The sequence below is a fragment of the Petromyzon marinus genome, chromosome 42 (genome assembly GCF_048934315.1).
Source record: "Petromyzon marinus isolate PM22_M1 ecotype Great Lakes invasive population chromosome 42, UKy_Petmar_22M1.pri1.0, whole genome shotgun sequence".
Taxonomy (NCBI): domain Eukaryota; kingdom Metazoa; phylum Chordata; class Hyperoartia; order Petromyzontiformes; family Petromyzontidae; genus Petromyzon; species Petromyzon marinus.
Window position 1 is genome coordinate 8,085,819 of NC_133708.1, and position 144,179 is coordinate 8,229,997.

The following is a 144,179-nucleotide window of genomic DNA, read 5'->3' on the forward strand; positions in this document are numbered from 1 at the left end:
TCAGGGTGGTGGTGGGGGGGAATGCGCTTTCTCGGGCGAGGCATCACCATTGACTCGGCCAAACGGAAGTTTTGGTGCAGGAAACTTCAAAACGGGACGGATTATAGGATTAAAGGATGCTTAAGCAAATTAGGACATTGGGCTAAGGTCACCTAACAGAGGATTAATTCCTGGCCACGGCTGACATCAACGGTTGAGTGATATCTGACCCGGCCCTTCCAACAACCTCTAATTCGCCAATCTGCACTGACCGGTGTGCGGTGAAGTATGGGGAGACCTTCATCCAGCAGTGGAATTGACGAAATAGCTGTAAATGATTCACCTCCAAAATCCTAAATGAAGGTTGCATGTAATGGGGTACATTTCGTGTCCTCTGGTCAGCTGTGGTGTGAGCAAAGCTATGGTAGGGCTGTAGCTGATACCTCTGTAGCTATTACACGTGTGTGTTAAATGTGTCCACATGCATCCTCCCGTTGCGGCTGGTGCGACACACGCTGGCTCCGGTAATAAAACGGGATAATTGGGCAACATGGGGCCTTGCTGATGCAGAGCCACTTGGCAGCTGCTTTCGGGCCACATCACCACAGCTGCGATGGCATCTGTCTACATTCTAGGCAAAGAGACCATACACACCCCTTCAATCACCCAGCGAATATATGAATCGCCACGAGTTGAAGTTGTGATTCATTTTTGCACGCATTCTTGTTTCTTGTTTCGTGGAATATATATATTTTAAAGGTCTCTTCTTTGAAAGTTCTGTCATAACCACTTGCACCGGCCATGCCCTCGTTCACAAGATGATGCACTGCTCTTTGCGAGTTCTGAGCAGACACTTTCTCGTAAAATTCTACCGACAGCAACCATCGGAATTACATTGGGAATTGCAAAAGCAAGATGAAGATACCATTGTGCCCAGCATTAACGCAAAGCCATTGTCAATGTACCACACACCATGAGCAGCCTTAAGAAACCCCACGCACCATTAATTGGGCCATTGTATGCAACGCTTCAATTAAATTGGCACGCTGATGGAGGGAGATCCCGCTTGCGCATCGCCCGGCAAGCCGGGCCAGTAAACGGCGCCTCCTGGCAAGCAAAACCCTCTTGTTCTGGCGACGTGCACCGAGCGGAGAGTTGGTAATTAATGCAGCCAAGAAGCATCTGCTCTCCAAAATCGTCTGACCACAAGTGGCAGTAAAATATTATCCCAATCTCTCAACATTGACCCCCTACGCTATGTCGAAACCTTCTCGTTGTCGTTGATTTACCGCGCGGGTTCCTCGTATCAGCCGGCGAACGACGGGGCGGTGGCATCATCGGCGAAAGCGCGTGGCACGGCACGCTAAATCTGCAGACGCTCCGCGGTATATATATAAAAAAATACATTTTCGAAGGACAAATCGCCAGCTTCAAAGATCAAACGTATGTCCGAGTTTATCTTATCTATCGAATGCCCCTCTGCTGGCTGGAATACGGCTTACAGATTTACTCGATGCAGTAAAAACGTATTTTATTGGTCCGAACTGCAAAACTGGTCCTCAAAAAAAATGTTGTACAGCAGTCCGCACTTCCTGTAAAACATATGGCTACGTTCACCACGTGAAACTCTTCCTTGCCGTGTTGACGTACGTTGTGGGGCCACGTTTTATCATTGATTCACGTTATCGTTCTTTATGAATTCGATTTCCTGATGTGGGAACATATTCTGTGCACCACCTTCACCAAAACTACACTTTTGCATTATAGCAGGTAAGGCCCGCTGAGCTATTAATCTCTTTTTTTTTCAGAAGCGACCTGGACACAAATGATAGCCCAACAAAGTGGTTCATCGGTTGGAAAATGTAAAACTGCCAAATACTCTAAATGCACGTTGATTCTAAGTGCGGAGGATAAAAAGCCGAGGGCCTGGAGAAAAATCCACGCGACCACCACATTTCACAGACCAACGTGGTGAATGAAGTACGGTCAGACAATCTCTGTTACCGACATGCAAAAGGGGGAGTCCTTCAATCCGTCCCACATTGACACGGATCTGTAAAGCATGATTATTATTTCAGACATTAAACGTACTTCAAATGGTGATGGCTGTCAAACTGAAGATACGTGTAAATTGTGCATGTGTGGAAAGATCATTTTACTAAGTACTGACACGGTAAAAAGCGTAGAATCTTTACCATGCAGAAGAGGGCTAATGGGAATATGCCATTATGTATTCAAGTCGTTTACTCTTGATTTGAAGCTTTCGTGACTGCAGGAATCCAAACTCTTTGGTTGTTTCGGTAAAGTCACGTAGGTAGAAAAATAATAATAATAGATCACGAAGTTTCGATCGCCACACAAGCAATCGTCTTCAGGTGGTTGCTTATGTGGCGATCGAAACGTCGTGATCTACTATAATGTTTTTTACCTACGAGACTTTCAGTTCAACACGTAGGCTGTCGCGACCAACATTATTCAGAATAAATGTTTTTGGGTTAGATCGCGTTATTAATAAATGTGTCGTAACCCTCCACCACCCGACATGGCCAATTAGTAAAAAAAAACGAAGCGTCGTACTCAAAAATTGTAAATGTTGTGGTTTCACTCTTCAACACACCTATCTACGTCACTTTACCGAAAGACCCAAAGAATATGTTACGTCCTCCACCTGGACCTGCCCCTCATTAATAATCATGAGCGGGTGACATCATTCCGCATGGAGAACCCCCCCCCTAATTAATAATCATGATCAGGTGACGTCACTCCACATCAAACAGCTCCCATAATTCATAATCATGAACAGGTGACGTCCTCCAAATGGACACCCGCCCTCCGTTAATCATAATTAACAGGTGACGTCACCCCACATGGGGGGGGGGGCGAGGCGCCTCCTCCCCTCTCCTCAGCCTCAACTTACAACCCTCACTACAAAGGTAGAACCCTCACGTCACGTGATCTCCGTGACGCTGTTGAGACATCTAAGTAAAAAGGACGTCATGATGAACAAGGGATTATAACCTTAAAATGAAATAGGTCTGTGTCACCGCGGCCTTACTAATTGTACACGAATTGATGCAATCAATACCACGTCGGTGTCTGCTTTTTCGCTTGCAAGTTTCAGGTTTACTGCAATACACACGTCATTGGACGGGCAAAAGGCTAGTACACGTATAAACACTATCACCTTAAGTATGTACGTGTGTTGAACCTCTTTCACACCATACGTTAGCCAACCGTGCTAATCGTAGGTGCGGGGGAAGGACAACAAACGATGTATGTATGTATGTTCAACTTCTTTCGCACCGTACATGGCTAACCGTGCTAATCGGAGGTGCGGGGAAAAACTTAAATTTTGTGCGAATGGATTAAACTTTTTTTGGGGGGGGGGGCTAAGGCAGGGAATGCAATCAAAACCACCCCCAGATGTCATAATTTAAATAATGAGACATTAAATGTGAACATCTTGCTGACACATTATAACTATTCACTGGTTTATATCCTTACATTTGGCTTGTGTTAATTTAATTTCACGCACAAATTCTCTATATTGGTGCACAAAAACACTATTTCTCAGTATTTCTTTGGTCATAAAACAGCATTTGCTTTGATAATGGCCCAATCAGTTATTTTTCACACCACTGCCACTACCATATTATGGCTTTTATGAGCAATTATCTGACCATGTTCATTACGCTCAAGGCTCCATAGCAATGGTTCATGATAAGCATCATCATTATAAGGCATGAACTATGGTCTTCCCAAGATTAATAAAGAAGGCACCCCACTTCGACCCATCGTATCCACGATCAACTCCCCTACCTATAGACTAGCCCGTTTTCTGTCAGATACCTTGCTGCCTTTCACTGGCAAGACCGCCTCAGCAGTACTCAACTCAGCCCAATTGGTCTCTATGGTCAAAGACGTTGTACTGTCCCCTGACGATATCCTTGTCAGCTTCGATGTGGTCTCTTTGTTCACCAAGGTCCCAGTACCTGATACCATTGAAATAATTGAAAATTTGGTCCAACATGGACTAGACCCCGACACACCTGCACTGGTTAGGCACTGCCTCAACAATACCTACTTTACTTGGAATGGCTCCTTCTACAAACAAAATGAGGGTACCCCCATGGGATCCCCCTTATCACCAGTGATAGCCAATATTTTCATGGAGGAATTTGAATCAGACGCCATCCAGACTTCCACCCTCAGACCTTCCCTGTGGAAGAGATATGTGGATGACACTTTCGTCATTTGGCCACATGGCCTCCCAGCTCTGAACCTTTTCCTACACCACATCAATTCCAGACATCCCGCCATCAACTTCACCATGGAAGTGGAGAAAGATGGCAAGCTACCATTCTTAGATGTTCTGTTTGAGAGGAGACCTGATGGCTCATTGGGGCATTCTGTCTACAGGAAACCCACCCACACAGATTCCTACTTGAAACCTGATTCCCACCACCACCCAGCCCAAAATAATTCTCTCATCAAAGCTTTATACCATCGGGCTCATTGCATTTCGGACCAACACCACCTGACCAGTGAATTAAAACATGTACACCTGGCCCTCAAAAGGAATGGTTACTCTGACCGTACCATCCGCCAAGCTGTCTCTCCCTCCATACAGAAACAACCACTTGATACTCCGGTCAAAACCATCACACTTCCATATATAGCAGGCGTTACTAAAAAGATTTCCAAAATTCTAAACAAACACAAGATCCAGGTCCGGTTCAATACAGTACACAAAATTCGTGATCTGATCCCATCCGTGAAGGATGTCATTCCTGATTTACAGTACCCCGGGGTTTACAAATTGAGTTGTACCTACAATGATTGCTATATCGGTGAGACAAAGCGACATGTCTCTGACCGAATTCGCGAGCACAAATCAGATTTGAAACACGGCAAAACGAATTCTTCTGCCGTGGCTGATCACTGTTACAACGCTGTGGGGGATCACGATATAATTTTCTCCGATACCAAGGTTATTTGCAAACCCACGGGCTTTTATCAGAGATTTGTTCATGAAGCAATTCAGATCTACAAACACAGACACAATTTCAACCGAGAGGATGATTTCAAATTAAGCAACCATTGGAAAGATGTTCTAAATCGAACTAAACATTAAACTAATTTCAATGGTACAGTATATTTTTCAAGTAGTGGTACCCCAAACTTTCGCAGCTCTTATAAATTCCCTTTTCACACCATCAATAGGTAAACTCCCCCTCCCCCCCTCCCCCCGCGCTAAATGGCAAGTCCACCGGCACGTACACCACCTCTTTCCGAAAATCCGCCAATCAAATGCTAATTTTTATGCTAATTTCTTTGTCAGAACACCTTGTTTGCTCGCACACAGTTTAAAGGTCCGCTGTCTGAGCGTGGTTGTGTTTCGCTAAATTATCCTGTTTGATGAGTACTAGGTGCCTCGGTGAATGTATATGCTCTAACTTTAACATAGCTATTTCTGTGACCAGTTACAAGCTAATCACTCAGCTATTTCAATGCTAAATTCTATGCGAATTCCTTTGTCAAGGGGTACTTCTGCGGATGTGTATACTTTAACTTAGCTATTTCAATGAGCCATTTCAATGCTAAATTATATGCTAATTCATTTGTCAAGGCGCTTGGAGTTTTTCTTCTAACACAGCTTAAAGGTCCTGATCTGAGCGTGGCTTCTTCCACTCCAGCGCTGTCCTCCAGACAGTCTCGTCCCTTCACCTGATGAAGGCCGCTTGTGTTGTGGCCGAAACGTCGTGATTTTTTGTTATTTTTTTGTTATTTTATTTTCACCTACGTGACTTTACCCAATAGAACCAAAGAGTATGGATCCTAGCAGTCACGAAAGCTTTAAATCTAGAATATTCACTGCTAGATCAAGGCCTCCCCATGCTGTCGCCTGCCCACACCGTATTGTGATGCCACAATCCGCTTTGCATCGGATACTGCCTTTTAGCACGGTTGGCTACGTACGGTGCGAAAGAAGTTCAACATACACACGTACATTCATGAAAAAAAGGATGCTGCCGAGGTGCAATGGTGCAGCACACTGGATATGCAAACCAGGGGTCACCGGCTCCATTCGATCTCCCGGCTTGGCAGTTGAAACAATGAGGGCAAGTGTCCTAAATCCCCAACCACCCTCCTCCCCGCCGCCTCTGTCCACCTGGCAGTACAAATGAGTACACCAGAGTTGGTCGCTCGCGTCCGGGAAGGGGGTAAAGTGTTGGTACTCCCACCTCGTTCAAGCTTTCTAAAACAGCGTGGAAGAGTAGGCCAAATACCCGGCTAGAGCAGCCCTCCAGAGCCCCCTCTGGTGGAGGCTCTTCTGCCAGCTCTGGCGCGAGAAATAACTCGCGGGGCTGCATCTTAACCTTTTGACTCTGCATTTACAATAGGGGTTTTAACTGACAGTGAATAAAGGCGTTCATTCAAAAGGTTGTAGTGACACAACGGCTGTAATAAGTCAATCCCGAAGGTAATATTCTATTGAGATGAATGTCATCCTGCAACAACAACAAAAAAAAGTTACGGGTGGATATTGTGCAGCTGAAACGGCCATTGCAACGCATTGCAAATTAACATCACAATAATAGCTGTCGCAAAGCCGATAAAGTGACAGCCTAACATCTGCCAGCCGTAAATCCTTTCTGAAGGCTGACTGATAGGTCTGTGTGCACATTGGGTGGAAGGCTCACAAATCGCACCGTTTAGCGGAGCAGAGAAGGTGCACGTGGAGGCTATTTGGGTCCAATGGCAATATTATACGGTGTGGAGAAAACTCCATTCCAAACGATATTGGCCATTCTTGCAGTGCCCCCTATAGACAAACATCAGACCTGCATTGGCGAACAACGAATATGTTTTGGCGAACAACGAATATGTTTTTGGAGTTTGCCAGGTGGCTTAGAGGGACAGAGTGCTTAGTTTCAGACGGAATAGTCTGCAGTTGTCTTCCGGATAATTTTTTTTTTAATTTTATACTCAATAAATTGTTTTCACAATAGAGGCTTTTGGGTTAGATCGCGTAAATATAAATGTGTCGTTAAACCCGCCACCACCCGACACAGCCAATTAGTAAGGTTTGTCACGTTAACAGAACATGCCAATTCGTTATTAGTACAGCACACCGGTGTGTTGAAGAGTAGACCCACAGCATTTACAAATAAATAAATAGAATGTGTATTAACCTCTTCATAGGATTACAGGATCGTAGAGTGCAATAATATGAGTTTACTATCGCTATGGATAGCTGTGGCTTTGTACTCTAATTGTAGTTAGTGGACTATGCCTGCCAGTGTCCCAGGATACATTGAGTGAGACATGAAGCCGTGCAAAGCACACTGAGCTGGCACCGCTGAGTTACTGCATTCGTATCGTATCCAGGCAGCCGCCTGTGACGGAGCCAGCCGGATTTTCAAATGTAGTAGAGATGTCGGACTCAGCCTGGTCAATGTTGACTGCACCATAAAAAAAAATATTCTGAAGTTAATTTGGCGAAATTTCAGCTGTCGAAGCAGGTGGAAAAGTGCTGCACCACCCCCCCCCCCCCCCCGACTAGTGTCGACTCGGGGTCACCGAAGGAATCTCGGTGGTAGCTCTGTGACATCCAATTCCGCGTGCCATTCTCACAACGCCAAAGGGTCGCACTGCTTTTTGCGAGAGATCTGAGTGGGGAGTTCGTACCGTGGGATGATGGGCACAATCGAGATAAAATGGGTAAAAAAAATTTAAAACGTTAAAAGATATGTATGGTAATCGTGCATTGATTCAGTGATTTAAAATTGATTGTGTACATCCTCGCGACACGTACATTGAATTGTGTGAGTGAGAATTGATTGCGTGGATTCCGCTAATTGTGGACAAATGATATGCTATTACCTTTAGGCTCGTGGAGCATAACGAGCTTTCCGAAAGAGACAGAACAAAAGTTAATACAACAAGAGACGAGACCTTACAAATGTGATTGAAAAAAAACAGAACGCGCGTTTATCAGGCTCTCGGGTGACATAACGCTACAGGCCTCGTAGACTTTCGTCTTTTGAAAAAAAATGTTTTTTGCGAGTACTGCCCCGTATAACACCGGGGTATGGACCATTTAAGAAAGGTTGTTTTGTGCCCGAGGCTTTTGTAAGTGATCTCATACCTGACCACAGGAAGGCGTAAACAATTACAAGTGTGATTTTTTTGACTTGCAGAAGTTCTCGACGTCACGTAATCCGTTGACCTTGCAAATGCACTAAACTAGATGGTCTATACATATATGACTGGAATCACTGTTTAAATAGGCCAATTGTAGGGCTTTGTTTTTGGATTACAGGTCTTTGGCAATCCACTGCTGGATGCAGGCCTGCACACTCCACATTAGGCATGGGGTTTGTTCTACCATACATCACCACGCTGGTCCATGGGGCGTTTAGGAGTCACCGTTGGGTGTGATGACGGTGCCGTTGCAATTGTGGCACCTAAACTCTGGAAATCGTTGCCCCTTCGAGGTCACCACTTCCGGGACACTTACAAATCTTCAAATGTCGACTAAAAATGTATCCGTTTAAAATTGCTTGCTCTCTTTAATTCTGTTCAAACGTCTTTCTCACTTCTGTCTTCCCTTGGTCGACGTTAAACTATCTTTCCGGCTTCCCACGCAGAGTGGCCATGACAGCGCTTGTTTAAGGGCGCTTTATACATTTTAGCTATTGTTATGAAGCTGGGGGGAGACGGGATATCGCTTGCCGCTGATGTTAACCTTCGGTGAGGATCAAATTTGCCGGGTTCATCGTGCAATCCACTAACCACTGCGCCACCGCTCCCCTCCCAGGATTCCACAATACGGCTTTCAACGAATAACGTCCTCACGCAGGTGTAGCCTGTCACTCCGAAGGCCTCAACTCCAGCCGGAAACGCACGATTGTCACTGCCACGAATTGTGGATTTCCCCGTGCATCCTGGGCTTCGTGAGAATCAACAATTCACGCTTAACATTGCCGCCCCACGTGCTTGCGGGTATTTTTTTTGTTTGTTTGTTTATGATTAAAGAGACGGTGACGCTTCATTCTTCGCGGCGTCTCGGCCCAATGGCTTCTCCCGTGGCTTTTTGCGCCGCAACCGCAGAGTCGGTCCAGTTTCAGTGCCTTTCCTTGAATTAAATTATCAGAAACGGCAGCCGCCCCGCGCGCCCCCGTTCTCCGTTGTCACGCAAGACACCCGCCACGCCGGTATCACAACGCGACGCGGCACCATTGCACAGCAATAATTGACAGCTGATCTGGATTATCGTCACCTCGGCAAATCACCGGGTGCGAGAATCGATGCAAAGTCAATAACTGGAAGGAAGAAAGATACCCTAACAACCTCAGAGGAGATCAATTTTTAGAACGAGCCATTGCGGTGGCAGCGTCCGCACTGGGGCAATCGATCACTTATCGAGCAAAGAAGCAGATGCTGTCACATAGCCGACGTGACGTATTGATGCCACGGAAACTGAAAACATTTTACAATGTTCCGTGGTTATAAGGTATTTATATAGATTTGTTTTCTTAAAGGTCATCGTTCTTTGGTTATTGTTTAATAGTAATAATTAGTCATTTACACTCCTTTGTAAACCTACTGAAGGATGAATGCATAAACAGGCCGTGTTGGTCATGGAAAGTTGTTTGGCCATACTTCACCACAACGGTCAGTGTCTGGTTTGTGAAGGGAGGGCTCAGGACTGGTTCAGATGCCACGAGGCACTGTGGAGTTATGAGCGGAAGTGCGTTTGCCACTTGTTTCAAAGGTTCGAAGTTTGGGTCCCACAGCCGCCCTGGTTAATGCTGTGAATGCATTCACTATTAATGCACATCGTTTGTGACATTGTTCGAAAAGAGTAGGCCACGTGTGCTGGGGTCACAGTCAGAGTTTGATACATGTCTTGCAAATTTATCAATTGGGAAAATGCGTAGCAGTATCACCTCTGCTGGTAGACTACACCCATCTGTGAAAACATATTCGTCATGATTGGCTGGCAATACAAGAATGGAACGAATACTAAGCATACTCATTGCTTTGATTTTATATTGTTAGCCATGGCTGGGCATCAGACTCAGGTTGCCAGCTTAACAGTGCAGCGTGCTAAACACAGTGCAAAAGTTCAACTTCACATCACCCAAATGCTCAAACAGCATCGATTAAGATCGTGGAACTCATCGCGGATGAATTTTGATAGTGTAATGCTCTTACCTTGAAAATGTCTCAAAAAGTACTTTGAAAATGACTGCATGTGCGCAAATATAATTGTTACTTAATTTGTGACAGTACGTACGTTCGTTTATCTAAATGCGTTTGTATATGTGTAGTGACACAGCGCCGATTGCTGTACAGCAGCGGCAACTGCAGATGGACACTTAGCACACACGCCGCTGAGCATATACACGGTGTGTGTGTGTGTGTGCCGGCAGCGTGGAGGAACTTGGGCAAGGGTCACGGTAGACCTCGTGGGGAGGCCCCTGGCGTGGCCAGTGCGGAGCCAGGCCGCGCCGAGGGGAATAAAAGCAGCGGAGAGCGGGGAGCTCCGGGCTGCCGATTCTGGGAGTGGACTCGTCTACGTCGTCGCCGCCTTCGCCCGACAGCGGTTGGCTGTCTCGGTCAACGCCATCGGTGCAACGTGGACGGGGTCGTGTCTGGGCCAGATCGTGCGGCAGCGTGGTCGTGAGAGAGAGGGGGTCCAGAGTTGGTGGCGTGAACACGATAACAATAAGAGGGAAGGACTTTGCCTCCTGCGACTAGCTCCTCTCCGACTGAGTGTGTGTGTGTGATGCACGCCGCCCGCACACACACACAAACCTCGAGCACTACATATGTACTACGACACTACATATGTACTAGCGGAGGGCTGAAGTTGTGGTTAACAAACTGCTCTATGAACCCGGTCATCAGAGTTCAATTCTGGGACAGGGGAATGATATCTAAACCGGTCTTTGTACCGACCTCCATTCTAGAGTCCACCCATCCTGACCAATGCGATGAAGTGTGGTCAAACAACCCCCATGGGCAACGCGGCATATGGAGACCTTCATCCGACAGCGGATTGGCAGAGGGCCGTGAATTATTATTCATCGTAACGTATCTAGCCGAGTTGGCAACGTGACCGAATCACCCAGATTAACCGTCAAATTATTTTGTTTTTCTCCTCCACCATCTCGTCCGACCTCGGAACGTGAGCAGGGGTTGAGGCGTGGCGAGCACCGCGGACGGAGCGACCGCCAGGGGAGGACCTGCCAGCAGCTGTCGCAGTGCTGGAGATGGAAGGTGTGGCGAGGAGAGTACGGGAGAAGCCCCCTCTTCTCAACTGACGGTCATTAAATTGCACCAAAACGGCCGTTAAGCGAGTGTAAGAAATGCATGCCCGAGGGCTTAACTCGTTCCGTTGGCTTCGAAAGTTTACCCCCTTTTTCACCCAAAAAACGTAATGTATAATATTTGAAGCAATGGATATGAGTACATGAAGATACTAACAGCACTATGAACACACATGCAAAGAAACATTGGTAAGCAATGCATTCACACATATTTACTGTAGCTACAACAGCCTGTCGTTAACAGGGGAATGGTCGGCTCTATGGAGGCCCGTAGTTAAGTGATTAGTCGTGAATGGGGGTGGTTGTTAATAGGGGTTCTACAATACTACACACTACACTGCTATACACTACACTGCTATACACTACACTACTATACACTATACTATTATACACTACACTGGACAGTACAATACTATACACTACACTCTAAACTACATTATACATTACTATACACTACACTGCTGTACACTACTATACGCTACACTAGACACTACAAAACTATACACTGCACTAAACACTACACTACTATACACTATACTACTATACACTACACTGCTATACACTACACATTGGGTTCTATGGATTAGTCGTTAATGGGAGTGGTCGTTAGAATCGGCCAAACATCCCCATTGCAAGATCCTCCAGAATATGAGTGTTGAGACTAAGTGAGGCTTTCCCCTGGCACATACAATTGACATAATCGATGTTATGATTTAGTTAAGAGTAAAATTGATTTCAATTCAAGATCTTTCTGAGGTTTCATGTGCGCTGTTTGGCTTCGTTGCAATCATGAAAGACAGTTCAGCACTGTGACTGACAGAATGACATTGGACTTTGAATATGTGTATACAATGTGTGTGCAAACAGGGGGGAGCGGTGGCGTAGCTGTTAGTGCGCTGCGCTTCGAACCAGGTGACCCGAGTTCGATTCCCGCTCACGGCCATCATAGGTGCTGCACGCTAACAGCACTTGCCCCAGCACTCTGTTACAGGCTATACGGGGGATCTTTATCTTTTACAATGTTTACCGTTCAGCTTGAGCACGTGACATGTGTAGTATACTACATGCTCCTGTTATTTAACTAACTTAACCCCCGTAATACGTTGTATTACGTGCTGGGGGGGGGAAAAAACAATAATCGTACATTTCATGAATTAAATCAGATAGGGAACCTTTTGACTACCGTTAACTCTCCGTTACCGGGGGGGGGGGGGGGGGAAGGGTTACGGATTAACCGTACTTGCAAAATAAACATAAAATGTGGCATTGCATGCTCTTTTGTGCTCATCACTGTGCGTACTCGTTTTGTCAATAAGGTGCTCCTCGTGGCTCGGTGAGCGATCGCAATGAGGAACAGCAGAAATTAGATGACACATTCTACGTGGATCCGTCTCACCCCCCCTCCTCCCCCCATTCGATCGCTCACTAGATGTGCGTTGCAAGTACTTCTGCCGAGTGCATTTTTCATCCCTTGGTCAAGTTTATAAATACTTTCCCACTTTTTGTTCGATGCGACCCCCGTAAACCATGCATCTTCAACGCAACACACTCAGCCTTTTTGTGGCCGCATCTCCAATGAAAAACAAGAGCGTCTGAGCTCAATGGGCCTTACCCAAAATAAACCGACCGAGTGGCTGAACAATAAATCTGTTTGCTGCTGCGTAGCCTGATTAGTATGAGTTTTGCATCATCCGTGTTTCTGTTTTATCCATTTCATGGCTCCCACGCATAACCCCAGATAGTCGAGAGGTTCGCTGTGTATATATTCCAAATTAGAATCTATACTGACATCACGCCATGTACGAACGTGTTTATTTGAAGAGTGCTGAAACGCCAGGTTTTGTTTTTTTTAAATAACGAATACTAAAATAAATAATGGTCATAAAGTTCTATATGACATGCGCACCGATTAAAACAAATCACACTCTCAAGAGCAAAAATTCAAGTAATTCGTGTTGCTGTTTGTAAGTGAAACACAACTGATTTCGAGTTTCAATCGCCGTGGATTTACGTAACGAAAATCAACTGAAGCGTTTAATCGGACACAACGTGTATATTATAAGCGTGAAATTAGTGCGTGATTTCCGAAACAAGCTTCGCAACTCCCTCAAATTTAAAATGTACATTGCCCAGGACATTATTTTCCTCTAACGAACGGTCGCTGCTCTTGGAAGGGCAATGACTTCCATGCTGGGTTTGAAACGGCGTTCTCTCAAATTCACGGTCCGTGTTCCGACTTGGCTCTACGACGCAAACAAAGGCAAGCGCACACACAAAAAAACACACGGTCCATTGCAATCCTTCACGTTCATGAGCACAGCATCGTACACAGCAAAACCAGCCCAATCTGGGGAAAAGAACCATTTCGGTTATTGGGGGGGGGGAGGGAGTGTCTGTAAAATAATAATGTAATAATTGTTGAATCATTATATCTTAATTACAGTTACACATAATGAACATCGAAGGCATGTTATCACCGTGTTCGCTAGTGCGTTGAATCGGTGTGCTGTTAAAGCGCGTTGCTTTGGGCTCGTGCGATAGTTTGCATCTTGGCTCGCAAAGCCATTGTCATCGTGTCTGTTGTAACACTTGGCTAAGTATTGACGGTTTATTATAAAAAAATGTAATCAATCTAAAAAAAAACTTTCGTGTAGTTTCAACCGATTCACCACCGCCACCTCGCACGAAGTCCAGAGGTGGAAGGCTGTGGTTAACCGCACGGCCGGTGAGATGTTTGTTAGGGGCTTGAACATTTTGTTTGGTTGCAAAAATAATTGTGACAAAATCATTTCGTGTTGGGGTTGGGGGGGGAGGGGGACCGAGAGAGCACAATCAGAGCACGTGGCATTCAGGGCGGCATGGGTTCACCGAATGTCATACAGTGGAAGGGTATACAGCCTTAGAATTGCTTCTGCACAAAAGCACGCCGGCCTTTATCCTACCCCTCAGAGCTGCATGAACAAAAAAGTGTTGGGAGTTTTTTCCGTGATTGGTGTTGTTTTTTTTCAATGTTTGCTTATTTTAAGTAGCCTCTGGGTTTAGCCCAAAATCTGGCTCACTTAAGTTCGCATTTTATTGTTTGTTTTCTTTAATAAAAACGATGTCACAATAAAAAAAAGATGTCAAATCATGTGAGCCATGTATAATAAAAAACAATCTTTAGCGCATCAGCCTATGCATGGGCTTTCGAGACCAATTTTCTCCAGCAGAATGTGTTTACACGAAGAAACCCTGGACCCGTTTGAACCGTGAAATGTTTTGTAAATCTTTCTGCAACTTTGGTAAAAACGAATTCAATGTCTGCAGAATGGACGAAGGTATTTCATTGAAGTGATTCTTTGTTTTGCATTCAACCTTTGGGACTCCGTGAAATAATGACGATCTTAACAGGACAATCTTATTATTTTATTTACAGAACCTTTTTTTGTTTTTTTATAAACCATATTCCACTGCAGTATTCTATTACATATACGCTTGTTATATAATGTATACAAGCTTTGGGCCAATTTTCACTTATCGCTGGGTTCACACTGACCCAAATCAGCATTCACTGGGAGACCACAAGTAAGGGGATAGTGCCACAGTATAATGGTTGGTGCATCGAACTTACAATCGACGATTCGATTTCCTGGCACGGCAGTTGAAATGATGGGGCAAGTTTCTTAAATCCCCCAAAACACCTGTCCGCCCAGCAGTGTGAACATGTCCCCCGAAGAAGGGAAATAATAAAATAATACACGTAAAACAATACAATTCTAACGACGTTTTCGATTGCAACACAAGCAATCATCATCTTTGGGTTTCACACCTGATGACGATTGCTTGTGTGAGAATTTTATTGTTTCATTTGTATTATTTTATTGTTTTCCCTTCTACGTGACTTTACCGAAAGAACCAATAATATGAATCCCTGCAGTCACGAAAGCTTTAAATCGAAACGTCCTCCCAAAGTTGAGTGAATCGTCAGATCGCGGTGTGGCGGGGTGATGCGAGGGTAACTCCTCCTCCGAGACGTCTGGGCTGCATGGAAGAGTAGGCCAAATACTCCCGAGAGTGGTGCCTCTCTAGAGCTACGTATAGTTGAGACTCATTTTCTAGCAGTGGCATGAGCAAGTCGTTTCAAGGCAGCACCTTGACGATAATATCGGTGAACAGAATCTTGCTTACCTTGGCAAAGCAAACTCATGAGGGTCTGGACTGTAGGCCTTGTTTATTTGAGATGAGTACATTGGACTGAAAGACAATGACAGCAAACGAATGAATCCGCTGTTTAGTAGCACGTGTAAAAAAACAATAATCCCATTTCCATTTGAAACCATAAGGAGAAGGCTAGGGGATGGAATGTGCCTGAGAGGATGTCAATCGTTGGGGTTTTCTCTGGCCGCTCTAGTTTCCTCCAGTGTCAAACCAAACACTCACGCGTGGGAGCTGGTCAAACATCCCAAATGCAGGACCCTCCTGTAAAAAAAGAGGGTCCTGAGATTGTGAGGCTTTCCCAAAAGAATAACTGGCGTTGTTATATTTAATGCCATTGTTGTATCTATTGTTACTTGCCATTGTTTTATATGTAGTTTTATCTATTGTTATATTTTATGCAATTGCCATATTTGAATGCTGCTGTGGTGTAATGGTTTGCATGTTGGACTAGAGGCCACTGTATTCTTGGTTCTTTCGGTAAAGTCACGTATTATTATCTTATTGTTTCCCTTCTACGTGGTTACTTTACCGAAAGAACCAAGGATATGAATCCCTGCAGTCACGAAAGCTTTAAATCAAAATTTAGAGGCCACTGGTTCGATCTCCTGGGGTGGCAGTTAACACAATGTGAAAGTTTCCTAAATCCCCTCCCACGACTGCCTCTGTACAACCAGCAGGATTAATGTTTTACACCACAGTTAGTCGATAGTAATTATGTATGTATGTTGAACGTCTTTCGCACCGTACATAGCCAACCATGCTAATCGGAGGTCCTATAGTCAGGTCACATGTGGTGGGGTGTAGTCAGGGAGCTCCCACCTATGGCCGCTGTGAAAGAGTAGACCAAATGCCCTCTAGAGCAGTGTTTCTATCCCTTTACTGCAGCCTTGGTTCTTAATCGTAAAAAAAAAAAACGTATGTTAATAAATACATAGGTTTGATGAAACAAAGTAGTTGTTCTTACGGGGCCCTGCATACATTGTTTTGATGATTTACCTTCTAAAAAAACCTGGCATGTCTCGCACCCCCAGAAAGTGTATCTCGCACTCCCAGGGGGTGCGTGCACCCCAGGTTAAGAAGAACCACTACCCTAGATAGAGAGTCCATCCAGAGCTCCCTCTAGTGTAGGCCCTTCCACCAGCAGTGTCGTGAGAAAGCAATTGCAGGGCTGCGCCTTGACGGTTTTAAAACTTTATACGTATTTCAAAAAAATGCGTTTATACACAGGTATTTTGTTGCTTACTTACCTCTCAAAGGCATCTTCTTTTTTCATTCGACGGAAGTACTTGGCCAATTTGACGGCGAAAATGAGACTGATGAACAAGAACACCAGGGCCCATCCCAGGCCAAACCAAATGCCATTCTGCAAGAGACAATCACTTCGAGTTTAATTTGCACGATCGTGTGATAAGAAGATTTATACGGTAATACTACTGCTATAATAAGTGAGCAGTTTCACTGAATGTCACATTTAAAAAAAGGTCAATTGTACACAGTGATGACAGTCTAATAAGGGGTGAGGCTAGGGTTTCCAGAATTTACCGGCACCAAAATTATTCTCTAAGAGTGTAAAAATAATAATGAGCAGACAACCGCCTCCTTCCCATTTCTGTACCGCTACATGAAAGTGTTCTTACACTTCCCATCAGGGCCCTCTGAGAGTGCATTATTTCAGCAGCATTGGTTGAACACAAGCAAACTCTGGACAGGTTGTGACATTCGATGTCTCATCGGCTGAGCGAGGCTCACTTGAGAATCAACGTTATGCGCCTGTGCGGCTGTATCCAAAAAAATATCGGACGAATCTTGCTGTTGGCTTCCAGAGTGTATGCAAAGGAGATGTCATCACACACACACAGTGGCAGTGCAGACCTTACCAGTGAATCAAGGACGCAGCTGCAGCCAATGATGTGTAATGAATCAACAAGATTTGCCACGGGCAGGCAACCCCCCATTTCCCACCGTATCTGCACAGACACAATTTAACACATGGGTGGAAAGCGTGCAAAATAACAATGATAATAATAACCATTACCTTGAGCCACTTCAAGAATTTAATGCCGCTCTGTGTAATATTCCAGTGTCAAAGTTAAACAATTGGTCTCCGAAATTCACACACCCCCTTCTTAAATAATATAAAAATACAGTATCGTGATGTTTATTGAAATATATTTAGTGCTTGAAATGTGCCGCTATGCCACACATGCACTTCTCAGAACACAAACATACAAACTGGGGAAACGCGGTTAACTTGGGCTGCAGGATAAATACGTCTCGTACTTCTCTCCAGTATATCCATTTCAACCACTGTATATATGTACCTATGTATACTGTAAACGAATATATACGTACGGTGCGAAAGAAGTTCAACATTCGCTCATAAACAATGAACCTTGTGACCTGAATCATTTCCAGCTACAGCAGTATGTATGTTGAACTTCTTTCTGACCATACGAACGTGCGGGGGAAGGACAATAAACTAAAAACAAACAAGCTAAAGACCAAACTAAACACACATCAGTGGCCGATGTACAATGTGTATCATTGTTGTTTTCATTTTCCCCTGAATTGTCACCACGAGAGATGAAGATTTCAAACGGATCTCTTGCAGTGCAGGCCCCTCGTGTTACAGGGACAGACCCACAGAAGTGGACATTGCAGAGCTGCCTCTGACTTGCCTTCAAGTGGCCTTCTGGCGCCAACACAGTCGAGGGGGAGCACTTCCCACTCGCTCTACATATGAGAGTTGAGGTTTGTCGCACGACCGTCAAACCGATATTTTAATTACCAGAGCTGGAATTAACCCAGGTTAAGTGCAGCCATTGGTGTCCAGGCTGAGATCATCAACTCAATACACGTGAAGCAATCATGGGCAACTGAAACCTGGATCCAAACTCAGGATTTCAGCGGTGGCAGTTCAGCACTCTTAACTCCGAGCCACCGGGCCACCCCTGAGATGTGTACGTGTGGCCTTACCATTCTTTTGATCCAGCCAATGTAGAAGTCAAAGTCCAATATGAGAAAGTCAATGTAGTTTGATATTTCCTGTCAAAGGAAAATGTAACAGAAGATATTTTTAGTTTACATGCAAAATAACCAAAATAAGTATCAAATAATTTCCGCATGAATATCTATTACTCTATTTTTATATATATAGTTGTTCAAATTAAGATGTTAAAGGGGTTACATGAAAAACCTCTCCGAGTCTCAAGACTCCTTTTTTCCTGGAGGGTCCTGCCTTGGAATTTTTGTCCAAATTCCCTGGCCTTTTTGGTGTCCACGTGGGAGGAAACCAGAGAACCCAGAGAAACCCCACAGAGCACTTGGGTGACACTGAGCACTGTCCTCTTCTGGCCACATCTTGCAGCCCCACACCTACGACACCTGTTAAGCCCCGGTGGGCACCCATCCAATACTAACCAGGGTAAAATTCTACTTTGCCTCTGTGGTCTCATTTTGGGTGACTTGACAATTGGGTGGATGTCAAAAGCGTGCCGTATAACACCGGTGCTGACAGTCAGCTTGGTGTTATTTTCCCCATCTCTCCATGGAACGCAGCATTCCAAATTTTCATGATTCATGATATACGTACAATACCGGTGACACCTGATGAAATGTTGGTCAGGACATTCTGCGCATTGTCCAGCTGATCGATCAGATCAGCACCCTTGCTCTGCAACGACACCACCATAAACACAATTCACGTAACTTCCTCTCACGATTAGAGCTTTACTGATACAGCAATTAATCGATTGAAATGCGGTATTAAGCTCACGATGCACACACTCAATCGTGGGCTTAAGAATGGATGTGTTTTTTTTTCTTTCAAATCCTATATATTGTATGTCATGGGTTGACATGATAGCCACAAGATTCCTAAGTATGATGAGCACCAGAACATTAAATTTTGATTTAAAGCTTTCGTGACTGCAGTGATTCATATTCTTGGTTCTTTCGGTAAAGTCACGTTGAAGGTAAACAATAAAATAATAAAATATACATTCTCAAATGAGCACATCAATGACTCGCGCATCCCGATGGGCATGGGCGCAGCCCCGCAACTGTTTGCTCGCACCACTGCCGGCAGAACGGGTTCCACTCGAGGGATCTCTGGAGAGCCTCACTACTGCAAAAATTAAGGGAAATACAACCTAAGCAATATTTACCTGCTCATTATGAAGATTTTAAACTCCATAAACACCCCTCCTCTTCCTCACCCCATCACCCCCCACCTATATACATCTGGCAGGTCACCCACATTGGGTCAAGCTCGCCTGACTGCTGATGATATAATGATTGTCGAAACTGCTCCAAAGTTTGCTCCTAGGAGGCAATGTGGCTGAAGGGATGTGTAAAAAAATACACTAAATTTGTATATATGGATCGAAAGAGTATTGTCTGATAACACTATGTAACACATTTTTGGTTCCTGGGTACCAAGTGTTCTTTTTTATTGCTTATGCTTAAAAAGTATAGAAAGATGGCTATTATTTCCCACAAACTTTGCTTTTGTGCCATAAAGGGTAAAACTTATTCTTATTTTTTCAAACCTTGATACTTGCAAAAAAGGTCCCATTTTAATATATCGTTCGCAAGGGAGATAACGTTCTTACGGATATATTGAAAGTATCCTCCTTAAGAAGGACCATGCTTGCTTTCATCAAATCCTACAAAACAAAAGATGCACAAGATGCATATTAGTCACACAGTGTCAACAGGCGTACTTATCGATCAGCACCTATTCTCAAATAATCACGATAATATTGCATGGGTACTCATCGTCGATATCGGCAAGTCTGGAATAGAACGTGGCAGTGAAGTGTTGTAGGTGCAATCAAGAAGCGGTAGTAGTGATGGGCGGGCCGCGTGTGTGGTGGGCACGATGGAGCAGGGCAGGTTACTGAAGGGGTGCCCGGGGGTTGGCGACCAGAGGGCAGAGTGGGCCAGCACCAGGCCAGTACTGGTTCAGATACCACAAGCCAATGATTTTAGCGATGGCCGGGAATCGAACTCGGCTCGCCGGATTCCTAGAGGAGTGCACTCTATACGTTGCGACACCGCTCCTCCCAGCCAAGTTCCAGTTGGTGAGTTCAGATTGTCAAGTTTATTTTATTTAACTCCAGAGACCAGGATAGAGTGCATACATTTCAACCCCTAATCAGTGCCTACCTTATTACAGACCAATTCAGACCTTATTGGTAACCCCGTGCCCTTATAAATCTCAACGTTCATCCTACAAAGTCTCATCACAAGGGAGGAACACAAACAAATCGACACATTTATTTTGGACGTATTGAAACGGCTGTACGCCGTATGGACCTGCAAATTCAATTTCCCTGCACAAAAATACGGGTAAACCGTATGGGTTGACAGCTATGAGAGTGTGATTTCTAACAGTGACCTGGGGCGATGGTTGCTCGGTTCTGTACCAATTTGAAGGTATTTTTTTTTTACTCCGAGACTCAACGGCTTGCGAATGGTGATCGTAATCATCCGCTGTCGAGCAGTTATTACACAGACCGCGGTATTGACCAGGGCGGACGCTGGAATTCGAACCTCTGCAACAGGCGGCGAGCTCTTTACCGCTGGGCCGCGTCGCCGGCCCACAGTCGTCGCTCAACAGGGGGCCGAAAATGTTTTGCGACGACCGTGCAAGAGTAAATTAAGAGCAATCGTGAAGCTGGCAGCTAGCAGCAAGCGTTAGGAAGACTGACCAATTCCTGAGTAGGCATGTCGCTGTCGATGGCCTCGAGCTGGCTGGCAATTCCGATCAACGTAGAGTCATTCAGATTTTGCTGGAAATGCGTGAAAAACAAAATATTACATTTCTCAAGGAAAATGCAGTTAAACACGAACAGAGTTGCACTTGTCAAAAATGCAATGGAACCTATTCGACAAAGTCGTTCTCAACCTTTACTTGCACCCTTGCACCCCTTTGGTTCTCAATCATTAAAACAAGTATAATGTTAATAAATACATAGGGTTTGATGAAACAAAGTAGTTGTACTTACATGCCCATGCTTCATTTGTTTTGATGATTTACCCTCTAAATCTGGCCGGAAAGAGCATCTCGCACCGCTAGGGCGTGCAGCGTGCACCCCAGGTTAAGAACCATTGTGTTAGACGAAGACGTCACAGTTATTTAAAATCAATTAATCGATCAACGCTCATTTGTTTCTCGGAGAGTCGCATTTGTTTGTGCCAGTGACCCAGCTGGTTTGCAAGGGAAATCCGTGGTGCACCAGCGCGGCACAAGGGCAACATCAACAACATCAGAGTGATGCAACGAGATCACACGCAACGAGTCTTGCCAATCAGTGATGTTGAATAAATAAATGAATAGCAAGATGAAGGTGCAGCCCTGCAATGGCCCGCTCACACCACTGCTGGCGGAAGGGCCTTCCACTGTTCGATATTTTGCCTACTCTTCCGCGCCAAACAAAGGTGTCAGAAGAGGTGGACGTAACCACACTTTACCCCAACGACACGCGACCTACGTACCGGTCCAAGAACTGCACCGTAGCCGTTTACACTGCTGGCCGGACAGAGGGTGGGGAGCATTGAGACACTTGGATCGTTGATTCAACTGCTACGCAGCTGATTCAACTGCCGCGCCGTTGATTCAACTTCCGCCCAGTTTACTCAACTGCCGCGCCATTGATCCGACTGCTACGCCGTTTACTCAACAGCCGCGTCATTGATTCAACTGCCACGCAGTTGATTTAAACTGCCGCGCCGTTGATTCAACTGCTGCGACGTTGAATCAACAGCCACACCATTGATTCAACTGCCGCGCAGTTGAATCAACTGCCGCGCAGTTGATTCAACTGCCGCGCAGTTGATTTAAACTGCTGCGCCATTGATTCAACTGCCGCGCCGTTGAATCAACAGCCACGCCATTGATTCAACTGCCGTGCAGGGAGATCAAATGGAACCGGCGACCCCTGAAAAGGATGCCCACTACCGTGCTAACCATTACACCACGGCATAATTATTCTTGTTACGAGGCACAATTGTTTTATTTGCATATGCAAGGCAAACTTACCCCGCTCGATGCGAGATTTCTCAGCTCGGATGCATATCTGGTCAGGTTTGTATTTACGAGTCCTTTGTCAATCTAGAGGTTAAACAACGCCGGCACACAGGACACAATGTGTCATGAAATCAAAACAGTGCATTTGACAGTCATGCCATCACTATAGTGCAAGGCAATCACCAATCCACTACGTTTCACGGATTTTGTAGTGTTTCAGTCGGGGGGGTGGGGGTTATGTTCCAATGTCGTTTCCCAGATGAGTTATTTGCAGGTAACTTTTTCAAATTTGGACCATGACGGTGGCTCACATGGCCTAGAATTGTTAGAAAAACGTTATGAGTTCTTTAACATCCACCTTGAAGCAAACAGCACATTTTTTTAGGGTGGCGGGGGATGAGGGGGTTAATACTGTGCTCATTGTAGTATGTGTATGTTTTTCTTTACATGTGGAGACACATTATTGTTAGAGATGTTAACTAGCTCTCCTGGTATACAGGAGGTCGTGGGTTCCATCCCGGCCCTGACACCTGTGTATTTGGAGTTTGCACGGTCTCTCTACCTGTGGTCACGTGAATTTTTCTCCGTGTCCTTCAGTTTTTCCCTCCACATTCAAAACATCTGTTTAGAGTATTTGGCTGCTATAAATTCCCACGTGATGAGCCACTTCCTTGACCTATCATTTGTGGCTAGGTTGCTTCTGAAAAAGAGCTATATATAGCTCAGTAGGCCTTACCTGGTAAAATTTAAATACATATTTTTATACTCTTGTGTTGGTATCGCCAGAGTGTTGACACTGGCTGTGGCGTGCACTGCTTGTGGGACAATTCCGTGTGAGCGCTGGGCTTCCTACCGAGAACCGTCGCCATCACAGTCTCTGTAACGACACCAGGCGTTTCTACCCATGTCGTAGATTTATCCCCGTATAGATTTTTTTTTTTTCAAAACAACGCAAAAGGTTGGTTGTTGGTCTCACTTTCCGGTGTGAGAATTCGGAAATAACAGCGTTTGTTATTTTTACGAGCAACAATTAGCAAACATTTTGCTCACCTGTTCCAAAAATTCGCGATAGGGAATTGATTCCACCCTGGATTGGCCAAAATCACGTATTATGTCTTTCCCTGCTGAATCCAGAAGGTTAACGCTTGACAAATCCACACGGATCCCACTGATATCATCCTTGATCTTTTGTACGTACTGCAAGCGCACACAAACACACACACGCGCACTGGTGTATTAGCGTACTGCAAACACATGAAGAGACAAAGATCCCACGTATAGCCTTAACAGACTGTTGGGGCAAGTGCTGTTAGCGAGCACCTATGAAGGCCGGCACGGTACACGAGGGGGTGGGTGGCCAGCACCACACCCGACCACCCTTGTAGCAATGTTTACACACTGCATCAGGTACTCATTTTGAAGCTGAATCGACCTAGGGGAGGCTCAGTATTGGTTCAAATAATAGTCACTGGTGTTGGCCACGACCGAGAATCAAACTTGGCTCGCCGGGTTCGTAGCGCAGTGCACTAATCGCCAAACTCCCGCTCCCCACAACAACAACAACAAAACTACACACCATAAGGGAAAAGGAACAGGGAGGAAACTGCACTGCAAAGACAGAAACACAAATACCCTTGAGTGTTAGAAGACACAACTGATTTGCTGATCAGTTATGCCCAGAAGTTGCATGGAATTTTAAAACGATGATACAGCATATCCGAACATGTCACGCTGATAATAGGGTTTTTCCCCTTTTTTCTGGCAACAAAACTGAACCCTTTTTACAAGGAATCATGTTTGCATTGACCACAATACTTGTGGTCAAAATGATAATATATGCATTGTCCTTGAAACTGATTGGTCCACACCAGAGATGGCTTTCTTTTGAGCCTCATCTCAATTGGTGCTAGACCAGAAGACGCCAACTCATTCCAGCGCGGAGAGACACATCGACTTTGAATACCTCTTTAATATCAATCAAGTCATCCAGGTTCTGAAATTGTTCCATTTTCAATGTGGAGTAGATTGCAGTGTCACGTTTGCAGTCCCTGTTTAAAAATGAAATAAAAACACGTATACAATGCTTCAACAGGGGAATGTTTGACTAATAAGGGAAAATGACAACCATAAACCATTGACGATGGTTTACAGATTAACACTTAACACATAAATAATTGTACATTCCAGGTTAGCTATCTTTGTGCGTAGTTTATTTTCAAGGTGAAAGCCAAGAATATATGATAGGCAATGCCGTTGTGGACACCACACCACAATATTATTCTGAAACAATATTAACGTATGAAGTTTATGCAAAGAGTAAGAAAAAACCCATCTCCTTGTTGGCGTGAATGGCACGCCATCGTGGTGTACAGGATTGCGAACGAGGGGAGGTTTTAGCCAAGTGACTCCTAAAATCCGTGAGAAATATATCAATTGTTTTGGAGGTTTTTTTTCCCCCTGAGTGGAATTTGTTTTGTGGACCGCAGAGAGGGGGAGGGGGGGGGTGTCACTGAATTTTTGGATTTTTCAATTAAAAGAGAGCGGATTAGTTAGCGTTTCTCTTTGTAAAACATTACAGCCCCTTACCATTACACTGCTCGATGATGGCCCAGAGCCCAATTCAACAACAACAAAAAAAACATCAGTCACCGACTCAGAAACATCAGAATATATGATACAACTAAGTGTTGAAAAGTGAAGAATATATCTCCGTGTGAAACACCGATTTGCATAGGAAACATGAGAATGAAAATACTATCTTTGGGGAGTTTGTAAGCGCACATTTGAAGTACTAAAGTGCACGCACGCCTGGAGGCTGCACATTTTATGAGGCCCTGTGAAGGCCTCCCCATGCTGTGTCGGTCATACCGCCCGGTGGTGGTGGCGGCTACGCACGTGCCCTGTAATCCAGCACTATGGAGGCAGCGGCGACGGTTCGTGGGTCACGCACATGTTGGGTCGATGAGTTTCCATCCCCTGGCTCGCCAGAAGGCAGTAGAGCAAAATTGCAGTCTAATCTGATCGTGTGGGCTCTCTCCGGGTGCTCCGGCTCTCTCTTGCATGTATAACCACTCGTGTCCTTGGCTTAAAACATCTGAATATATAGAGGAGAGCAGAGCTTGGGCGAATGTTGGTGGCAGCTCACTGCCCGGCTGCCTTCCAGCTTGGCTGTGGTCCCTTGGTGATTGTGAGATGCAATTTGCACGAACGACGCTATATATGAAACTAAACATACTGATTTTGATTTAAAGCTTTCGTGAGCGCAGGGATTCATATTCTTGGTTCTTTCGGTAAAGTCACGTAGAAGGGAAACAATAAAATAATAAAAATATAAAACAATAAAATTATCATGACGTTTAGACTGCAACACAAGCAATCATCATCATCAGGTGTGAAAACCACAGCTAGAAAATTTGAAATAAGTGGCGGTTTTTTAACGTTAGCACCACAGAGAGCGATTTGGCAGTTTCTTCAGATGGACGAGTCCATCTATGTTCGGAGAAGAGGAGGGGGAGGAGACGAAAATAATGGATGCGGTCTGAAAGCCACCGTAAGCGTGAACAATCAATTAAGACCCGAAATGGTTTATCAAATCCTTTCAATGATTGCTAAGCCAGAATCCATCTTCTCAGTTGAAATTGTCTCTGTGTTTGTATATATGGATAGCCTCATGAACGAATCTCTCATGGTAGCCAGATGGCTTGCAAAGAACCTTGTTTCCCTTCTACGTGCCTTTACCGAAAGAACCAAGAATATAAACATACTGAGTCACGGAAGTTAATGGGAAGTATACATGCAGTACAGAAAACACATGTTTCAACAAGATTACATGACGATGAGTATACTTACTCGTAGACCTGTGTGATGGTGATGTTACTGCCAATGTTGGTGATGGAGCCCAGAAATGTTGCATTGTCAGCTTGATCAGGAAGTTTCAATCCATCCAGGAGCTAAAGAAATGTTAACATGCATCACGGTTAGTTACAAATACATTGTGACTATGTTTAATATAGCATCAACAACTTAATATGTGAGACTGACCATGGTTTATCTTTGAATGCTGTGAAAAACTCTACATGCGTAATACAGGTTTTTTTTGGGTTAGATCGTGTAAATATATAGATGTCGGTAAACCCGCCACCACCCGACACAGCCAATTAGTAAAGGGTTTGTCACGTAAACAGAACGTGTCAATTCGTCACTAGTACAGCACACCGGTGTGTTGGAGAACTAAGCCACAACATTTTTCAATCTGAGTACGACGTTTCACCGGTAATTGCAACTAGCTTCATCAGGCGACAGCCAGATTCGTGGAGAAGTCTTACTGTTTCGTTCCTTAAATAGAGGCGTAAAACTCAACTTGTGTGTCAATAAAACTGTGGCATTAGAAAGACGATCATATAATAGGTGACGTTTTGGGCAATATCCCTTCTCCAGAGCACATAAGAAGGAGGGCCAGAGAAGTAGATGGCGTATAAGTTGAAGACTGCACTTTACACGATGGGGTCTAATCAAGAGGCCTATTCGCTTCCTTAGATTGTATGTAACATTGTATGTAAGCCCACTGAGCTATATAGCTTTTCTTTCAAACACAACCTGGCTGCAAGTCATAGCTTAACGAAGTAGCTTATGACGTGAAAATGTATTGCAGCCAAATACTGTATATTAAACGTACGTTGATTCTAAATGTGGAGGTAAAAACCAGAGAACACAGAGAAAAATCCACGCAAATTCTAAATATATATATCCGTGGATGATATTGGTCGCGAAAGCCTACGTGTTAAACTCGAAATATACAGGCGCTAGGGTCGGGATCGAACCCATCTCCTCCTGCGCACCAAGCGAGGGAGTTAACATCTCGCCACCATGGTGCCCCCCCCCCCCATACTTGCATTGGGAGCATTAAGAATGAAGGAACATAACATTGAAAGTGTCCTCGTGGAATGTATGCGTGACAGAAATTAATAAGCAGATGATGTCTTCCTAGAAGGTGATGGAATGTGACGAGTATCATCTGCTTACGTAGGTGATTTTTTGTTTTATTTTTTACCTACGTGACTTTACCGAATAGAACCAAAGAGTATGGATCCTTGCAGTCACGAAAGCTTTAAATCTAGAATTATCTGCTTAGTTATGAGTTTAATTCAGAATTTGTATTAATTGGTTAATCGATTCATTGGTACACTCCTAGCACATATATATACCATGACAATAGCACAATAGCACATTTTTAAGATCAACTTTGAAAATATATTCTGAAGTAAGCTGTCTGTCATATAGGTTCGGTGTAACTGGTCATTTAAATCAATCTATACGAGAATTATGTAATAAATATAACGCATCTAAATTCCACCCCTGTTATGGAATGCCACCCACACGATGTCCATTATACAGCACTGATTCACCCCACACACGATCAGATAAATTGTCTCAATTTGAAATCACAATTTATTGTGATCATCGATTTATTTGGTCTCCTTTCTACTATCTCGTTTGTTTTTCTTATATTTCTCTCTCATTTGCACATTTTCAGTCACCCCATAGCCTACATTCAGCATCGATATGCCACGTGCCTTCACACAATTGCATATGGTGCAGGCATATCAATGCAACATTGCACGCCCAATGTCCTTATCAACTTTCTTATATTAACCACTTTCAAAGTGTAATTAAGACTTGGTTAAGGTCATTGTAACCCTCTAGGCACGGGCCTTAATTTGGATCTCCTAGCATGCCTTTGGCTCTTCTGTTTCCCACCCTCTGATTAATCTCACGGGTCACTGGACAATGCCCTTCAACTGGGGAATACAGCCACCACATTATCAGTAGATCCCTCAAAGCAGGCTTCTGATTTTTATTCAGACAAAGATCACCCGTATAGCCTTAACAGACGTTAGGAGCAAGAGCTGTTAGCAAACACCAGTGAAGGCACGCGAGGGGGGTGGGTGGCCAGCACAACGCCCGGCCGCCTTTGTCTCCCTAGTGGTGATGTTTACTACACACCGCACCAGGTACTCATTTGAGGTTCAGATATTCGTCACCGATGTTGGCCGTGAGGGGTTTGTAGCGCAGCGCGCTAAACCGCGACACTGCCGCTCACCTTAGAAGCAACAAAGACATCGTCGATTAGAAGCACATACACAGACACACGCAAGCGCCGCCGCTGACTTACGTGAAACAGGGACTGGTCCGCTAGCGGTTTGCACACCATCGCGTGGATATTCCCACCGGCAAAGAAGAGTATGGCCACGATGAACATAAATATCCAGGAGAATATAAATACGAAGCCAACACCACTGAAGGCAGAAGATGCAGCACACACAATATATCATTAAAGTATTCAGGTAGTTGCAGTCGATGCAACGTGTGAAAAAAAAGGTTTAATTGATATTTGGATCGGACCTCGTAAGTAACAAGCATGTCCTAAGCCCTCCTCCACCCAACACAGCCAATCCATGAAACTGTCGCGTGAACAAACAGGGCCAATTTATTGAAACAGCAATAAGTTGAATTTCGATTTAAAGCTTTCGTGACTGCAGGGATTCATATTCTTGGTTCTTTCGGTAAAGTCACGTAGAAGGGAAATAATAAAATAATAAAAATATTAATTATCACGACGTTTCGATTGCAACACAAGCAATCATCATCAGGTGTGAAAACAAAAAATGTTCTTGCTGTGGTTTTCACACCTGATGATGATTGCTTGTGTTGCAATCGAAACGTCGTGATAATTTTATTGTTTTATTTGCATTCTTTTATTATTTCCCTTCTACGTGATTTTACCGAAAGAACCAAGAATATAGCAATAAGTTGGTCGTGTTTGATCATCACAGGACAATCTTACTAATTGGCTGTGTCAGCTAGAGGAAGGGTTTACGACGTAACATTTTACTCGCGATGATCCGACCACAAAAAATCCATCAATAATCAGAAATATTGGCTCCCCCTCTTCCCTCTTCTCCCCCCCCCCCCCTTTCCTCGTCAATCCGCTGCTCCCGACCTTTGCACTGCCAGCGGGAGGGCAGCGAGCCCAGGTGCCTCGGGACGGCACCCCCATTTGAGGGTTTATCGTTCCAGGCTCGACATTTGTATCTCTCCTCTGTGAGTGTCACGTGCTCTGGGTTCTTGAATTGAAAATGTAAAATAAAAACTAATCTTAATGTTGGTGGCGAGAGCCTGCTCCACGAGTAAGCACGGGGGGGGGGGGGGGGTGGGGGGGGTGGGAGGGGGGAGTATAATTGGGGACCGGGGCATAGCTCGTTAGCTGCACTGTCGCAGAGGATCGGCGATCAGGCCCAAGTACTCGCAGGCGCATTCACCGTGACGATCATGTCACCTTCTAGCACTGAAGTATGCTGTTAAGAGAGACGTGCTCCGCAAAGTGATGCAGGAATTTTTGTGGCTCATGCACGAGTCTATAGATCTCATTGTGAGTTTTTGGATATCTATGCAAGTCTACGTGCCATGCAGGGATTGCTGCCACTCGGGCTGGGGCTTCCGTTGGCTAGACTGCAGTAGGCGAATGGTTGAGTTGAGACTTGACCTAAGAAGCTTTAAGTTGCTGCAGAAATTAAACGAGTGCCCTGTCAATGGAAAACATTAAAACCTGCCCACTGATATTTGCTGTGGGAGCCACTTCATTTCTCCACTTAGCATCTCAGGAAGCCATCAATCGGATTGCCAAACAAGACCGCAAGGTTTAACCCAGAACGCGCACAGGGACTCACGCCATGAGGAAGATTCCACCACAGTTGGAGCAGCAGCTTCGATTGGCGGGAGACTTCCTCTTGCTGTAGCCGCAGGTGCCGAGGCAGAGGCCAATCGTGAAGCACAGCAGGATGAGGGACAGCAGCAGCATCACACCGAGTACGGCGAGGAATCTGGCGAGGGAAGAGCCGCGGCAGACGAGGTTACGGCAGCAAGCAAGGCGCAGGCTCGCGCGCCTCCTCGTTCTTCTTGTCATACGACTGCTGATGCAGACGCAGAGCAACAACGACAACTTCGCGTTCAGGCGGCCAATGTCGAGAGAGCCGCGTCAGGAGCAGCGGAGTGGAAGATGGCAGCAGCGGTCAACGCGGCCCCCACTCCGTTAAGCGAGAAATCACGACGAAGGCCATCGACTCGGCGACGGAACATCGATCACCGATCTCCCGTTCTCCAGAGCGACAACGACAAAAGACCGCGCGCTGTAAGACGGGTAGCACTGGAACCGTTCACTCACCGCCAGGGGCGGAGCCACGGGGGGGGGGGGGGCTGGGGGGGGGGGCTCTGACCCCCCTGAAATTTTGGGAAAGTCGGTAATTGGGATAACCGGATATCCGGCTGCTGCAAAAGGCTGTAAGCTGCCACCTAGTGCTGCCCTGCTGGCTGCCACCTTGTGCTGCCACCTTGTGTACTGCCCTGCAGGCTGTCACCTTGTGCTGCCCTGCAGGCTGCCACCTCGTGTACGGCTCTGCAGGCTGTCACCTTGTGCTGCCCTGCAGGCTGCCACCTTGTGCTGCCACCTTGTGCTGCCCTCCAGGCTGCCACCTCGTGCTGCCCTGCAGGCTCCACCTTGTGTGCTGCCCTGCAGGCTGCCACCTTGTGTGCTGCCCTGCAGGCTGCCACCTTGTGCTGCCCTGCAGGCTGCTTGAGCGGCAGCCTTTCGAACTTATCGAACTTATTAGCCACATCAGCGGCTCCGACCTATTAATAAACTCCGCACGTCCGCCATGGCCTTCTTATACATTGTGGCGCCCATCGGACAACATACACTGGATATCTCAGAATTTTGAAGTCAAAATCCTGGCTCCGCCCCTGCTCACCGCCATTAGAGTAGCGTTCGTTGTGCTCCTCTCAAAGTAATAATTTTAACTATCAAAATTGGAATTTAGAAAAAAGTTAAGTCGAGGAGTGTATTTAACGTGATGGGGTTTTTTTTGTGTGTGCAGTCATTGTTGTCTAGGCTGAGACCGTCACCCGGTCTCAGCCTGAAAAAACCTGGATTCAAACCCAGGATCTCCGGAGTGGCAGCTGAGTGCTCTGACCACCGAGTCAACCTGGACAGCACAACCTTGCCCGTAACTTAAAAGAAAACTTGGAGAACACTTGAGGGCTACACTGTTAATTTCCTTATGTGGCTAATAAAATTGAATTACGTGAAAGGCCACTCAACCGAAAAGGTTATCGCACATTTCAACTTTTATCGGCCATATAAAAGAAATGAACTCGGCGACTGAGACGATGTGAAATGAAAAAAACGTTTCAAATATAATTCCTCGTATTCATTTTGAGGAGAAGTTACACCGGGACAAGATTTGTGTGATCTTTTTTTCTTTACACGGCAAACTTTATACGTGCGAGGGACTCGTTCATGGAGAACGGCGTGCATATTAAATCCGCGGATATTATCACTCGAAGCTTATGAGGAAAATAGGGTTAGAGCACGTGAACACATTCCGTTTAAACATAAATATATCAACGTTATGTATATATTAATTCTTACATATATTGTATAGTTTTGTTTTTATTCGGAATCCACCGGAGCTATGCACTTTTAAATCACCTAGAGATTGGAAACTAATTTCTTTAGAACTGATTTTTGTGTTTAGTTTGTTGTCCTTCCCCCCCCCCCCCCATATCCGATTAGCACGGTTGGCTGTGTATGGTGCGAAAGAAGTTCAACATACATCCATAGATAATCGTATTATTTAACTTACCTTTAACAATGATGAACAATAAACATATTCAAAAGTGCAAATATCAATGAATGCATGAATAAATCAACGCAATTCCAAAGCATTGTAAAGGAAAGAGTGTAGCAGACAGAGGCCAATGGAGAGGAACAGTGGGTGGGTAAATTGAACAACTTTCGCTCCCTCACAATCCATGCCGCTACCAATGCCTCAACGCTTCTTTGACAGGGGTAGTCGCACACGCACGCACGCACGCTAGTTCCAAATACGTAGCATTTACGATAGACGCGTCACTAAATACGCAAAATCGCGATATTAAAAAAAACGCGAATTTTAAGGGTTTGCTGCATTGCGTGAAAAGATGCAGGCAATAAGAAGTCACATGTTGGCCCGAACGCCAGTTCAACCTCGACACTGATGCACACTTTACCGAGGAAGTGACGGAAACCACTCACCGTAGTTTGTCAAAGTAGATGGCCTCATCCTGGACTTTAGTCAGCGAGTTGGAAAAGTCCTCAGTTGCCGTGTTGATTTGGTCCAGGTATTTGGATAAATCAAATTGGCTCGAAAAGTTTTGGATTTCATTCCCAACACTTGTCAGCGTGTTCAAGACCCCTGCGAGAGGAAGTAAACAGGTTTTTTTATTGGCCTTAAAGAATATTATTATGAAATGAGGTTCACATTCCATTTTAAACCTTGCACCAGAATAAGAAGATCAACACTTCCCTCATGCCTCATCTGTGTTGTTATTACAGTGTATTGTTATTGCAGTGTATTGTTATTACAGTGTATTGTTATTACAGTGTATTGCTATTGCAGTGTATTGTTATTACAGTGTATTGTTATTACAGTGTATTTGTTATTGCAGTGTGTTGTTATTGCAGTGTATTGTTATTACAGTGTATTGTTATTACAGTGTATTTGTTATTGCAGTGTGTTGTTATTGCAGTGTATTGTTATTACAGTGTATTGTTATTACAGTGTATTGTTATAGCAGTGTATTGTTATTACAGTATATTGTTATTACAGTGTATTGTTATTACAGTGTATTGTTATAGCAGTGTATTGTTATTACAGTGTATTGTTATTACAGTGTATTGTTATAGCAGTGTATTGTTATTACAGTATATTGTTATTACAGTGTATTGTTATTACAGTATATTGTTTTACAGTGTATTGTTATTGCAGTGTATTGTTATAGCAGTGTATTGTTATTACAGTGTGTGTTATTGCAGTGTATTGTTTTACAGTGTATTGTTATAACAGTGTATTATTATAACAGTGTGTTGTTATTACAGTGTATTGTTATTACAGTGTATTGTTATTACAGTGTATTGTTGTTACAGTGTATTGTTACTGCAGTGTATTGTTATTACAGTGTGTTGTTATTAAAGTGTATCGCTATTACAGTGCATTGTTATTGCAGTGTATTGTTATAACAGTGTTGTTATTACAGCGTGTTAATATTACAGTGAATTGTTATTATAGTGTATTGTTATTACAGTGTATTGTTATTACAGTGTATTGTTATTACAGTGTATTATTGCAGTGTATTGCTATTGCAGTGTATTGCTATAACAGTGTATTGTTTTTTGCAGTGTTATGTTTTTACAGTGTATTGTTATTGCAGTGTATTGTTATTACAGTATATTGTTATTGCAGTGTATTGTTATTGCAGTGTATTGTTCAACGTTAAATAAATTGTTGCATGTTTATGTATTTTTAGGCCGTTTTACGGGGTCTCGTATGGTGGTGTTTTTGTGTTGTTTGTCTTTGTAACGTTCTGACCTGCCCCCCTACTGGATGTCTTTGAAAAAAAAGAGCTTCATAGCTCATTGGATTCCTCCGGCAGTATAAATCCATATTCTGAAAAGAACCAAATATTCTGAATCTGGCAGCTCTAGCCAAGAGCAAACTAAACATACGCATAGGGCCCCACGCAGCTCAAGGGTCCCTGGATTCATCGAAAATATCGGATGGACCATGGTCACATGACAGGGAAAATGAAGAACAATTTACATATTCACGTGTTTGTATTTCCTTATCGTGTGTTCTTTTTCTTCCCAATTTCATTTCAAATGCGCTGTTGGCGTCATGCCACTTGGAACTCTCTCATGGCAGTGCACCACTCCGGCACTCACGACACAGTTACCCGGCTCAGGCACCTGAGTGTAAAACTACAGTTGTTGCTCGACCTAAACATTATCCATACGCAGAAGAAGGAATGGTCTCTGGTGTGCGATGTCACCGAAGTACATTCTGAAGCCTGTTCAATCACCTCTGATTCACACTCACCAGGGGCACTGTGCTTTGCTACTTACCAGCCGTAAAGCTATTGATTGCATGGCATTCAAATCATATTTTGGAATTTTCAAAAAATGAAAACATTGGTGGCCAACCGCCGAGACCATCAACTCGCCATGCCCTGTGGGGTCGGCTCGGCGCTCTGACATCTCTGAGCCACCCAGCCACCTCTAGTTCCTTTGCATTAATAGTCTCGCTTGCAAAAGGAGGCCTTTGTCTCCTCTGGCTTTCACATCGTTTTCAGGTCCAAGTGTGAAAGTCGCGTGCAATGAAAATCTACGGCCACCGTAACATGCACTCTACAGCGCCAATCAAACCACTAGACGTGATTTTAGCACAAGCAGTGGCAGTGGTTAGCGCACTGGCCACTTAAATGTGATTGATTTCTCGACCACAGCTAACATCAATAGAGTTTTTGTTTTTTTTCCAGGTAAGGCTCACTGAGCTGTATAGCTTTTATTTCAGAAGCGACCTGGCCACAAATGATAGCTCAACGAAGGGGCTCATCGCGTGGAAATGTATAGCAGCCAAATACTCAACGCATGTTTCTAAATGTGGAGGGAAAAACCGGAGGGCCCGGAGAAAAACTTCAAATATACAGCAGGCGTCAGGGTCGGGATCGAACCTATTGAACTGGTTCTGCCCCCCCCCCCGAATCCCCCCCCCATCCCCTCCTCACCCCAGCCCACTTCACCAACCGATACTAACCAGAATTGTGCGGTATGGTTCACCATGCTCACCCTTGGAGGTCTAAAACTACTTGCAAACCACAGCATTTACGTGTCGCTCCTGTTACCTCTTTGGATGCCGCTAGCTGCTGCATCGACGATCTGCGTGATGTTCTTGATGGTTTCGTTACCCTAGGGCAAGCGACAACAGTACAGCAACCTGTGATCCGCTGCCTCAAGAATAAAAAACACGCTTTTCACTTCATCTCACCGCCTCCCGTGCAACGAACCTGGTCATCCGCACGCCTGCTACAATCACCGCAACAATCGCAAAGAACCAGGAGTGAACCTCCAACGAGGATTTTTTTAAAATCGCAACCTTTCGAATTGCGAGCATTTTTCTTCTGCTGAGCCACCTGGCCGACACACTGAGCACCGAATGTGGAATTTCCACCGCTGGCTCAGGGCTGTTAAACTGGAGGTGACCACTGCCTCAATGCTCATTTGAGTAAGAAATCATCTTTGACTTACTGTTTTTTTACTTATCACAAAGTATGTTAACGACAAAAAACGTGTGAACGGATAGGGCAAGTAAGCACCCTGCCTGTTGCAAACCGCAGTGATTGCTTTCTACAGATTCGCACAGCGCTCGTTTAAAGCAGCTCTGATAATACGTTGAAGAACATGTTTTACTTCTAGATTTAAAGCTTTCGTGACTGCTAGGATCCATACTCTCTGGTTCTATTGTGTAAAGTCACGTAGGTGAAAATAAAATAAAAAAATAATAACATTTATTTATTTATTTTAATTTCACCTACGTGACTTTACCCAATAGAACCAAAGAGTAACATGTTTTACTTTTTACAACTTGCTAGGAATGATTTCGTGGTCATTACGCCGGCCTTCGTAGTATCAGTAGCGGGTGGGTCCTGTGCTCAAACGATCAGCCATCAGCCAATAACAGACGCACACACGCACACACACCTGTGATTTAGCACCTTGACAGGCAAAGCCTTTGTACCTCAGCCACTTCTTATCCCCCCTTCAACCCCCGCCCATTGTCATTGATTTAAAATTATTGGAGATTTTATAAAAAAGGTGCTATAGAAGTGGTAATTATGATTAATCAAAATGGGAGCTTTCAACATGGGACCTTATTGTTAAATCACGTGGACTTTTGAATCAATCAAATCCTACTGGACTGCGAGGTGGCAAAAGCGAGGACAGTACAGCAGGTGAATTGAATCCATCTGTGATTCCATAAAGACTTAAGTGGAATCCTGTCCCAAGCACACTGAGTTCACTCCGGGTTCTCCGGTTTCTTCCCACGTGAAGCCAAATGTTTATTCATGGAATTGGACAAACGTTCCATTCTACCAGGACCCTCCAGACTAGAAAGTCGTAAGACTCGGCAATAATTTTCTGGAAATTCAGTGAACGTTATTACTAGAATGTGGTTATTCAAAATGTGGACATCCAGAACACCTCATTCAAGACCCAAACATCGCACCTCCTGGCTTTGACATCAGGACGCCGATCTCCTTCATGAATGTAAAATTAAAGAGACAAGCCACAGTAGATCGAGTGTGGTCATACAATCCAACCCATGGACCATATAGTAAACCACTGTGATCTGTGCTCCTTCAACAAAGGAATAGCAAAACTCTACCAACTCTCTCCCGAAGAGCTCTCAAGACGAGCAGATCTCGACATGTAAATCAGGCTCCTGAACTTATTCGAATTTAACCGCTGTTCTTACCTTTACAAGCTGATCTTTTAGATCACCTTCAGATATCGATCGTAGAGCTATAATGAGTTGTTCAAGAATGCCAGACAACTGCAAAAAACACAAAGATATATAATATTGGCTGCAAACCTAATAAAAAATTTGGACAAATTAAACGCAACGCATTCAAAACACATTAATAGGGCATGATCAAATGCCATAAAAACACATGTTGACATCATTAGAAAATCTCATGATAAATAGGACGGTTAAATTAGTATGTTTGGAAAGATGCAGAGATTCACGATATATCAAGTTTTGGGCAATCCGTTGATGAATTTTGGACAGTTGTCTACAGGGTAAGTCCATTATAGTACCACAACTTTATACTAATTTTATTTATATTGGGTCATCTTCAAGAGCGCTGCCATGACCCCACACAGACGGACGGACAGAGCGAATGCGGCGTGAATGCTTTCAACCCTGGTTAGAAATTGTAAAAAATGGGAAACACAAATTAGATGTGTGTTGTTTCGCGGGACCATTTTTGTCAGTTTAAAAATTATTACCTTGCAATAAGTGTCTATTTTCCTCGCAAAATGGGTCTGTTTGAACATCTTAACAACTTGTAGTATTGACAGAAATGGTAAATAAAGTCTATTCCTTTTTTTCACCAATAGGTAAACGATTTGTGTCTTGAATTGGATTTTGACCCCAAATAAAATTTGCCAAATGTAAAAAAAAAAATTGTATGATACTCGCACATTATTCAATTGGGATTAATTATGGCACAGCCCTCCTGGAAAATAGTGCGATTTTCCCGTCTGAATAAGTATAATAATAATAACCATGATGAATGACAATTTACTGAATCACTGGGGGAGTAAGTTGTGCTTGTAATGTATTCATGTCCCTCACTTTAACACAGTAGTTTACTGGCTTTATTTCGAGTGCTGCAAAATTGAAGGATTAAACAAAATCACTCGATCAAACACAGTTTTTTTATTCACAGAGTAATTGCATCTCATAACAAAAACACTATTGTTAAAATCTCTTACCGGGGTGAAGTCGGCAGCAAGAGAAATATTTTTTGACTCATCCAAGAGCCATTCACATGCAGTGGAATTACATGCATTTAAATGTATTGTCAAGTTGTTTCTAATCTCATCTAACGTTGTGTTTATATTGATAGCCCAATGATTTAGCGTGGACGTTGACGCATTCACGGTGTTCAGATTTTCTTTGGTCCTGTTAATAACTAAAGTAAGAAGCAAACAAATAATGACCAATGTTCAGTTAACACAACCAACGGCAATGTTAGAATACAACACATTTCAGTGGGGGCTTGAATTGTCAGCACAATTGTTAATAATCAACTGACAAAAAGTGGCCGTTTTCTCACCACCAACTTTGACCTCGGCACTAAATGTATCTGAAATTTGCATAGATTACGAAGTGAGTCAGCGCCGTTCATTGTTCATTTCCCCCTTCTCTGCTGCCACCTGCAGTGACTGAGCGTCACCCTTACAGCCGTTTCTGTCAATCCACTGTTGGATGAAGGCCTCCCCACGCCAATGTCGATTCGTGAGATCGTTTAACTGATGCTGGCATCGACGTTTTTAAAGCGTTTAGCATGAGGTTGAAAGTAATTTATCACCTTAGGCTGAGCCTTCTCCTGCAGGTGTACTCTATTCTACAAAGACAACGCGCATTTATGTCTCTGCTGAATCATTCTGATTTGCATGTTCAGCATGCAACAAAAGGTGATATAAAGGTGCAACCCTGCAAGTGCTTACGCCACTGCTGGTGGAAGGGTCGGTATGTCCTACTGTCGCACGCTGTCCAGAAACCTCGTAAGAGATTGGGATACCCACACTCTGCCTCGCCAAATGCAATGCATGCCTGCCGATCGACTAAAGGGCCGTCCATAAATGACGTCACGCGATTTTGGATGATTTTTTTTACCCCCCCCCCCTCCCCCGGTCGTTACACGGCGTCACAAAAAGTCAGACCCCCCCCCTCTCAAATATGACGTCACAAAGCTCTGCCCCCCCCCAAAAAAAAACACATGCTTCTAATCGCTTTAAACTATTGTCACTGTAGTGCGAATTTAATGTGCCGCTGCACTCTGATGTTGTAGGAGAAAACATTTATTAAAAAGTCTATTTAATTAAGTAGAACGTGTTGTCTGTATTTAAAGTTGCGCACTCAACACTCAAACCCCCCCCCCCCCCCCCATCGTCACACATCGTCACAAATGTCTGACCCCCCCCCCCCTCTACTAGGTGCGTGACGTCATTTATGGACGGCCCCTAACTGCGGTGAACCCATTTTACTCTGCTGGGTGGACAGAGGTAGGGGCGGATTAAGGAACTTTCTGCGATGATTCAACTGCCGTACGGGGGGGAGGGGATCGAACCGGCGACCTTTGGATTCCAGGTCCAGTGTGCAAATTATTCCACCACGGTGGTCCCCATTAATATTAACAGTACGTTCATATATCTATCGCCATACATGCATCTCGTGTAGCTGAGCATTGTGTATTACCATCAACTAATTCCACACCACAATGGATACATAATAATACATGAATTGTGTAACTGAGCATTGCGTCTTACCATCAACTAATTCCACACCACAATGGATACATAATAATACATTAATTGTGTATCTGAGCATTGCGTCTTACCATCAACTAATTCCACACCACAATGGATACATAATAATGCATGAATTGTGTAGCTGAGCATTGTGTATTACTATCAACTAATTCCACACCACAATGGACACATAATAATGCATGAATTGTGTATCTGAGCATTGCGTCTTACCATCAAATAATTCCACACCACAATGGATACATAATAATACATTAATTGTGTATCTGAGCATTGTGTATTACTATCAACTAATTCCACACCACAATGGACACATAATAATACATGAATTGTGTAGCTGAGCATTGCGTCTTACCATCAACGAAGTCGAGCACGGCACTTTGTGGGCCGGCGACTACTCTAAAAAAGTTTTTCTGAATGTTTCCTCCGACAATACTGCCAATATCTGACGTGGGAAAGATGTGTACGTTGGGATTAGCTGCAGATGCACGATGAAACCGATTTTTTTGTGTTTTTTAACAGAGCACCCTTTGCACCGGAACGTGTCAGAACACTTCACACGCAACAAACAACTCATATCACATCCCATCTTAACACATTTCAAAAAGGGCACCCCCCCCACCCCCCCCCCCCCCGTGGTAGCTGTACCTGTGGGCACAAGGCGATCTCAGCAGCTGCACTCCCGTCGGGAATTAGCCTGGCCAGTGGGATGTCATGATTGTCACGTGTTATTCAAATTGATGTAATTTTGGGGGTGAATGTGATTAGTTTTTCTTACAAGGTTAGACCATGACGCCGGCACACAATGGCCTACCCGCTTTCAATTGTGGAAATTTGAACGCCCACTGGGAAGCAGACGGCGCGTAGTATTTTATGGTTGATTTCACCCGCAGTGTTAACCGGGCCGGCCTGCCGGATTTGAACCGCGAGCCTCGGCAACAGGCGGCAAAAGCGCGCCCCCGCTGGGTCACGTGACCGCCACGACGTTTGTTGGGAGGCTCAAACGTAGGTAGAAAAATAAGCGAGCAAATGTTGTCATCTAATTAAACAAATCGTTAATACAAAATAGCGTCACCTAATTGTGCCCCGTTAATATAGTTTTTTTTTGTATCATGGGAAATGTTGTTAAGCTACATCTGATGGTAAGTCAAGGTCAAGGTCAGAGTTACTGCCTGCTCAAATAAGCATCGAGACGGTGGTCATCTCCTGTTCACAACTCTGAGCCGGTGGTGGGAATTCCATGTTGCTATGGCGATGAGCGAATATTCAACCAGCGGGAGGCGACCGCTGTTGTCTTCTCCACAAAGCGCTGCTCGTATTAACCAACCCGGGAGGGGCGATGGGCTAAGTCGATCACCCCAATCAGGAATGACACTCGTAAACCTTCCGATTGCGAGAGGCTTGCTCTGCCACTGAGCCACCTGGCGTGCGGTGACTCTGTAACCTGAACGAGACTGCTGAGGAAGCTGAAGGGAAGCCAGACTCGAGGGACGTTGAGCCGTGGACCACGGCCCCCAAGCTAAGGGACTCGAGATTAGCACCTCCGCTCAGCACGGTTGGCTACGTACGGTGCAAAAGGAGTTCAACATACATACAAGAAGAGGCCTAATTGACTGATTTGCATACAACTTCAAGAAAAAACTAATTTCAGGAGCAGGTTTACATAATAAAAAAAAACTTTGAACATGTATGAACATCCACAACCATTTATGTCAGCACTAAGCACGCGAGAGGGACACATTCCACACGACGTGTGTATGCACCATACATATACATACGCACGACGTGTATATGTATATGTATGTTGTACTTCTTTTGCACCATACATAGCCAACTGCGCTAATCGGAGGTGCCAGAGAAGGACAACAAGCATCACTTACTCTGTACTTTGTTGGTCGCGATGTCTTTGACCGGCCCATACTGGGCAACAACTTCGTCCAATTGCTGCGCAGAATGAAATGGAAGAGCAAGTTAAAACCGAATCCAGACGAACGAAGGCAAGTGGGGCTTGGGCAGGACGCATGGCCAAGAGGGAGGAAGTGGCAGCGGCCGAGACTGGTGATAGAGTGGCAGCCAAAGGAGGCAAACTCGCCCAAGGGAACATCCGCCAGAGGCGTGGAGGGATTAAATCAGCTCGCGCGTGCAGTAAGTTTCAAACAAGATGCAAAAATGTGCAAAAGACGCACGGCCATTTGTGCATGTGCAGAAAAAACAACACCCTCAGCATTTCCCGAAGAAGTGCATTGTGGTTCGTGTGCAATATCTGAATGGATCGATGCATCGCAAGACCTGTGAGAGATGGCAACAGCTAGGAAATAACTTCATACAGCAGTGAAGAGATCATTGATGATGATTATGTGAGTGCAAGGGAGTATGCAATAATTATTATATGGCTAAGCAGGGGATATTCAGATGTTGGAATGAAGCCCTGGGTTTAAATTACCCGTAGGTCCCAGTATCATCTCAGTGTATGATTGTCTTTCAGTTGAGAGTCAATTTCCACTACAAATCTATACTTTTAACAGAAACCGGTTGCTACGAAGGCACACAGAAAACAGGAGCAGGAACAACAGCCAAAAAATATATAAACCCATGAGGCAAAACATGAAGAGAAATGCAAAATACCACAAGCCTGTAAAAAAAATTCACGACGGGAAAACATTAACGCACGTCGGTAAAACAAGGCGGAGGCGAGATGAAGGCAGCCGAGGTGTGATGAAGGCAGCGAACCAAAGTATTTGCATTCAGACTGTGCAAGCAATGAACCCAATTTATGGTAGGAAACTACTCGGGAAGCATGTCGTCAATTGTAAAAGAGAGGGCACGCCTTGGTCCCACATTTGCAGAGTGTCGCGGATGGAGGGAGCCAGTGACGCACTGGGACTAGCAATGGGCCCAGGCGTTTCGTTAAACGCACAGCAGGGCACGAATTGCCGTGCCAATCCAATTGGCCCACTCGGTGCTGGGTCCAAATAATAAACAAATGTGGCCGGTGAGGAATAAACTTTGTGGCTGCCCGAATACGGCGATTTAATGCCAACCGAGAGAGTAAATAATCAATGAAGCGGACACATTAGAGGTAATACAATATTTTAACTTAAAAAACTTTTTTTTTTGTTACTCTGATCACATTTGCAATTTCACCACAGAGACCGGCCCCTCACCGGCTGTCTGACTGGACCTGTCCCACGGGGCATTTGCCCCATGGACTGCTGCCCCTATGGCCACTCTGGGCCTGGAGTTAAAATCCTAATCCCTTGGCCACACGACTTTGAAATGTCGCCCCCATCTTTTAAATGCTGCTGCCAACTTTTACAATGCCTCAAAAGCCATGCCGCTGTTGGTCTTCCCTGTCAAATATTTGGTTGCCGCGATTTGACGATACTACGATATATATCGCAAGATATAAAGATTTGCGACAATCGCATCATCCGTAATGTACAATATTGCACTGCACAGTTTTGAGAGACCTGAATCTGGCTGAGAAATAATGATCCGTGCACTAAAGCTGACTGCTGCCTAGCACTTGTTGATTTCATCATTCGACACAATCATCCGCACAAAGCGTACCTTCACTGTGTTATCCGCGAAGGTGTTTATGTCAGCCAGGTTATTCTTCACAAGTGTCCTGACTTCACTGCCAGCAAAGCTTTTCCCACTTTCGTAGTGCGTGTATATGTTGGCTTGGAACATGCACGCGAGACCCCCGCTAGGAACAACATCACAACATTGCAAAGAGACAACATTAACAGCGCGTTCGCATCATTAAGACGATGCTACTCTGCTGTGTTGGTGATTCCACGGGACTTGTAACCTATGAGGTTCCCGGTTCCATCAGTCACCGGTTCCATCATTCGATTTTGTCATCGATTGTTTTGTAAGCTATGTCAAATGCCTCGAGTGAAGGCGTTCTAAAAACGCCTCGAGTGAAGGCGGTCTAATCTATACATATAAAAGGGAAATTTGTGAATGTGTGTCTGTTCGAAATGTTTAGCATACTTCCCAACATGCAACAAACTTGAAATGTGGCATGTGGGTAGCTTCCAGACTGTACACAATGCAGGAAGTATAACAATTGACTTTTGTATTTTGGGGGGAGGAGGGCGCAATAATGCGTGTAATATTTTGCACGGCAAGTGAGCGGTGACGTCACATCTGTGATGTCACCCGCATGCGGCAGCGTCACACAGTGTGCCTGCAGACGTCACGCCCCCCCCACCCTCCGCGTAGGCCGTGTGTTAATCCAAGACAAGAATCCGAGTCTGGGTAGTAAAGCCAGTTAAGTGTAAATTAGATTACGTAAGTTAAAACGTGAAATCGTACTATCATCGTTATCATTGGATGCTGACCACATTGACGCTGGTGGGCAGGCAGACAAGCAGGCAGGTAGCAGGATCCGTGAAACAGCGATCGGAATGAGAATATTTAGACTGGGAGAATCCGATGAGCTATGAAGCTCTTTTTCACAGATGTCCAGTGTGGGGCAAAAGGTAAGAGAATTACAACAGCAAACAATAAAAAAACGACGAGAGTGCAAAGTATAGGAAAGCTAAGCAAGTGACTCAATAAAAATAAAGTATGCAAGTACAACTTGCATAAGTACATCAATTCCTGATGATTTTTCAACACCAAATGCAATTTTTTATTTATTTTTATCAAGCAAGGCCCACTGAGCTATACAGCTCTTTTTCAGAAGAGACCTGGCCACAAATGATAGCTCAACGAAGTGGCGTGCCACGTGCTGTGCTTACAGCAACCAAACACTCTACACGCATGTCGATTCTAAATGTGGAAGGAAAAACCCCAGGGAAAAATCCACGCCACTCCGTGGAGAAAGAGATCACATGCAAACTCCAAATATACAGGGCGTCGGAGTCGGGATTGAAACCCACGAACCTAGGCAAGGTAGTTAACATTTCGTGTCAGTGGCAGCCCTGGGAAAGGCGGCAAGGCGAAAAAAAAAAACAACAACAACAATCCCAGACCACACCAAGACAGCACACGCGGTGGGGCAAGCGTCGACGTTTCAAATCCCATTTGCTCACGCGGTGACGAGGCAGCAGAGGAGGAGCGTGACCGAGTAGGAGATACGACGGCAGCTGCTGCGCGCATCGGCGTCGCTCTGGTACATGCGGCCGCCACACTTCCCGCAGCAGCAGCGGCAGCAGCAGAAGAAAAAAGCCACGAAGGGCAAGAGGAGGAAGTACAGCAGCCCGATGGCCAAGCAGATGAGGAAGCCCATCTCGTACACAGCCAGCTGTTGGTGAAAAGGGGGGCAACACCCCGCACGCAAAGATTAATAAAAAAAAAATCCCCGTATAACGCTAACAGACTGTTTGGGGCAAGCGCTGTGAGCGAGCAGCAACTATGAAGGCCGGCACGGCGCACGAGGGGGTGTGTGATCAACACCCCACGCCCAGCCGCCTTTGTCTTCCCAGTAGCGATGCGTACATACCGCACACAGCGACCCAGGTTCGGGTTTTTTGCGTGTCGTGTGAAATACGCAGAAACGGAGATATCAGTATGCTGTTGGTGGGTGCAAACCACAACCATAAGGTAAATACAATCACATTTATGAACAGAGCTCGGTTCTCCCTCTCTCTTTGCAAAAATCTGTTTATAGTCCACGAGCCCTGTTAACTTTTTTAGGCCACTATTATCAAGCAGTATTTGTTTGAGCAGGAAAACTATAGACCGGTTTTGAACATCTGCGTCTCATCAGCAAATCCGGACGTATGAAACAAATGGTGCTGCATGACCAGAATGGTTTTGCTACTTTTTTTTGTAAAGCTGGTGATTTTGCTTTTGGTATTGAACTGCGTCCCATATTGTACATGGAATGCCATAGCCAATGCCATATGTCCAATAAACATGCAACGTTGAACCAACGTAGGGCATCTGCTTGGTCTATCGTTCCATCTTTACTGGGGGTGGTGATCGAGCAGCATTTGTTTAACAAGCCAGACTCTGCCGATGATACTCAAGGGCTATGTATCAACGTATGTTGAACTTCGTTCCAACCGTGTAAATCGGAGGTTCGAAACGCACGTGTGTGCAATATTATTGAACAGACATCTCAAAGAGTCATCTTCTTTGGTTCTTTCGGTAAAGTCACGTAGAATGAGAATAAAATAATAAATTGATAAAATAAAATAACAATAATATTCTCACGACGTTTCGGCCACAACACAAGCGGCCTTCATCAGGTGAAGGGAGCGAGACTGTCTGGTAGGACAGCGCTGTCGACAGCGCTGTCGACAGCGCTGTCCTACCAGACAGTCTCGCTCCCTTCACCTGATGAAGGCCGCTTGTGTTGTGGCCGAAACGTCGTGAGAATATTATTGTTATTTTATTTTATCAATTTATTATTTTATTCTCATTCTACGTGACTTTACCGAAAGAACCAAAGAAGATGAATCATTGCAGTCACGAAAGCTTTAAATCGAAATCTCAAAGAGTGTTCAGCGCTCATCCGAATTACAGGAGTCTCCTATTGGAGCGTGTACTTGTACATTGCTCACGTCCATGCAGTAGAGGGCAATATTGCCATGTTGTGAAAGTACTGGGGATAGCATCTTGGACACTGGACAATCGGATGTAACATGGGGTATGTAAGTGCACGGCTCTCCCGATGTGTTTTCGGGTTCCACCACGAGCTGCTCGGCACGATGCCCGACGTTTGGCTTCCTCATCCTGGGAACTTCTTTGGAAACTGAATCCAATATCAAGATGTATATGCCGGGAGCTCCTTCAGGAACAGTTCCCGAAGAGGCTCCCAGAACACGTCAGAGTGAAACGTCAGATATCGTGCTGAAAACAGCAACCCCGAAAACGCGTCAGAGATCCGTACGTCACAACCGCGAATAAATAAGCAGCAGCACGTGATGAAATGTTCTGTTAGAATACTCTAATGGCTTTTTTTGTCATTTTTATCAATTACCAGACAGAAGGTCAATTATGGACTCATGTCTGTTGGACTGAAGTGCATCCTATGCTGAGTTTGCATCAAACGAGGCGCACGGGTAATCCTGTTTCAGCCACAATGATCGAGCATCAGACTTCAATTGCTGGGGTTGAAAGCCAAACTGTGGCCACAATCCCAATTAACAAGAACTATTGCTTTGAATAATACATGCTCGGTAACTCCTGTAAATATCTTAACAATCTGTTTTTTTTTTTCCTACGTTAAGGCTAGGGTTGTAATAATTCACTGCCTCCGTTGATTCAATGAAATATCAAGATTCAGGCTGGCTCATGATTGGATTCCAGAATCAATTGTGAGGTTCTTTTTTCCCCACTTTGGTGTGAATGGGGCATCTCTAGTGGCTTGCAGCGGGGTTCGTGTGATCCAGTGACATACAGCGGAACGTCAATAATAAAGACATGATTTCCTACACGCTCCATTCGGTGAATGTACCTTGAGCTCAACAATTAATATTAATCAATGAATCGATACATAATATTACCCAGCCTCATTTCCCAACAGATATTTTGTATTATTATTAAAAATGCGTTTTGGGAGAGGAAAAAAACCTTCCTTTGTCCGTGGCTGTAATTTACCTTTGAGGAATTTTTTGTTAAAACATTCAGAGTGTCTTCTTCATTGATGAATTCTTGAATTAAATCTGGAAATATACACACACACACGGAGACGTTAAGAGCAAAGGCTCACAGAATGGTAAATGCGTACACAAGACACATACAGACAATAATCTCTCCCCATAAACCTTCTGTAACTCAATAGTGCCAGTCGGCATTCACATATAAAGTGTTGATTTTATAATTGTCCAAGTTCCACCCCCCTACTGCTGATCTTAAGCAATACATTTATAGCGTCACGAATGTTACTTAGCGAGTTGTCCCGTCACTACTTTAACTCCGGTTATTTGCTTTTTGTGTTTAGTTAGTCGTCCTATCCCCGCACCTCCGATTAGCACGATGCCAAAGAAGTCCAACATGCATACGTGCGTATTTCACACACTTGCGAAACGGGTAAAGCTACGAAAAAATGTTCACCTGGTAAGGCCCACTGAACTATAAAGCCCATTTTCAGAAGCGACCTGGCCACAAATTATAACTCAATGAAGTGGCTCATCATGTGAACGTTTAGAGCAGCCAAATACTCTAAACGCATGTTAATTCTAAATAGTGGGGGGGGGGGGGAAACCAGAGGATCTGGAGAAAAATCTACATGACCACTGGAAGAAAATGCAAACTCCAAATACACAGCAGATTAAGGGGTGGGATCGAACCTACGACTTCCTGCATACCAGGCGAGAGAGTTAACATCTCACCACCACGGGTGACCTGTAGCTGTTGATGTCTCTGTAACAAAGCCATATCGAAAAGCATGTGACAAACTTTATTTGAATAACATGAGGGCCTAAGATATCACACATTCCCAGCAATAGAGTTCTACATACCGCAAGACAAATGCGCGTGATTTGTAATACTGAATGAGATGGTCACATTTCTAATTGGGTATCCTGCAAATGCATTCATGATCCACACATTGTTGTACATATGCACAGTTCACCATCGCTTATCCGAGCGTCACATATTCGACCTGACGAATTAACCACTCATACGCAGCGCAGCATTTGTGCACGATGTAACTCACCTTTTCTACACTTTGTTTACAAATCTGACCTTTACACATATCCGCCTGTACATCGGCTCCCAGCGAGTCGGATATGAGACGCAGTATTCTTCGTGTTCCCTTTTTTGACTCGATAACCAAATCTGGCTTCATTGGATCACATTATTTCCCCATCGCTATGTCTTTGTTTAATAAGATGATTATCTTCCCCACAGATGGGTTTGACAGTTTCGCGTGTTAATTCACCCACTTCAGTCTGTGAGCACACATGCTCTAAACAAACGCGTCTTTTATAGACAATCAATTGTTGTGGGCGTATAAGGATTTTTTTTGTTTAGGTGTTTGTCCTCTCCTCAAAATGACATAAATGATGTCACGCGATTTTTGGGTCTAATTGGCTGTAATTGCCCACGATCCCTTACTTTATGGCAAGCTTCGGGGCCACTTCCTGGAGTCGTGGAGTTCTGCCATTACTAGTACATTTAATAAAAGCGTGTTTTAAAAAAAAGTTATTTTAAATATTACTTATTAACATCTGCTTTTCTACTCCGAAATTAGTCCGGCATTAAACATTTTACCTGCTATAATTCACCTCCATTGCTAGGAAACGGCAAGAGTTATGCTGGATGCCCAGAACGACCAAACACGGGACAAAGTGAACCGTAAATACTCACTACATGAGAACTATACAAACAATACATTCGTTAAACATTAGCCAATGTTGATCTCAGTCTGTGTTTAATAACTGCCCTAGGAGTACACGCTCTGGAGAGTTTCCCAGTTACGTCCCTCCCTACAGATACCGTCGATTGTTTAGGCCGCTTGTTGCAAAGGGCTTTTGTTTTGCCCGCGTTTTTTGGGTAAGTTTAGGTTAGGTGGCTGCTACTAGAAACGTCCACGTGTGGTGGTGGTGGTGATGATGATGATGGTGGTGATGATATCAGCCACTTCAATTTGCTATCACGTGTGGCGAGATCGCCTCTGATAAAAAAGCTATTAATTCAGTGAACTTTAGCTGGTGAATACAATAAAAAAGCACTATCTGGAGTCCAATTTTGCAGATTTTTTTCATTCAATTCTTAAGGCATTTACGTTTGATTTCCCTTGGCCGTTATTACAATGGCCGTGTCGTCAGTAATCCTGAGCTTCATCTTCTTTGGTTCTTTCGGTAAAGTCATTGGAGCACTGTCGTCCCGACAGTTCTGTTCTTTCACCTGATGAAGGCTGCTTGTGTTGCGGCCGAAACGTCGTGAGAATTTTATTGTCTTATTTTATTTAATTATTTTATTCTCATTCTACGTGACTTTACCGAAAGAACCAAAGAAGATGAATCCTTGCAGTCACGAAAGCTTTAAATCGAAATTTAATCCTGAGCTTATTAATAATGGCGGAATGTTTGCGGCTGACGTCGGCAACTTTGAGTGCTTTTTGAAAGGTGAACTTAACGTCAACAATAACAACAACAAAGCGCCTGACCAAGGTGCCTTGAGAAGAAGAAGGGCGTTGTTAAACAGCGGGCATTAGCCACTGCGAGGCCACGGCTCAGTACACCCGGACATTGACAACAACGAGACGCATGTGACCAGCAAAATGTATGACTTCACTTGACTCCTGTGTCGTGGTCAAATCTTGTAATCTACATTTCGTCCACTTACCCTTGTCCAAGCGAGTTATTTACTTTTTAGTGCACTTTAAAATAAAAACCGTTGGTTAATTAAAAAAAATAGTTTTTAAAGGAGTTTATTTTGCCCGTTGTCCCGGCCACGTTGGGCCAGCCGGGCAGGAAGGCATGGCCCGCTGATTTAGTCCCACCGCATTATTTTGTGGACGGGGGTGGTAGTGGTGGTGCTGGTGGTCTGTACACACGGCCAGATGGAAGCCTCCCTGCCCGTTCATCGCTCCTGCTCCTTGAATAATATTTGTCACGCGTGGTCATCGGCATCGCCGGTTTGCTTGACGAGTGAAACACATCATTAGACCTCCTTTGCCAGTACCAAAATGTAATAATAGGGGTTTTCCCCTTTTTTCTGGCAACAAAACTGAAACCTTTTAACGAGGATTCGTGTCTGCATTAACCACGATACCTGCAGTCAAAATGCAAACAAAAAACATTCTATGATAATATATGCATTGTCCTTGAAACTGATTGGTCCACACCAAGGGACGGCTTTCTTTTGAGCCTCGACCCAATTGGTGCTCGACCACATGACGCCAAAAGGTGTACAGCTCAAAGACAATCCACTAGAAAAGTAATGAGGGCTCGGGGTGAGCATCTACATCATTAGACCTCCTTTGCCAGTACCAAAATGTAATAATAGGGTTTTTCCCCTTTTTTCTGGCAACAAAACTGAAACCTTTTTACAAGGATTCATGTCTGCATTAACCACAATACCTGCAGTCAAAATGCAAACAATTACATTTTGGTACTAGCAAAGGAGGTCTAATGATGTAGATGCTCACCCCGAGCCCTCATTACTTTGATAGTGCATTGTCTTTGAGCTGTACGCCTTTTGGCGTCATGTGGTCGAGCACCAATTGGGTCGAGGCTCAAAATAAAGCCGTCCCTTGGTGTGGACCAATCAGTTTCAAGGACAATGCATATATTATCATAGTATTTTGATTTAAAGCTTTCGTAACTGCAGTAATTCACATTCTTAGCTCTTTCGGTAAAGTCACGTTGAAGGGAAACAATAAAATAATAAAATATATATAAAACAATAAAAAAAATTCTCACGACGACCGTTTGTGTTATGGTCGAAACGTCGTGAGAATTTTTTTTATTGTTTTATATGTATTTTATTGTTTCCCTTCAACGTGACTTTACCCAAAGAGCTAAGAATATTATCATAGTATGTTTTTTGTTTGCATTTTGACTGCAGGTATTGTGGTTAATGCAGACATGAATCCTTGGAAAAAGGTTTCAGTTTTGTTGCCAGAAAAAATTAGTGAAACACACTCCGTGGTTCGCCCCGTGCAGCGGAAGGGAGGTGAGAAAGGCGTTGTGTTGCCTTTGATGTGGACAGCGCTGCCCGACGAAGCTGGTTGCCTTGGCCGTGCAAAGCTATCGATGGATAAACACGGCAACGCTCCGGTTTACGTCCAGGGGATGCGTTCCTTAAAGACGCGATGACGAATATCAAAGCGGCGTAAATCGAAACGCTTCACAGGGTTAGTGGTGGGTGGGTGGTGGAGGCGAAGGCTGAGAGGCGACGGATAACGAGGAAGGAGCGGGCGATGCTGTCAAGCGACGCGAGTGGCGGGGTTGAGGCGACGCAAGTCTGCTCGTGGTATCTATCGCCGTACGTCAAAGACCGAGGCATTGCCGCAAGAGTCGACGAAGCGACTGACAACCGCACCTCCTTCGAGTGCCGCAGATGCATCTCCTTGAGTGGTACTTATCGTACAACACCAAATGGATTTCTCAGCTAAATACAATTGTCGGGGTAGATTGGTGTGGGTTTGGGTATATCTAGTTGGCAGCTTTGTCGTTAATATCTGTCCATGTGCCTTTTTGCATGCGTGTGTGTGTGCTTGTGTGTGTGCGTTTAACAACAGAGGTCTCACTCCGAATAAGTCGAGCGGCAATATCTTTTCATCGGTTACGTAACGCTGTGTGGAAGCTACCTGGTCTGTCGCTCCACACTAAGCTTCCGGTCTTCTCGGCCATGGTCATTCCCTCCCTTCTCTACGCTTGCGAAACGTGGACCCCCTTAATGGCAAATCTTCGCCGGTTAGAAACATTTAGGCTAGCCTGCCTACGATCCATCCTGGGTTTAACCAGGCTGGATTGTGTGAGGAGCTCACAAATCCTTGAAAGGTCTGGGCAAGGTCCCATCGGTGAGCTCCTGCAGGCAAGGCTGCGTTGGCTGGGTCATGTAGCCCGCATGCCCAGCCACCGCATGCCAAAACAGCTTTTGTTCGGCCGGATCGAGGGGGCTAAACGGGCACGGCACGGGCTAGAGAAGAGATGGAGTGATGTGGTACAGGAGGACGTGGAGCTGAGTGGACTTGCCGATGACTAGTACCAGCGGTGTCAAGATCGGCCTCTGTGGAGGAGGCTCGTGAAGGACGCTGCTACTGGGCAGTTGGAGGCAGTCGCCCTCCAACAACAACGGAGGGCGGAGGAGCGACGCTCACAACAACGAGCGGAGCGCCGGGTGGCTAAAGCCCAGCAGGTTGGCACAGTAGGGGGCACAGGTGGTGCATCAGCCAGTCATCTCAGTCAGTCGACCCGTGGCACCTGGGTCTGCCCCGTGACCTCCTGCCAGCGGGCGTTCGACACTTCACGTGGCTTCAAGGTCCACATGGCCTGGCACAAGCCTCGTGGTGACGTCACCGCCACTTAGTGGCGAGTGGCGGTTGTTGTTGTGCGTGTGTGTGGGGAGCGGTAGTGTAGCGGGTTAGCGCGCTGCGCTACGAACCTGGCGACCCGGGTTCGATTCCCGCTCATTGCAAACACCAGTGACGATTATCTGAACCGATCCTGGGCCTCCCCTGGGTCGACTCAGCCTCAAATGAGTACCTGATGTGATGTGTAAACATCGCCACGAGGAAGACAAAGGCGGCCGGGCCTGGTGTTGGCCAACCACCCCCTCGCATGCCGTGCCGGCCTTTATAGGTGGTGCTCGCGAATAGTACTTGCCCCTACAGTCTGTTAAGGCTACACGGGTGATCTTTGTCTTTGTGTGGTGGTTAGCCCAATGCCCCACCCGACTTCGATGAGGCTCAGCGCTCAACTGAAACACTACGAGTTCATCCGAATACGAGGCCCAACTGACGAGACTCAGCGAGGCCTCCCTGAATAAACAATGTCATTCGTCAGTAATCGTCAATCCACCACCATCTGAATGTGAAATTTCAATTGTTGCTCTGGATCTGCATCAGCCACACGAAAGAAGTTTACAGTGCCTGGTTATTCCCAGGCAGCCTTCCATCCAACTACTCACCAGGCTCAGCCTCGATTCATAACCTACCGCTCTGGCCTCTGTATGTGAAGAAGGGGCATCGCCTGAATCGTCAACCATTATATCTGTTTTCACCTTGAACGTGTTGAATTTTTCAGATTCACCATAACGATCCGATTGAATCTGTGGCATCAGCAACCCTTTACCACGCAGCACAGCCACACGATTTAACAGCCGCGTGGCGTGCAAGCGTTTGTGGGGGGGGGGGCCCATAACTATCGGCATGTTTTCACAACAATCCCGACAACCGACTGTACCGATCAGACGCGGCGTTTCGATTGCGACCACGCCAAAGCGCCGCCAGGACAAAATCATGGAAGGTCAGAGTGACGACTGCCCCGGCAGCAAGGGACGGCGTCCCTGACCCCACCGGTCAACGTCGGAGGGCTCACCTTTCGGTAGCGCGTTGCTCTGAACGACGCCGAGGAAGGCGTGCACCATGGAGAACAGCGCCCTGTTTCCTCCCTGGTCGAAGTTGGTGTCCGTCTGGTATCGTGCGTGACTCAGCGTCGGCGATGGCCCCGAGCCGACGCCGTCCTGCGGCGGGGTCGTGGCCGCCGGATCTCCCGGCGTGGTCGGCGGTGGGCCGAACACGGCCGAAGCGCCGGGGGCCATGAGGGCCTGCGAGAAGATCGCCGCCAGGAGCACCGCAAGCGTCCGGCCGCGGACACTCGGCGGGCTCGCAGCAGCGCTCGGGCAAAACGAAGCCATCGGCTTGCGGGGGTTTTTTTCGTTTGTTATTTCCCTTCCTTCCGTTCCTTGCTTACCTCCAAAACGAAACGAAATATCGGGACGAGTGCGCGGGAGTTCCTCGAGATGCGGGATGCGCTGCTGACGACGCCCGACCGGCTTCGGCGATCGCAAGCGACTCAGTCGGTCGCCGCTTCTTAAAGCGTGCGGGAGATGTCGCGGTGCCCGTCTCTGGCCGTCAACTCGGGGCAGCTGACGGAGAGGGGAGCGAGAGAGCGGTGGTTAGAGGCAGGGTGGGTTATGGCTTAGAGGCAGGGTGGGTTATGGCTTAGAGGCAGGGTAGGTTATGGGTGGGAAGCAGCTGCCGGGCGCGTGGAGGTGAACGGTGATGTGGGGTGGTGGAAGGTAGAATGGGGGGGGGGGGGTATCGGGCAAACGTGCGTGACGCATGACATTTACTGCAGGTGGTAAACTTTGGCATCCGATGAGTGGCTTGCTCACATCGGGCGCAGCGCGCTGTTAATAGGTTAAAGATTAGGACAATAAAATGACTGTCGCAAAGTCAAACTCTTAAGTAACTTTGCAGTATTAATTGGACGAGGTGCACTATACATTTTAGTATACTTACCGCGTTCTCAGGATGATAATATGCGCCAGAAAGTCAGATTCAAACTAAACTTGTTCCCCTGTGTGAACAAATCTGGTCTCACACACACACACATAGCGTGGTCAACACATTTACGCCTCTACATAAGGAAAGAAACAGACTCCTCCACAAATCTGTCTCTCGCCTGATGAAGCTAGTTGTAATTACTGACGAAACGTCGTACTCAGATTATAAATGTTGTGGCTTGGCTCTCCAACACACCGGTGTGCTGTACTAGTGACGAATTGGCCACGTTCTGTTTACGTGCCAACCCTTACTGGTTGGCTGTGTCGGGTGGTGGCGGGTTTAACGACATATTTATATATTTACGCGATCTAACCCAAAAAAACCTCTATCATGGATTATATTGGTCGCAAAAACCTACGTGTTCAACACACATAGCTACCCCCAACGTTTGCTTGTAGATACAGTACATGGGTCGCCAATGCATCTCATAATCCGGAGAAAGTGCTCAATTTATAAAACATCACTATATTTTAGCGAATCTCGGTAAAGTTCACTGTTCTTGCTAGATAACGGAGTTGGCAAAACAGAACATCCAGTGTTTGCAGGGCTTACATAAAGCAATGTTGGTTAGAATTAATAAGCACAATCCTAAATGAGCCCATGAAAAGCATATACAATGGCTTAGTCATGAGCAAATTATCAATCAACGTATATTGGCCTGTCTATTGCAGTCATAGATAACTCACATTAATCAGATGTTAAGGCTTTGTTAACACGGGATATTTAGAATTAGCTAAGTGGCTGAGATGTCTAATTTTGTATCAGAGCACAAACATAGAACAGCTGAGATAATCTTAAGATTGATCTTAATACAACTGCCTCTGATTAAATTGGGTTCTCAAGTCAAGAACGTTTTTTGGTTGTGTGCGTCTGGTCACCGATGACTGCACGAAAAACAAAAATCTTGTATATTTTTCACTTCACATCTGATGTGTATTATTTAAGTGCCAACCACTTTCAAATGTCAGTGTGATATCCATGCAATACACGACTCTGTAGCAGAGCGTGTGAGAATGTGCAGCGGTGCTCGCAGAGATAACAACGAACAATTGATGGGATCTCAGAAGTAGGTCTGTAGTGTCTCCTTCCAGAGACCACTCTCTAACATAGAGTTGCGTTACACCGCTTTCTGAGATTTCCAAATTCAACATTTCTTCATCTCGTAACACGACACTGACATCACACTTGGAATGTAAGTGGGGGTAATAATATGTATTATTTCATTGGGCAAAAAAAAAGTTATAATTTGTCTCAGCTTGGGTAGAAGGTGACTGGTGTCCTGATGAGTAATATATATCTGAACTTCACTTGGATGGACATATACACTTCTTTCAAATATACCTATTAAACGCTTTTATCGAATTGCCATCTCGTTCTGTAAACAACATTGTGCGTGGTTGGCACTTAAAAACACAAACCTTGACGTGTCGCGTCACGCTTTTGACCTTCGACACAATTAATGTATTGAAAGGTAAAGGCGCAGCCCTGCAATGTCTTGCTAACGCCACTGCTGAAGGCAGGGCCTACCCTGGAGAAGGAGCTCGTTCGAGGGAGTCCCTTAGGAATGTATTTCACCGAACTTCTCCACGCTGGTCACATGTCTTGGAAGAGATGTGAGTTCCCACACTTTGCCCCACCACACGCAACCTACCCACCGACTAACTTGCGGTGTAACCCAGTTGCACCGTTGGGGCCCACCACGGAGGTGCAGGGGGAATTGATCATTTTTGCACCGCAGAGTTTCAACTTGCGCGCCGGAAGAGGACATCGAACCGATGACCTCTGGATTTGCAAGTCCACGTGGCAGGGTCCCCACCACGGGGAAAAAAATCTTCTCGGTCACCTTCGTGGACGGTCCCGACAATCTCAGGTTGTTTCTGTTCTTCTACGCGGCAATATGTTCGGGAGATAAGACGGCCACCTTCAAAGTCTGCCACGAGAGGGCTTCAGCAGAGATAATTCCGTGTTGTTTCGCTGTGCCTCCTCCTCCGTTGAAGGAGTGCAGACGACAGTGCTTTACTATACGGTCCCACGTTTGGATTGGCCTGTGGCTGGTGTTTTTTTTATTTTGCAACTGTAATTGAGATGTGTGCATCGGCCTGTTGACGTTCTTATGCGTTTGATGGCCCCACCACCAGTCCCTTCGAGGAATGACAAAGCCAGGAGGAGGTGCGATGATATTGGGTGTCACGAATGAGGAGTTTGTTCCGGATGTCCGCGTTGTTCCACACTGTTCGCTCAGCAGCAGCAACACAAGCGTTCTTCCGGAACTGGTTGAGAATCTAGGATGGTGACAGCAGCAGCAGCAGCGTAATCCCAGAAGGGATGGGTTAGGCACTTGAATCCGCGGTGAGGAGACGTCGGTGAGGTCTTGGTTGATGGCAAGGTGATAGTCGTCGTCAAGAAAATAAAGGTGTCAACTCCCTCGCAGTTGTCCGCAATGTCCCTGCGGACATTCGGTGCCAGAATATTCGCCAAAACAGGGAGCAGTCCCGGAGACCGGTGTTGGTTTCAGTGCTACCGTTATGATTTGCAAAATGCAGTCACAGGTAAAGCGCGTCACATCGACACCGTAATCAGCAAGGCGTGCAGTGACAAGTTTCACTATTAGAAATACACTTACAAAAGTCATCCACCTAAATTAATATTTTGTAGCACACATCAGACTATTACTGCAGCGGTGTGCAGTCGAATGTAAGTGCCCGTACGTGAATTTAAATTCAGAGGAGTTTTATTGCTGTTGAAACTTGATTTTTTTTATCTGGCATGATAAAGATCACTTTCTTTCTGCAGCAGTGCCAGTTTTAGTTTTTGAACAAATGGGACTGTCTAAAGATGTTTGTGGTAGTGAGATTTCAATCACCAACTAACTTCTATAAAGTGTCTACTGTCACATTCAGGACATGTTTTACGTATAAACGTGCATTCATTTGTCAACCCACTGCTGGTAAAAAGATATCCCCGTTCTGTTTGGGTCATTAGTGCTGTTAAACCATACTTCACCCCTCTAGTCAATGGCTCAGATATCGCTCGCGTGCTCATGTTAGCCCTGGCGTGCAGGTCATCAGTCATGGTGCGAAGTCCAAACAATGAGAATACAACTAGTTTATATGTATATAAAGCAGTTGTGAATGGAGTTCATGGACTTATATCTTATCCTACACTTTGCACAGTAATAAAGAATTACAAGCATAGCGATTGTTACATGCAGGATTTCAGAAAAGTCATCATCCGTCCTTAAAAAAATAGTTTTTCGACAATAGTGTAAACTGTATGGTTGAAATGTTGACAATATAGCACATCTAGACTCAATAAGAATTGTTATTGGTGAAAAAAAACGAACAGATGGTTTGATCTTCAACATTGCATCGGAAGATCGTTCAAAAGCACGCTCCAAGCTGCTGGAAATCACCCGGGACTCTCGCACACCTCGATGTGTGTCGCCGATGCCACGGTGAACACGTGGAGGTTTTAGAGGGATGAAACTCGTACGACAAAATGTTCATGTTTCCGAATGCGCGCACAAATGTGTGTGCGCGCGTTTCTATGGAGAGCGGTCGTGTCGTGGTTCACGCACTGCGCTGTGAACCTGGCGACCTGAATACAATTCCCGCTCACGACTAAAAGCAGTGTATTTGAATCGGTCCTGGGCCTCTCCGGCCTGAGATGTTAACTACCTCGCCTGGTATACAGGAGGTCGTGGGTTTTATCCCGACTCTGACGCCTGCTGCTGTATAGTTGAAGTTTGCGTGTCTCTCCCTCCTCGTGGTCGCGTGGATTTTTTTCCGGGTCCTCTGGTTTTTCCCTCCACATTTAGAAACGTGCATTTAGAGTATTTTGGCTGCTATAAATTGCCACATAATGTGCCACTTCGTTGAACTATGATTTGTGGCCAGGTCGCTTCTGAAAAATAGCTATATAGCTTCGTGGGCCTTACCTGTTAAACAAAAAAAAGTTTTGTTTTAGTTTTTTAAATGAGTACCTGCTGCGGTGTGTAAACATCAGCGACCACCCACCGTTGTCACTTTAGGCGACGTGTCCTGGCAAAGGCAACTTGCTCTTAAAGACACTCGAGACGATCAGTTTCACTTGCTTTTGTTCTCTAATCCACGTGTTCCTCTCTCAACCTCTCAGTGTAATTCCCATGCATGCATCTCTCCATGCTCCTTTTTTAACTCTCATCTTTATTCCATTTTCTTTGCCAAAGTCTAAAAAGTCCACGTTTCCTAATACATATGTCATAGCAGGTGATATGCACTTCTAATTTCATTGTTGCTTTTCATTATCAAGTTGAACTTTCAAATGAAACTACTCTTGCACCCGTCATTCCAATCCCAGTCCACTTTAAATAACTGCCCCTGGGTTCCCTTACTCTTTCTCTCCTATTTTCTTTCCCCCGGACCTCTGATTTTTCTTCCCCCGCAAATGCGGTAAGAAAGAAGTTCAACATACTCTGGTGCATCGCCCAGGTGTGTCCTTCCAGCACATATATCTTCACTGGTTAAGCAACCATAGGGATGAGATAAGGATGCAAGTTCCGTATTGCTTAACTTTACACATTGACAAGGAAATAACGGCTAACACACACTCTGCGGTCCCTTCATCACCGTGAAAAAACAACAACCTCATCCTGCATACCAATTGCTTGGTGATGAAGCTGACTTGGCTGCGGTGAACAAATAACGCCACACGCAACACATTCGCCAAGAACACTGTCGCCATGGAAGGGAATCAAATATAACATGCGACGTTTCTGGCGATGACCCTTATTCGCATCACCTGCCTTATAAACTAGTCTCGGGACATGCGAAAGGAGCGGCTTTTTGTAAGACTCGAGCGAGGAAGACACCGCAGCCGCTCGTGATCCGTGTGTGGATTTCCCCGGGTTGGGCAGCATCGTGTTGAGGCGCTCTTCTTAATTCGCTTCGCCACCTGAAGATGCCCGCCCGCAGCAGCGGTGCGTGGTGAAAAGCGTTGCGAGAAGACAAGCCGGGTAACTGCGAACGTCACCAATCGCAAGCTGGCAGCTGACCCCGAGCGGTGAAGTCGCAGAGTTCCAAACCTTCCACGGAAAACTTGGGCAACCCTGAACTGCTTGAGAAGATTGCTAGGGCGGCCACTCGAGATGTTAAATACCTCGCCTGGTGTTCAGGAGGTTGTTGTGGGTTCGATCCCAACCCTGGCACCTGCTGTATATTTTGAGTTTGCGTGTCTCTCTCCCTGTGGTCGCGTGCTTTTTTTTCTCCGGGTCCTTCGGTTTTTCTCTCCACATGTAGAATCAACAACACGCGTTTAGAGTATTTGGCCTGCTGTATATTTCCACGTGATGATTAGCCACTTTCGTTGAGCTATCGTTTGTGATAGCCAGGTCGCTTCTGTTAAGAGCGATACAGCTCAGTAGGGCCTTACCTGGCAACATAACAAAAACAAACTCTAAATACTGTACTGTAAGATGCAGCAAATTGCTGCACAAGCGGAGAAGATCAAAGCCTGGAGCCCAACGCGGTGTTTTTGAAAAAAAAAAGCACTTAGCTCTGTAATTCTCGTCCGGCGATCTCATTCGGCGCGACATCGTCCATTCCAAACGTACTGGAATTAGCCTTCAGCTACGTTTTAACAATATCCACGAAATCTCCATTCACACGTTACCCGGCGCAGAGAGGAAATCCATAACTAATTATATCAGCCTGTTAATGCACCCGTTGGGCTTTATAATCGTAAAAGCACATTTCTATGTTTCAGTGGTGGCCGCGGTTGCAAAGAAAATAACTAAACGAAACAATTTATGTCAAATAGACTTTACATTGCCTTCGTTGGCAGACTTACACTGTTTAAAATCTAAACATTTCTCTTCAGAAAAATAATACGACCGTATGCTGGTGTCCTGTCGTAATTTAGTTAACACTGCTTCAGCCAGAATGACAACATCCCACACTTTGATTCAAGTGCAAAGATAACGTTGATCCCTGTAGCCTCCATTAACTCTTGGGTAAATGCTGTTCGTGAGCAGCTATTAAGGAAAGCACAGTCTCCAAAGCACTGGTGTGGCTTAGCATCATTCCCGACCACTTTTATCTGCCCATTGCTGATGTTTGTACACTGCATTAGGTACTCATTTAAGGCCCAGATAACCAGAGGGAAGCCTAGGTTAGATTTCATTACCACTTTTCACTGACATGAGCAATAGCCAGGATTCATATTTTCCAGATTCACAAAGCACAACAACAACAGCAACCACCATTTGCCACTAAGTGACGGCAACGTAACCACAAGACTTGTGCCAGGCTAGGTGCACTTTGAGGCTACATAAAATATCGAATACTCGCTGGCTGGAGGTGACGGGACAGATCCAGATACCAATTGTTTAATTGAGAGAGATGATAACGGAGGGTGGTTAATCATCGACCACAACAATGAGTCCATAACAGATTTGTTGGGGTAAGTGATCTTGGCGAACATCCAGGGGGTGAGTGGCCAACACCACGCCCGTCTGCCTTTGTCTCCCTAGTGGGGATGTTTACACACCGCACCAGGCACTAATTTGAGGCTGAGTCGACCTAGGGGAGGCCCAGTACCGGCTCAGATAATCGTCACTGGTGTTGGCCGTGAGCGGGAATCGAACCGCGACGCTGCGACTCTCCATCTCTCTCACACACACACACGCGCGCGCACAGCCGCAATATATACATTTTACAAATGAATAGTGCAAGGCCACTTGATAATACAAGTTGAACGTTTCCTTTCAAACGGTGAAGAGTCTTACGGGTAATAAAGTGACTTGAGATTGCTGCTGCTGCTGCTGAATAGCAACCGCTGAGTAATGACACATTCGCATTGTGCAACAGTTCCACAGGGTTGTTTTTTTACGAGTGACTGTGTACTTGCAACCATTGTGCACCACAGGTCCAATGGCACTTAAGATCAGGTTCGCATTTACTACCGATGTCAGCATCATCACGTGACACGGCATCCATCACCGTACGTCACAACGTTGGCACGCCACTGACCCCGGTGATTTGCATAAAGTTTGTGACATTGGTCGGTGTGGCTGCAGGGACACAGATAAGTTCGGGCCGGGGAGAGCAAAGTGGGGGTAGAGGCATGGATCGCGCTGTCTCGATACAAAACAGGTGCCCAATATTGCACCTTATTACACGCTTTTATTTAACTCACTGTCTGTTGTCGTCTTCGTTGTATCCTCAAATCTTGTCACTCAATTAAATCTAGAACTCAATTCTAACCCACTTCTCAATGTGGTATCGACTGCAAACTTGGTATACTTATGTCATACTGATGACAATACTATATTCTATCATAAAAATAAAAACAAACATTTAAAAATATATATATGTCATGTTTTGGCTTGGGTCTGTTTGTCCACGGTAAACTGACGCTGGCTGTATTTGACCACGGCCTCCTTACGTTGTGACGAGATTCAGGGCCACTTCCAGGAGTCGTGGAGTTCTTCCATTACTAGTACATTTAAAAAAAGCGTGTTTTTAAAAAAAAAACGTTTTTTTATTACTTATTTAACCTATTCTGGCAAATATTTAACAAAAATTCCACCGTAACCTAATTTCTCAATGAGTTTTCCCCGAATCGATTCAAAATGCCAAGAAAACATCAGATTTTTTTTGTTAATATTGTATTTGTTTACCCAGGAAAACCACAGTGAGCCTCACGACTCCTTTTTAGCAGGGTCTTGCCAAGTCTTTTTTTTTGCAGTGGGAGGGGGGTAGTAATGCATATTCCAGTGGAGAGCAAGAAGGTCTGAGAGTACGCTGGCTCAGAGTACTCGGACCCGCTCATACGCGACCGACTCCCCCCCCCCCCCCCCCCCCGATCAATCCTGACACTTTGTGACTCGTGATTTCGCTACTCGCGCAGGGCGGTAAGCGAGGAGTCAAACCACGCGGACTTGGATTTGAGGGCTTGCAGCCATATCGCCCGCGCAAGAAACGAGTCCAAACAAATCTCTAGTGATCTAATAAAGTGTTAATAATAGTAATAAAGTGTTCTATCTGACCTGGATGCTACTGATGATTCGTGAAACGTTTACTGTAGAGTATTGTACTTTATTAAACATTCATGTACATTTATATAGATTTTATATACACTCTTACATTTTATATACTACATTCGTACAGTAATATAGTAGTTTTAGTATTATAGTAGTGTATAGTAATATAGTAGTGTAGAGTAATATAGTGGTTTCATGCTAATTTCTCACATTAACATCACTAGCCCCGGCCACTTCTTTATGACCCTTGGGCTACACCCATTTCAAACCTTTTTATAACAGTCTGCCTCAGCAGCAGACCATGCTTTCCCACCTGATGATGGACGCTTGTGTGTTGCGATTGCGATTGTTTTATTTTATTTTTCTACCCACGTGACTTTACCGAAAGAACCACAGAGTGTGGATTCCTGCGGTCACGAAAGCTTCAAATCAAGATTAATATTGTAGTGTATAGTAATATAGTAATTTTAGTCATAGAGTATAGAGTAATATAGTAGTGCAATGTAATATAGTAGTATATAACAGTGTATGTTTCCATTTTATATACTGCACTCGTAAAGGCGAACCCCCAACTTAGGCGAATTCGCGCTTACGCGGGGGTACACGGAGCCTGACACCCCGCGGCGTACTCTGAGCTCTGAGACCTTCAAGTCATTTGTGGTGTCATTTTTTTTTAAGATCCGGAAAATGTGAGCCACCGACGTCGGCACGCGACGGCCTTACTCTTGCGAACGGCGTCGTGGCATCTATGACGTCCACCGTGAAGCACACCACGCGTCGTGGCGGCTACTGCACACAGACCGCAGCATTCACCAGGGCGGCCGCTGGGATTTCCAAACCGTAAAGCACTGCGACAAGCGGTGAACCGCTTTAAACTTGCCACTTTGGTTTTCCTTTTTTTTTTTGTACATCAAACTGCTAAACAGTTATGAGAAGTTTGCATTTATTATAAATGCGTAAATACTTGCGACTATTTAATACAAAAATGCACTGGCCTTTCATGAACTTTACGTGAATCGTTTTTTTTTTTTTACCCACACCACGGCCATGAATTTTTACGAAAACATTGCCGCACCAATTTCACAGCCTCGGTCATCAATAATCACCCTTCGTTGTCACGAGCTGCCATACTATTCTTGCATATGACGGCACAGATATGTTCAGGAGCTAAATGCCAATTTCGAGGTCTGCTGGTCACGACGAGAGGGCTTCAGACGAGAGAGAGTTCGTGTGCTCTTGCTGTTCCTCCTCCTCCGTTGAAGGAGCGTAGACCACAGTGGGTTTACTGTGGTGTTCCATAGCTTGGGTTGCATGGTTGCAACTGCCCTACTGTAGCCTGCTTACAATTTTCCATTTTATTAACTCGTATACGTTGGTGCGTTCCAGTCCAAGCACCTGTGATTAATCGCCTGTGATCAAACTAATGTTCTCAAGTGTTGGGGGATGATGGTCTCGACCGGGTCATTAATGACTGCGCAGATTGGCCAATAAGCCGGAAGCACACCCATGCCTCTAGACACGCTTTAAACTTCAATTTTTTTTTATCTCACCAGGTACAGTAAGTCCTACTGACCTTTTTTTTCAGAAGTGACCTGGCCACACAAATGACAGCTCAACGAAGTGGCTTAACACATGCTCATTTATAGCAGCCAAATACTCTAAACGCATGTCTTTTTAAATGCGGAGGCAAAAACCGGAGGACCCGGAGAAAAATCCACGCGACCACGAGAGACACGCGAACTCCAAATATACAGCAGGCGTCAGGGTCAGGGTTGAAACCACGACCTCCTACATATCAGGCGAGGTAGTTATCATTTCGCCACCATGCCACTGTATAAGGCTGTGGTGCTTGCCCTATGAGTCCCACCTAGAGTGACAAAGGTTATTTGGCAGGGTCACGAGACAAACCCTGTGAGGCAACAGACTGAGATGACTGGCGGATACAATTAGATTGTTAGAACCTTCGCGATTGTTTTAGCTCCACAGATGTTCGTGTGTCGAATGAACGGTCTTACTATCATTAACTTTTGAAATGAAACAAAACATCCCACGGGGAATCGCCAAAGCACAGAGCGTTTATTGCAAAATTTAAGTTAGAGTTACAAAATACTGCACTTCCATCGCATGCACCCAAATACAAAATATACAAATGTAGTTTCTTTAAGGCAACTGTTTTGTAAATCACACAGTAAACGTACTATCCTTTATACATTGCTTAGGCTATGTTACATTATATATGTATGTACATTACAGTTGTAAAAGGCAAAGGTGCAGCCCGGCAATTGCTTTGCCCATGCCACTGCTGCCAGACTATCCTCCACTATAGGGGGGGGGGGGGCTCTAGAGAGTGCCTAAAAGAGAATGACGTTCTTTGGTCCAATCTTCCACGCTAAACCAGGCGCCTTGAAATGTTGCAAGAGGTGGGAGTAGCCACGCGTTATACCCCTTACGGATGGACTGGCTGTGCTGGTCCCATTCACACCGACTCTGTGTGTGTGTGAGTGTTGAACTTCTTGCGTGCAGTTTCGTAGCCGATCGTGCTGGTTGGTCAGCGGCGGAAGGGTTTAAGAAGCATTGTGCCGACCATAATAATGTACCGCCGTCTCAACTGCCGCGCTAAGAGATCGAACTTGGTGACCTCTGGATTTGCAAGTGCACCGAGCTCACCATTACTCCACGGAAGCATCCCGATTACTGTAATAGCCGAGGTTTAATACCACCCAAGGCAGACGTTTATTTTACGACAATCAAATTCACGTGAGTACGTTTGCTTTACATAAACCAGCACATCATGGGTGTGATTATTCATCGATTGATATCGATTATTAAGCTTGAGGATGCATTCAACAAATCGCATGTGCAATAACCAACGCCTGTCAATTTGTCGAGCATAGTTTACAGCCGATTGTCAATAGAGACTGCTGGACGAAGGCCTACTTCTGATTAGGACGGTGGGCTACGAACGGAGCGAAAGAATTTCAACATAACATGCGTACATCATTAATCCCTTCATTCAGCTCATGCGCACGTGTCACGGTGAATCCGTTACACGGCGAGAGACGGCGACGCTTTGGGAGGGAAGCTTCGTCCATCAGTGGACAGATCACGGCTGTTGACGACGAAGCGAGGCTCATTCGGCGAATCGCCGAGCGGCTGAATCGCTCCACACCTCTCCGACGCGTCGGTACGGGAATCCAGCCTCGCAGACTTCGGAAAGGGAAACCAGAAAGTTGGCCGACAATACGGTACAACTTTTTGTTTGTTGTTATATATATAAGCAGCCTTATATATTGTTGTCGAAAGCCCATGCGGTAATTGGTGACAACTCGTAACGTTGTTACACTGCACACTTTATATATATAACAAAAATGAGAACTACAGCGGGTAAGCAGTCAATGCAGATCGACTCGGCTAAATCATAATAACGTAACAAAACAAAACAAAACCAAAAAAACATCTTTAGCATGGTAAAGTCACAGCCCTGAAATGGCTTGCTCGAGCCACTGCTGGTGAAAAGCCCTCAGCTCGAGGGAGTTCTCGATAGACCCCTGGAGAGGATATCCATACCCCCACCACACAGAAGTTGCCAATCGACTAACTGGCGACCGAATATTCAACTCGAGAGGTGAACTTGCAAAGTGGCTTCGCGAGTGCATCAGCACCCCATGGGCTGCCCCCCGTTGGATGAACGCACTCACGGGGCGAGACTGAAGCCCTATCAATTGTACGAACCGAGGACCAACTTTAGGGCAGGTTACGGCAATTCCCCGATTTGCGTCTCCCCCTGTGACGTCATCTCGCAAACACGTCGTCACTTTATCATCAACACCGCTCCTACCCGACTTGCGTCGCCCCAAAACCCCGCACTCACGTCGCTTGGACGGCACCGTCCGTTACTCTCTCGTTATCCGTCGTTTCTCAGCCTTTGCCTCCACCAACACCACCACCACCACCTACTCTGTCAATCGCTTCGATTTACGTCGCTTCTATATTCGTCATTGCGCCTTTCAGGAACGTATCCCCGACGTAAACCGGGGTGTTGCTGTACTACCGACGAATTTTTTTTGCACGTTTTTTGAAAGTAGGGACCACAATTAATGAAATACCTACGCCATCAGATGGATCGTCACTATTTGGGGGTCACTCTTTTGATATGTAAATGTATCATATTTATTGCAGTGATATGAATCCAAAACATCAATAACAATTAGCAGCGCTTTAGTCAATCGTTAGACGGGAGGACGGCCTCCCATTGCTGCATCAGTCATGGGGTTTATTTGGCCATACTTCACCACGCTGGTCGGTGTGGGTCATTGAAGAGGGTGGGGCCGGTTCATATAGAATTCGCCACTGATGTTAGCCGTGGCCAGGAATCAAACTCAGTCATAATGCTGGGTTTAACGAAGCATAACGAACGCCCCACCGCGCCACTTGATTCAAACATACTGTATGTAATAGGGAAATGCAAAATAAGCTTTTTCCAAGAAAGCGTCACTCATTCTTCACTTTTTTTTTGTCAGGATGGCGATACAACTTAAATGTTTGGACAATCCGTGTTTGAAGAGTATTTCGCCTGTGTGAATTCTGAGCTGTGTGCATATTCAATCGCAGCGTTTGTACACACGTGTAGAATTGTGAACAAAGATATTTCGATTAAAAGCTTTCGTGACTGCAAGGATTCATCTTCTTTGGTTCTTTCGGACAAGTCACGTAGAATGAGAATAATAGAAACGTCATGAGAATTTTATTGTGTTATTTTATTTATTATTTTATTCTCATTCTACGTGACTTTACCGAAAGAACCAAAGAAAAAAACAAAGATATTGTTTGTTTTTTATATAGCCGTAATTCCACGCATGTATTTTGAGCACGAGACACATTATTCTAAGAGAACAGAATTTAGGGGTTTGAAAACATTTCCACTAATTTGTGGGCAATTAATATTTGACTTGTAGTGAGGTACAAATTAAAGCAAATTTGAATGGAAAATCAGAAAAAAAACATTCTGAGTTGAAAAAACCCCCTCCATTCTAGATTAGAGAGAGAGATCCAGTGCACACACACACCTGGCTTTTACGCCATATCTCTATGATTAAAGTCGTGACGCAAGTACAAAAAGCCATACAGGCTTAGTTAAGCATCTGTCTATAAAGGACAAATGTCAGTGTTGTGCATCAACATTGCGTCCCATTGCTTAAGGCGCTTGTGCACAGTAATTCAAATCTGTAAATGACGGGGGGGGGGGGTGGGGAGAAACCCCCAATCACAAGACCAACAAAAATCGAGTAGATTTAACAACGCAGAAAGGCGGGCAACGTCTGATGTACAACAGCTCCCTTTCTCCGCCTTCTCCAGACCAGCAGGCTACAACAACGAATGCTGACCGTGCGATCGGCGTTGTCGTTTAGGACCGCCGACTCGGGAGAGTTTGAGAACGCGTGGCCATCCCAACAGCGGGTCGCATTGCAACAGAGAGACGCAACTGTAGACCGGTTTCGTCCTCGTTAGGGCTCATCAGTACGCTACAGCACATTCGTCAACATGTTCACAGCTGCCACGCGGGCGCCTCCGTGGGAGGCACGTTGTACAGGGTGGCTCAGATGTCTTGTGACCTCCCCCCCCACCCCCCCCCCCATGTAATTCTCTAAGACTTAATATTTATTGAAGGTTTATTTAAAACAGACATGAATATTCAACGGGGAAAAAAAACATTAGGGGTCAGTTAATTTGGGGGGGGGGGGGGAGTGTCACAAGACATTTGGACCACCATGTTGACATAAATTTACTGTAGAATAGTTTTACATAACCGTGAGCAATTTCACCAACTCACCTGCCAACTTGCACGCATGCACTCGCAACAACAACAAAAACCACGCGACCTTCTTTAAGCCGAGGCAGCAGCAGGTAAAATCATTGCAGGGAATTCCACACGGAAAAAAAAACAGTTGTTGAGCCACTTGAGGTTTCTCAGATTTATTTGGCCCTGGAAGTGTCACGGCTTTTCGCGGTCCCCCCCCCCCCCAAGACACGCCGTCGATCCCTGTTTTGTGCAAATTCGTCGCCTCTTAAGCGGTGAGTTTTGGGGGCACTTCAGTGTTGTCGATTTCAAACAAATCACACCCTCGCCAATTCGCTCGGTCGCGTTGCGAGGTCCCCTAGCGCCGCCTCGTGCTGAATTACCGGGGTAGGTTTCGCACGTTCCGGTTCCCAATGAGGACAACCCCCCCCCCCCCCACTCTGGAAACGCAGCGTTCAAATGCGCGTACTCGTACGTCTGTTGAACTTCTTTCACGCCGTACGTAGCCGCCGACGGCCGTGCTCGTCGGGAGGTGCGGTGGAAGGGACGACGAACTGAACGCAACAAAAAAAACAGCAGTTCTAAACGAAATGAGTTTTCGGTCGAGATTTAAAATCGCATAGTCCCAGTGGCCTCCTAATATCGGAAGGAGAAGAAGCGGTTCCTGCGGCGACCGTCTTTGTTCGATGGCTAGCAAAAATGTAGGGCCCAGGCAGCTAAGACCTTATCCCCCCCCCCCTCCAAACCATCAGTTCCATAGTTCATTTATTAGGTGTAGCCCTGTGAGCCATTCGGCTCTTGAATCGGGTGCAACCGCAACAAACCAAAAAAAAACATTAACAAGAAAAACATCTTAAAAGTGACTACGCGCAACAGAAAGCACCGGTACACATCAATGCTGTGCTCAATCACCTGTTGCCCCGTATGTTGTGGTTCTTTCGGTGAAGTCACTGAGATAGAAAAAAATAATAAAACAGCGAGCGTACCGGGAGTCTATAATGTGGACTGTAGCCTGGTAGACTGTAGCTTGGTTTTTAAGCTGGTGAGCGTACTGGCAGTCTATAATGTAGACTGTAGTAATGGTTATTAAACTGAACCTGAGTGAGTGTACTGGCAGTCTATAATGTAGACTGTAGCAATGGTTATTAAACTGAACCTGAGTGAGTGTACTGGCAGTCTATAATGTAGACTGTAGCAATGGTTATTACACTGAACCTGAGTGAGCGTACTGGCAGTCTATAATGTAGACTGCAGCAATGGTTATTAAACTGAACCTGAGTGAGCGTACTGGCAGTCTATAATGTAGACTGCAGCAATGGTTATTAAACTGAACCTGAGTGAGCATACTGGCAGTCTATAATGTAGACTGTAGCAATGGTTATTAAACTGAACCTGAGTGAGCGTACTAGCAGTCTCTAATGTAGACTGTAGCAATGGTTATTAAACTGAACCTGAGTGAGTGTACTGGCAGTCTATAATGTAGACTGTATCAATGGTTATTAAACTGAACCTGAGTGAGTGTACTGGCAGTCTACAATGTAGACGATCATGTAGACTCGTCATAGTGGGGGGGCGGGGGGTGAGGAGGGGGTGGGCGGAGCGGGTGGGGAGGGGGGCGGGGCGTTGAATATTTTGTGTATCATACCACGTGACAGCCAGCTCAGGTCGAAATTTAGCCCTGGGAAAGACTCAGCACTTTGGATTACATTTCGGGTCGTTGAATAGTAATAATCATAATTGCCGTACAATATTGGAACAAGTGTGCAAAATGTACTTTCAAATTTGCTTTGAAGTTACGAAATTAATTTCAATAAATACCACACAATCATTAATGCTAACTCGTGGGGGTATACATTAAAGCCTTTTAATTTTAACATACACATATACTCTAGGAGTACCTCCAATGGCTTCATATAAATGTGGTGTTTGATTAGCAGGTGTCAACAATTGTTTTATATATATATCTTACACGTATTAAAAACAATATTGAAATCTATGCAGGAAAATGCAGTAGCCCCTTCGTCTTTGGTACGTTCTGATAATTGTTCGTGATTTATTTATTTGCACGAATAATGACACACTTAGTCAACTCTGGCATGCTTCATCGAGTCTCAACACTCTTCAGCAGGGTCTTGTTAACGTTCGCGGTGGGTGGGGGGCAACTTCACTGCTGCCGTGTCTCCCGACGGAGTCATTTGCAAGGTAATTCTTCTCACTTGACTCATTTGGGCCGTGACGCCGGCAATCGAGGCCCGCCCTTTGTCAAATAATCTCACGGAGCGGGGGTGGGGGGGGGGTCTCTTTCAACGTCCGCGGTTCCAAGCGCGCGAGCCTCTGCAACCGAGGCAACGAACCGTCGGGCGGAGCACGAAGGTCGTGACCTTTGTGCTGTTAAGTCTGAGAGCCCTCGCACCTCATCGATGGCCACTCAGCACTGTCAAAGACACAAGCAACAGTTAGTTGTCCGCGAAATGCTGAAACCTGCATCGCGGCTTAAACGTACGAACAAATCACCCTGGGTCTGGTCTGGTTAGTATCTATTTAAGACCGGAGCAGGAAGAGGCCTTCTCCACAACTCTTCCTGTCGCCTGATGATGCCGGTTGTTGTAATTAACGGCGAAATGTCACGGTCCTCGAATTGTATATGTTGTCGTGGGTTTACTCTCCCAACACACAACCGGTGTGCTCAACTAGTAACTAATTGGCATGTTTTGTTTACGTGACAAACCTTACTAATTGGCTGTGTCGGTGGTGGCGGGTTTAACGACACATTTATATTTGTGCGATCTAGCCCAAAACAACTGTATTATGGATAATATTGGTCGCGAAAGCCTGCGCGCTAATCTGGATGGGTGATTGGCTTCCAGGGCTTGACATGTGGTGCTGTCGACGTGAGGATGCTGCCTGCCACCCCCTCGCATACCACAGCGATGTTCCTGGTTTGCTCTGGTTCCTACGGATTCCTCCCACATTTACCAAAAACTCATTCATGGAATCGAAGAAAATAATTAAGGTTCCTGCAGGCCCTAGGCACTTCAGTGATAACTTCAGTGATAACTTCAGTGATAACTTCAGTGATAATGTCAGTGATAACTTCAGTGATAACGCGTTGTCTTCACTTGCACTACTCCCGATTGAGAATGAAATTGCACAACGAAAAACGATTTTAAGATCTTATTGCTCCTGTGTTAATGTCTCTCACCTTATGAAAAAAAAAACGATTGACATGACTATGCTGCCTCTTTGTATATTCACTGTGCCTATTCTTGCTATGTAAATATATTTTTTCAAGAAAATATGTTGGTTAAAATATTTTATCACACAAACAACAACAACAAAAACATGGTCACGTTTTTTTTTTTTCCATAGGTCCTTTAGTTTTCGTAGGCACGAGGCACAGTGCCTACCGCGGTCTCTTGAATAATACGGCCATGGCTGTGGCCACTCGCCACGGTGCTCCCGGCAACCAGTCAGACCCCTCGTGAGAAATCAATCACCGAGGAGGAGGAGGATGATCACCGATGCTCGGGTGGGAGAGGGGAGGAAGGTGGCCCGGGGCGCACCTTGGTGTGGCCGGGGTGGTGAGCGTGCCGGCCGTGCTCCGGCCGTCCCATCTCCAGGTCCTCGAGGCGCTGCGTCAGCGCCAGCTTCTGCTGGATCGCCATGCGCAGCAGCGAGTTGAGCGTCCTCTTCTCGTCCTCCGCCGCCAGCAGTTGGCGCTGCATGTCGTCCAGCTGCAACGCGTACTCGTCGCACCTGGGGGGGGGGGACGGGGAGGTGGGGGGGGGGTGTGCCAGGTGGGAGGCACACAGGAGCGCGGCCGGCCCTGTAGCGAGCGCCACCTCGTTAAAACGCGGGTGGCGCGGGCCGGGTTGTGACTCACGGCGACGCACGTGTCGCGGTTGACGTGGAGAGATGGTGAGCGCATGGACGGGGACGAGTGACGGCGAGATGCGCGCTTGCCTATCGTGCGCTCTGCTCTGGCTCTGCACGTACGCATGTTGAACTTTTTTCACACCGTACATGAGGCGACCACGCTAATCGGAGGTGCGGGGCGGGGGGGGGGGGGAAGGGCAATGAACTAGACACAAAAAGCTGTTCTAAAGAAACGAGTTTTCAATCTTCGTGATTCAAGAGTGCATAGCTCCAGTGGCTTCCTAATATCGGAAGGAAGAGCGTTCCAGAAGGCCGCAGAAGGGCATCTGAGCGCGATGCGGTGGCCATCACAAGGGGCTGTCACCCCTTTGTGTGTTTGAAGAAAGACTTTGAGTAAACCCCCTTATTTAATTACTGCCTTCATTATCATCACGATCATCACTACCATTATCACTGCCGTTATTACCATCATCATCATCACTACCATCATGATTACCAGCATTACCACTGTCATCATCATCATCATCACCATTATCACGATCATTCCCGCCACAATCGTCATCACTAATACTATTTTCTGACTTGACTTGAAGACTTTAGTAGATGACATTGATGATTATTCATCTTGTTTTAGTCAGGAAAGCCTCACCGAATCGCATTAGAAATTGGTCACGGAGGCACCTTCCAAGTTATATTCCTGGGTCTTTCGGTAAAGTCACGTAGATTATTTCAAAGAAAATAACCAAAAATAACAAAACAATTTTTTTTTTAGTTATTTTCTTTGAACCTATCTACGTGACTTTACCGAAAGACCCAATAATAATAATTCCTGCAGTCACGAAAGCTTTAAGTCAAGAGTTAACCTTCAAAGTTTGTTTAACACGTAGGCTTTCGCGACCAATATCATCCATAATAGAGGTTTATTGGGTTAGATCGCGTAAATATATAAATGTGTCGTTAAAACCCACCACCACCCGACACAGCCAACTAGTAAGGGTTGTCACGTAAACAGAACGTGGCCAATTCGTCACTAGTACAGCAACACCGGTGTGTTGGAGAGCCAAGCCACAACATTTACAATCTGAGAACGACGTTTCGTCAGTAATTACAACTAGCTTCATCAGGCGACAGCCAGATTTATGGAGAAGTCGAACAGTTCCTTATACACATCTACGCCTCTATATAAGGAACGAAACAGTTATACTTCTCCACAAATATGGCTGTCACCTGATGAAGCTAGTTGTCGGGCGGTGGCGGGTTTAACAACACATTTATATATTTACGTTATCAAACCCAAAAAAACTTCCAAGTTGTTGCAGGAGGGGGCGACGGCTGCTCTGTTTATTATTCAAATTGAGCGATTGAATGAATGGATGATCAAGGGGTTAAATGAATTAAGGTTGTGCAGCGGTGGTGAGATGTTAACTGCTTCGCCTGGTATACAGGAGGTCGTGGGTTTCATCCCAACCGTAATGCTTGCTGTATATTTGGAGTTTGCACGTCTCTCTCTCTCCCCGTGGTCACGTGGATTTTTCTCCGGGTCCTCCGGCTTTTCCCTGCACGTTTAAAGTCGACATGCGTTTCGAGCATTTGTCCGTGATAAATTTCCACGTGAAAAGCCACTTTGCTGGGCTGTCATTTGTGGCTGGGTCGCTTCTGACAAAGAGCTACGCAGATTCCATTGCCGATTAAAAACTAATTCCTTTAGAACAGCCTTCTGTGTTTACTTTGTCGTCCTTCCCCCCGCACCGCTGATTAGCACGGTTGGCTACGTGCGGTGCCAAAGACGTTCCAACATATGTACACAGATACCTGCTTTGCGTATGTTCATCGTTTAGTTTCGAACAAACGAATGGGTGGATGGATGGACTACAGGTGCCAGCGTGCTTTCCCCACCGAGTGGTGAACATGTTGCGCAGCGAGGAGAAGGTGATCGCGTCCTCCTTGAGAGCCTTCAGCTCGTTGCGCATCTTGACCACCGTCTCCATCACCAGGCACTTCTCGTTCTCGTATCGGCTCTTCAGGTTGGAGAGCGCACCCTCCGCGGTCTGCGACGGACAACGACATCGCGGGTCACGTTCGTGAGAATTTTACCGCGCTATTTCATTTTATCAATTTATTATTTTATTCGCATTCTACGTCGTGACTTTACCGAAAGAACCAAAGAAGGAGGGTCACGTTCGTTCGCTCCGCGGGCTCGTCGGAACGCGTGCCCCTCCGCTGCTGGACAACGGCGGCCACCCCGAAGCTGTCGCCGTCTCTCACGATCCCGCGACGTGTGACAATCCGCACGGAGAGTCGGTTCTCATCGCAACGTCTACCCCTCGGATGGACTTCCTCGCGGACGCGTTTCCATTCCTCGGCTGCCAGCCGGTAAACATCATCACCCGTTCACCTCGGACCCTTCCGGCGACGCGTCCTGCACAAGCCCACCTACTGACGGCGAAGCTAGGGGAAGTCTGTTTATCTTGTTTTTATCAAGTCGCAGTTAACCGGAAAGCACATATTCTTGGTTCTTTCGGTGAAGTCACATAGAAGGGAAACAATACAATAATAAAAATATAAAACAATAAAATTCTCACGACGTTTCGACTGCAACACAAGCAATCATCATCAGGTGTGAAAACCACAAAAAAGCCACCTTTCAGACCGCATCCATTATTTTCGTCTCCCCCTCCTCTTTTCCGAACATAGATGGACTCGTCCATCTGAACAAACTGTCAAATCGCTCTCCGTGGTGCTAACGTTAAAAATAACCGCCACTTTTTTCAAATTTTTTTGCTGTGGTTTTCACACCTGATGATGATTGCTTGTGTTGCAGTCGAAACGTCGTGAGAATTTTATTGTTTTATATTTTTTATTATTGTATTGTTTCCCTTCTACGTGACTTTACCGAAAGAACCAATAATATGAATCCCTGCACTCACGAAAGCTTTAAATCAAAAGGAAAGCGCATATTCAAGGCAGCATTGACGGCCCCTGCATTGTCCAGACCGCACCCGCCAAGGTTTTCGTGAGATTGCCCCACCCCCTCCCCCCCAGCTGCATTAGTTTAATTTAATTGATCAAGATTTCGAGGAAACTGGCCAGCATTGAGCAAAACTTCGACCACTTTTTTGCCCAGGCAACTGGAGAGCACAGACGAAGTGAGTGTTTCTAACCTCACGTTAAAACGAACAATAACGTGTTTAAGAATGGCAGTCAAGAGACAATAAGGTGTTTTGTTTTACTTAAACTCTCACCAATGGTCCCCAAACTATCCACAACACCGTTTTGGTGCCCAACCAGCCTGCTCTCGTTACTGAATTCAAAAGACCGCGAGACACCAACGGGGGAGGGGTGGGGGCGGTAGGGGCTAGGGGGGTGAAGGGGGACATGAGCCGACCTGCTTGTTGGCCTTGAGCACGATGCGCAGCGTCTGAATCTGCTCGCGCTTGGTGTTGAGCAGCGACTTGAGCTTCAGCACCTCCTGCGCCAGCGCCCCCTTGTCCTTGCCGGCGGAGAGCGCCTCCTCGTCGCGCGCCGCCGACCGCTGGCACGACACCTCGAGGGCGCGCTCCACGGCGCCCTGCAGGCGGCTCGCCTGCGAACGGATGACGGCCGTCAGGCTGCCGACGCCCATGGGCTCGGCCCGGACCGACGACAGCGGGGACGGCGGCACCGCGCCGGGGCCGCCGGGAGGATCGGCGATCGCGGCAGGGCGGAGAGGGCCGGGCGGCCCGTCGTGCGACGAGTCGGCGTCGCCCTCCACGGCGCTGGGCTCCTCTCCGCCGCCGTTCTTGTAGTAGTCCAGCATGACGCGCTCGGGCATTTCATTGTTGTGCATGCACACGCGGTTGTAGATGTTGGCAAGGTCCTCGCTGAACAGCACCAATTCCTCCTGGGCCGCGTTGAGCTCCTGCCGCGTCACCTTCACCAGATCCCGCAGTTTCCTCTCCCGCTCTTGCATCGATGACAGCTTCTCCGCGACGTTGCCCTCTCGCGACTCGAGGTCCAGGAGTTTTTCTTGCAGAGAAGCGATCTCCCCGTCGGAGCAGTCTCTCCGCGCTGCTTTGCCGTTAACGCCGTCCGTCCCATGGTTTCCCACGGAATGTTCCGGCGCGGCCGGGTAAATTCCACGGTTTCCGTTCTCCACGTTTCCATTGCTGTCACCCTTGAAATGAGTCACTTGGTTGAGAAGTTCTCGCTGATTGCTGAGAGTCTCTTCCGTCTGTGCCAGGGCCTTCTGGCATTCCTGCAGGTGTGCCTGAAGACCGTTATTTTCCATTTCAACCTGTGAAGGAGCAAAGGCAGATCACCCACTGCGATGCGTCGAAGGCAATCAAAATCAAAAGAGAAGCCGTTTTCTTTCGAATATGGTACGAAACTCGATATTCAAATGCATGTGAATACATACATACATACATTACGTCATGAAGCAGGTCTGTATAGAGCCGCATTCCGCTACGGAGCCGCAGGTTGCCAACCCCTGGTCTATGCGATCGCAGAGTTAAATTCTACTTTTCATATTAAACTATAAACAATTTTTATTTTACCAGGTAAGAACCACTGTGCTATATAGCTCTTTTTCAGAAGCTACCTGGCCACAAATCATAGCGCAATGAATTGGCTTATCATGTGAAAATTTATAGTAGCCAAATACTCTAAACGCGTGTTTCTAAACGTGGAGGGAAAAGCCGGAGGACCTGGAGACACGACGCGACCACGGGGAAAAAACGCACACTCCAAATATACAGCAGCAGGCGTCAGGGTCGGGATCGAACCCACGACCTCCTGTATACCAGGCGAGGTAGTTAACATCTCATAGCCACCGTGACGCCCCTGCACGTCGGTTTCCGCCCACGCACCGTACGTGCACTCATCGATGGAATTCGCCACGCAACCCCCGAATGCAGGAACCTCCTGTAAAAGGGGCTTGAGACTCCATGCAGCTTTTTTAGAAAAAATAAACGACAATATTACGAATTGTATTTTTTTAATGGGCTAATTTATGATGAAACTAAATTTATAACTTAATTGAGAATAAACGTAATTCGGTTAATTAGGTTAATGGAGCTTTTCATTTGTTCTATGTTGTCTTGTGTAGGGCACGCTACTCAGTTACAAGTCAGTAAGTGTCGCTGCTCCCAAGGGACCATCCGTTTAGGCAATGTTTACTCAGTGCTGGTTGCTAACAGATATTTTCATCACAGATTCCGAATTATGTCTATTCTCAGAAACACAACTCAAAAAAGTATCTCTGTTTCCCACTCAACTGACCATGGGGGCGGTGATCATCTCCCCGATTACACCTCTGAGCCAGTGCTATGCACTCTGCATTCTCATGGCAGGGTCGAGCTCATCCGTAGGACAACCCCCACCCTTGACGTCCACACATTGCGGCACCCGTGCTTTGGACCGCCACAGCGACGGCGTGCCGAGGCGAAGCCCGACCAGGATACCATTTCTTGAATCCGCGACGTCGCCTCTCCCGGCGACGGAACTGGGACGCGGCACCTCTCACCTGCGCAAGCTGCTGCTGCAGCTTCTGGATCTCGGTGAAGCGCAGCTCGCTCAGCAGATCCGAGACGACGCCGGGAGCCGGCGCCCTGCCGTCCCAGCTCCGGCGATCGCCGGGCGAGCAACGCTCCTTCATCTGGCGAGCCCCCGGGACGTGGCCGTTCGCCGTCGTCGCGTCGTCGTCGAGCTCCGGCCGCTCCGGCGACGAGGCGTCGGCCGGGGGGACGCCGAGGGCGATCGCCCCGTCCCCGAAACCGGAGAGGTGGGCAAACTCCTTGCGCAGGAGGCTCTTCTGCTCGCGCTCCGCGGCGAGCACCTCGAGGCTCTCCTCCAGCTGCTTCTCGGCCATGGACTTGAGGCGGAGGGCCTCCTCCTGCTGGCTGTTGATGAACTCCACCTCTTGCTCCAGCTGCCGGATTTTCAGCTTGAGGCCTTCGTACTCCACCTGCCGCCACCACCGCAGCCACACGCGCGGGCGGTGCGCGTGCACGCACGGCGGTCAGAGGGCTCGTTCACGCGGCAGCGCGCTCTCAAGAGTGGTGTCCTGGGTTCGACCGGGTGTTGAGCATTTATTGTGAAAAAAATGTATTCCGGGTGAAGCCCACTGAGCTACGTATCTCTTTTTCAGAAGCGACCTGGCCACAAGTGATAGCTCAACGAAGTGGCTTGTCGCGTGGACATTTAAATCAGCCAAATACTCTAAATTCACGTTTCTAAATGTGAGTTCAGTCTGAACCAGTCCTGTAACCACCACACCCCCCCCCCCCTCTCTCCTTCATCCCTCCTTTGTTAGCGCACGTTTACCAGCATGGTGAAGTATGGTCAAACACTCCACGACCAAAAGGCATAGGGAGGCCTTCGTACAGCCATGTATTCACAAAGGCATAAAAAGTATGATAATTGTTTATAATTTACATGAAAATTGTATCTCTCTTTTGTCCACTAAATCACAAAATGTTCTTCCTGTGAAATTACCGCAAATCTTTTTTGTTTGTTTTATTTTACACAGTTTTTTGTTATTTTTACGACCAAATGCTACCTGCATCTGGTGAAATACACCACGTGTGCGCATATCGTTACGCCCTAAAACAACTCTTGTTGACATTAAATGCTGCAGTGGAATGAACTTCACATAAACAACCACCGCCCTATCAAACGTTCGCAAAGAGTTTCACAAACTGTACATTTTACTTGCAAATTCAATTCGCTCGGGACCCTGGGTTCTCAACATATTTATCGAGACCAGAATGAGACTTAGGAAGAAAACTAATTAATTCCACAAATGTAAAAGTCCAATATTTTTCGTAATGCAAACATAGTTATAGTTCATAGTTAGTTAATAGTTCATTTATTTGGTATAGCCCTGTGAGCCATTCGGCTCTTGAATCGGGAGCAACCGCAACAAACAAAAAACGTGAACAAGAAAACATCTTAAAGTGATTATGTGACTGTGCAAACAGAAAATACAGGAAAAAAATATCAAAATATTCCTGAAATAGCACCGTACACCAACGCTGTGTGCAAAAATCCCAGTGGGATGCAAGTCAAATAACAACAACAACAACCACAAGACAACTAAGATTAAAGCCATCAGTCTAACTCCGTACTACAATAAACAAAATCATGGCCAAAACAAAAAAAACTTTTCGAAATCACCAAAATAAAATCCATAAATCCAATGTAACAGTGATCATAGGGACTGTGACCGAATTTTTTACAATAAACTACATAAATAAATTATAACACCAAAATCTAGAGCCATATTTTAGGCCACTGAATAGCAGTGGCAGCTAGGGTTGTACAACTCCTCTAGAGCAGTTTTGAGTGAAGATCTCATAGGTAGTGATTCAAGTTGCAGTTTATTGGCAATAGCATTCCAGACCCTGGGGGCATCAATAGCAAAGGCCCTTCCTCCAGTTTTTGTACGGCAATAGGGAATGTGAAGCTGGTAAATGAGCGAAGACCTGAGGTCAAATTTGTTCCTTGAAACAAAGAGGAGATCCAGTAGGTAGTCTGCGGAATTTTTTGTAAGTACATCGTGAATAAATAAGATCTGGTGCACAAGCCGTCGAACATTAAGAGATGTTAAGTTTGACCCAATGTAGAGATCACAGTGGTGAGTCCTATATGGGCAGTTCAATGCAAATCTTAAGGCCGAGTGATGGTACAGTCTAGAACAGCATTCTTCATCGCAGGCCCACCAGGGGCCACTGGCAGGCCCCTGGTGGGCTTCATTGCGGCCCCTGACGTGCGGCCCCCCACAATACACAAAGAGTGGAAACACCCCCCATCATCATCATCATCGTGCCAAACCCCCAATGGTTTCAAATGTGCGGCGGCCTTTCTTATCGGCGAAAGTGGCCCCCATCTGAAAATTAATGAAGAACACTGTGCTTAGCAGGTCTGGGGGGGTGTGGGGTGGGGGGAGGGTGATTGGTCAGGAGTCGGGGTGGTTTGAGGTATGGGGGTGGGGGGCTCAACCCCCTACCCCCCCATTGCTTAGGGGTCTGGTCTGCGGATGATTGTGGCTGGGTGCGTTTCTCCCACCTGGTTCTGTTTGAGAGTGGAGACCTGCTTCTGCAGGGAGATGTTCTCCTCTTCCAGCTCGCTGAAGTCCTGCAGCAGCCGGGCCTCCTGGAGCTTGTACTGCTTGAGCTCCTCCCGCAGGAGACCTCTCTCCGACTGCAGCTCCTGGACGCTCTGAACCGAGCAGCCGAGCGACGAGAGCCATGTCGCGTGGCGTGTCAAAGTGACGGAGCGCACCAGCCGACGCGCGGGCGAGCGAGTGAGAGAGAGGGTGAATGAGTTGCTCAGTAAGCTCGTAGAGTTAGTGAGTGGGTGAGTGAGCGAATTAACGCGTGGGTGGGTGGGCGGGTGGTTGAGAGAGACAAAATCAAACAGCGAGTGTGTTATATTCTTAGCTCTTTCAGTAAAGTCACGTTGAAGGGAAATAATAAAATAATAAAATATTTATAAAACAATAAAAATTCTCACGACGTTTCGACCATAACACAAACGGTCATCATCAGGTGTGAAAAACCAACGGCAAGAAACATTTGAAAGAAATGTCGGTTTGCATTTATTTATTTTTAAACGGTGTACTTATTTATTAGATTCGTGGGTGGGTGAATGAGTGAGTGGGTAAGTGAATGAGAAAGTAGGTGTTGGGTGGGTGAGTGAGTAAGAGGACAAGCGAGTGGTTAGTCAGTGGGTGGGTGAGTGGGTGCGTGGGTGAGTGGGTGTGTGGGTGGGTGAGTGCGTAGGTGAGCAAGCGAGGGAGCATTGGGTAAGTCAAAAATGGCCATTTACTTATTAATCGAAGAAAGCTTCACTGAGCTGCAGAACTCTGCTTCAAGGAGGATACTTCATTGGGGATTTTATTTTCAGGAAGTTTTCAGCCAATTGATGAGTTCTTGTACAAGTAGGGAGGAAACAGGAGCACCCAAGAGGAGGCGACGCTCTATCCCCCCGTACAGATGGAAACGAATGGCGATCAGACCACTCGCTGCACTGCCTTCTCCTGGCGAGCCAGGGTATGGCACCTCCTCGACACACCACGGGAAAGGAGCTTCGCGACATTTGTGTGGTGATCCACCAACCCTGGCTCATGCGTGCGCAGACGCCAAAGCCTGGCAAGTTGGGCGAGTGTATTGTTGGCATCTTGCCAGTACCCCTTGAGAATGTAATGGGGATCTGCAGTGTTTACCCTCGGTTATACAATACACATTATTGCGAGTAAAGCGAGCGAGTGGCCGCCGTCAACAGCATTTCCGAGTGTTCCTTCGAAAGCAGTTCACTGTGAGCTGAGCATGACTTTATTTTCCGTACGAAAATATGTTTTTTTTTTACTGAACAAACAAACGCTTTAGGTCCACACAGAGGAAACCTCTACGCGCCCGAGCATTGCATCTGTTTCCGATAACCCAAAACCGTTCCACGGCTTACATCGTACCACTCCAAATTCGACAATTTTTCTGTATTTGCACAGCACTGTTTAGCATATCTGTGTAGGTTTTTTGTTTTTAATAGTCAGCAACCGTTGTATTTTGACATTTTGAAGATGTATTTTTCTTTACACGTGCATTTATGTTCGAGAATCCCACCGTGAAAATAATTGTGTTCTGCCCTGGAGCTTGATAATTAGCGGCAATTTGTAACATGAATTTTTTTTTTTTATAATTGAAAATGTTGCAAAGCCTACAGCAAGAGAGTCATTCAAATTTGCATCTGCTCATGCTGGCGTGGGACGCAGGCCAAAGGCGATTTAATAATTTATACCACACCCCAAGAGCGTGGAAAGAGAATCTCTCACCGGGCCCGTGTGTGTGTGTGTGTGTTCAGTCAACTTTCCTCGGTAATTGCAGTCAATTAATTTGTACACACACGAGCCATTCATTTTCTGGAGAGAGCTAAACTTAATTAATTGATATAGCAGCCCCTAAAAACACCAGCCTCAAAAATCTGACTCTTACGCTGCGCAACTGCACAATTAGCCTGAATGTATGCAACTTTGGTGGCATAGACACACAGGTGTGTGTGGTGTGTATATGGAATGTGATAGTAACCTCTTTATTTTGACGTAATTATATACATTTTTTTAGGGTTCCAGTTTTTGTTGATTCAGAGAGGTTCTAGATGAGTATTTTTCGAATGAGAAGACGGCAAAGACATGTGGTAAGAATGATGGGCAGAATTATATAGGCCACAGAAGGGTTGGGGGTCAAGATGATGTTTAGTAAAAGTGTGACCGAAGACGCGTCAGAGAGAGAGAGGCAGAGAGCCATAGGAAGAGAGATGAGGTTAGTCTTCAGCCTGGACTCGGAACACGGAGGCAGGGAATTCCAGACACAGGGAGCAGCAGCAGAGAAGGAGCGACGACTCGCACGCACGGCCTACCCTTATTCCCTCCAATGCAATATCCACGTCCGACAAAACGTCGCTCACCTCGCTGAGGCCCAGGGTGAGGCAGTCGAGCCGCTGGGCTTCGGCCTGCGCGTTGCTGAGTGTCGTGCGCGAGTGACGCACTTCCCCCTCCAGGCGCAGGAACTCTGAGAGGTAGAACGCGTCCTTCCCCGCCGACTCGTCCAGGAGGAACTCCTCGCGCGTCGCCCCTTCCGCCACCGTCTGCCGCTGGCTGCAGTACATCTGGCCCAGGGCCTGCGTGAAGGGCAACGGCGGGAGAGAGAGAGGGTCGGTGAAACTAGGGACACATTCGTGGAAGGTGGGTGGATGCAGGAGGTCGTGGGTTCGATCCCGACCCTGACGCCTCCCGCTGTATATTTGGAGTTTGCGGTGTCTCTCTTTCATCATCATCATCATCACGGTGGTTAGGAGATGTTAACTCCCTCGCCTGGTATGCAGCACGTCGTGGGTTCGATCCCGTCCCTGACGCCTGCTGCTGTATATTTGGAGTTTGCGGTGTCTCTCTTTCATCATCATCATCACGGTGGTTAGATGTTAACTCCCTCGCCTGGTATACAGGACGTCGTGGGTTCGATCCCAACCCTGGCGCCTCCCGCTGTATATTTGGAATTTGCGGTATCTCTCTCTCTCATCATCATCACGGTGGCTAGGAGATGTTAACTCCCTCGCCTGGTATGCAGGACGTCGTGGGTTCGATCCCGTCCCTGATGCCTGCTGCTGTATATTTGGAGTTTGCGGTGTCTCTCTCTTTGGTCATCATCATCATCATCACGGTGGTTAGGAGATGTTAACTACCTCGCCTGGCATGCAGGACGTTGTGGGTTCGATCCCGTCCCTGACGCCTACTGCTGTATATTTGGAGTTTGCGTGTCTCTCTCTCATCATCATCATCACGGTGGTTAGGAGATGTTAACTCCCTCGCCTGGTATGCAGGACGTCGTGGGTTCGATCCTGACCCTGACGCCTGCTGCTGCTGTATATTTGGAGTTTGCGCGTCTCTCTCCCCGTGGTGGCGTGGATTTTTCTCCGCGTCCTCCAGTTTTTCCCCTCCACATTTAGAATCAACGTGACTTTAGAGTATTTGGCCGCTGTGAATTTCCACGTCATCATAAGCCGCCACTTGGTTGAGCTTTCATTTGTGGCCAGGTCGCTTCTGAAAAAGGGCTATATAGCTCAGTGGGCCTTAGCTGGTAAAATAAAAAAACAGTTCAATTGTTTTTTTTTTAGAATATACTCACCCCCTGCAATCGTAACGAGGAATTTCCACAACTGGCTCAGAGATGGGCACTGCCCCCTCACCTCCTTGGCATCCTTCTGGACCCGCAGCTGAGCTTCCTCCACCCATGTCAGCTCAGTGACCAAAGCCTGTCGCCTTTCTCCACCATGGCTACTGTGATGGTGACGATGCTATTCATCACGAAGGTTGACGGTGGTGATTTTTTTTTGTATTACAGAATTAATGTCAAGTTGACGGTGTCAGCCCCGTCACCGATATTAGTCGCTGGTGACCGATGATTATGACCTTAATCTCTCTGCACTTCCACAGCAACAAGATTGGTGTCTCTGCATATACCCAAGACGGACCAGTACAGATGCAGTTGGAGATGGGCATACCGTATCTGGCAGTGGCTATGAGGGGCAAGCTTGCCAAGGCTTGTTTGGAAAATCAACATACCTGAAATAAAGATCCCATCATGGTGTCTCGACTTTGTCGTATAGGTCAAACACGTTGCAGTGCTCTTGCTGCGGTGTGTGGCCACGTCTCCCAGACTGCACGCAATGTCGTCATATCTCGGAAACTAAGCCAGGTCTAGCCTGGAATACACTCGGATGGGAGACCACCTTGCGTGACAGGTGTTATAGGCTGTGGGGCTACGTAAGCGTGACGCAGCAAATGCCACTCTTGTTGTACACTGACAAGTCTAAAAGTGACCAGCGCGGTGCAGTATGGTCAAATGAACCCAACCACCCATCCAGCAGTGGATTGAACAAAGACGTTGTACGTGTTTGTTAATTCGGTGCGAGGATTGGTTGAAAACTGGTGTGATCGAAACGAAGGTTCGTTGCAGTAATGTGTAAAGTTTAAAATTGACCAACCCGCAATGACCAGCGTGGTGAAGTATGGTCGAGCAACCCCCCCCCCCGCCCCCCGGCGTGGGGAGCTCCTCGCACGGCAGCGAATTGACAAACGTCGCGCGCATGAGGACGCATTACCTCCCGGCGCGTTCGTGAAACTTCTGACTTTTGAGTGTATTTCTGTCGTGTGGTGTTGTTGTTCGCACCGATCTTTGCCGATGGCTTTCTCACAGTCGCACAGAGCGGGCCGCGGCCCTGATAATGCACCGTCTGTCAGGAATGCGGTGAGACCTGTTTCCGACTGATTACAGCAGCAGGCAGCCATAACCGTGCCCCCGGGAAGGAGTTTCCTTCTTGCTCCAACGCATTGCAGTGCCGTTCTCGAGCCTGCATTTAGCGGTGCAAGCCGTGCACTGTGGCCCATATGTTAAACTCCGAGGTCGGGACTAAAAAAAAACGGTCCCTGCTTCTAAAATATATGGGAGGCATGGCCATCCAAATATCTTGGGCCCAGACCACGGTTGAACAGAGTTATTCAGAAACTTCTTCCAATTATCCGGAGTTATCTGTGATCATGCCCCGTGGAGAATTTGACTGTAACAGTGTATTTATTTATTTACAGGCCTCTAACACAAACCATGATAGACGACAACAGCTTGGGGAAGCCTTCATCCAGCAGGGTATAGATCATGGCTGCTAATGAGGATGATGATGATGGACGCTAATTATCACAAAGACAACAATGATGAGGACGACAATGTTGCTTTATATTTGTTTAAGCGAATTGTGAAATTTATGGGTGTCAGTCCCGTCACCGATGACTGCACACCAAGGCCGTAGCCATGGAGTTAACAATGGGGGGGGGGGATCAAATCTACCAGGGGGTCCCCCCCAGAAAAAAAAAATCTAAATTTGAAAACTAATTTCCTGCCTAAAATATTAAAAAATTCACAAAACATAGGATGGACTTTTTATTTATTTTTTACGATAATGTCTAATAGTGTATATTGTATTACATTGTTCTGTTTTTTTCTTTTTTTTACCTATTCTTGTTTCGTTGTATGTAATGGCAGAGATTAGGGATTAATAAAGTACAACCATAACCACAATCATATAAACATAAATCTTTTTTTAGCAAAAAATTGGGGGGGGACATTTTGAGCATATTTGAATATTGGCGGGGGGGGGATGTGTCCCCCCCCCGCCAATATTTATTATAATTACGGCCTTGCTGCACACCAACCCGATCCTCAGTGGGCTGATGCCCGATGATTTTGACCTTAGTCGATCTGCACTCCCACACGCACAAACTCGGTGTCTCTGCATACTCATGACGGATCGGTACAGACCCAGATGGAGATCAGTATACTGTATCTGGCAGTGGCTATGAGAGGCAAGTTTGCCAAATGGTGTAGTCTTAACTTGTTTGGAAAATCCAAATACCTGAAATATAGGTCCCATCACGGTATCTCAACTTTGTTGTATCGTAATAATAGGATTTCCCCATTTTTTCTGGCAACAAAGCTGAAACTTTTTTTTACAAGGATTGTTGTATCGGTCATACACGTTGCAAGTACTCTTACTGCAGTTCTTGACCAAGTCACCCAGACTCAACGCGGGGAGCGGTAGTGTAGCGGTTAGCGCATTGCGCTATAAACCCAGCAGCCCGCGTTCGCATCCGACTCAGGGCCACCAACACAATGACGATTATTTGATCCGGTCCTGCGCCTCCCCTAGGTAGACTCAAAATGTGTACCCGGTGCGATGTATAAACTTCGCCCCTGGGGAGACAAGGGTGTGGTGCTGGCCACCCACACCTTCATAGGTGCTCGCTAACAACACTTGCCCCAAGTCTGCTAAGGCTATACGCAGGATCTTTGTATTCTCAAATGCCATGTTATTTTCGAAAAAATATAAAATAAATATCCAGTGTCTAGTGCCGTCAAGAAACTTTAAACTGAGGTGGGCTATCTTCTAACCTTTGCATTATTAAAAGGACATATGACGTTTGCCTGGGGTTGCCAACTGTCCCGGTTTTCGCTGGAATGGCCTCTTTTCATGGTGGCTGTTCTGAAAAGATTTTACAAAATGTACAGGATGGTCCAAGTGTCTTGTGACCCCCAATTTTTCTTTTTTTTACAGAAATGAATATGCTAAAATATACATAGGGGGTCAGTTAAATGGGGGTCACAAGAGATCTAGACCACCCTCTACACCACTTAAGGCAATGTAAAAACTTAAATGTAGTTCTGGTGTCGTGGGATATTCATGCTCCCATGATACGTCCGAGTTTTCTTTGTACCTCAGAAGGTAGAGTATTATTAAATAATACACATTACATTTTTATTTAAAGCTTTCGTGACTGCAGTGATTCATGTTCTTGGCTCTTTCGGTGGAGTCGCGTTGGGGGGGAAGCAATAAAATAATATAATATATATGTTTGTTGTTTTGTTGTTTCCCTTCGGCGTGGCTTTGCCGAGGGAGCTAAGAATATGAATACACATTACAATTCCTTATAGGGGAAACACATACTAATTAACGGATTACTAACATAGCATATAATCACTAACACACATTACAACTAATTACTAATCTACAACTCATTACTAATCATAACCATTGACTGATTGCTAATCGATTATATAATTACAATACCCCCCCTCCGCCTCTAATCACTGCACCTGATATGAGTTAAGTGATGACGTCACCCTACTGCTCAATATAAAACCGGAAGCAAGCGAGGGCTTTACCATTCTGGCGAATTGCCTGATGATGCTGGATGTATTTACCAGCGAAACGTCGTACTCAAACTGTAAATGTTGTGGATTCACTCTTCAACACACCGGTGGGCTAAAGTAGTGGATTATTTGTCTTTTGTCAACGTGACACTTTCTTTGCTGATTGGCCGTGTCGGGTGGTGGAGGGGTACGACACATTTATAAATAACGCGATCTAACCCAAAAACCTTTATTATGAATAATATTGGTCGCGAAAGCCTACGTGTTAAACGGGCAGCCTATTGTTTGTGTTTACCTGCACAGTATTGTAATTGTGATATCCACGGTGCACAATTTATTTTAACCTCCCACCCCCACACCACCGTGAAGTAGACGCAGGTCACGTCCCAGGCTCCGTGTTGTGCCCCAACTGTACCCCGTGGTATTTAAACAACAAAACATTTTGCCCAGGTGAGCACAGAGGAAGGGGAGGGGTGGAGGTGTTTCCAGGCACCAATGGCAACGCAATAACATCTGAGCTCGAGAAGAAGAAAACGATTTAAAACAAAATCGCGCATGTGGTCCACGTGAAAACATGTCGCAATCCGTTGCGGGCTCCTGGTGGGTCGTGACACCGCAGGATCCGTAAGAGGGGGCAGCATCGGTCATCCAGCAGTGGATTGACCGTGGCGGCCGTCTGGAACGCTCTTCCGTCCGATATTAGGCAGCCACTGGACGCTGTGCACTTTTAAGTGTAGATTGAAAAATCTCGCTTCTTTAGAACGTGTTTCTTTATCATTAGACCTCCTTTGCCAGTACCAAAATGTAATAATAGGGTTTTCCCCCTTTTTTCTGGCAACAAAACTGAAACCTTTTTTTACGAGGATTCATGTCTGCATTAACCACAATACCTGCAATCAAATGCAAACAAAAAAACATACTATGATAATATATGCATTGTCCTTGAAACTGATTGGTCCACACCAAGGGACGGCTTTCTTTTGAGCCTCGACCCAATTGGTGCTCGACCACATGACGCCAAAAGGCGTACAGCTCAAAGACAATGCACTATCAAAGTAATGAGGGCTCGGGGTGAGCATCTACATCATTAGACCTGGTACTGGCAAAGGAGGTCTAATGATGTAGATGCTCACCCCGCGCCCCCCTTGACCGAAAGAACCAAGAATATGAATCCCTACAGTCACGAAAGCTTTAAATCAAAATTTAAGAGCTGTATTGCTAAGCGCCTGCACCCATTGGGCTATTTAGCATGCTATTGTGGCTAAACAGGAAAGTTTTGAATCCATTCACATGAGCTAAGGTTGACACCTTTTCTCAGACACGGACGTATATCTCAGTCAGCACCAGGTTCTTTCGAAATTGTGCAGCACATTGTAGTGAAGCTCAACGCAACGCCGGTGCCAGATCTTGGTACAAATCAATTCCTCTTGATTTGAGGCTTTCGTGACTGCAGGAATCCATACTCTCTGGTTCTTTCGGTAAAGTCGCGTAGATATAAAAAAATAATTAATCAATTCCTGCGACCTGAACGCAGACAGGTGGGAACCTGAATATTGCCTGTCACGCGACATATGCGGTGGCGTGGTTGGCATGGACCCTGGTGCGAGGGATAAATAGGGCCCCCACAGTGCCGGATTATCCTAGTAGCAAAAGTAGCTACTACATATGTAACTACGGGCCCCGCACTTTCAAGGGCCCCGCGCTAAATGCTTTCACGCTATCAATTCCGGTTCAGTGATTTTGCACTTGCTCTATTACTGTAGGACTATACCGCCTTCAACTTTTATGAACGACCCGGTGCATAAGGTTAGCGATTTATCGTATTATCTGGCTCTATAGCAAATGAAAAAATACAATTACAAGTAAAAAAATGTGTTTTAATATTTACGTGTTTTTTTTTTATTTAGGGCCCCATTTGTAACGTACGCTACAGGTCCCGCACTAGCTTAATCCGGCACTGGGACCCCCTTTCCAATGTAGTCCCGTGCCTGGTCACCCTCCACGGGCACCGGTGTAGCCGCAACGCCCGCAGACTCGACAGCTCTACCACACTGGCTACATGGCACTGCCCACGAACCGTTCGTGACCAGAACTTAATTTTGTCAAGACTGCTCGTGAATGTGTAATCGTGACGATCGGCGGCGCTCTTATACCTGATCCCTGTGTACAGTACGGCCATCTGATTTTTGCTGAACCCAAACAAACGTCATTTCCTACTCAGGCCTGCGTTACTTGTCCTCCGAGGGGGATTAGCGTCTGCCAGATCGTCCCCGCCCTGAGCAGGTGTGGCTCTAATTTTAATCGTTAAATCGCAGCACCTGCGGTGGATTTTTTCGCTCCACCTTGCCCAAGAGCGTAGGGCAATACCTGGCATCGCATGAATCGTGTCTGTGGAAGAAAATCACGTCAACATGACTGCAGAAATGCTGCGTAACCTCGAACATGATTTGGATCGGAGAAACAGATTCGTTATTTATTTATTCGGAATTGTATTCCAATTTCTGATGTCGGTATCGTGGCATGAGACAAAGTGCCTATTCGTGCAGCACATTGCCCCATCCCTGTTTAGAGAATTGCCCGCACAAGCAGATTCCACAGAACTACTCCTGAGATCTCTTCGAGTAACTTTTTTTTTCTCCACACACTAGAGATGCAGATTTGGTTTCACATCATCATCAATGCGCTCATCGGCGACCGGGCTAAGATGATCAACTCACCGGCACCTTAGAAGCCGATTCAATCACGAGGTGGTGAATGAAACCCGGATTGAAACCCAGGGATCTCAGCGATCGAGTGCTGGCTCAGCTGTCCTGACGTTTGAGTCACGGGGTCACCACTTCGGGCACAAGCTTTTTAGTAAATGAAGCTGCCGCATCTCCATACGGTGAGAAAGAAGTTCCACACAAGACAAAGATCCCCCGTATAGCCTGTAACAGACTGTTGGGGCAGGTGCTGTTCGCGAGCACCTGTGAAATCCGGCACGGCACACGAGGGGGTGGGTGGCCAGCACCACGCTCGGCCGACTTTGTCTCCCAGGTACTAATTTGAGGCTGAGTCGACCTAGGGGAGGCCCAGGACCGGTTCAGATAATCATCACTGGTGTTGGCCATGAGCGGGAGTCGAACTTGGGTCGCCAGGTTCGTAGCGCCGCGCGCTCACCGCTACACAACCGCTTAAACACACACACACAAACATAAACTGGAACGGTGGCACGTATTTGAGCAAAATAAAATGTACAGCCATTGTATTACTCAGGGAAGAAATGTTGTAAAGTCTAAAAAAAACTGCTTATACATAAGAAAACAAAAACGCCGCCTCGAGCAATAGTTGAGTTGAGTACGTGTATTTGAGTTAATTGATGTTATGTTTATTCGGTGAGTGTAACTTGTTTTACTTTGCAAGTGCTTGTTATTGTGCTCTATATATGCAGAGAATCTTACATGGGAAATGCAGCGCGGTGTTGTGATCTCGCCGGATTGTTCAGACTGCTGTATTTACCGAAAAGCCAGCGAGCACAGCTGTTGAAATATAATTATCTGGACACTTTATTCGGTCCTGTTTTTTTTTTTGAAAATTCATTTAAAAACATATCACCATCGCAACAACTACTTAGAAATAAATGCAAGTGCTGAAGTGATCTAAAATAGCCACGTTAGAGGCATAACATTGAGCAGTTACACCTAAACCGTGCACAACATTTGCGCAGCCACACGCTCTATATCGTGGAGCAAATATGAAAATGTGCAGTCGCAAATCGAGCAAAGACGTTGTAGTAGATGGTTACAGTTAATGGCTTGCAATTAAGTGGGGGTTTAAAGCCATCCATAATTAAAGTTGCGACATCATGCAGATTAGGGCCGCGTTCAGGGGGCAAGGCTTTGCGCATGAAATATAAATTCGGCCTCTTGGCGAGCAATGTTCACCCCTCGGAAGGACGCCAGAATGTGGCGCATGTTCCTGCAGGGACGCGTGTGAGACTGAAGCCAAGCCCATTAAAAAGAGGGCTTCACTTTTCGTGGCCACCGCAATGAATGCTTTTCGGGATGGGTTGTCAGACATTTTTTTGGGGATTTTTTTTTTTACATGAGTTTCAAACAACGCCCAAAGCGCGTGGAATTATAACAGAGCCTCTCTGCTCATGCGAAAACCACCAGCAGTTGCTGGAAGAAGTGCCTGCCGGTGTTGTTCTGCTGCGATGGATTCATCTCGTCAATTACAGGTTTGATCGTTTAAGTTGAGTAATAATTGAACGCGTACAAAAGTGACCTCACCCGACGTGACCCGACGCCACCTTTGGTGGAAAATCACCGAAATGACGCCACTGCAAGTAATGTCATTTAACGTGATGTCATCCTTTTGGATGAAGCCAACAATTACAATAAAATTAAGATTATCCGAAATGTTGTTTATAGGCCCAGATTTTTTTGGTTGTGTTTAAGATGAATCCTTAAATTGGGAACACGTCAGCCCCAGGTGTTCCAATTCTTCAAGGAGGCACCGCCTTCACGTGGCGAAGAAGCTTCAGGGACTGGCGAACCTGACACCTGAGGAGTACCCGTGCTTGATAGGGACACCAACACCAGTCAGGCACTCGGTTGGAGGCTGGACAACACCTGAAGACGAATTTTTGTTGCACCTGAAGACGATTGCTTGTGTTGCGATCGAAACGCCGTGATTTCGATTTTTGTTATTTTTTTTTCCATCTACGTGACTTTTCCGAACATTAATTCCTGCAGTCACGAAAGCTTTAAGTCAAGATACAACACAATTTGTTTGCTTCACCAACCAGCACCAATCTGCAATGATCAGCGTGGTGAAGTATGGTCAAGCAAGCCTCCCCCCCCCCCCGCTCACGTGACCTAGTGAGAAGTAACATAGCAACGTGCCTAAAGAAGAAAGTTTTTAATGTAATTTCTTCATGTTTTGCCAGAAACCAGGTGCCTTATTGAGCTACTTGTTTTTCTGATGCCGCACGCCACCACTGTTTTGTGTGCACGCAGCCACCGCATCGGATCTAAACGATACGCGTGCGGTATTTTCCTTTTGCCCGTGCGCCGCTTTTGATCAACGCCCATTCCGATTAAATAAGCAAACTCCGATGAACAGCACCGAGGCTTTTGGGCATGAACATTCCCTTTTATTTTATTTATTTACGGCACAGGGGGCCGCGTGTTCATAACTATTAACATCAGGACCTATAGACTTTCAGCCTACAGCAATGTGAGAAAATAAACGGTAAAAAAAAATCCCAAAGGAATTCCAAAAAAGGCATTTGCCTGAAATAATTGTGAGGGGATCGCTTGCTTGATGCTGCAGAGGACATTATTACGTCATGTTGGTTACAACTTTAATTGTGCTGTTTGTTGCTAACCGCTTAGCGTTTCTTGCCTTTGGGCCACTGCTTTGCAACCGTGAATTTTTTTTGGAGTAATTTCACGACTAATGTATTTATTACTACATTCGGCGTACGTGATACAGTACCGCGTGCGTGCCAGATACGGTGCGTGCGGACACAGGGACAGAGACACACGTGGATCGAGGAGTAAGGAAAGTAAGTAGGCTTGAGCAGGGCACGTCATTGGAAGGGATGACTGCCAATGGTCGAGACTGGTGATGGAATTGCAGCCTAAGGTCGACTGCCACTGAGATGGAACGATGGGACCAGCTCATGTCCAAGAGCGAGATTAATTGTGGGTTTTTTTTTTATCACGTGAACCGTACGAGATGTTGATCACATGGGCAGGCCTTCATCCAGCAGTGCACAGAACATAGCTTAACATGCTGATGCGAGATATAACTGCAATATAGGGTACACTTTAGGCGTCATTGAAAATATCGACACTATATATACAGTGAGGGAAAAAAGTATTTGATCCCCTGCTGATTTTGTACGTGTGCCCATTGACAAAGAAATGATCAGTCTATAATTTTAATGGTAGGTTTATTTGAACAATGAGAGACAGAATAACAACAAAATCCAGAAAAACGCATGTCAAAAATGTTATAAATTGATTTGCATTTTAATGAGGGAAATAAGTATTTGACCCCCTCTCAATCAGAAAGATTTCTGGCTCCCAGGTGTCTTTTATACACGTAACGAGCTGAGATTATGAGCACACTCTTAAAGGGAGTGCTCCTAATCTCAGCTTGTTACCTGTATAAAAGACACCTGTCCACAGAAGCAATCAATCAATCAGATTCAAAACTCTCCACTATGGCCAAGACCAAAGAGCTCTCCAAGGATGTCAGGGACAAGATTGTAGACCTACACAAGGCTGGAATGGGCTACAAGACCATTGCCAAGCAGCTTGGTGAGAAGGTGACAACAGTTGGTGCGATTATTCGCAAATGGGAGAAACACAAAAGAACTGTCAATCTCCCTTGGCCTGGGGCAAGATCTCACCTCGTGGAGTTGCAATGATCATGAGAACGGTGAGGAATCAGCCCAGAACTACACGGGAGGATCTTGTCAATGATTTCAAGGCAGCTGGGACGATAGTCACCAAGAAAACAATTGGTAACACACTATGCCGTGAAGGACTGAAATCCTGCAACGCCCGCAAGGTCCCCCTGCTCAAGAAAGCACATATACATGCCCGTCTGAAGTTTGCCAATGAACATCTGAATGATTCAGAGGACAACTGGGTGAAAGTGTTGTGGTCAGATGAGACCAAAATGGAGCTCTTTGGCATCAACTCAACTCGCCGTGTTTGGAGGAGGAATGCTGCCTATGACCCCAAGAACACCATCCCCACCGTCAAACATGGAGGTGGAAACATTATGCTTTGGGGGTGTTTTTCTGCTAAGGGGACAGGACAACTTCACCGCATCAAAGGGACAATAGACGTGGCCATGTACCGTCAAATCTTGGGTGAGAATCTCCTTCCCTCAGCCAGGGCATTGAAAATGGGTCGTGGATGGGTATTCTAGCATGACAATGACCCAAAACACACGGCCAAGGCAACAAAGGAGTGGCTCAAGAAGAAGCACATTAAGGTCCTGAAGTGGCCTAGCCAGTCTCCAGACCTTAATCCCATAGAAAATCTGTGGAGGGAGCTGAAAGTTCGAGTTGCCAAACGTCAGCCTTGAAACCTTAATGACTTGGAGAAGATCTGCAAAGAGGATTGGGACAAAATCCTTCCTGAGATGTGAGCAAACCTGGTGGCCAACTACAAGAAACGTCTGACCTCTGTGAGTGCCAACAAGGGTTTTGCCACCAAGTACTAAGTCATGTTTTGCAGAGGGGTCAAATACTGATTTCCCTCATTAAAATGAAAATCAATTTATAACATTTTTGACATGCGTTTTTCTGGATTTTTTGTTGTTGTTATTCTGTCTCTCACTGTTCAAATAAACCTACCATTAAAATTATAGACTGATCATTTCTTTGTCAGTGGGCAAACGTACAAAATCAGCAGGGGATCAAATACGTGTTTCCCTCACTGTAGGCACGATGTATAACATAGAGGTACACAGCTGTAGAGTACAGTAAGATGCCGTAAATGAAAAGACAATCTTTATAGCCGGCCATGGTGCCTCACGCCTGTGATTGAGCACGTTGGGTTGGTGGATCTCGTGAGGATTTCTGAGATTCCCAAACTGACCGGGCAGTGACATGGCCAGGAGATGGCAGTGCAACCGGTGGATTGAATCCATCCGTGCGGAGCTCTTTGTGCGAACCCTCATTTTTTTTTTTTGTTTCCTGGTCACACGGTTTCACCCCAGAGGAAGCCAGACACTCGCCAGTAGAAACTGGCCAAAACACATCACAATTGCAAGACACTCAATCTACTCTCCAACACACCGGTGGGCTGAAGTAGTAAACTAATTGGCGTTTTGTTTACGTGACAAATTCCTTACTAATTGGCTGTGTCGGGTGGTGGAGGGTTACGACACAATATTTATACTTGCGCGATCATACCCAAAAACCTTTATTATGAATAATATTGGTCGCGAAAGCCTACGTGTTAACGTGTTAAACTGCAAGACACTCGTCGAAAAAAAATGTCTTCATATTCAACTACCCTTTCCTTGATAAGTAAAAATATTATTAAGTCAAAAAGAATGCACGTATACCAAAAGGCGACATTTTGGAAAATGGCCTTTCTTCATAGCAGAGAGCTTGCGCTTGCCAGAAACATTGCCCATCAACCTATATATGGACGTATTGGCGGTACACCAGTGCAGCATAACACACCGGTCCTCGTAAAAGTCTGGCGATGTCGCTGTTGCCCTTGAGTGAGCTGTAGATTCAGCAAACTGCTCTCCCCATTCGAAAGTGTGGTGACACCACGAGTCGAATAATCTTGTGATGCCACAAATGATTTCGGAAATCGACCGAGGAACGGTCCGACCAAGTCTAGGGCACGAGAAAGTAAAATCTGCCTTTGGAACACTGAGTCAGCCAATCGTGATGACGCTGGGTTGCTGCTATACGGCAACAGACTGCGAAGCTTCGTGTTCAGCCGCTCGTGAAAAAATTCGTCTTCCGGCCGCTTCGACAGCACGAGAACCGATTTTGACGCACCGCCAACACCAGAAACTCCGCAAGCTTTGGTGACCGGGGTGGCGAATCGCGGGCAAATAAATATTTATTGGGAATTATTTTTTTTATATATATACCACGCATCGCCGGTTTATCACCAATACGTTCATATATAAATGTTTCAGTGGAGTGTTGTTGACAAACGTGGAGAGTTCTAGCTATTTGTGCTCGCGCACCACTGCCAATGCAGGATCAAAATCGCGTTAATATTGTTGTTACCTACTGTCAGAATCTTTATTTAGACTGCAGGAGGAGAAATCCGATGAGCTATGACGCTCTTTTTCACAGATTTCCAGTAGGGGCACGGGATCACAAAGTTACAACAAACAGTGCAAAAACACGATAGGAGGGCAAAGTATAGAAAAGGAAGGCAAATCACTCAAAATAAATACGTAAAATAATTTAAAATTGCGTAAGTAGACCAATTCCCAAGCTTGGGCAAGGCAGCAAAACAACAGCAAGAACAGTCCCAGACGACACCAAGACAGCAGAGTCCCTCAATGCTATTAGTGTGCCCGATGTCTTACACAGAAGCCTCTAAATCAAATAGTCGCAGGGCCAGAGGTGCTGTGGCGGCTGCTTTGAATGCCTAAACAGGTTCGGTGTTTAATGCACTCAGGGTTTAATATGTGAACGTTACTTAGATGCAGACTCGCTCAACATTATTACAGGAAATGCACACGCGTGCAGACCTGTATTGCGTTACAAATTCTAACTCGAGATAAAGGCGACCTAAAAGTCCCTTTAAAATATAATCATAAAGAACAGGCTAATAATAATCTCATATATTAAAGGAAAGAATACTCATGACAGGAATGTAATTGAATTCTATACGCGCGTAGGAGCGTTTTTAAATTGCTTTTCAGATTTATATTTTTTTTTAAATCCAACATGCTGTTGGTCAAATGTTTCCTCGTGGAAGCTATCAACGTCAGCACGTAAAAATAAATATCCACAAACAGAATGGTGAGTGGTTTGATAACATGTAACGTGGAAGCTGTAATCTTTTAATCTATGTCAGAGATTTTGTCCCTTACAAGTAAGTTGAAAAGCCATAACAAAATGACTGTCATAAAATTACCTTCTGAATGTACTTCAATACGTCAATGTCTTTTTTTCATGTAATCCTTAATTCTGCAGCCAAGAAAATCCAATCGGAGGTAATGATTCACGAAGCATAATAATCCACAATGCCTCATTTGTCCCAACCCCAGCCACGTTTGCGGTGGGGGCTTACTTGCCAGATCCGTGACTTCACCCAAAAAGCATCTCACCACTAACCACAATGTGGAGTACGCACATGCAAAGGGATGGAGCAGTCCGCCCCATTCCTAGTGTCACGAGAAACGCATGTCTCTAATCGTTCGGTAGAAAGCACAGTTGCGATAACAGTTTAAGAACAAACAAAAAAACGCCTAGCCAGGATACCTTCACTGAGTCTCAACACTCGTTTTCAGGAGGGTCTTGCCACATTGGGATGTTTGGCCAATTCCATTCATGAGGAAATCAGAGTTACTGTACCCAAGAAAACACGCATATATACGAGGGGATAATACACGATGCTCTGCACGGATGGATTCCATCCGGAGCTGTATTGCCATATGCTGGGCACCTCGCAGCCAAAACCCAAAACTCTTGGTATCCAAGATGGTCTCCCATCAAAGTAATAACCAGGCTCACCCCTGGTGAGCTTCTGAGACATGAAGATACACATTTTGGTTGATTTGGTCATAATTATGGGTATTCCTACTTATTTAATGCTTTCTATTTCATTAAGATTATTTTTTTTCTTACCTGAAATATTTAAAAGAAAATGAAAACATTCACGATTATGTTGACACCTTTTGAAAAGTAACATTTAATTTTAGCACGCCACTTATGAGATAAGAGTAATGCTTGTTTGGCTGAGCAATGAGAGAGGCCCGTGTTTTGAAAGGCCTCGATAAGCCCTGTGATATGACCCAGCAGTTGAGTACTCCAAGCATTTCACTTCAAGAATGTTCTTACAGAATTCTAAATGTCTGGCTGTGACACCCTTTAAAAACCACACACACGCTCACGAATGGCGACAGCACACGAAAATGTTCTGCCGATGTAATTGCTCGGCCCAATGTACTGGCATGCCACGCTCGATCGGCTGACAGCGCCTTCCTGAGCGGTGACGCGGCCACAACTGTGGCCGCGTCTTGCCGCTCGCTGCAGAGGTTCACGGTTCGAGTCCAAGGGGGGCCGCCCCGGTTATCACTACAGGTGTAATAAACCACGACAATACTGCACGCTGTGTCTGCTTCACAGTGGCAGTTGAGGAATCCCCTGATGCCTTTTGCGACAGTGGGACAATGGGTGGGCGGCGTTAGGTTGCAAATTCTCCAAAAAAATGTAATCTGAAAAAAAAATATATACTGAATTGGGATTATACACAGCAACCAATGCCCCCTACTGGCAGACTGATGCTCCGGTTCACTCTCGCAAATGAGGCCACCCTGGTTTCTTGATTTATCACCTGGGTTAAACAAGATTAACCTAAAACTTGATGTCTGCTGCTTTGAGGGTGAGAGACATTACTGAACATCCCGCGCAGCTGAATCAGGTTGCATCGCACGTTCGCACCATGTTAAGAGATCGACATTTTGCGGAAAACGCTGCCTTAATTAAAGGTGCGCTGAATAAAAAAATAACTACGATAGAAACGGCCAGGTGGCTCACGATGGCTCATGTCATATTCTAGAAGAATGACCAAGCTATGCTGAGATGCCGGGTTTGCATCCAGGCAGGGACATGTAAATAAACCGGCTAATCAAGTTGATGGTCTTGGCCCAGACACCAATGACTGCACACGAAAACTAATATTAAAATCATCTCACATTTGCTTCTTAGAACGCAGAGAATTAAAAATGTTCAGTTTGATTGACATTTGATTAACGCTCTTTGAAGGGGACTTAAGAAGGACGCCCTACAGGGTGGATGAAGAGCCCCAAACTAGTTCTGTGACATCTTCCGGTGCCGTTCTCTGGACACAAGGTGATGCACGGCTAGCTGCAACAGTTCAGTTTGGAAATGCATTTCAACGAGTGACGTGATGCCAATAGCACGATTGGAAAGTTAATGCGTAAAATAGGGAAATAATTAAAAACAATTGACACAATTCAGTCGTGTTTTTCACAGAGAGACCCGTATAAACAAAAGTAAATATTGAACATTGTTTAACATGCTTTAGAGAATGTTTTACCCCTGACACGAATTACTTAAATGTGTTTCATCACACCACGTTGGAAATATGTAAACTACCTTGCCTGGTATACAGGAGGTCGTGAGTTCGATTACGAGCCTGACGCCTGCTGCTGTATATTTGGAGTTTGCGTGTCTCTCTCTCTCTCCCCGTGATCGCGTGGACTTTTCTTCGGGCCCTCCGGTTTTTCCCTCCACATTTAGAAACATGCGTTTTGAGTATTTGGCTGCTATACATTTCCACACGATGATAAGCCACTTCGTTGAACTATCATTTGTGGCCAGGTCGCTTCTGAAAAAGAGATGCCTGGTAAAATAAAACTAGTAAAACAGTAACATATACACTGCTGTGAATGGATCCGTAAGTTCGAATCCCAAGCACGGCTAACATCATTGTTGTGCGACGCCTCAATCGGTCTTTGGTTGGCCCCCTACTTCACTGACCTGCTTCGACCAGCGTGGTGAAGTATGGTCGAACAATAACCATGACCTGAAGGCGTGGAGATGCCTTCAGCAAGCAGTGGCTCTACAAAGGGCTGTAATAACTATTACTCTATACACGTACTATTCCTACTACTCTACAATGTGTATTACATAATAGTTGTAATTTAAATGCATAGTGACACATGACCTAGTGCCATCCGTGACATGAATGTAAATGAGTTGATGCCTGTGGCACTGTGTATCGTGACAAAGTGAAATTAAAAAAGAACTTATAACCAAACTTGCATTGCGTGCTGAACGAGGCATGTAATTCACTCTGTACGATACACATGGCTCGCAGATAGAACGAAAATGCCGCCTAAAAACAAAAACAAATCGCTCTCGTATTTTCTTTCTGATCGTACCAAGGCTGTGTGCCATGCAGTCCAACAACGAGTTTGACATTTCACTAAAATAAAATATAAAGGGTTACGCAGCCACGGTGTGACGGTCAGCACACCGGACTTGCGATCCAGAGGTTCGATCCAATCTCCTGGCGCGGCAGTAGAAACAGCGGCGTGAGTACTCAAATCCCCCTGAAGAGCGCGGTTAATCGATGGGCAGGTTGCATGCGGTGGGGTAGAGTGTGGGTACTCCCCCCTCTTTCGGTGACATCTGGACAGCGTAGAAGAGTTGGCCAAATACACTTTACAGAGGTTCTCTGTGTTGTAGGCCCTTCAATCAGCAGTGGCTTTAGGCAGTGATCACAGGTCTGCACTTGGTTCAGTCACTGGCGAGATTTGGAACGGTGCATTGAAAAAGTTTATTACATTCCATCATCGAGGTTTTTAGGTTAGATCGCGTTAACATAGATGTGTCGTTAAACTCGCCACCACCCGACACGGCCGATTATTAAGGGTTTGTCACGTAAACAGAACATGGCAATTCGTTACGAGTACAGCACAACGGTGTGTTGGAGAGTAAACCCACAACATTTACAATTCGAGTACCACAACATTTAGACCCCACGACATTTACAATTGTGGGTTTGCTCTCAAACACATCGGTGTGCTGTACTAGTCACGAACTGGCATCTTTTGTGTACGTGACAAACCTTACGAATTGGCTGTGTCGGGTGGTGGCGGGTTTAACGACACATTTATATATTTACGCGATGTAACCCAAAACACCTCCATTACGGATAATATTGGTCGCGAAAGCCTGACTACGTGATAAAATGCGCGCATTCCTGTTTCGTACGTGATATAAGTGCCGGGATAAAATCACAAACATAGCAATGTCATGCTCCATTTCGTCGCTAGTACAGCACACCGGTGTGTTGGAGAGCCAAGCCACAACATTTACAATCTGAGTACTAAGCGACACATTTATATATGTTTACGCGATCTAACCCCCCAAAAAAACCTGTATTGTGGATGATATTGGTCGCGAAAGCCTACGTGTTAAACTATCGTACTGTACTTCTATGCTCCGTGTTCTAGTCAGTTCCACTTCCACCAACCAACGCTGATTGGTCCTATCGGCACACACGGCGTGTGGAGAGCCCTCATCCAGCAGTGGGCTGACAAAGGGTTGTACTTTACACATGTAAGAAAGTAAATGGGGAATATAAGTGCCCACGAGAATGAAGTTGAATTTAATTTCACGTATTTTCCAATGATGATCACCACACAAGTATCATGTGATGCCATTTGATTAAACTGACCACTGATGAGCACTTCACCAGATACCCGGCATCATCACCATCATAATCATCAGCCATGATCGATTCACCCCTGGTTGGAGTTCTCACGAATGCCACTGTCGTCTCTTACAGTCTATAATGCCTGCAGTTAGTTGTTCAATCGTTTTACATAGCTGCAAGGTTATATCATTTTTGGTTACATATGGTCGGTAAAAGGTAAAAGTGTGGCCCTGAAATAACTAGCTCACGCCACTGCTGGCGGAAGGGGCCTCCTCTTGCAGGCCGGCTCAACGTCTTGGAAGAGGTGGGAGTTGCCCACACTTTGGCCTCGCCACGCGGGACCGACCGATCAACAAACTGTGGCGTCATTTATTCTGCTGGGTGGAGAGAGGTGCGCATGGATTTAATGAACTTGCACCGTTGTCTCAGCCGGAGCTGGCCCCGCCGAGAGACGGAATTGCGCGTCCGGTGCTCATCCGTTCATCCGTTCGGTATTTTGAGCCAGATGGCCACGATTGGAAAAAAGCCTCACCCCAAATTTTGACCCAGGCAACTGCAGAGCACATACTAAGTGGTACTAACCTTCCATTAAAAATCAACAACAACATTTAATTACCACGATTAAAAGACAAACAACATATATACTATGAAAAAAGAATCAAAATAGCATGCATTTATTAAAATGTCATCAATGACCGTCAAACCACTTGGGACACTGTTCCAGTGCCCTACCAGGCTGTTGTTATTATTAATTGATTTAAAACACAGTGAGCCGCCAGCTGAATGCCGTGAGGAATGTGGCAATTTCAAAGCAGCAGAGAACTTGAATGCCATCGATCTGGGCGACAGTACGGAATGGACAAAATTTGCCATTCATGTGCTGACCAATACACCGCTGCAGTAACCATTTTTAAGTGTAAGGCGTTAGCAAATGGACAACTCAACCAAACGTGGGCCTGGTTCAACGAGTTGGCGGAGAGATCATCCCTGCAGGCGTTAGGTCATCTGGTGATTCGGTCGCTTACTGTGCTGACCATCACAGCGTGGCAGCACCCGCACACACACACGCGCGCGCTTATACGACAGCAAGAGACGTTCCCGCTTACGCATGTAATTAGGGGCTTCGGCGACCTGCCACAATGCAGCACTAAGCAACGTCGTCGCCTTTCCACCGGGGGCAATCAAGCAGAGCCCACAAACCCCCAGAACTACATCAGCACTCAACCTGCAAGCACATCCCCGGCCTTTTTCTCTTGCGTTCGACCGTGTGAATGTGTCGCATTCTTTCACCGCTGTCTAATCAGCTTCCCATTGAGGGGGGTTGTGTACCACCGCGCAGGAGGGACAGGCCCCTGTTTGTGCCCCTCGTTAACGGATGCCCCAGCGTGAGCGGCGCCACAGAGGGCGTGCAAACATCGCTGTGAATACGAGAACCGACCACAATTGGAGGTCAGGGCAAGGGTCCCGCGGTTTGAATGTGTGTACAACGCACGTGCTAAACGTGCGGCCCTCTTTGTCAATGCACTGCTGGATGAGGGCCTACCAGTGCCGTGTAGATGGAGGGGGGGGGGGGGGTTAATGGAAGAGGTCGAGGTGCAGCCTTGAAATGTTTTTCTCACGCCACTGCTGGTGGAAGAGGCTCCGCTGGAGCGAGCTCGACAGAGGCCTTCTCGAGGGGCTGTTGGCGAACCATCGAATCAAAGGCGATCACCGCATCGCGCGCTTTCAGATGCGCTTCCGCGGCCGTCTGGAACGCTCTTCCTTCCGATATTGGGAAGCCACTGGAGCTATGCACTGTTAAATCATCTCGTTTGAAACGCCTTATTCTTTCGAACGGCTTTTTTTCTGTTTAGTTTGTTGTCCTGCACCTCAGATTTGCACTGTTGGTAGTGTGCGGTGCGAAAGAAGTCCCACATACATAGATATATACGAGACATTAAGCCTCAGATCCGGCAATAGGTTCCCCGCATCGCCGCGGATAATGGTAACTGCATTTGCACTGAACAGAGAAACCTATAAAAACAATAAAATAAGTATATGCTATGCGATATTTGGGTTAAATCGTCGCTAAAACCTGACCCTGCGCATAAACCCTCCTATTAAACCACAATCTTTCATAACATTTGGAAGCCTGTCATGCTTGGCCATTCTCCGAGAGATAAAAGCAAAATAAATACTGCAGGCAAGGGCTGACGTGGGCACGCCCACGTGATGAATGCTGCCTCTCTCTGCCGCACTGAAAGAGCCTGGATCATCCATCACCTCGCAGAATATCGGGATTTAGTAAAAAATAAAAATAATAATGTGCTATTGCTCTCCCCGTTGCACCTTTGCCGAGTGCTAGCCGGAATTGTGGAGGATTGCAGTTTGAGCCCAACGGCCACCCTGGTTAATACTGCAGGCTTTGTAAATCGAAAAATACCCCCGCTGTAAAGTTATTCGAATAAAAAACAGTAGGCCATGTGTGCCTGCATCACGATCCATTTTTTTTCCCGTGTTTTTGCTTTTTGTTTGTTGCGGATGCACCCGATTCAAGAGCCGAATGGCTCACAGGGCTATACCAAATAAATGAAACTGAAAACTAAAACTGCTCGCGACACTACGGGAGAGTATGTCTGACACACAGCCCCCGCGGGATAGCCTTACATGACAAGAATGGCATTAATACGAAGTAGACTAGTGACTTCATTTGAACCGGCAGCTCCCATCTTTTGTCCTTGTTTCGGGGGACATGCACAGTCAACGTTCGACAATCATTAGACAAACGTCAAACGCCGAGCAGAATGAGTAAACGATACGATCTGCTTCAGCCTATCGTGCATTCTGCTCTGGTTCCCCACCACCTGTGCATACACGGGGGAAAATTGCTACAAAGCCTATGGTTTAATTGTAATGATTTTAGCAATTTGTCCGGCTCTCTCCAACTATTACGGACAGTCTGGATGTAATTATTACCACCGCAATCACCATCATCAACGACCAACAGTTTTTTTTTACTTGATTATACGAATTCAGCACAGGGGCTCTCTGAACCTTCACTTGGGAGGGGGGAAGGGGAGAGGAGGAGGGGGACTAACCTCTACCCTCACCCCCGCCCCTTGACTCTAGGGGGCTACATCTAAGCCACTAACAAGTGTGACCACGCGGTGTTTTCGTGCCCCCCCCCCCCCCCACGTGGTGAAGGCTGCCCGTCGTGGCCCGCGTGCACACCCCACGGTGAGCCCAGCAATCGGGAATGACAGTTTGCTGTTCCCTGTGTCAGGCCGCATGCTGTGTGTGTGTGTGTGAATGTTCTCGCCCCGGGGATGAACTGTAAAAGGCGGAATGCTGAACACCCTCCCCTCCCCTCCCCGCCACTGCGTCCTCAAGGATCTGTCCAACACAGGAACGCGAGTGCTGCCGCTGCCGCCGCTGCTGCTGCTGCTGCTGGCCAACGTACAACATCAACAACAACAACGAGCCGCAGGCGAATGCCACAGCGCGCGCTTCTGCGCTGCGGGGATCGCGCGCAGAGGCGAGAGAGAAGCGCTGGACGAGTTCTCACTCTGGTGTTTTTTTTCTCACGATCAGAGGAAACAATAAAGATGCTCGGTGTAGTCGGCACTTTGCTTCGTTCATCATTTCGTCGGTTTTTTTTTGCAATGCTTTGCTTTATGTGCCCCCCCCCCCCGCGCCCCCCTTGTTTAAATGAAATATTTCACGAAATATTTCACTCTCAGGGCGTTTTTGTTCTCGTTGCATTGGGCTGCAGGTGTCGATATGAGACGCGGAGATTGTGTCCGCTGCCGCAGTCGAAGATTTGAATTCGGAGGCTGTGCGGGTCCCCAATCTCATGACTAAGTAGCATTTGCCACGGGTGTTGACGTGGCGTGGAGTGACCTTTATCCAGCAGTGGATTGATAATGATCATAATTTGTATGCGTACATAGAGGGGGGGGGGGAAACTCCACACATTAGTGAATAACGCTGTTCAGGAAAATTGCACTTCTTCGTAATTGTATGAATAAGGGCAATTTTCCTGAAATGTCGCCTGTTACATTTGTTACTTTCAAAGCAGTGTCATGGACAAAAATGCGTTCTTTTGCTATTTGTGTACCACTGCCAATGCAGTAACACCATACCAATTGCATTGTACATACAGTGCTATATATATGTACACACACGCGTATATGGGCAGTGGTCCAAATGTAAATGTAGAAGTCACGAGATTTAAAAAAAAAACATTCATCCTGCAGCCCATGTTCACCGCTTCTTCCCCGAGAGTTGCTTCTACTAGGAGAGCGACAACGGTGTAACCATCGGCCGCACGGCAACATCGACAGGCCCGACGAACACATCCCCTTCATCAATGTAAATGCAATGACACGCCGCACAGGTGCGGTTGCGGCCATGCGGCACAAACTGTGGACCGTAGGGTGAAAATCCTTGGAGATACACAGCGATGCATCGAGACACGTGGGAGACGAACATGAAAAGGCAAGCCACAGCACTGCGACCGTGGCCCATGTGGCACAAACCATGGGCCACCGCAGTCAACCCACTGTGGCACGCGCTCCTTCAACGGAAGATGAGAAACAGCAACACCGCACGAACGAACTCTCTCGTCGCGTGGCTGGCAAGGCAGGCATTGGCATTTGGCTCCTGAACGCATTGCTGCCATTATGGGCAAAACTATAAGAGTACAGCATGCCACTGCAAAACCGGCCCATTCAGACCACTTAACTGCATTGGGTGTGTTATAAACTCCCTCTCTCCGAATCAATGCAATGAATGATCGCGATTCAGGGTGGCTTTCAATTAAATTCCGCGATTGGTTCTTTTTAAAAGCCTCTTAGTGGCTGCAGAGGTGATGAGTATCAATTACGTACAATATGCGAGGATAATAACGAAAATTCCTCGACGATTCGATGGGAGTATTATACGCTTGCGAATGCATAATTCCACACACCACAATGCATTGTGTGAAACTCCACTGCACGTGTGAATTAAACGACGCACTTAATCCTCGAATGTATCATTTACATATCGACACTCCTGCGCGAGTGACACACTGATGTCAATTTTAGTTGTAACAATGATAATAATAATAACAATAACGTTCCGGATGGGCCACAGAGTTGAAATTTTAAATATAACTGAGTCTGTGCTTTTTGTCGACGGCGACAAAGTGCCCGCACATGGGGCCCTGCAATTGCCTGCTCACGCCACTGCTGACGGAAGGGCCTCCACTTGAGGGAGCTTAAGAGAGAGAGAGAGATCATTTGGCCTACACTACCACGCTGGCCAGATGCCTTGGAACAACTAACCATACTTACTGTCAACACGTTTTTTGTTTTTGTTTTACCAAGTAAGGCCCGCTGAGCTTCACAGCCCTTTTTCGGAAGCGACCAGGCCACGTGTGATATGTCAACGAAGTGGCTCATCGCCACGTGGAAATTCATCGCGGCCAAATATTCGAAACGCACGTTTCTACACGTGGAGGGAGAAACCGGAGGACCCGGAGGAAAATCCCACGTGACCACGGGGAGAGAGATAGACACGCAAACTCCAAGAATACAGGCGTCAGGGTCCGGATTGAACCCACGTCCTCCTGTACACCAGGCAACGTAGTAAACATCTCGCCACCGCGGAGTGCCCACACTTTACCCCAACGCACGCGACCTGACCATCTACTAACTGTGGTGAACCTCATTGGAAACCTCATTTTCCAGTAACAAAATATGATCATTGGTTTTTTTTACCCTTTTATCTGGCAACAAAACTGCCGGGTGAACAGAGGGAGCGGGTGGGGGGGGGGGAGTATTTAGGAGACTTGCACCATTGTCCCAACTGCCACGCCTGGGGATTGAACAGGCGGCCTCTGCATTGCAAGTTGACTGTGCTGACCATTAGCCCACCCACGGCAACATTCACCGATGCTAATGACTAGAAAAATGTGAAAGCCAATATCTTGAAATTTGGGCCCCAAAAACGTATAACTCCCGACGAGGATCAGCCTACAGTTACGAATTGCTTCAACTCTCACGCTGAACCCTTACACGCGTACAATCCGCCCGCCCTCCATGCAGTGCGATGCCATGGCCAACAAACATCAGATGAATGTCGCTACCTGCAACTAACATAATAAGAACGCAAGCGTGTGGCTAAAGTAGCACGCACTGTTATCATGGTAACAGAAGAGATGCAATCGAGTGGATGCGAAGCTCCTTTTAAACCTCGCCACGAGTTCCCTAATCCATAATTCCTTACGCACGATTCCCTATCCTGTTCTTGGCACACTTGAGACCACTTGAGAGTCACGTGCAGCCGCGTCAGATGAGCTTTCAAGTCGACTGCCGGCCGATGCCAATTTTTGTTTGTTTTGCGCGTCACGGACGCGCTTCGCACGGGGGGGCCGAGGCCGGACACAGGGCACCGGCCAATGACAATGGGGTGGCAGCGGCGTGGCGGTCCAGATAAACGCGGCTTTTGCTGCAGAGGTTTACGCGGTTCGAGAGCGGTGGGCCGCCCTGGTTAACGCACGCCACGGCGTGCGATAACCGGCAAAAAAATGCCTCGCACCGTCTGGTTCACCGGCGCACGTTAAAGATCCCCTGGCGTTGTTTGATCCGCAAGAGTTAGGCCAGCAGTGAGCGCTGGAGTCGTGGTCCGGATTCGCCAACAACAAAACATTGGCATAAATTACACAGCCGAATACTCACTTTTAATATAAAGTATATGGAAATCGTCGCCCCCTTTACTGAGAAAAAAAATTGGGCAGGAGCTTACTGAAAGAAAGAGTTCTGAGACTCAAGTGAGGCTCTCTCCTGGACAAGCAAGCATCATGAAATGCTGTGAATTCAATTGTTTGCAATTATCAAAGTGAAAGTGATATCTTGTTCAAATGAGCATTAAGGCAGTGCCCTTCTCCTGTTCACAGCCCAGAGCCAGTGGTAGAAATCCTACCGATAGAATAAGCATGACAGTTGACTTCCCCACAAAGTGGTACCAATTCTATTTACCCCACAAAGATAATGGGCTAAGTCGACCCCTATCGAGGATTTGAACTCACAACCTTCCAAATGTGAGCCGTTCACTCTACCATTGAACCACCTGGCCCCGAATATCTGCAATTATAATGTGCCGTTGTTATTCCTTGTGTCCAACAGGCACACTCCAGAGCTCTTAGGTTTTTTTTTCCTCCTCAAAATCTCCACGTTTCCAAATTCACGTTTTTATTCCAATAACTGAAAACTCACACACTTGTCAACAACACTGCCTTACCATTGGCAATGTTCCAGACAGTGTCCAGATTATATATTAACATTGTATTGTGTATATATTATATATATTTTAAGGCAGTGTTGTTGACAATTCTTTTTATGTGTTGTTAATTGTGCTTGTGCACCATTGCCAGTGCAGCATCAACAAATAATTAATTCCAATAACGAGCGCTGCATTTAAAAAAAACACATCATAATTTGGAAATCGACATTATGTTTTTCAAATGTATGTTATTTTGAAAATGTGTGGTTCGTCTCATCCACGCTGCTTTGAACCACCACCCTGCAGGTAAACACGCTTCTCTCTATGTTTCATTCCTCACATTGTTCGACTTTGGAACTCCCTCCCATCACCTCTTTTCTCAAGCTCTTCAAACCTTACGACCTTGCTTATTCACGTGTCCATGCACCAGACCAGTCCCCCTGGGTAGCTGCGTGGGCTACATGTCTGCTGATGATGAAGCAACTACCAGCGCATTATAGTTACTCAGTCTATGGGTCTCGATGTAAGTCTCTGGGTCTCGATGCAAATCTGTGGGTTTCTGTGTGAAACTCTGGGTGTCTATTTAAGCCTTTGGTCATCTACGTGAGTCTATGGGTCTCTGTGTCAGTCTCTGCGTCGCTCTGCAGCAAAAGAGGCTGGCCATCGAACAAAGATGGTCACGGCATCGTGCGCTTTCACATGCGCTTCTTCTGGAACGCTCTTCCTTCCGACGTTAGGAAGCCACTGGAGCTAAGCACTTAAAAAATCCAAGCTGAAAACTCATTTCTTTAGAACGGCTTTTTTTTTTGCGTTCGGTTTGTTGTTCTTCCCCCGCGCCTCCGATGAGCACGGTTGGCTACGTGCGGCGCGAAAGAAGTTCAACGTGCACGCGTACGGACGCCGTCGTCACATTGCTCAGGGAATCCCACCTGGACGGGGCCGTCGCCCGAGACTGGAAAACCCCGAGGCGTTTGCCCCCCTCAACGCTGAGCGGCGCGTCGTGACTGCAGGCGCGCCGCTTCCTCCACGTCGCGAGTCGATCCGTCTCGCGGCTCGGCACCCTGGCACAACGAGCAGCACTGGATCGCAAGGGCGTGAACCGCGCGAACTCAAAACGAATCGAAATCCATTCTCCGACGAGAGGCGGTTGCGACGAAGTGAGCACCGTGAAAATGCCACCTTGTTTATGGTTTTCCCATGATGGACCTCGTGTCGAGGCAGCCGCTGTCCTGTCACATCTCTGAACCTAAAATTGGTACCTGGGGCGATGTGTAAACATCACCACCGGGGAGACAAAGGCGGCCGGATATGGAGTGCTGACCGCTCCCCCCATCCCAACGCGTCGACCTTCCAAAGGAGCACTGACCCCACAAATCTGTGAGGGCTATACCGGGGAAAGCGTTGTCTTTGCGTGCGTGGCTACTGGGTGGGCTTCACCAATAAATGTGGCATCTGTGCAAGTTTGCACACGTGGGCCGAGCAAGAATGCGTGCCCGTTCCGAGTGCGGACGCCTGCGTGCGCGCGGCTGCGTCGGCCAGGCCGCGTGGTTTTTTTTTCTTCGCGAAAATCGCGACGCAGAATTGTTGCATCCACGCCCGCGCGTTCTGACGACGCTCCGTTCGCACCACCGCGTGCGTCAAAGCGAAGAGTTCCAAAGCCGCAGCAGCATTGATTCGCCCCCATTGCGTGGAGGACTCAAGAAAAACAAGTCAACGGAAGAGCAAAGAAAGTTGCTTTCTTTGCGCGATTGAACGTGGGCAGTCGATGCTGTCTTGTACACTCTTGTACAAAGCGCCGAGCCAGCGGTGTTAATTCCACATTCCTACGGCAGGGGTAATTCGTAGGAAGCGACTGTGGTACTCATTATTTTTTTTATCAACACCCACCGACCAGTGTGGTGAAATATGGGCACAAAATCCCATGACTGACACAGCCTGGCAAGGCCTTAATGCAGTATTAGGCAGAAGAAGCGTGGGGCAGTGTAGCGCAATCAACAGTTGCACCGTACTGCTATGCTCCCACGTCTATGCTCCCCCACCTTTACCAACTGAAACTGAGCAGTGTGGAGAAGTATGGTCACATCCCAGCAGTGGATTGACTAAAGGTTTGTAAAGGTGCATTGAATGCAAGGCTGAGTCGAGCCCCAATTCGATTTGAATTCACAACCTTCCAAGTTTCACGAGTAGAACACTCCATCCACGCTACCACCCGACAAGTACTATACAGCGGTGTCAGTCAACCTTGCGAATGAAATTCGTGCGACAATGTTGGCCTGTGGTAGGGTACGTGTCACATTTTCATTTAGCCAATAATGCCTGAGTGAAGGTCTATCATCGGGCGTGACGATGACTCTTAACTGCCCACCGGATATCAACGAAAGCGCAACTCTGATTTGACGAAGTGAGCGGAGTTACAATGCAGACACAGACCGGGTTACTGATTGGCTGCGCTGATAGTATCGGTGGCAGGTCTGTGTAAAGCGTGGAACGTTGGGCGAACGTTGGGCTCAATGCTCTCAACCGCGTGCAACGTTGGCTCGACGTTGCATGTGGTACCTGGACGGTGGAAGATTTCATGCTCCTCACACAAACATTTAATACATGAAGAGTGAGCTAAGTGACAGCTTTAGTCGGCTTGGCCGAGATAATAACTACATGAAATTCACAGCCTGAGACATGGACTCGAACTCCACAGATTGGTGTTGATGAGCCCAAGGCTACGACTGATATAAACCATGCTGACTAAACAATTCTGGCCAGATAGCATAGAGTTATAAGATCCAAACCCCAAATAAATGTGCTCGATTATGATATTAATCGATGACAAAATAATCCGCCTTTTGCCGTGCACTCAACGCCAATACGTGTTGAGGAAACACCGGCATGCGTTTCCTGCTATGCCCTGTCTGATAAGGGCTCTGGCACAGTCGGGAGCAAAGCTTGTGCATCTGCCAGTGATCTCAGTCAAACCCATGGCACCTGAAGGCTGTCCCGTGACCTCCTGCCAGCAGCGACCCTTCGACACTCGGACGTAGCCTCGATTGTGTACCTAGCATGGCACAAGCGCCGTGGAGACGTCACCCCCAGCGCAGTGGCTGTTGTTGTGACGAGCGCTTTGTGAACGGCTTGCGCTGCGTGGGCAATCTACCGCGTGCACCGCGGAATGCCACCTACACACACACACCGCGCGCGCATTGCCCACGATGCAGCCGGAAACGTAACTTCCTTCTGAGAATCGGCTTGCGATCACGGACTGGCTCAGGAGTGGCCCCGCTGTGCAGAGCCTGCGGGGAAGGCAAGGAGCACCCCCCCCCCACGCCCAGATCACCGCCTTCGAAAAAGCATTGGTGATTCAGGGTGCTACTTGGCGTGAAAACAAATCAACAGAAAAAGCTTTAGGCCCCAAACAGCTCAGGGGACCACGAGTTAATGAGGGGGGGGGGGCGGTGGGAAATAGGGTTCAAACAAATAGTTTCGGCTTTAATTCGGATCGTTGCGAACATAACAAGCTGTTTATTAATGAAAAAGCGAATTCGTGCCTCTCATGCACATGGGCCTAATTCCTCACTAGATTGTCCAAAACGCTGCGAGGCCAGGCTCCGAGCAGCACAAGGCACTACCACTAGAGTACCAGGTAGGACTATTCATAATAGCCCGATATATATCAGCCTATACTCTATCAAATATTCATACGCGCATATGAATATGCTGAATGATTCATCTTATAAGTAAATGGACAATAGTTTATGTATCTATGTTGACATTATTTCGCTCCGTATGTAGCCATACATGCCAAGTAGCACCCTCGATCACCAGCTGGAACAGTCCAGAGCCAATCGGAGGCTCTGGACTGTTCCAGCTGAAATGAAGCACCGCTCTCAACTCTCCTCACGCGACGCATCTCTCGTCTCCACCTCTTCATAGTGGGGTGGTGGTGTTGGTGGTGGAGGGGGGGGCAGCAAAAAATAACTTCTGCTTCGAGCCCTCCAGCGAGCCAGCAACCACCACATCTAGAGAATCACCTCTCCACACTGCCCCCCCCCACCACCACCACCACCACACGTGAAACGTGATCAAATCAAACCTCTTAAGCCACGCAAACCAGGGGGGCACACATCCTCGTCGTCGCCGTTACCCTTTGCTCTATTCAACTTGCGAGTCTACGCGGCACTCATTCCCGCAAACCAAAGCACGCCAGATGCAGGCCACGAGCTGAGCAAGGTGCAGCCTGCTCGGGCATCGTATCAAGGACGGCAGCATTGGCCAGATCGTTTTAGTTGCTTTCCAGCGGACAGGCCTTGAGAGCATTGCACCGTTGCAGCGTGGTTGGTGGTTGCACGCGACACGCACGCAAGGCACGCGGACGTGGAGTCGTGCCTCCGTGCTCTTTGTGACCAAACACATCCTGCCTGCGACTTGACGACAATGATACTGATAATGCCTGATCATGATAACGCAACACAGCAGTGTGGACCCTTGTTTAAAAGTGTGTAGGGGGGGGGGACATAATACAAGGGGAGGTGGGGGAGGGCGCACGATACTCAGTGTTGGACAATCTTTAAGCAACGTCATGGGACCTCTCGATTTAAAGCTTTCGTGACTGCAAGGATTCATCTTCTTTGGTTCTTTCGGTAAAGTCACGTAGAATGAGAATAAAATAATACATTTATAAAATAAAAGAACACAATAATATTCTCACGACGTTTCGGCCACAACACAAGCGGCCTTCATCAGGTGAAGGGGACGATACTGTCTGGAGGACAGTCTGGAGGACAGTCTCGTCCCCTTCACCTGATGAAGGCCGCTTGTGTTGTGGCCGAAACGTCGTGAGAATATTATTGTGTTATTTTATTTTATCAATTTATTATTTTATTCTCATTCTACGTGACTTTACCGAAATAACCAAAGAAGGTCATGGGACCTCCTTTGCCGGTACCAAAATATGAGAATAGGTTTTCCCCTTTTTTCTGGCAACAAAACAGATGTTAAGATGTTAGAACACCAAACTGAAACCTTTTACAAGGAATCATGTCTGTATTAACCACAATGCTTATGGTCAGAATGCAAAAAAACATACTCTGATAATATATGTGGCATTGTCTTTGAAACTTATTGGTCCACACCAGAGACAGCTTTCTTTGGAGCCTCGTCTCAAAACGGTGTTAGACTATTGGCGTCCGCTGGTCTAACACCGTTTGAGACGAGGCTCAAAAGAAAGCTGTCTCTGGTGTGGACCAATCAGTTTCAAAGACAATGCCAATATATTAGCAGAGTATGTTTTTTATGTTTTCATTCTGACCACAAGCTATGTGGTTAATGCAGACGTGATTCCTTGTAAAAGGTTTCAGTTTGGTGTTCTAACATCTTAACACCTATTTTGTTGTCAGAAAAAAGGGGAAAACCCAATGATCAAATCTTGAAGCAAACACTAAACGCTAGCAGAGAGAGTGAGGATGACGATCTGCCTTGGTGTTAAAACATCGTACCGACATTTGTTTGACTCGACGACCAAAGATTAACAATAGAAAGTTGGGCTGGACATTCAGCAGCGGTTGGCATGGAAAGTTCGCAATGATACCGATGACGACAATGACACTCGTGGTGGTGGTGATGATGATGATGATCATGATGGTTCTCAATCATCGTGACCTACGATGATGGCATTGCTTCTGATGACGACGATGTAAGACGCGCTGATTAATGCTGATGACATGAACACGGATAATCATCATCGTCATGGATCATCGCCACAGTGAGCCCCCCCCCCCGCCCCCCGACAATGTTGAACGACTATCGCGGCCCCCATCATCACCTCCTTGAGCAGGTCCATCTCTGCGCGCATCGCCTCGTACGCCTGTTCGAACGCGTCGCAACGCTCCTGCAGCGCCTGCTTCTCCTCCAGCACGGCCAGGCCGTACTCGGCAGCCTGCACCTTCTCCCTGCTGCTCGAAGCCAGCTCGCGACTCAGCCGCTCCAGCTCAGCCCGGAGAGACCCCTCCGAGGAGGAGGACGACGAGGAGGGAGACGAGGAGGAGGAGGCGTTGCGCGGCATCGTGGCCCCCTGACGCCGCCTTTGCTCCGGCGACTCCGCCGAGGAGCTACCGCTGCTCTCTCGCTCCTCCGACGCAGAGTTCAGTTCTTCTCCGTCCATGGCTACGCATTTAAGTTCCACGAGCTCTCTCTTTCTCTCTCTATATATAATATTTTACTATACATATATAAAATCGACAGGCTTGTCTGTGACGGTAACCGTGTCTGTTTCTAAGTTAGGTTTAGCTGTCCCGAACTTGGAATTATCTTCACGATCACACCCACCAACCACCACCACACCCCCCTCTACCCCTCTACATGATGATCCAGCGCCGTTCTTCCTCGTGTGCACAGGAGTTGCTGCTTTGTAAGGGGAGGCTCAGGGTCAAACTGTGAGCGTGGCGCGTGTGAGTCTGTGATGATGCAGTGTTGAGAGGCGTTGACGCGAGCGAGATGGTGAGCGACGGGCGTTCTGAGCGTGCCACGTGTGACGACGCCTGTGTGACGACTCGATGCGTGAATGCGCGTGTCACCGAGTCTACGCTCAAGTGTGGGTGTCACCGAGTCTCAGCTTGCGTGTTGTCACCCATAGCTTGTGTGTGCGTGTGTGTGTCACCGAGTCTCAGCTTGCGTGTTGTCACCCATAGCTTGTGTGTGCGTGTGTGTGTCACCGAGTCTCAGCTTGCGTGCGACTGCGTGAGTCTTTAAGTCGGTGTGACGTGAGTCAATGGCGGAGTGCGAGCGCGTGCCGCGCGCACCGCACGCGAACTTTTGTGCGACCTGCGTTGTTGAGTCCGACGTCGGGGCTTGCTGTTGCGCCCTCTTGGTCCACCTGTGACCTGCGCCGAGTCGACGTGAGTCTGCGCTTTGCGTGTGAGCGTCAAGTCATTCCTGGGTCACTCTGCGAAGTCCACGTGCTTTGGCTGATTGTGCGCGTGAATCCACGTGGGGTGTCAGCCGAGCCGAATCCGAGACGAGACTCGGAGCGAGTCTGCGTTCATGCCTTGCCGTGTGTGTCTCTCTCTCTCTGCGTGTGTCTGTGTGTGTGTGTGAGCCTGTGAGCCTACGCGGAAGACTGCGGTACGTCAAAGGCGCACGCACGCGCACGCACGCGCGACGTACGCGTGAAGTGAAAGCAGTGAGAGAGAGAGAACAGCCCAGGGAAGTTGCCACTTCGGTCTAGAGGCGTGTAGGTAGCGTGCCCTCATTGGCCGTTGTGGAGAACTGCAGGGTGAACGTGCCGGCTCCGACTCGCTTCGAAATGATCGTCTGGATTAAAAACTTGGGTACTTTAAAACTGATTTTTTTTTTGTGTTGAGTGTGTTGTCGTTCCGCCCCGCCACCTCCGATTAGCGCGGTTGGCTACGTATGGTGCGAAAGAAGTTCAACATACAGACATACATACATAAATACAGACGTACAGAAGTACATACAGACATACAGACTACATGCATACAGACAGACATACAGACATACAGACGTACATACAGACATACAAACGTACAGACGTACATACATACATACAGACATACATACAGACGTACATACAGACAGACATACATAAATTCAGACAGACATACAGACGTACATACAGACAGACATACAGGCATACGTAAATACAGACGTACATACAGACGTACATACATACAGACATGCATACATACAGACATACATACATAAATACAGACGTACAGACGTACATACAGACATACATACCAAAATAGAGACGTACAGACAGACATACAGACATACATACATACAGACATACATACATACAGACGTACAGACGTACAGACATACAGACGTACATACAGACATACAAACGTACAGACTTACATACATACAGACATACAGACGTACATACAGACAGACATACAGACATACATACAGACAGACATACATAAATACAGACGTACATACAGACATACAAACGTGCATACAGACGTACATATAGTGAGGGAAAAAAGTATTTGATCCCCTGCTGATTTTGTACGTTTGCCCACTGACAAAGAAATTATCAGTCTATAATTTTAATGGTAGATTCATTTGAACAGTGAGAGACAGAATAACAACAAAATCCAGAAAAACGCATGTCAAAAATGTTATAAATTGATTTGCATTTTAATGAGGGAAATAAGTATTTGACCCCCCTGCAAAACATGACTTAGTACTTGGTGGGAAAACCCTTGTTGGCAATCACAGAGGTCAGACGTTTCTTGTAGTTGGCCACCAGGTTTGCACACATCTCAGGAGGGATTTTGTCCCACTCCTCTTTGCAGATCTTCTCCAAGTCATTAAGGTTTCGAGGCTGACGTTTTGCAACTCGAACCTTCAGCTCCTTCCACAGATTTTCTATGGGATTAAGGTCTGGAGACTGGCTAGGCCACTCCAGGACCTTAATGTGCTTCTTTTTGAGCCACTCCTTTGTTGCCTTGGCCGTGTGTTTTGGGTCATTGTCATGCTGGAATACCCATCCACGACCCATTTTCAATGCCCTGGCTGAGGGAAGGAGGTTCTCATCCAAGATTTGACGGTACATGGCCCTGTCCATCGTCTCTTTGAAGCGGTGAAGTTGCCCTGTCCCCTTAGCAGAAAAACACCCCCAAAGCATAATGTTTCTACCTCCATGTTTGACGGTGGGGATGGTGTTCTTGGGGTCATAGGCAGCATTCCTCCTCCTCCAAACACGGCGAGATGAGTTGATGGTCTCATCAGACAACAACGCTTTCACCCAGTTGTCCTCTGAATTATTCAGATGTTCATTGGCAAACTTCAGATGGGCATGTATATGTGCTTTCTTGAGCAGGGGGACCTTGCAGCCGCTGCAGGATTTCAGTCCTTCACGGCGTAGTGTGCTACCAATTGTTTTCTTGGTGACTGTGGTCCCAACTGCCTTGAGATCATTGACAAGATCCTCCCGTGTAGTTCTGGGCTGATTCCGCACCGTTCTCATGATCATTGCAACTCCACGAGGTGAGATCTTGCATGGAGCCCCAGGTCGAGAGAGATTGATAGTTATTTTGTGTTTCTTCAATTTGCGAATAATCGCACCAACTGTTTTCACCTTCTCACCAAGCTGCTTGGCAATGGTCTTGTAGCCCATTCCAGCCTTGTGTAGGTCTACAATCTTGTCCCTGACATCCTTGGAGAGCTCTTTGGTCTTGGTCATGGTGGAAAGTTTGGAATCTGATTGATTGATTGATTGCTTCTGTGGACAGGTGTCTTTTATACAGGTAACAAGCTGAGATTAGGAGCACTCCCTTTAAGAGTGTGCTCCTAATCTCAGCTCGTTACCTGTATAAAAGACACCTGGGAGCCAGAAATCTTTCTGATTGAGAGGGGGTCAAATACTTATTTCCCTCATTAAAATGCAAATCAATGTATAACATTTTGACATGCGTTTTTCTGGATATTTTTGTTGTGATTCTGTCTCTCACTGTTCAAATAAGCCTACCATTAAAATTATAGACTGATCATTTCTTTGTCAGTGGGCAAACGTACAAAATAAACAAGGGATCAAATACTTTTTTCCCTCACTGTACATACAGACATACATACAGACGTACATGCAGACATACAAACGTACAGTTTAACACGTAGGTTTTCGCGACCAATACAAACGTACATACAGACGTACATATAGACATACATACATAAATACAGACGTACATACAGATATACAGACCTACATACAGACATACGTGCAGACAGATACACATACAGATAGGCTGCATATATACATAAATACAGACGTACATACATACAGACGTAGATAAAGATCCCCCATATAGCCTTAACAAACTGTAGGGGCAAGTGCTGTTAGCGAGCACCTATAATGGCCGGAACGGTACACGAGGGGTGGGTGGCCAACACCACGCCCGACCGCCTTTGTCTACCTAGTGGCAATGTTTACAAACCGCACCAGGTACTCATTTGAGGCTGAGTCGACCTAAGGGAGGCCCGGGACTGGTTCAGATAGTCGTCACTGGTGTTGGCCGTGAGCGGGAATCGAACCCGGGTCGCCAGGTTCATAGCGCAATGCACTAACCGCTACACTAAATACATACAGATATATACAGACATAGATACATACAGATCTGCATACAATCATACAGACATATCTACAGACAGACATACAGACATACATACAGACAGACATACAAACCACTAGAAGGGTCCGCTGCAGAACGTGAGGCATAACTCGGATTCGCATGCAGAGTGGCTCGCAGTTCTATGACCTGCGGCCACCCTGGTTAATACGGAGTGCCGCATCTTGCCCATTCAGCACGCGCCGCCTGCTTCATGCTGGACGTGTATAGATCACGTGACGTTATTTCGTATAAAAAATATAGTTCGCTTGCCGGCAACCCAGCAAATATATGGAACGTCTAGGCCAACGCCAACGTTGGGTCGACGTTGGTCCAACGGTTCCCAACCGCATGCCGACGTCGGCCGTGACAACTAAAGAATGACTTCGTCGGACAGAAGCCAAAGCTTCGCTCGCCCCCTACCGGCAGACGAAAGTCCCTCCGCCGCCCCTCGCCCTTGCTGCGTGCTGCTCGCGTTGCACAGGGACAACTGCCACTGGGGGGTCCCCCCCCCCCCCCCACTGGCTGGACTGCAGCCGAGTGAACACGAGGGCGTGACCCAGGAGTTTAGCGGCAGAGGGTGAGATGGGGGGTGCGTGGGGAGGGCGGATTGTATGAATATTGAATAGGTGAAAGCGGCGAGTATAAGGTGAGCGGCAAGAGATGCGGATGGAGAGTGAGGAGTGGAGGATGATGATGATGATGAAGACCCCGAAGCTGCGAGCAGAGGAGACGGAAGCAGGAGCGAGGGGGAAGGGAGGGAGTGAGATGGTAGGAGAGGTTGGAGTGGGAGCGGGGAGAAATGTACAGCTCGCCGTGAGCTGCTACAAGATGGGACCTCATCATTCGACCTCATTTGCCAGTACCAAAATATAATAATAATAGGGGGTTTTACCCTTTTTTCTGGCAGAAAAAAACTGAAACCTTTTTTTTACAATGATTCATGTCTGCATTAACCACAATACTTGCAGTCAAAATGCAAAAAAAAAACATACTCTGATAACATATGAAACTGATGAGTCCACACCAGAGACAGCTTTCTTTTGAACTTCGTTTCAGCATGCCTTTTGGCGTCATCTGGTCGAGCACCAATTCTTTGTTTGCATTTTGACTGCAAGTATTGTGGTTAATGCAGACATGAATCCTTGTAAAAAGGTTTCAGCTTTGTTGCCATAACAAAGGGGGAACCCCCTATTATTATTATAACATGGGACCTGTTAACACCTGTTTCATTGCCAGAAATGGTAAAACCTATTCTTATATTTTGATAATGGCAAGAAAGATTCCATGTCATGGACCATATAGTAAACCACTGAAGTCTGTGCTCCTTCAACAGAGGAATATCAACAACACACCAGCTCGCTCTCCCCTCTCCTGAAGCCCTCTCGTGGCTAACGGGCCTCGACATTGGCATTTGTCTCCTCAACATAATGCCATCATACACGAGAATAGGTATTAAAATTAAACATGCTTACTACACTGTGTCCAATTTTAATTTAGTCACCATATCGTTTCTTTAATATGTTAACAGCAACATAAAATACACAGACAAACGCCTGTCGTATGCCGTCGACGAAGCTAACACTGAAAATGCTGACCCAGTCAACAGAGACACTGGGCCGTAGTGGTCACGATTGAATTGCCCTAAGCATTGCGCCACCGCTCCCCTTAAGATGTACAGTAAAGCATTTTTTTAAACCCAACTCCAGGATCGTTACATTCCTCATTGCGCCCATATAGCTCCACGAAATCAAACCTTTAAATCCGAATCAATGTCGAATGTCAGACCCGGGATTTTGTGTGCCCAATTTTAGTTATTGAATTCCTGCACCCATCACGAGTCGGTTCGTGGTTTTATATTTTTTACTCGGCTGAAGAGTTGCCCCGTAACTACTGACACGTTTTAATATATCACTCTGGGAAATATCTCCACAGTCCTCCAGAGGTCACTGTGTTCATTGCTTTGTTGAACACTGTAAAATAACTATGGTACCACATTATTTTTTTTTATTCCTCCTAACCATTGTAATGCTGTTGGTTAAGTAACTTCTTTTTTCTAATTTACAGTCCGTAAAATCAAGCATGTTAATTAAACTACGAATAAATTATATGAATAGATGTTTGTACCATGCTGCTTTGAAAAATTATGGAAGAATTTCAGATGAAAATATTTAGGTATTTTCCTATATTGTTTTAGGATCATTTCGGATAAATTTTTTAAATATGTTTTGTGATCATTTATACGACGTGACAATGTCACGTGTCTTCGTGCCAACTAAGGTGTCATGACCTGATGCGACGGGACACCACTTTTCACGGGAGCAGCACGCAGTGAAGCCAAAGGAGACGTTCACGTCGATCAATCAGAGCACCAAGAATTCCAGATCGTCCGACACGTCGTATCTGGGCCCAATTTTCAGATTTTTATCAGATTAATCCCCCAAAAAATCAGCAATACGGTCCTGTTACGTACAACGCATAGGTTTTCGCAGCCAATATTGCGAATCGTGATTGATTTTGTTTGGGCTAGGCCAGGTACACTGGCACGCATCACAATTTAATTTGTTTTGGCTATGTCGGGTGGTGGAGGGTCTCGCGACCTTAAAAAAAAGTTGGCCAGAGCATTACGCGGCCTAAGCCCAAAAAAAATCTATCAGAATATTTATTCATACTGGACGAATCCGATGAGCTAGAAAGCGCTTTGTCACATATGTCCAATGACGAATCATTCCTCGTTACATATCTAGCTAAAAGTAGGTGGAGGGGTAATGCGGTAGTAGACACACAGTACTATCGAGTTGGATTCCTTGCCACATCTACCATCAATGGCGAGATTAATCTGAACGGGTCCAGCTCACCTCCCCCCCCTCCAACAGCCCCCTGGGATAGAGAGAGAGGGGGGTGGGGGTAGCCGTTGCCTCTCTCCAAGGGTGGTGGAGGTGGGGAGGGCCACGATGGCTCTCGCTTTTGTTCGGGGGCTACTTCGGCCCCACGATCCTCCTCGTCGTCGTCGATGAGTGACCTAGAGCGCACCGTCCCGAGCTGGGCTACCGAGGAGGTGGCGGTGCGTCTCTCGCCACCGTCCCTCTCGATCTTCGGGGTAGGGCTCACGGAGAGACCCGGTTTGATGGAGCCATCGATACACGGGGGTCACCCTCGCCGTGTCGTTACCATCACCACCATCACCACCACCATCACCACACCATCATCACCACCATCGTCACCACCATCACGACCACCACCATCGTCACCACCATCACGACCACTACCATCATCACCACCATCACGACCACCACCATCACCACCATCACCACACCACCACACCACCATCACAATCACCACCATCACCACCGTCATCACCACCATCACCGTACCACCACCATCACCACCACACCACCATCAGCACACCATGTACCTCCGATGAGCACGATCGGCTTCGTATGGTCCGAAAGAAGTTCAACATCGACAACTCTCACTCACCCACATGGTAAAGTATGGTCAAACAGGCCCCATGAACGACACAGCATGGGGAGGACTTCATCTAGCAGTGGCTTGATGGGGTGCTCTAGTTGAGTACGTACCAATACTGCCCGTAACATAGTCCACATCAACATCAGCTGCTGGACCCGTCGCTTTGAGCTTGCTGCCATAGCAACTAAAACTGCCTCTCAAAATTAAAACCTCACAGCTACGCAGTGCTTCCTCTGAGATATTTCAACTTGGTAGCACGTTCATTGCACGTCGATTAATTATTATTATGACCTTACAAATCTTTCATAGGCGGCGTGGACAGCATGTTTGTTATATATGTATTTTTTCATTTTGTTATCATACATAAGTTGATAATAAGCACTTTTTTTTGTTTTGCTGCAGTGCACGCTCACGATTCGAGAGACAGAACGCGAATGTGTTACAAAATTAATATATAATCGTGCGACCGTTCTTACAATCCGCGACTGTGCCACGGCCACCCCTAGATTACGGGAGCGTGTCATTTGATGGCCCATTAGCATGGTAATTATATGTCGGAACATCAAGACGCCGCTCATTGCGGGGAGCGAATGGCAGGAGGCTCTGGATATTTACCCATGCTGGGATCTGCCGGAGAAAGAGCCAATCTTGCACATTTAGAGGGGGCAAGATTAAAGCAGCGATCCTGATTGCTTTTTTAAGATTAGGACCGAGGGAGTTTTGGGGCGACATTTGGCGTTGGCGAATTTCGCTGTGGCAGTTCAATTTTTTATTGAATTGCCTCTGTGTCGCAGAATGCACTCCGCGTCTCGCGGGATGTTTTCAGCAGTCGGGAACAGTGGAGTTATCTTTTTTTTTTGCATGAGCAGAAGAAACCAGAGACAACGCTAAGGAGGGAGCGAAAGCTTACGAGACATCTTTACCTAAATCGTGAACAGTGCACCCTCGTTAATCACGAACTTGCTATGCGCGATTTTGGCTATCGCGAATCGCATCTGGAGCTCTACTCGAGAGATAGAGAGAGAAAAAAACATTGATGTGAGAAAGTGACGAGATAAAGTGATGGGAGATAAAGTGATGAGATACTTTAATATGTATCTATGACATTTGATACTTCTTTTATTAACCACACTTTTTTGGTTATGATAATTTTCACGTATTTAATAGCTTATTTACGTATTTATTTAAGGTAAATAAATACAGGCCAATATCATTATCCGCGAAATTTGCTATTCACGAGCATCTCCGGAATGTATCCCTCGCGAATAACAAGGGAATACAGTAACGCCTTATTTGTTTCCATACTAAATGTCCTGCCATTCAAATAAGTCTAGTTTGCCTATATCCAAATTTAATGATTACAAAAACTAGCCCCTAATTTTCCCGTGCCACAGAAAGTAAGCAAGTGATTTCAACAACGCTTTATTTAAAATTTCCACTCAGACGAGATACAATATTGCAGTGATTGTTTAGTTACTGGAGTGATTGTAAACCGATTGTGCTGTTGATTGCCATTTACCTAGTTCATCACAGTATTTAACCCATACACTGTACAGTTATTTCATAATGTGTGATTACATATTTTGTTGATGCTTAATTGGATAAACGTGTGCATTCAATATCGGGGGCGTGAATCAAAATGTGAAATGTGCAGCCCAGCAATTGCTTGCTCACGCCACTGCTGGCAGATGGGCCTCCACTCGAAGGACCTCTGAGAGTCCCCCTGACCATTACACCATTAAATAGCTCGTGTGCGCATGCATATTCTCTGGGAGCTGGGGACACACACAAAAACATTTCTTTCAAAATATCAGAGTTGAGTCACGAGTGCCAGAAGTACATTTCAGCATCGCACCAACAAAGAGAACACTCCAACCACACCAACCGTTTGCGCTTTGATTTCAGCTCAGAAGCCCCTTATCTCATGGCAAAGCCAGTGGCTTTTAAACCCCGCTTTATAAATTGGTTGGCTGACTTGTCTATCAGACGGGATTAGCAACTCGTCTGTGCCACAACTCTCAAATCCCACGTTTGATATCTACCCCGTGGCCCCCCTCCACACGCCCGTAATTCACCAAAGCCTCTTTATCATTTTCGGCGAGCGGTTTTCAGTGACGGCGGAGTGTCAGTAGCTCTTTTGAAACGGCACTCCACATTTTCTCGCGGACTTAAGAGCGGCCGGATGAAAACGCAACCCCATCAGTGCGTGTGTATGTGTGTGTGTATATAAATTCATGACAATCCTGGTGCTTAAAGAGTGTGAATAGGAATAATAATGAAACGTCTGAATAAGTTTGGAGGTGTTCGTTGGAGTCTGGAAAGAAACTATGAGTTTAGGAAGGTGTTTCAAGCGAGCTACTGGAAGTACATCAATTCATTTTATTTCGATTTAAAGCTTTCGTGACTGCAAGGATTCATCTTCTTTGGTTCTTTCGGTAAAGTCACGTAGAATGAGAATAAAATAATAAAATAACACAATAAAATTCTCACGGCCGCTTGCGTTGAGGGCCGAAACGTCGTGAGAATTTTATTGTGTTATTTTATTATTTTATTATCATTCTACGTGACTTTACCGAAAGAATCAAAGAAGATACATCAATTCTATGTGCATGTCTCTGAACGCTCGCATAGTAAGCCAATATCAAGCAAAATTATGCATGTTTTGTTCTAAAAATGTTGATTGCGTATTAATTAATACGCTTACATTTTAACAAATGCATGTTAGAATAGAAATGTTACGGCTCACAGAGGGGCATTTGGTGGTACAGGGGTTAACGTGCTGTCCTGTCAACACGGACAAACTTTAGTTCGATTCCCGGTCAGGGTTAATATCAGTGGCAAATAATATCTGAATCAGTCCTGGATGTCCGCACCCTTCATGAAACATCGCTGGCCAGCATGGTGAAATATGGTCAAACAACGTCCATGCCAACTCCAGTGTTGGGAGGCCAAGCTGTGGACTTAAAATAAAAAAGGTGGAAAAAGTTAAACAAGTGTTGCCCGTTCATCCGCAAGAAATTCGACAAATCCCAGTCGTATCTCGCACACGAGATGCGTGAAAATTGAGACTCGCTGCATGCATCTCCATCATCAGAAACAGTGCGCTCTGAACATTCTTTTATTTTTCTCCTGAAGACGACCGCTTGTATTGCGATCGAAACGTCGGAGTTTTTTTATTTTCTTTGAACCTATCTACGTGACTTTACCGAAAGACCCAAGAATATGAACCCACTAACGATGTGACTCTTTTGGCGGAATTACAGTTTATGGATGGCTAAAGCGTCAGACTCATTACGCAGTCATTCCTCACCCCCCCCCCCCCCAAAAAAAATATTTCCATGTGGGTGGACTAAGCTTAGCTGGAGGGTTTCCACGGCATATGCCATTGAGCATCAGGATTAAAACTGATATTTGAAAACACCCAAAACTAAATATGTTTTTCCTTCGCAAAGCTGAAGGCATGAATTACCATTTCTCTCGTGACATTCGTAAACATTATATATATAAAGCAGTGTGAGGTTAACCCCCCCCCCACCCCTGGCCCTTTTGTTCGGGCAATGTGAGTGCCATTTTGTAATTACAGTAATTGTTGAAGAAGTGTCATCGCGCTGTGATGCTCTCCTTTGACACCTTTTTTAGAATCGGCGATGACTTCCGGCAAAAAGCGCGATTTGAGTCACTCTTTACGTTCAAAATCGTTAAAGTCATTACGTCAGCAGCTGCCGTGAGTTTCCCTAATTTCTATCTGGACATTTTTGTTTTGTTTTGTTACAAACACAAGAGTTTCATAGTCTTCGTTTTGGCGTCGTTGCACGCGGCAATTTCCAGCGCGCGCGGCATAGCACTGCACTACTGTATTACCAAATAGCGCTTCAATAAATCATCCGCTAATGGTACGGCAATATTCCTCGAATTATTTGCAATAGCTATACGTGCAGCAATTAACCACGTCCATCCGTCATAAACGTGTACACTCTGACAAGCAGATTGGTATGGGTTTTCCAGGATGCGATGGTCAGTGGTGGTGGTGGGGTAATGCACTCTGATTACTGCCCCCACGCACACACTCAGCACGTACAGCTCCGCATAAAAATACAAGTGGCTCGGTGCGGCCCACGTGTGTGTAGATATTCCATTTGTGTCGATCCACTGCTGAATGAGGGCCTCTCCCCCCACGCTGTTAATTTGACTACAAGCTGCTCAGTCCGGGTTGCAGAATGTTTTGTTTTCTTGAACATAAAACGTCTTGTACCCGTGGCACGCGACTGGCAGGCGAGTCGAGTCAGAGGATTATACTGAGTGGAAACAGAGAAAGGGATGAGAGGAGAGAAGGAATGGGAAAGAAGGGGGAAAAGTAATGGCATATGGACGGAGAAACTGGACCCTCAGGGATGAATGCTCCTAAGGCAGACAAAGCGGAGCACGCCACAAGATGAGCAGCAGCAGCAGCAACAATGGATTAACAAGAAACAAATGGCTGGGGCGAGATGTCGGTGATGGCAGGGCAGAGAGAAGGGAGGAGCGAGCAGGAGCGAGCTTCAAGGAGCGACGTGTGTTCTCACAATGCGGGGGCGGGGATAGGGGAGGGATTCAGAGTAGGGGTGGTCACACTCAAATTGACGCGAATTACGAGAGGTTCGAGCTGATTTAGGTGTACGCATTCATTTATGTACGTGCAGTATTTTTTTTATATTACTCCTGAAATGTGTTAGGTTTTTTGTTTGTTCTGAATTATATTTTTGTTCATTCGCGCCCTTCAATGGTTTTGCTGTTTGTCATTTCGGTGACCTCGGTTTATATATATATTTACGCGATCTAACCCAAAAATAACTCTTTTATGGATGATATTGGTCGCGACAGCCTACGTGTTAAACTGACCTCGGGTTACTCTTGCGAACGTGACTGATCCCGCTTTCTTGAAGTACTCACCTGGGGTTAAACGAATACAGGTGAACTAAACTTAACAGCGGGGAACACAGCTATTAGAGCAATGCAAGTGCAGTGCGAATGGTGGATTTGGTTAGACTCCAATCTGCTGGCCGCCACGTGGTCTCTAGCAGCCTACACCACCACCTGCTGTGCATCGTCGTCGTCCGCTCGTACAACCACGAGTCAGGCTCACACCTGCTTAGCTCCCGAGCTCCGACCAAACGAAGGAGTGGGGTGGGGTGGGGGGCATTACTGTGTGGTTTGTTCGTGGGCCCAGCGTGGCGGTACATTCCCGCAAATGGAATGGCGCGTCTCTCGTCTGAGTGACCCAATCTCACCCAGCCCGACCAAACTGCTCACACCCGCTCTCACACCCGCTCTACCTCTCGCTCTCTCTCTCTCTCCCACTCTCCCTCCCACTATGCTCCCATCCTGCAGTTTGGTGGCTGTTTGAATTAAACTCATTAAGTGGAAGTATTTCCTAAGTTGCTTTTAATTTTTCATGGAAAGTAGTAGCTGGTAACGGCGCAGCCCTGCAATGTCTTGTCCACGCCACTGCTCGAGAAAGGGCCTCCACGTTCGTTGGGTGGTAGTTTGACCACACTTCATCACGTTGATAATGTTGGGTTGGTGAAAGAGGGGCCCAGGACCGATTCAGAGATTTCTCAAAACCAATGCCACCTTCTAGAGGGCAGCCACACATTTGAAACCGTTGTGGGATTAACAGCAGCACGATGATGATGATGGGGGGGGGGGGGGTGTCACTCTTTGTGTATTTTGATTTCGTCATTGACTTGAGTACGACCTCAAATCTGCGTCTTCAGCGGAACACGACGAATAAAGGTGGCTTTCACAACCACTGCAGTCAGACTAATTTCATTCGTTTTTTTTACAGATTTTACAGAATTGCCAACTTTTACAGTGACTCATCTACTTACGAACACTCGACTTACGCAGTTTCAGAGATACGAACAAACCTGTACATATGTCCAGTTTTCTGTTCGGACCGAGAGTCCTAAGTTTAACTGCTGCGCTATCGATGGCGGTGGTGGCATCTACATCAGCAGAACGTGAAGAACCAGCGGCATCTACATCTGTAGAACATGAAGAACCAGTGGCATCTACATCTGCAGAACATGAAGAACCAGTGGTATCTACATCAGCAGCACGTGAAGAACCAGGGGCATCTACATCAGCAGAACGTGAAGAACCAGTGGCATCTACATCTGCAGAACATGAAGAACCAGTGGCATCTACATCTGCAGAACATGAAGAACCAGTGGTATCTACATCTGCAGAACGTGAAGAACCAGTGGCATTTACATCAGCAGGACGTGAAGAACCAGTGGCATCTACATCTGCAGAAGATGAAGAACCAGTGGCATCTACATCTTGCAGAACGTAAAGAACCAGTGGCATCTACATCTGCAGAACGTAAAGAACCAGTGGCATCTACATCTGCAGGACGTGAAGAACCAGTGGCATCTACATCTGCACAATGTGAAGAGCCAGTGGCATCTACATCTTGCAGAACGTAAAGAACCAGTGGCATCTACATCTGCAGAACATGAAGAACCCGTGGCATCTACATCTTGCAGAACATGAAGAACCAGTGGCATCTACATCTACAAAACGTGAAAAACCAGTGGCATCTACATCTGCAGAACGTGAAGAACCAGTGGCATAAACATCTTGCAGAACATGAAGAACCAGTGGCATCTACATCTACAAAACGTGAAAAACCAGTGGCATCTACATCTGCAGAACATGAAGAACCAGTGGCATCTACATCTTGCAGAACATAAAGAACCAGTGGCATCTACATCTGCAGAACGTGAACAACCCGTGGCATCTACATCTGCAGAATGTGAAGAGCCAGTGGCATCTACATCTGCAGAACATGTAGAACCAGTGGCATCTACATCTGCAGAACATGAAGAGCCAGTGGCATCTACATCTTGCAGAACGTAAAGAACCAGTGGCATCTACATCTGCAGAACGTGAAGAACCCGTGGTATCTACATCTGCAGAACATAAAGAACCAGTGGCATCTACATCTGCAGAACGTGAACAACCCGTGGTATCTACATCTGCAGAACGTGAAGAACCAGTGGCATCTACATCTGCAGAACGTGAAGAACCCCTGGTATCTACATCAGCAGAACGTGAAGAATCAGTGGCATCTACATCTGCAGAAGATGAAGAACCAGTGGCATCTACATCTTGCAGAACGTAAAGAACCAGTGGCATCTACATCTGCAGGACGTGAAGAACCAGTGGCATCTACATCTGCAGAAGATGAAGAACCAGTGGCATCTACATCTTGCAGAACGTAAAGAACCAGTGGCATCTACATCTGCAGAACGTGAAGAACTAGTGGCATCTACATCTGCAGAATGTGAAGAACTAACGGCATCTACATCTTGCAGAACGTAAAGAACCAGTGGCATCTACATCTACAGAACGTGAAGAACCAGTGGCATCTACATCTACAGGATATTATACAACTTGTAAAGCCATTCCCCGTCTTTAGTGTACATGCCTTACAACGTGCTTGTAATCGACAGGAGTAAAGTTAGACTTACGAACAAATCGACTTATGAACAGACCTCTGGAACCTAGAGGAGTCCCTGTATATCAGATGTTAAATAATTATCCCAGCAGCTGTTCAGAAAAATGACGGCAATATAATAATAATAATACGTTGACAAAACGTTCAATAGTTTCATTCTTCCGAATATATAATCAAAGATTGTGTTGTTTTGTTATATTTTTCCCCATAATATAACACACGTGTATGAAAACAACACATGTAATGTAACAGCAGTGTCTAATGAGCCATTTAGAAGAACCTACGTATCAAAGTTGGCAGTGGCATAATGTCTCCTGGCATGATTGCTGTGAAGCCATCTGTCTGCATGAGCCATGCTGATGTTTTCTGAATGCCCACAAAAAATTATGTATTCACATGGAACATTATCACACGCCCCTAAAAACGACAATCTAAAACCCCCCCAAAAAGATGTCCTACCGCTGTGGAGCCTTGCTCTGCTTAACGTGACATTACAAAGACAAAGACCCCCCCCCCCCCACCACCACCACCGTATAGCCTGAACAGACTGTTGGGGCAAGTGCCTTTTGTGAGTTATTTTAACCTTAAATGGATACAGTTTCTAAAATGTCCATGTTGTTCGAATGTCGAGTTACCATGTGCTTTTGTTTGCTGGATAAAATTGAATTCGTCTCTCGTTTTCATACAATGTTATTCCCAGGCCAAGTACATTACAGCAGAAACAGGCGCTCAATTATCTTGCTAGAGTTGGCCAAGTGAGCTTTAATGTACACCACAGATGCAATAATAATTTTTTAAAATCCCTTTGAGAATAGGCTAAAGTTCAGAGAGCACCGATATGGCAAAGCGGAATTGAATTTTAATCCGGTTAATTGCGTTTTAAGTCATTGCGAAAATGACTAATGATAATACGATAGCAATGCTGCCTTTCAAAAAATAACGTTCACCAAAAGGAATAAGATCGTATATTTTCTACGTTTCTTGTGACGCTACATTGGCAGGAGTGCACAAGCAGACATAATAAAAGCGCAACACATTCGTCAATAACACATTGGCCCTCAAAGTAAAAAAAAACATTACAACGGGTTATGTGTCGAGCAATGATCCTTCTTCATAGCCAAAAGACAGCGATGAGAGAGAGAGTGAGTGAGCGCCTAATACTTAGAGACTGCACTTTACACACCACATATACACCATGAGGCCCTGCTGTACACACACATGTACACCATGGGGCCCTGCTGTACACACACATGTACACCATGGGGCCCTGCTGTACACACACATGTACACCATGGGGCCCTGTTGTGCACACCACATGTACACTATGGGGCCATGCTACAGAAATCCATCGTGGACGTCCCAACAATCCTCCCACCAGGATCTGGACCTATCGAGGAAGATCCAGTGTCTTCCTTGTATAGGATCCGGACACTCCGTGGAAGATGTTTGGGACGCTTTCGCGATTAATGGAAAATGAACGAGAGTCGAGTTTTGTGACTGTGGGTGGTTACGAGATCTCAGACATCTTCTTTGGTTCTTTCGGTAAAGTCACGTAGAATGAGAATAAAATAATAAATTGATAAAATAAAATAACACAATAATATTCTCACGACGTTTCGGCCACAACACAAGCGGCCTTCATCAGGTGAAGGCCGCTTGTGTTGTGTTATTTTATTTTATCAATTTATTATTTTATTCTCATTCTACGTGACTTTACCGAAAGAACCAAAGAAGATGAATCATTGCAGTCACGAAAGCTTTAAATCGAAAGATCTCAGACAGTTCCGGATTATCCTCGTCCTCCTACTACATATGCAGCTACTACATATGCAGCTACTACATATGCAGCTGCTACATATGTAGTGGCTACATATGTAGTATCTGCATATGCTACGGGCCCCGCACTTTCAAGGGCCCCGCGCTAAATGCTTTCAAGCTATCAATTCCAGTTCAGTGATTCTGTACTTGCTCTATTACTATAGTACTATACTGCCTTCAACTTTTGTGAACGACTGGGTGTTTAAGGTTAGCGATTTGTCGTGTTATCTGGTTGTAAGCAAATGAAAAAATGCAATTACTTTACTATGCAAGTAAAACATTTGTGTGTTTAATATTTACGTTTTTTTTTTAGGGCCTCTTCATCACTATGGCTACAGGCTCCGCACGAGCTTCATCCAGCACTGATCTCAGATGATTGATTCGACGGCGATCTGAAGCGAATCCACGCGGCGTACTCCTGAAGCGGTCGAATTGGGATATCAAATCTCGACATCGATTTGTAATCTGTTGCAATCCCCCCCAAAAAAAGTACGTACGAAAGAGCAAGAAGACGTTGGGGCCCTGAGAATGATTTGGTTTTAATGTTTCGAAATTATCGGTCTTAATTTGGCATTTGGACAGTTACACATTCGTAGATGTTTAGTAAAATACACACCCTTCAAAAATATGAATGCGTAGACTAATTTTAATGTTTTTTTGTTGTGATTCAATAGTGGGACAGCTGCCTACACAAAATACGTGTTGACATTTGTGCCTTCCCGCACAAGCGATGCCACTCAGGTCTTGGGAAGATCGCATTTACATTGTCCCCACCCCGCAAACTTTGGTGTTCACAGTGACACAGCACAGGTCAACAAGAACGGCTCCGAGTACAGGGTAGACTGGGGAAACACTGACATACCCACACGCACGGACGCATATGGGGACACATACGCACACACTCACTCACTGGCACACGAGCAACCACACACACAACCACATACGCACACACGCAGAGTCACTGGAACACACGGACAGACACACCGCCAATGGCACACACATATAGCCACTGACACACACTCAAATCCACTGCCACTCAGAATCACGGCACATACGAAGACAAAGGTCCCCCGGGTAGCCTTAACAGACTGTTGGGGGCAAGCGCTGTTAGCGAGCACCTATGAAGGCCGGCACGGCACACGAGGGGGTGGGTGGCCGGCACCACGGCACACTCCTAGTGGCGACGTTTAAACACCACACCAGATACTTATTTGAGGCTGAGTCGACCTAGTGGAGGTCCAGGACCGGTTCAGATGATCGTCACTGGTGTTGACTGTGAGAGGGAATCGAACTCGGCTCGCTAGGTTCGTTGTGCAGTGCCCTATCCACACACACATCGCCAGAATCACACCCAATGGCACACAATGACAGACACACGTGCACACATAGGACCACTGGCACACACAGAAAGATACACACACACACTCACTGATGCATACATACACAGCCACCGGCACACACATACACACTGGCATTCCCACACACACACCTACTGATGTATACACACACAGCCACTGATGCATACACACACAGCTACTGATGCATACACACACACACAGCCACCGGCACATACATACACACACATACACACTGGCACACACAGACACACATTTGCAGACCCAGGGGCACACACACGGAAAGATACACGCACACACACAATACCGACTGGCATACCCACCCACACAGATAGAAAAAAGACAAAGATCCCCCGTATAGCCTTAACAGACTGTAGGGGCAAGTGCTGTTAGCGAGCACCTATAAAGGCCGGCACGGCACAGGAGGGGGTGAGTGGCCAACACCACGCCCGGCCGCCTTTGTCTCCCCAGTTGCGATGTTTATACATGTTTACACATCGCACCAAGTACTCATTTGAGGCTGAGTCGACCTAGGGGAGGCCCAGGACCGGTTCAGATAATCGTCACCGGTGTTTACCATGAGCGGGCATCGAACCCGGGTCGCCAGGTTCGTAGCGCAGCGCGCTAACCGCTACACCACCACTCCCCATTCGGACAGACACACACACACACACACTAGCACACATAGGCAGGCACACACACACACACACTGGCACACATAGGCAGGCGCACACACACACACACAGGCGGAACCACGGGCACACACGGTAGAGGCGGTGCGTCGTGCATCATCACGCCTGGCTGCTCGCTCCGTGTGAGCCGGGGTCTCGAGACACTTCCACACAATCGCGAGTGCTCGCGTGCAGCAATCAGCGGCAAGTAGCAGCGGCAGCGGCGGCAGCAGCAGAAGTGCCGGAGCTGGGGCAGCTCGCGGAGAAGTGCCAGAGATCGTGAAGCAAAGGCAGGAACCACGCCGCCGGAGCAGAAGAGCATGGGCTCTGTTGACAGTAACGCGACAGACACGCGCTTGGATTACTACATGTCCTACATACACTGCTACAGCGTAAGTGACCCCCACCCCCCTTCTACCCCCCCGCCCTCCGTGCGTCTATATAAGTAAGATATCGTTACAGCATTCCCAACACATTGGTCAATATCTCAACATATTGGTCAATATCTCAACACATTGGTCAATATCTCAACACACTGGTCAATATCTCAACACATTGGTCAATATCTCAACACACTTTTCAATATCTCAACACATTGGTCAATATCTCAACATATTGGTAAATATCTCAACACATTGGTCAATATCTCAACACATTGGTCAATATCTCAACACACTGGTCAATATCTCAACACACTGGTCAATATCTCAACACACTGGTCAATATCCCAACACATTGGTCAATATCTCAACACACTGGTCAATATCTCAGCACATTGGTCAATATCCCAACACATTGGTCAATATCTCAACATATTGGTCAATATCTCAACACATTGGTCAATATCTCAACACATTGGTCAATATCTCAACACATTGGTCAATATCTCAACACATTGGTCAATATCTCAAAACACTGGTCAATATCTCAACACATTGGTCAATATCTCAACACACTGGTCAATATCTCAACACACTGGTCAATATCTCAACACACTGGTCAAAATTTCAACACATTGGTCAATATCTCAACACTCTGGTCAATATCTCAACACATTGGTCAATATCCCAACACATTGGTCAATATCTCAACATATTGCGCGCCACCGTGGCGAGATGTTAACTACCTCGCCCGGATACAGGAGGATCATGGGTTCGATCCTGACCTGGACGCCTACATATTTGGAGTTTACGTGTTCTCTCTCTCTCTTCCTGTGGTCATGTAGGTTCTTCTCCGGGTCCTCCGGTTTTTCCCTCCATATTTAGAATCGTACGCTTCGAGTATTTGGCTGCTATCAATTTCCACGTGATTAGCCACTATCGTTTGTGGGCAGGTCGCCTATGAAAAAGAGCTACATAGCTCAGTAGACCTTACTTGGCAAAAATATATATTGATTTAGTTCAATATCACTTTCCCTAAAAGGAAACAGATATATACAGCGATAGAGGATGTTCAGAGCAATGGCCTTTCCTTGTAACACATTCGATTTTGTTGTGTGTGTGTATATGTTGAACTTTTTTCGCACCGTACGTAGTCAAACGTGCTATTTGTAGGTGTTGGAGAAGAAAAACAGAGTAAGATGAGTTGTTGTGTAATGTGTCATTTATGCATCGCCTCCGTCAGTGCCACAAGCAACTCTTTCGCAAACACGTTTGTTTAAATAATATTCACAACTTCAGGCGGTTATTCATGATTGATTAAGTAATGACTGTAATTGTGAATGTAAATTGTATTCTATAGATTTCATAACGTGGATGCATCGTGGATTGTTTATGTATATAGTTCTGATGGTAAACAGAGCTATACATATACACAATTATGGTGTTGTCTTAATTACATTAGTCTTTGATAATGCTAACATGCTATAGTGATAGCAATTAAACGTGCAAACGTACAAAACTTATACCGATGTAATGAACTATAGTACACGTGATTAAATTTGCATGAATCAGTTTACGCGAATCATAATATTCCAGCCAAATTCCTCCTAATTACGATTCATAGCAAGTAAAACAAATTAAAGTGGGCAAACGTGCAGAATTGACCCTTCAGCAAGAAACCCCGCAATGTTGACGAGCGAGCGACACATTGACAATGGGGTACGACGTTTCGCTGGAGATGACATCGGCCCATCATCAGGATGCCAACGACAGCTCAGCTCTCGCGTGCCCATTGTGTTCCCATCGCGTGCCAACTTCGTTCCAATGCCTCCGTCGGGTGGTGGAGGGCGATGCGGCGACTTAAATCAAGCAGGCAAAAAAAAAACGCGCGTGAAACCGACGTGACGATCCAACCCAAATGACACTGCATGCGAACACTGGTCGCGATAGCCTACGTCCCTATGTAAGATGTGGATACAAAATGTATGGATATATAAATATGAAATACAAAGCGGATATACCATTGGTGCACACGTGCAAGTACAGTCCTGGGGTTTCATAGCTGGTGGGATGTGGCGGTGGCGGCGAGAGGGGGGAGCAAACGAGAGAGAGAGAAATTCGAGAATATTTGATGCCGCGTTAAGGTACATGAATGAAAGGTAGAGATGTCATGATATAAACTATTTGTGCACATGTGTGTCTTCTCTGGCTGCACTCACGTGTGGATTTTTACAAGCGCATAAAATAGCTTTGACAGCTGAGACCCCCATCCCCCCCCCCAAAAAAAAACCAGTGGTTAACACTGAATATGTTATGCTGCACGAGATGTATGTATCAAGGAATGCATGGTGTTGCTGTGTGAACACTCCTGGTGCATATGCGTACGTGTGTGTGTATACTTTTCGTGCATGGGCACATGAGCGGTGATGTAGCGGTCAGCGCGCTGCGCTACGAACCTGGCGACCCGGGTTCGATTCCCACTCACGGCCAAACACTGGTGGCGGTTATCTGAATCTGTCCTGAGCCTCCCCTAGGTCGACTCAGCCTCAAACGAGTCCCTGGTGCGATGTGTAAACGTCGCCACTCGTGTGCCGTACCGGCCTTCATAGGTGCTCCCAAACAGCACTTGCCCCAACAGTCTGTTAAGGCTATACTGGGGGGGATCTTTGTCTTTGTTTACTCTTCGTGCATGAGTGTACAATTTCGCGTGTGGTGGGTTCTTTTATTTTACAAGCACATAAAACAGTGTTTCTTTGACGGCTTTGGGGGGTGGTGGGGGGGACGAGAAAATCGAGAAAATTCCGAATATTTTATGCTGCTGAGAGATATATGGCAGGAACGGGAAGACAGTGGTGGGGTTTTTTTTTCCCCGCTGTTGCCTTGCGTGGGACTTGGCGTGATAAACAGCCCCGGCGCGGGGCATCGCTGTTGCATTTTTTGTATTCCTCGCCACCCCCCCTCCACCGCCACCAGCGACGGATATGTTGGGGAGAGAGAGAAAGGGGCGTTAATGGCTTTGTTTTTTGTGTGACCCACCCCCCCCCCCCCCACGGCGCAGGCGGGAGTGGACTCTCTGTACGAGACGCCAACCAAGACGCGCAGCGTACCCCTGGGGGATGAGCGGGATGTCGATGATGATGATGATGAGTCAGAGAGCTTGCAGGAGAACGCGGAGGCAGCTTGCTCCTGGGTGCGTAATCATCCGTGTCGCATGAAAATCCGCGGAAACAGCCGCGTAAAAAAAATACACACGCTCACACACATTGACTTAAAGCTTTCGAGACTGCAGGAATTCGTATTCTTTGGATCTTTTTTTTTGTTAAAGTCACGTATATAGATAGGTTCAAAGAAAATAACAGAAAAAAAAACTACGACGTTTCGATCGCAACACAAGCGGTCGTCATCAGGAAAACCGACCGCTTGTGTTGCCATCGACACGTGAGCGCGCGCAACTGCATTTCCCCCTACCTTATTTTTGTCTGCATGCGAAGTACTGCTGTGTATTTACGCGTGAGTTATTTGTCTCCACGTGCCGCTGCGGGAAATGTTAAAGCGAGGCGCAGTTGCCGTGCGTTGGTTCTCGATGGGCTACAATGGTAGGATATTGCCAGCCGCGTTGCAATTGTCATCAGCTTCATGCGTTCGCCGTGGGAGCTCAAAGGGTTTCGCCAATTTTGTAAATTGCCGTGTCAAGTTGTGCTAATTCGGTGTCGTGCCCGGTGGGCTTAGGCAATATGGCGCACTTTGGAAAATAAGGATGCAAACTGAAAATGCTTTATTGTCAATATAATACCTCGATGCAAAGCAAACATGCGTTAATGTTCTGCTAAATTGGAATCGCGCATGTACTAACGCTCGTAACACTTTTTTTTTTTAAACTGGAGGGGAAAAAAACACATTTCAATTGGAAGCGACTCCCCAATGCCTTCTTAAAGATACAAAACATTCCTCCGGGGTTTCTGGTGATAATGACACCTCATTATGCACAGATTGTTCTGCTGGTTGGAAAATACAACAGACGCTGTGATAACAACAACAACAACAAAGACCAGGGTGGCCCTCTTCAGGACACCAATCGTGCGAAACGAACGAAACTGAACGAGTTGATGAGAGAACAATTGTAGACAAAAGCAGTGGAACGAGAGAGGAATGCGTTTCGGATTTCAACATTTCGGATTTAGCTTTTTTTTGTTTAAAAGGACGAAGTAGAGTATTTGTTTTGGTCGTCACACGTTACATTCATGCGGTAAAGTGAAATGCCTCCGTGCTAGTACGTGACGTTGCCCAATGCCACGTGACACCACTTTCGCAGAAGTGACATCGTGAACTTGGCTTATCCTTTTGATGTCTCATTTTCGGGAACATTCTAGATGATGGGGGGGGGGGGTTCAGATGGTCCTAAAATTACTTTGCATTGTATCAGAAAATCGGGAACACATGCCCACAATACAGTGGAAGGTTTCTGGCACGTTGACAGTCTGTGTGTTCGTTTTTAATGTAGCCTTAGGACTGTTTTTTTTCATGTCATCTTGCCATTGATTGTCTGGATGCACACGACAATAAGCCTAATTGCGGTGTCCAAATTTTCCAGAAATCGGTATAAGAAGAAAAAACCCTGATCATTAAAATGCCACTGATGAACAAAAATGCACTTTGTTTAGAACATTAGTTGTTCTATTGAGTAAAAACTGAAGAAAGCAAATTGATGCCATTACATTTAGTCTGACTTTAACAATAAAAATAATAATAGAGCAATTAAGGATACTTATTTTCGAGACTAAAAATTGAATACCTCGTTGTGTGTTCACCTAGTTCATTGTTATGTCTTCAGTTAAACCGAATTACTAAATTTAATGTATTGTTGGCAGTGGATAACGCACTGTGCTAAGCAACTGGCGACCTGGACTAATTTTTTTTTATATTTAATCCACTCCTGGATGAAGGCCTCTCCAAGCCACCACCATCTCTCAGAGTACTGCGATTATTAGTGATCTTATGTTCTTGAAAACAAATGTAATTTTACATTCATAAAATAAACTAACTGTATAAACCAACGAAAGGAATGTTCATGATAGGTTTGTTACGTTATAGCACATATGAAGAAAGTATTTTTTTCAGATCGGAAGCCATTGTAATTACGTTTAAGCCATCGTCATCGATTTGTAGTGAAACGTTAAACTAGTCAGATAATAATAATTGCATTTGCAAATAATGCATTTGCAAGTCCGTTGCTGGAAGATATCTCCACACTCTGTGGCTGTTATGGTGGTTATTTAGTGACGCTGCATTGGCAGTGGTTGCACAAATGTAATGAACAAAAACAATTCAATCACATTGTGGCCTTGAAATGACATATATAACAGCACATTTCATGTGGTGTGCAGAAGGGCCATTGCCTGAAACGTCACATTATATTTTTTCCTTTTAACACAGTGTTATTAATGAGTGATGATGTTTTTGTTTGTTATGGCAATTGTTTGACCATATTTCACCATGCTGATCAGTGCAGATTAGTGAAGGAGGGCACCCAGGAGTAATTCTGATATCTAAACTAAAAAAAATATTTTATATCTTACCAGATAAGGCCCACTGAGCTATGTAGCTCTTTTTGAGAAGCGACCTGGCCACAATTAATAGCTCAATGAAGTGGCTTATCATGTGGAAATGTATAGCAACCAAATACTCGAAACGCATGATTCTAAATGTGGAGGGGAAAACCGGATAACCCGGAGAAACAAATCCACGTGGTCAAAGGGAGCGAGAGACGCAAACTCCAAATACACAACAGGCGTCAGGGTCAGGATCGAACCCACGACCTCCTGTAAACCAGGCGAGGTAGTTAACATCTCCAAGCCACTGCAGCGCCCCATATCCCTCGCCACCGATGTAAACCATGGCCATGAATGGAACTTAGATGACTATATTACTAGGTTCACAGCCAAGTGCACTCATGGCTGTGCCACCACGACCCACCAGTGAAAAAATTCGCCATCATCATTCGTCGTGATCTATTCACTGCTGGATGAAAGCCCCCGCCCATGTTCACCATCAAACATCTCCCTTCACGGTGCTTGGCTGCCGCAGTTCATTTAACTCCTGCCTTATGAGCTCACGTCATCGCTCCGTCAAACGAACAATTAGCCCGAAGGAAATGCAAGAATGTCTGGTTCAGTAGTTTGGTGTGACCGTTGTCTTCTTGTTGCTCCACCGGAGGTGTTTGAGGACGACAAACTGCATTCGCGCTTTGTGGCGCTCAGATCTGAAAGCGGGGAACTACAGAAGCAGTGCATCGCGCCGGATTGTGAGTGGTCAAGCGATCTAGTTGGTTTGCAAATGCTTAACTTGCCGTCGACATCACGCAACTCCTGTCGGTCTGCATCTGTGTTCGACTTAGCGGGCGATTGTGATGAGACAGCTCTGTTCATGACCGGGCAATCTTCTCCTTGTGTGTTCGTTTTCTTTGGCCACTTTTGGTTTTCTCTCACGTGCGGATGTCAAACCCAATGTATATTTTATTAATATCTTATGTTTTGCTGGACCCAAAATGTCAAGCGGCCAACAGCAAACAGCACCATTGAAGGTGGAGTGGATAAGAGTTTATACATTTGAAAGGGAGTCGACACGTGTCGCTCTGCCAAGGGAACTTTATTCATCCATGCAACACGGACACCGACACTCACTCGCTGGGCACGAACAACGCTATTGTTGATGTCCAGCCTCTCCTACCCAGTAGCCTTTGTCTCACCCGTCTTTATATCCCCTCTCTCTCATCCCCTCGTCTCTCACACCAATCTGTTTCGTCTAGGTTTCCCCCTTCCGTCATTCCCCTATCGCCTTTTCGCGCATTTATTTAATTATTTCGTTGGGCATGGTCCCTTGACCCTTGCATGACCTATATACGCAATCCTCACCATGTCCCCGCACGACCTCTACACGTATCTTGAATCCAACAACGTTGCTTTTACATATCGATATAACCTTAATGCAGTTTTTTTTCCTGGCACGGCTCCGTTAAGCCAGTGGAAAAAAAAAAGAGAGAGATTTCTGACCCTGACCTTGACTCGACCTTCCCGCGCGTGTTTCCGTCGACGGCGCCAGCCCGAGATGCGCAGGGCCCCCCCGTCGCCGCCGCACGTCCGCCCCTCGGCCCCGTGGAGCCCCCCCTTCCCCACCGCTCCGACGCTGCTCAGCACCTCGGCGTTCCCCTTCCCGGGCCGAGCGGCCGAGGGGCCCCGCCGCTGTCCCGCCACCGCGCTGCGGGCGCCGCCGGTGGGGACGCCGCGACCGCCGCCGCCGCCGCCGCCGCCGGCATCAGCGGCCCCCACGCCGACGCTCGGGCAGCTCCTTCGCTCCGTCTCCAACTCGGACTTCAGGAACGGCAATTTGGTGCGCCGGACCGGGGCGGCCGGGGCGGCCGGCGGTGGCGGCGAGGCGGACGGAGTGACCCTCCGGAAGCCGCGGTCGCTCTCCGCCGACTACCGATACAGCCGGCTCAGCCTTCCCAGCAGCGTGCTCGTCTCCAGCAGGTTTGGGGGTCGACTCCTGGGCGGCGAACGACGGTGGTCAGTGGGCTCTCGTCGCTCGCGATGCTGCTCGCGACGCTCCGCGAGTCGGGAGCTTCTGCGGCCACGGATTGTTCGGGAGCGGAGGGAGCTGAACAATTCGGGCGTATCAAAAATTTACAGTGCGGGTTTTTTTTGGGTTAGATCGTGATCGTGATCTAACCCCCCCCCCCCCAAAAAAAAACTATTTTATGGTTGATATGTGTCGCGAAAGCCTACGTGGTAAACCCGTGCCAAAATTATTGACCGACCTTGCGACCAACACGACATGAGGAGGTCTCATCCCGCTTTTATAAACAGACTGTGAGTCAGTTAGCTCATGCTGTTGGTTGCTCCTCGGGCCCTGATACATTTGGAATAAAATCAATCGATCAATCAGTAAAGTGAATGGCTATATTTCGTCTTCGCTTCTGTCTTAGTGCCAAGGCAACGACGAAGGAAGGCACTATAGTTATGCTTTGTAAGATTTACAGAGCATATCCGTCTTGAGTCTACACATACTGCAGAACTAGGCGAGAGTGAGAGACATATTATGGACATTGACGGGCAATGAGTTTCACATAGACGGTGCCAGACACCGCTACTTTGAGCGGAGTGGGTGCGTGAGTGAGCAGGTGAGTGGGTGGATGGGTGGGTGAGTGAGCAGGTGAGTGGGTGGGTGGATGAGTGAGTGAGTGGGTGAGTTAGCGGGTGAGTGGGTGAGTGAGCGGGTGAGTGAGTGGGTTAGTAAATACGTGAGTGGGTGAGTGAGTGAGTAGAGAGGCCGGGTACTGCAAAATTACAGGGGGCCGTACCTCGATGTCTCGCTGGGTGAGATTATGTGCTGCCGACTGATGTCGATGGTGCTCTGTGTGGGTGGAAATTGGTACCGCGAACATATCAGCCAGATAGCGCGGTGCTGATTGATGCAATCTTTCCATTTGAGTGCGGAACACCTGGCCAATTTGTAATGATGTAGAAACGCCGAAGTCGCTATGGGCGGACAGAAAAAAAAGGCATGGAAATAGAGAAACACCACAATGGCTGGTGGATGTGTTAAGAGCCTCCTCTCTGCCACTGAAACCCGCAAAATATCTTGAACGAAGGTCGTTCAATGTAATGATGACCAATTTTACAATCGCGGTGAGAATGTTCCCCACCAACCCACCCACCTCCACAATACAAATTACCAAACTGCAGCTGTCACAATCATTTTCATTCATGACTCAAAATCGCTATGTTGCCACTCCTACTCGGTGTAACAGGACAGCCTCTAACTGTTGCGCATAACGTGGGTTGCGCGGTGCTGTAACTCAAATAACCATTTGTCGTGGTTTCCCAGTGGCCCCTCTCTGCCTTAGGCGGCCCAGAAGCTCAGAGGTCTCAGAACACTGAACCGGCACTGCTGAGATCCTGGATTTAAATTCCGGCCAGAAATCAATTCGGGTTCTAGAGCGTGGCGAGTTGAGTGTCTTGGCCCGATCACCAATGGCTTTTGCCTTACACAATTGAAAGGCATCATGTTCAAATGTGCGTTTCCACCTCCTTCGGTCAACTGCAGCCGTGCAACTTTGAGTTGTTGGCTGAATTGACACGCGACGAACGATATTTCGCAGCGGATTGAAAGCCGGTCCCCCTGGTTTGAAATCGAAGTGAGTTCAGGGCTTTCCCGGACATCATCTCCCAGGGCTGCTCTCAAACGCGCGGTGACGCACTGCGAGCTGCAGAGTTCCGAACGGGGTTTGTCGTGAGCTCAACAACAAAGGAACGTACGGCAGCGTTCGTGAGCTTTGAAGGTACTTTGCCTAAAGTCCTGCCCTGCGGCCACTGGGGGCACTTGACGTTCACCGTAATAAAAAAATAAAAAGAACAACAACATGACTAGAATTTTTTCATAAATGAAAAAAAAACAACAACCCTAAATAGTGACTGGTCTTCTTTGGTTCTTTCGGTAAAGTCACGTAGAATGAGAATAAAATCATAAATTAATGAAATAAAATAACACAATAAAATTCTCACGACGTTTCGGCCACAGCACAAGTGGCCTTCTTAAGGTGAAAGGAACAGCCCTGCCGGGACGACAGAGCTTTATTGTGTTATTTTATTAATTTATTATTGTATTCTCATTCTACGTGACTTTACCGAAAGAACCAAAGAAGATGAATCCTTGCAGTCACGAAAGCTTTAAATCGAAATTTAGTGACTGGTCATCAAATTGCCCGGGGGAGGGGTAGAGAGGGGGGTAGGGGAGGGGGTAGGGGAGGGGGTAGGGGAGGGGGGGGTGACCCGGTTCGCCCCGAACGGGCAGCAGCTCAGGGAAGCAGTCTCACTCGAGCGGGATCTCCCGCCGCGCTCATCGCCTGCCGGGCTTCGCGCGAAGTGCGCGGATTGCGGAGCCGTGGATCGGCGCGCGGGAGATGACGCGTCGACTTCGTGACCGTTCGACGTCGCTCAGGTGCAGCGAGCGCGATTGCCGCGTGCACATTTGGGGCGCAAATTAATAATCGCGGGAGATGTATTTGCCTTCCTTCTCGCGCCGGCTCTGCCGATCGGAGCGACGAGCTCCGGGGGGGGGGGGGGAGGGGGTGCGGGGGGGGGGGGTCGGGGAAGATCTGGGTCACGGGGCTCCGTTCAGGCTTGAAGCGGTGCAGCGAAGCGCCTCTCAAATCCTCGTCTGTTCGGAAGCGCGTCTGTCACGCTCGCTCTCGTCGCTGACGTTTGTCGACAGGGGACGACGCTCCGTTGTCTTCGCGCTCAGCGCTACGCCGCGCTGCGAAACCCG

At 46.3% G+C, this 144,179-nt stretch overlaps 3 protein-coding genes across 5 annotated transcripts in view; 1 reads left to right on the forward strand and 2 right to left on the reverse strand.

The window, feature by feature from the left end:
• Positions 1–13,116: 13,116 nt before the first annotated feature.
• Positions 13,117–54,194, reverse strand: LOC116951192 (prominin-1-A-like). Its single transcript, XM_032969671.2, has 24 exons — positions 53,497–54,194; positions 47,102–47,166; positions 44,587–44,798; positions 43,112–43,250; positions 41,422–41,485; positions 39,897–39,986; positions 37,982–38,181; positions 36,957–37,034; positions 35,326–35,389; positions 32,681–32,840; positions 30,279–30,431; positions 28,724–28,847; positions 26,401–26,501; positions 24,515–24,599; positions 23,602–23,748; positions 22,564–22,635; positions 21,233–21,313; positions 20,132–20,185; positions 19,111–19,191; positions 18,495–18,563; positions 17,396–17,485; positions 16,766–16,881; positions 15,489–15,554; positions 13,117–13,564 (listed from the first exon to the last, which is right to left on the reverse strand). Exons 1-24 carry the CDS (start codon positions 53,813–53,815, stop codon positions 13,540–13,542), a joined length of 2,655 nt encoding a protein of 884 aa, XP_032825562.2. The 5' UTR covers positions 53,816–54,194; the 3' UTR covers positions 13,117–13,539.
• A 10,350-nt stretch (positions 54,195–64,544) lies between these two features.
• On the reverse strand, positions 64,545–115,816 carry LOC116951185 (protein bicaudal D homolog 2-like). Of its 2 annotated transcripts, XM_032969661.2 has the most exons (8): positions 114,355–115,815; positions 82,604–82,816; positions 80,207–80,359; positions 77,664–78,104; positions 75,546–76,433; positions 74,057–74,208; positions 71,848–72,040; positions 64,545–70,718 (listed from the first exon to the last, which is right to left on the reverse strand). In XM_032969661.2, the coding sequence occupies exons 1-8, from the start codon at positions 114,691–114,693 to the stop codon at positions 70,713–70,715; spliced, it is 2,385 nt and encodes a 794-aa protein (XP_032825552.2). In that variant the 5' UTR covers positions 114,694–115,815; the 3' UTR covers positions 64,545–70,712. The 2 variants fall into 2 exon arrangements, with proteins under 2 accessions (XP_032825552.2, XP_032825551.2); XM_032969660.2 differs by having other exon boundaries at positions 64,545–72,040; positions 114,355–115,816.
• Positions 115,817–133,517: 17,701 nt separating this feature from the next.
• The window catches only part of LOC116951147 (uncharacterized), a 25,321-nt gene continuing 14,659 nt past the window's right edge, over positions 133,518–144,179 (forward strand). Inside the window, exons 1-3 of one of the 2 annotated variants that reach the window (XM_032969607.2) lie at positions 133,518–133,868; positions 136,915–137,046; positions 140,955–141,382. In XM_032969607.2, the coding sequence (XP_032825498.2) occupies positions 133,797–133,868; positions 136,915–137,046; positions 140,955–141,382 (632 nt within the window). In that variant the 5' untranslated portion in view covers positions 133,518–133,796. Of the gene's footprint in view, positions 133,869–136,914; positions 140,158–140,954; positions 141,383–144,179 lie in introns of those variants that run through there. The other variant, XM_032969608.2, reaches the window with a different exon arrangement.

Coding starts and splice junctions, on each gene's coding strand:
- LOC116951185 (XM_032969660.2), bottom strand. CDS start 114,693: ATGGACGGAGAAGAACTGAACTCTGCGTCGGAGGAGCGAGAGAGCAGC. Junction 78,105..80,206: donor CCACTCTCAAACAGAACCAG/GTGGGAGAAACG, acceptor TGGTGGCGGCAG/GTGGAGTACGAAGGCCTCAA. Junction 76,434..77,663: donor TGCAGCAGCAGCTTGCGCAG/GTGAGAGGTGCC, acceptor GCTCCTTCACAG/GTTGAAATGGAAAATAACGG.
- LOC116951192 (XM_032969671.2), bottom strand. CDS start 53,815: ATGGCTTCGTTTTGCCCGAGCGCTGCTGCGAGCCCGCCGAGTGTCCGC. Junction 26,502..28,723: donor CGGACCAGTCCCTGTTTCAC/GTAAGTCAGCGG, acceptor ACATTTCTTTAG/CTCCTGGATGGATTGAAACT. Junction 21,314..22,563: donor GAAATCTCGCATCGAGCGGG/GTAAGTTTGCCT, acceptor ACGCATTTCCAG/CAAAATCTGAATGACTCTAC.